We start from the raw sequence: 144,179 nt of genomic DNA, 5'->3' as shown, positions 1-144,179 counted from the left end.
TCGACCTCTTCTCCGTGCTTTGCACTGGCTCCCAGTTGCCCACAGGATTCTGTTTAAAATCCTAGTGCTGGCGTATCGAGCCATCCATCATACTGGGCCTGTCTACCTGAGAAATAGGTTTTCCCTGTATATTCCCAATCGCCCTTTGCGCTCGGCCAATTTGTGCCAAATGACTGTCCCCAAATTTAAATATTGCAGACTTGGCGGTCAATCGATCTCAGTGAGAGCAGTGAAATCCTGGAATACTTTACCTCTTCATCTAAAAACTGCACCGACTCTTTTTTCCTTTAAGAAGAGTCTAAAAACCCATCTTTTTAATATTATAGCCTAAACCTCCCCACTCCCTGTATTCCTAGCTATTTACGCTCACCTAGTCTGCTCTGCCTTCAACGCGCCAGGATACTATTTTTTTAGTAATAGAGCGCGATATAAAAGCCTTTAATAATAATAATAATAATAATAAAGTATGTCAGGGGTGGGAGCTGCCCAGAATGGGCATGCCAATGCCCCCAGCCTTCCCACCCCCAAAAATACAAAAGTTTTCCTACCCCCGAGGAGCGAATGGGGGCAATAGCCCCTGACCTGCCTGCTTTAATTTTTTTTATATTTAGGGGTGGGGGCAGCCCAGACATGGCCTGACAATGCCCACAACCCCCAAAAATTTCCACAGTCTTTCTGCACCCCCGGGAGGCAGATAGGACAATAGCCCCTTATCAGCCCTCTTGAGGGGCAGAAATCCTGCTGGGCACCAAGGATGTTTTGCAAGTTTCAGGGGTGGGGGCTTCCCCAGAATGGGCATGCCAATGCCCCCATGCCCATCAAAGAATGCCACATGCTTTCTGTCCCTGCAGGAGGCAGATGGTGACAATAGCCCCTGATTTGCCCCGGGGGGCAGAAAGCACAATAGGCACCAGGGATTTTTTTTTATTTGTAGAGGTGGAGGCTGCCCAGAATGGGCATGCCAATTCCCCCATACCCCCAAAAAATGTCTACAGTCTTTCGGTCCCGGAGAGGCAGATAGGGGCATTAGCCCCTTATCTGCCCCCAGGGCGCAGAAAGCAAACTAGGCACCAGGGATTATTTTTTTAAACCATACATAGTAGTGGAGACTGCCCAGAATGGGCATGCCAATGCCCCTACCCCACAAAACATTTGCCTCAGTCTCTCTGCCTCCCCCAGGGGGGAAGAAAGCCCTCTAGGTGACTGGGATATGCTGTTTTTTTTATACATAGGGGTGGGGGCTGCCCAGAATGGGCATACCAATGCCCCCACCCTCTAAAAAAATGACCACAGTGTTTCTGCCCCCCCCCCCACCTTGGGGGCATATCGGGGCATAGACCCAATCTTTCCATCCTCAGGGTGGCAAAAAGCCCTGCAGGCACTGACTTTTATTTTGCAATGTTCCTAGTTGTGGGTTTTGGGCCCTAGCGCAGATGGCACCTAGGGAAACCTACCAAACCTGTACATTTGTTAAAACTAGACAGGCGGAGGAATCCGGGATGGGGTAACTTGTGTGCCTCTCACCTAGTTCTGTCACCCAGAATCCCTTGCAACCCTTAAACTTTATCAAAAGAAAAACATTTTCCTCACAATTCAGTGATAGAAAGTTTAAGAAGATGCAGGGAGCCACAAACTTCTAACCACCCAGCACTCCTCCAAAACTCCTGATACAAATGGTACCTCACTTGTGTGGTTAGGCCTGGAGCCCATGACAGGAGATGGCCCAAATGTTCTGTGGAGATTTCAAACTTATCAATCACAATAAGACTTGGTTTTGCAAGTGTCACCTGCATTTTTGGTCCAAGGCTCGGTGGGAATCTGGGAAAGCCTACCAACCCCAGACATTTCAGAAAACTGGGGGCCTTATTTATGAAGGCCTTGCGTCAGTTTTGCGTCGCCGGTGCGTCACTTTTTGTGACGCACCAGCGATGTAAAAAATGCGCCCCGTTGCGCCATATTTAAAAAGTGACGCATCTAGGTAGATGCATCACTTTTTAAACCCCTGCGCCACATTATACCTGCGTCAGGTATAATGTATGCAGAGGGGGCGTTCCCCCGCAAAAAGCCTCATAATAGTGACTTAGTGAAATCTATGAGATTTCACTGCGTCACTTTTAGGACGCTGTTGTGTCAAAATCTTGCACCTGCCTCACAGCAGGCGTAAGACTGACGCAAGCCCTTTCACATGGGGCTTTCCCCATGTGAAAGGACGCATTGCTGGAGTTGCGTCACTTTTGTGACACACTCCAGCAATGCGTCACTTTTGCGCTTACAGATACGTCAGAAGTACTGACGTATCTGTAACTCCTTGCGACATGATGCGTCATACATTAAATATGACGCATCAGGAATGTCGTAAGGGGTGCACAGTGAAAAGTGACGCATCGCTGTTTTCACGCAGTGATGCGTCACTTTTCATAAATGAGGCCGTAGATACCCTGAGGATTCCTGGGAGGTGTAGCTTGTGTGGCTCCCCCAAAGTTTTCCTACCCAGATTCCTCTGCAAACCTCAAATTTAGCTGAAAAAAAATCAAATTTTCTGTACATTTCTGCCTGGGATCACCGTGCCAGCACAAATGTCCTACCACCCAGTGTTCCCCTTGGTCTCCCGATAAAATGACATGTCACTTGTATGGGTGTCAAATGCAGAGCCTAAAAATGCATTAAAAATCCCCTCAATCCCTATGTTTTTGGCCATTTCCAGTTGCAGGCCCTTGGCCCACCCACACAAGTGAGGTATCATTTTACTCGAAAGACTGTGGGAAACACTGGGTGCCAGGTAATTTGTGCCAGCACAGTAATACCAGACAGAAATGTGAGGAGCATGTGATTTTTTGCTAAATGTGAGTTTTGCAGGGAATCCTGGATAAGAAAATGCTGGCGGATCCACTCAAGCTACACGTCCCTGGGCTGCCTTGGGTGTCTATTTTTTTTTGAATATCTGGGATGGGTAGATTTCCCTAGATGGCCACTGGACCCAGTATCTAAAAAGCAGGTGCCCCTTGCAAAACCAGGTTGTTTTTTGATAGATCGGGGACTCCTGCATTTTTTTCCTGGGTTCTGCGGCCTTCTAGGGATTCCTATGAATCCCAGACATTTCTAAAAACTATGCACCCGGTGGAGTCCAGGGAGGATGTCCTGCAAGAATACCCCAACATTTTTTAACCCAGAATGCCCTACAGACCTCCAATTTAGCTAACCATTGATTTTCCGCATATTTCTGTGTGGGAAAATTGTGGGATCACCAGACTGACACAAATTTTATACCACCCAGCTTATTCCCCAGTCTACCAATAAAAATGGTACATCACTTGTGTGGGTGCACCAAATACCCATTCCAGGGAAGGGCCCCGAAAAAATTTGTGGAGCCATCAAAATTATTTATCACAAAACGACCTGATTTTGCAAGGTAGGCACCTGCGTTTCTGGTCCGGGGCTTGACGGCCATCCATTGAAACCTAGAAAACACAGAAATTACTGAAAACTAGACATGTGCGGAAGGCCAGTGAGGTGTGACTTGTGTGCATCCCCCAACGTTTTCTAACCCAAAATCCCCTGCAAACCTCAAATTTCGCTAAAAATAAAGTTTTCTCACATTCCTGTGTGGGAAAGTTATGGGATCACTGGCCTGACACAAATTTCCTAACACCCAGTATTCCCCCAGGTGTCTCAATAAACATGGTACCTCACTTCTGTGGGTGCACCAAGTACTCGCGACATGAATGGCCCAAAACATATGGCGGAGACATAAAAATGATCCAAAACAAAACAACCCGGTTTTGCAAGGGGGGCACCTGCATTTTTGGTCCCGGGCTCAGTAGCCATCTAGGGAAATCTACCAAACCCACACATTTCTGAAAACTAGTCACCCGGGGAAGTGCAAATAACCACTGCTTCCAAACTCCATATTTTGTTACCATTGCGGAAATATGTAGGTTTCCTTGGTACCTATTTTTCATTCTTTATATTTTACCAAATGAATTGCTATATACCTTGTACACAATGAAAAACCATTGCAAGATGCAGTTCAGTTATGGCTCTGGGTACCTCGGATCTTGGTGAACCTATAAGTCCTATATATCCCCACAACCAGAAGGGCCCAGCTGACATAAGAGTATATTGCTTAGAAAAATCTATGCTACTCAGAAGAAGTTACAGGTGAAACACTGGCAGAAATGGCTGTTTTTTCCAACTAAATTACAATATTTTCTTAATTCAATTGTTAGGTTCTTTAGAAAAACGTAGAAGGATCTACACAAATGACCTCTTGCTATATTTAGAATGTTGTCTACTTTTCAGAAATGCATAGTTCTCCAGGATCCATCATTGCTTTCACACCCATTTCTACCACTAACTGGAAGGAGGTTGAAAGCACAAATAATAGGGAAAAAAAGGCTGTGTCCCAGTGAAATATCAAAACTGTGTAGACAATGTTGGTTTTCTGACAATGGTCTGCCTGTTCCTGAAATCTGAGAAGATGGTAATTTTAGCACCACAACCCCTTTGTTGATACCCTTCGCAAAGAACAAAGCAGACACTTTCTTCTGCAGCCCTTTTTTCCCAAACAATTGGTGTATTTTGGCCAACTTCTCAGTACCCTCCAGGAGAATCCACAAACCCTGGGTATCTTTAGAATCCTCAAGATGTTGGATGAAAAAGATGCAAATTTGGCATGGATACACTATGTGGACAAACAGTTACAGGCGCCTATGTTCAAACTACTGCAAATAGCGAAAAAAAAGGCTTACCATGGGGCTGGGGGGTAGGCCTAGTAGCGAATGCGGTAAAGGGTTGTCAGGAGTGGACCCCACAGTTACAAGGTAAACATTAGCTCGGCCATGCAACCTTGTATAATTTGGAGTTTCATAGGTGTCTCTGAAGAGATACTAACACATCCGTAATCATCATATTCCAGAGGTGATAACAAGATGGCTGTTATGAGTGATGTTTTGTGTTTTGTAAGAATGACTTGGTGAATCTCGTTATTACCCCTCAACATCTGACTAAGTTAGGCTTTGAATGCGACTTTTTAGTCAGGTGTATATCAGAATATTGTTATAAAAATATCGTCATTTAAAAATATTATATCCAAAATATATTTTACAAAATATGGCCCATTGAGTCTAGATTATCTAGAATTAACTCCAGTGGGGCTATTGATTGTAAATTATATTTAGGACACAAATCATATTGTGGTTAAAAAACATCTGGTACCATCGTTTTCTAGCCAAATACTATGTTCAGGTCTATGACATTCCTAGATGATACAGAGGATCTCACATTTTTATGCTCTAAACATGCAGGGCAGAGGTCTTTAAATTGGGGGTTGGGCTCCACTAGTGGGGCCTCAAGTGAGGCCGGGAGTGTAAGGGGTGCCAGGCTCTGGCCAAAAGAGCATTATGCTGATAACAGTCCTTTGTTGTCAGCAGAACAAAATGAGCAGCATTAAGCCGCTCTACAAGGGGCCATCACTAACAACTTTTATCATTTATATTCTGGCTGGGAGAAGGTGTCAAAAGGAAAGGGACTCCAAATATTCTTCAAAACCCCCACCTTCAATTTTAATAATCACCCTGTGGATACTTTTACACATGTTAGAAAGGCCTGTCTCACTCACCTGAATAGTATGTTTGGCCATCATGTATTTGATTGCATTTGTAAAACGGTAACATAACTTAACTACAATGTTTAAATACATCTAGACATATTTAAACATTAACAGTTTACTAGAATAAGTGTAAAAAATTGAGGGAGAGGGTCCGGCATTGAAAAGTTTGCAGACCACTGATCTAGGGACATATTTATGGCCAAGTCACGTAGTGCAGCACAGCAATTCACCTTAAAGCACTGCACTGCGTGACAGGGAAAGGGCAGGAATGCACCAAAATTAAGTCAATGCAGTACATTCCTGCCTTTTCCTCTGTGCTGCCACGCTTTGGCTGCCTAGCGCCAACAAAGGCACCCTTGCACCTTGGTGCAAGGTTATCTGTGTTGTAATGAGGATTGTTTATGTGCAGGAAAGGGCACCTTCCTGCACAGAAATAATCCCCTGAGGTTTTTTCATCTATGTATGCTTCAGAATGCAGCACACATGTCTGAACTGGGGTTGCGGAGTGGGCTAAAGAACGGTGATGGATTAAACCCAGATCTTTTACCTGGGTGTGAGTGTTTGATTGATTCAGATGCTCCGTCCATCACCACCCCCTTTTGTACCGCTTTTGGCCGCCATAAGTGAGGCAGGGTATGCTCAGATGTGAGTCCCTTGCTCACTTTGCCACTGGATTCAAGCAAGCCGGGCTGAAGACGGCTGGAATGCCAGAAACCGGTCCTCAGAAGCTTGTTTCCGATCCAGGGAAGACATGGCTTGGCAGTTCGGGCTGAACTGTTCCCATGAGGCACAGGGTCAGACTGATTTGCATATAGCCATGTCTGAACTGGGGTGGCGGAGTGGGCTAAAGAACGGTGATGGATTAAACCCAGATCTTTTACCTGGGTGTGAGTGTTTGATTGATTCAGATGCTCCGTCCATCACCACCTCCTTTTGTACCGCTTTTGGCCGCCATAAGTGTGGCAGGGTATGCTCAGACGTGAGTCCCTTGCTCACTTTGCCACTGGATTCAAGCAAGCCGGGCTGAAGACGGCTGGAATGCCAGAAACCGGTCCTCTGAAGCTTGTTTCCAGTCCAGGGAAGACATGGCTTGGCAGTTCGGGCTGGACTGTTCCCATGAGGCACAGGGTCAGACTGATTTGCATATAGCCATGTCTGAACTGGGGTGTCGGAGTGGGCTAAAGAACGGTGATGGATTAAACTCAGATCTTTTGACTGGGTGTGAGGGTTTGATTGATTCAGATGCTCCGTCCATCACCACCCGATTTTGTACTGCAAGTCACGTAGTGCAGCACAGCAATTCCCCTTACAGCACTGCACTGTGTGACAGGGAAAGGGCAGGAATGCACCAAAATTAAGTCAATACAGTACATTCCTGCCTTTTCCTCTGTGCTGCCACGCTTTTGGCTGCCTAGCGCCAACAAAGGCACCCTTGCATCATGGTGCAAGGGTATCTGTGTTGTAATGAGGATTGTTTATTTGCAGGAAAGGGCACCTTCCTGCACAGAAATAATCCCCTGAGGTTTTTTCCTCTATGTATGCTTCAGAATGCAGCACACATAGAAACAGGAAAAAACAAAGAGAAATAAACATATTTACCCTTTGCTACGCCTCAACTAAGGAGGCATAGGCTTTTGGCACATTCCCAGGTTTACCACTTCTGGAAAATCAGGGAATGCATCAAAAGGTGCATGGAAATGCCTCCCTGTGCAGAGTAATGCATTGTAGCAATTTGATGTGTGTGCATTGCATTTCTCGAGGCAAAGTGGCCTTGCATGACTTCATAAATCTCATTTTAATTTGCGTCACTCTTGAACCACCTTGTGTAGCGATGCAAGTGGGCTTAAAAATATGCCTCCAAGTTTATACTTCTACTGAAGCATTATCTGCTAAATTGGCCACAACAACGTCTACTCTGTTTAACTGCAATTTGCTGTACTTGTTGCTGTTAAACTACTGCTGTATTATGTATTACATGAGCGTAAAATGTATTTTGAACTTTTAGGGCCTACTTAAGAGGTTCTTGGAGGGATACTCCCTCACAAACATGATGGATATTCTGTCCACCTTATAACAATTGTATAGGGACAACATATAAGGCATTTGTAACAAGGTGGGCAGAATGTCAGTCACAATTGTGACTGAGTACCTGTCTGCCAAACTGTAAATCAGACCCTAAGTTTGTAACATTTGATAGGTAAGAACTGTAAAAAATGTGAATTTTAGGGTATACACATTTATTTCTGGATCTCTCTTCTTCACATTCTCTGGGACGTTGGGATGTCTTTTCAGTGGAAATAAGGCCAATAGCTCACAACAAGACATTTCTAGAAGTTTTTTGTTTGTTGCACTATTTTAATTAAGTAGAGATGTGAATTTAATCCCACCCTTTCTCATTTTCTAAACTACAAATCTTGCTCAGATTGTGAATTGCAATTAAAAATAGTTGAAAGATGCTTATTGCCACAGTAAAGTTACCAAATGTATTTACATACTTTGAACTTGAAGACATTTTTGCATAGAGGGAACATCTAATAGTACAGGGAAGACAAGGTTGCTGGGGAGGATGTTACTGTGAAATTGTATTGTAGATATATAAATTATAGAAAATAAAATAAAATATCACACTGTTGCAAAGTCATCCCTGGGCGCCCCCATTTTTTGCTGACTGGTACCGGTAGTAAGTGACTCTGACTGTCTCTGGGGTTCGCCTAACCAGGGCCAGTGCTAGGCTGGAAACACACTTAGAATACAGTGAAAACACCAACATAGTCCAGGGTACTCTATGGGTTAGGGTACCCCTATGGTTGGCATGACCACCCCTATAAGCCCCTAGTACATACTTGGGCGGGGGGTTAAAACTACCTTTATGTCCCTAGTACATAATAGGGCATGGCAGTGTAGATGCCAGCAGCCCTTGCTGCATTTTAAATGTGTGCAGCCTGATTTCAGTTTAAAAGCAGCCCTGCGTTGCAGGACTACTTTTAGAATGTAATTAGTGCCCAAACTAGACTTTGGTGTTTTGGGCACTACAAATAATACAGTAAACTATTTTGGCATATTAGGTGCCCCCAGGGTCTCCCCTAGGTGTCCCAGGGGTGGGGTGGTAGGTTCTCATAAGGGGGAAACTCATAAAATAGGTTGTATATGCCCTGGGGAAAGTGAAAGTGCACATTTCACTTCCCTTACTATAGTAAAGTGCTTCTCAAAATTGACTTTTGTGCTAGGAGCTTTGTGGTGTAAGGATCTGCAATATTTTTACATATTTAGAACTACGAAAGTTTCCCCTAGGTGTTGCAGGGGTAGGGGTGTCCTATAGACCTATGGCAGGGGCATTACAAAAATGGTGTATTACCCCCAGCCTTGGTGAAATTGATCAGTTAATTTTTCCCATTGCAGATCCTCAGCCACATAGGTTAACATGGCATTCAGTTATTAATTAATTACTAATGCTAGGCTTTACAGAAAAATAACATTCAATGACTTTCAATGAGATTGGTATTGATAAATCCAACAACATGTTATTGTTTAATCTATCCTAAAATGTACAGAAAATAAATTACAAGACTTTCTTGTCTGTAAGCCAAAATTCAGCCATTCAGTTGTCTACTCTGATTGGTTAGAGTTAAGTGGATTAGCCAAGCTGCTGTGATGAATTGATAAGTGGCACCTGGGCTGAAGAGCCATTCTGGAGGGAGAGTGCTCTGCTGCATGAAAATGCCAGAGCAAGGGGGAGGGGTCGTAAACTATGAACGCCACAGGCCAAGGTGGACAGGCAAAGAAATCAGGTCCATCTATACACACCCCCACCTCTGAACACAGCCAGATGGTAGGCTTCAGGAAGAAATGTGCAGATGCCAGTGGGACGGAGACTATGGAGATAAGCCCTCCTGAAGATTGGTTTAGCCAGCTCTTGCCTCTCTGCTGGGACGTCAGCCACATTGAAGTTTTGAGAAATAGTGCTTTCTGGAAAACCATTGTGCCACACTTTGAAGGAAATGGTCATGCTCTGGGGGTTTGCTCTGCACCTCAATAGACAGGGGTGCCTTCCTGTGTAACCCCACAGAACACTGAATAAGTATTTGAGAGGGGCAGTGACTTAGATATGCAGCCTGAAACCACAGAAAAACAAGGGTCCATGCTAGAAGCTTTGATTTGCCCAACCAGGCCCTGCACTCTGACTGACTGTGCCTGCTGCACAATATGGAACTACAGCCCTGCGGATCAAACCTACTTCAAAAAAGACTAAAGAGTAGACTCCCAGCAAACTACAGGTCAACAGAGCTCACCGGGACCATCACCTCAAGGAATACCCAGCCTGGAGTGATTCCAGTGGATTTGTAAGGTTTTTGTCCAAATGGATTGTGAGAATTGATGTCCCAAACTTTCAAGGACCATCCTGGAGCTTCCAGACCCTTGGAGTACGTTTTGGACACCTTGGAACCCTCAAAGGAACTTCAGGAAGAAATTTCAGAAGTTGGGAGAACTTTGAAGCAACTCTAAAAAAAGCTCCATAAGTGGACCGACCTGACCTGGCCAGACAACCATGAGCCAGCCAGTTTAACCAGAAGCTGGTGGAAAACCAAACCGGCGAACCCTCACCGGCCTGGTGAAGAACATCGAGGGACCCCGGGAGAAAAAGCTCTGTGAAAGTTTCTAAGTCCGAAGTTAGAGGTGACCAGAACCAACCTACTCACCTTCAACCGTGAACCACCCTGGATCTCTAATTTGTTCCTCTGGAAAGCTCCGGAGGTCTGACTTCCATAGGTTTGACTGGGAGCTCATCGCAAGGTAACTCGGCGGACCCTCACCGAATCCGGACTGGTGGAGAGCATTGAGGCACACCGGGAGAAAAAGCTCGAGAAATGTTTCTAAGTCAGAAGGTAAATACTGTGACCGAGACCTACCGCGAGGGATAGTCGCGCAGGGCTGTATCGCAGTCGGCCTGAAACTTTTACTTTGACCCATTCTAGAGCTACCAGATGTCCCAATAGGCGCTATAGATTCTGTGTGCTATACAGTGATACATCTTTACAATTTCATATATCTGCTTCCCTACCTTCAATGTGTTTCATTTTGATGTCATTTTAAAGATAACATTATTTCCTATTTCTATAAAATGGTGTCAGATTTTTATTGTGTGTTCTGTCTTAATTATTTACTCGATTGGTGTTTTTAAGTTCTTTACACACCAGTCTCTGAAGTTAAGCCTGCCTGCTCGCAGCCAAACTACCAAGGTTTGAGCATGGGAATAATTTTCTGAGACCTATTCTGAACCCTAGACTGTGTTAGTCGGCTTATTGTCAGAGGTAGATATATATTTACCACTACTAATAATTAACTTTGCAACATATACATTAGAGTAAGCCTTAGATTTCTGTGATCTTATAGATTTATTGCACACTCCACTCTCCCACCTTGTTTGTTTATATACTAAAACACAATTCATGAATGGCCACAAAGTCAGTACGTTGATTTTAGCACCAATGCTCTCTCTCTCTCACCATGGCAGCAAAATACATTCTTGTCACACTGTAATATGAAATCCATGTCACACTTTACAGAATTTTTCTAAAGAGAGTGCAAAGTTAGAATGTTTTTTCGACACAAAGTTTGCCATGTTTTCTGCAAGATTTGTAGTTTGCAAACATTTTTGGGAAGTATGTTCCCCCACAAGCAATGGTTTGCCAAGTTTACAGAAATTTGCACATTTTGTGAACTATGACGTTTATAAAGTTTGCAAAACTTCAATGGCAATGTTGAAAACATATGATAAAGGACATAGTAGATTGAATTCCCTAGATTAGACTATAATCATAATTATTAACTTTCATATCACATTATTCAATCAGTCGTCTATATTTCACATTGTTTCCGGAGCATAAGAAGTACATAATTAAAATATCGGTGATAAAATACCACGTGGGTAAAGATAAAAATTAATCAATGGTATTCAAAAATATATACAAATGGTTAGAAATATATAAAATTCGGTGTACCTTAAAATGTGGGCACCCCACCCATTTAAAGTGTGTTGTGCTTTTGATCTTAATCATCACAGTAATATAAAGTGCATTGTGCCCTCAAAAGTTGGTTTCAATCATTCTCTTTTTGAATCACTAATCCAATCCGTCAGACCAGTCTGGTAGTTGATATTGTCATCAAATATACATAGATATCATGTAGCAAATATCATTAAAATATATTTAAGACTAAATATACAAACAAATGCTAAAAAAGGGCAACCCCAGATAAATACAAAATACATTATGCCATCAGTCTTAAAGTCCATCATCACCCTTTTCTCCTCCTCTATCCCACTCTGCTAAGGCCTTCCTATTGGTCCAGGAGGACCATAAGAACGATGCCGTGCTATAGCAGATAACATGATTAGATAGCTGTTTAATGCAATAGAGTGCAAGACTGCATTGTTTAAAATAGACATTTTGCAAAAGAATATACCTCTTTCTATATGAGGTGTAAAATTCACAACAGAAAAGTATATGCAAATCAGACTGTACGGACCTTTATCGCAGGGACATGCTGGAAGATCATTTAGTGAAAAAGTATTCTTACCGAAACTCATCATTAACGGAATAAAATTAATACAAAAAATAGCTAAGATAAAACGGTGTCGGGATTTGTCACGAATGTCAAATAAGACTTGTCCATCCTGGTGAAAAGGAGGCATGTGGAATATAACATTACTGAGTTTTTAGTGCGACTAGCTTCTGCTTAATCACTTGCTGACTTGTACAAAAAAGTTTGATTAATTCTATCTTTAAACATGGTTCTGCAGCTGGATGGGTTAACAAATAAGTCCCAGCCCCGGACTTCCCAGCGCTGCTTTCACATATTGCCGCCAGGCCACCCTGTTTATATTGTCTATGGCCAAACAGTCCATGGTGATATTTTGGGTCACCCTGACCATATCTCTCTTCCAAATTGAATGCCATAACATAACCGGAGCAAGTCTCACTACATCTGAGATATATGGGGCCTCTAACTCAGTGTGGCAGAAGTGCTAACAGTATTTTCTAGAAACTATCTTCTATTCTTTGGAGATGATCAATTGAAACTATCTCCCAGACCCCAGCCCCATAAGATGCTGCAGTGGCGGATTTTGTGGCATCAACCTTTTTTATCACATCAATCCTCTTAGTACCCAACTTCTTAGTAAAGGAAGAAATGGCCTTCACACTTTTCTCCATGGCTGGGGCCCTACTGTCCACCATGTTGGACCAAGTACTTTTTCCATCAAATACAACCTGCAAGTAGGTAAAATTATCAACCAATGTCAATCTGTGCTGCTCTATATGAAACATTGGAATTTGTTAGGGTGATTACTGGCCACCAGCACAAAAGATTTGTCTATGTTTATGCGAAGATCTGGACTGAACATACATTTTGAATAGACCACTTTCAGCTTCAGTAGGCGTTATCCAGGTCTTGCAATCATGACTGCATCATCTGAATACAGCAGTATTGGGAGGGGTACTGCGTTAAAGGTGGGTAGATCTTTTGTTGCTCCCATCACAGCTTCTTGCACACCATTGGTGTATAGTGAAAATAAAAGCGGGCAAGGACACAACCCTGCCTTTCCCCAACAGCTTAGTGCATTCCCCATCCCTACCGTACCAAACTCAAGCAGTGGCTTGAGCGTACAGTAATTGAATAAAAACAATTATCGGAGGGTCAATGCCCATTTCCACCATTTGGGCCCAGAGTTTGGGGTGGCAAACACAATCAAACGCGGCCGACAAATCCATAAATGCCATATACATTTTTTCGGATCTGACCGCAGTATATTTTGCTACAGTTAGACTTAAATTGAGACATTGATCAATTGTGTTCTTAAATTTTTGGAAACCATATTGCACTGGTAGTAAAATGTTCTACTCTGTGGCCTTCAATCTGTTCAGTAAAAGTCGTCCCATCAGTTTTGCTCTGCTGTCTAAAAGGGAGATGGGTCTGTAATTTTTTGCATTGGACCTATATCCCTTTTACATTTGGGAACTATTACTACTATATTCCCAGAATCTTGGGGACCCACTTTACTTATACAGTTAAAAATGTTTGTTAAAAAAGGAATCCAAACCCAACTTCTTAGTAAAGGAATAAATGGCCTTCACACTCTTCTCCATGGCTAGGGCCCTACTGTCCATCATGCTGGACAAAGTACTTTTTCTATTGAATGGAACCCCTAGGTTGGTAAAAGTGTAAACCACTGTCAAGCTAGAAATAAATCTATAGGGACCTAATCCGGACCTGGACCTTTAAGGGGTACATTTTAGTCCTTAATCAGGTGTACTACAACTAAGTCCTTATTTCCTGTAAAATTATTATTATAATAATTGATCTGCAACCACTCCCAGTTGCATAGGCTCTCGCATAGTAGGATGTTATAATAGGGTGTAGAGTTAAAAAACTTTAGCACATTAAAACTGATTGTGTTAGCAATTAATGTCACAATAGATGGTATGACAGTCAATCGCAAGATTCCAGATCTTGTAGGGGAGTGAAGCAATTATTGATCCTTACTGTGTAGCTCCCCATATCTGAGAATGGAGGCACACCTAAAGGAGGTAGGTTGATTGATAAATTACATTTCCCCCATAATCTTAGGAGGGACATATAAAAATAAACCAAGGGAAGAGCATGAATCCTTAGCCCTTGAGAGTGTTGTATTTGGCATAATCCCAAGCAGACCTCCCACCACTTGGTTGTTATCAAACTTAAGGACTATGCAGTCGCCCAGTAGGGCTTTTGGGGACCTACCCACCTAGTCCACTCTCCTTGCCATAATCAAATGCCTAGAATGATCAACTGCCCCCTTCGTTGTTCTCGACAACCAATGCTGGGCCGTAGTCATGAGTTGTCTAGGGGTGTCTGTTGGCACTAACCCAATTCTGGTACATCAGCCAGTATTATGACCAAGGGGCAAGCAGCCGGAGGGAGATCTAAGATACGTAGTCTCCTTTCCTCACTCCATTGGTTCACCTTTCTTTCTATCGCCCTGGTTAAGCAAGGGAGAGATAGAATTTTTGGACTGTGTCAGCATCTGCTGGATTGCGGCCAATGAAATGGGGTGTGAGATGGGATGTAGTATTCCAGAGGTTCTTAGATTTTAAAGGTCCTTCTACATCCCCCTGTATGTTGGAGCCAAGTGAGTATGTAATTGATTGTTCTGTTCTCCCACCCCCTTCTGTTATGGCAGGATCCTTCTGATAGAGTGGGTTTGAAGTTACCCTAGATCCACTTGCTACCACAGTGCCATTTATTGCCCTTTGTTTGCCTAGTACACCTACAATTTCCTCAAATTTACCTAGCCTTGATGTAAGTGGTTGAATTAGTGCTACCTGTAACTTTTCCAGTCTGATGTATGAAACGTCATTGATTTTAGTCATTGGCTCTTTCTCAGTGCATCTGAGTCCACTGCAGAGGGCGCTTTCAGAGCCTTACTAGGCTTAACTGTTGATCCAGCCTTTTTTCTTTTGATTGGAAGTTCACTAGGGTGTCCTTGGTCCAAGTCGCCCTGGGTAGGAGGAACATCAGTTGGGCTTGTGAGGGCTTCCTCTCGAGTCGTTATAGATGCTGCTATGGTTGTAGTAGGGGAAGATTCTACTGGGGTCAATTCTCTTCTGCCTTTGCCTAAAGATAAGCCGCGTTCTGATGGCACGATCTCCTTAGAAGGGTAATTTGCTGCTCTAGATAAAAAGTAGTCCAAAGTATTGGCCACTTCCCCCTGTGTCTTTTTGGAGAGTATTATGCTTGCCCTTTACCTTGTGGTTTTCAGAGGGTAGACAACTAGAATTGGCATCTTACACCACAATGCTGACGGGTGCAGACGGGCCCGATCTTTGCGTCCCGTGCAATGGGAGCCCCAAGCAGCACAAGTAGGCACCTCTGGGTGCGAAAGCAGTGACGTGGGTGATGGCTGCTGCAGGTCTCTCTTGGGCCTGTGGTCTCTCCTGCACATTCCTCTGCCGGTAACATGAGTGTCCTGCGCAGATTGAGCCCCAAGCAGCACAAGTAGGCACCTCCGGGCATGCAAGCAGTGATGTGGGCGGCGGCTGCCATTGGTCGCTCTGGGGCCCGTGGTCTCTCCTGCCCCTCCTCTGCCGGTAACCTGGGAGTACCGTGAAGTGGGAACCCCAAGCAGCACAAGTAGTTGCCTCTGAGCGCCAAAGCAGTGATGTGGTCGGAGGCTGCCATGTGTCTCTCTGGAGCCTGTGGTCTCTCTTGTTCCCTCCTTAGCCTCTAACACGGGCGTTTTTTGCTACAGACCGACCGTGGTTATAGGTACTTTTGTCGGGGAGTGATACATGCAGATGTATCACTTCTGATGAAGAAGGGTGAGTACTTCCACTCCACACACTATTGAGGAAGCCCTGAAGTTTAAGTCTTCCGTATATGTTTTTTTGGTCATGATGAAGGCCATAGACCCGTAGGGGCTGTTCTAGGCCAAAACATGTTGACCCGAACACTAGGTGACGTGGACCAGTGACTGATCCACTGAACACCACTTTGTTTTTAGACTTATCCCTATACTACACCTTTTTCCTCAATAAAGATTCACCTTGAGGATAAGAGATCATTTAAATTCTTTCACCACTGTCAACATCCAGACAATCTCCCTCCTGGTGGAGATTTTGATGTCACTTGTAGAACGGGACACTAAAGTGACAAGACCTGTTGATGACGCTACACACCGATCCACACTAAGCGGAGATTACATACACCGCTGCCTGGAAACGTGTGGTTGAGGGTCTCCGAGACAAAAAGAACTGAGACTCTGGTACTGAGACTTATGTGCTTCATACCCCACTTTCTGGTAGATAACCAGTACCTCTTGAAAGCTGAATGAACCTTTGCTTCTTCCACTCTCAACGTTTTTGAACTGTTATATAATTTAAAGCTACTTAGAGGGCCTTGTTATGACAGCGGGTGGAGGGACCACCTCCCTCTATCACAGAGCTCCGGAGACCGCTGACAAACAGGCTGCAGTCTGACTGATGTATTATGATGCAATGCCAGGCTGGCAGTCACAACATGCTCATTTTCACAGTGATTTGTGCTGCAGCCCAGGAGAAGGCCAGCAGCACAAACCAGCGTGTAAGAGAGCACTTTCTGCACATCCATGCACTGTAATGCAGCTGTCAGACAGAGGGGCCCTCTGTCGGTGGGACAGCCATCGACGGCTTGTCGGTGGCAGTTCAACCGACATCATAATGATGCCCAGAGTATCAAACAGAAGGAAAAACAGTAGAGACAGATTGTCATACTGTCCAGGACAAGAGAAGACTATTAATGCAAATATAGGGGCTGGTTCTCAAATTGCACTTTTGAGTAAGTTTAGGCTTTGGGTAAATTTACTACTTTTTTGGTATTCATAAGCTACACTTTTGTAGTAAATTACACTTTTGTAGTAACCTATACTTTTCTACTAAGAACATGGCCAATTACTGCTAGTGCACCACCCTCCCTTTAAAAATAATGTAGGTAGTGACTTCAAATAAAACCCCATGTGAAATAGGGTTACATTAAAATTAATTCAATTATCTTAAAATAGTTCAAAATATAAATATTTATACATATATATATAAATATAAACTAATGATTTAAAATGTAATCAAATATATTATATTTAATATTTAACTATGCAATATGTAATACTTTATATTGAATAAAAAAAGGTGATACCACATTAATTTTCAAATTCAAAATAGGTTGAGTAACATTTACTATGTTTCAATTGAGAATAGGTTATTACATATTTTATAACTAAATATCAACATCCTATAGGAGTAACAGTGTAAATGTATCCAAAAGTGGAAGTTACCTACGTGAATCAGCCCCATAATGTTTAAGAGATTGCTTGCATGTCTGTCTCGTCCTCTATATCAGTCTGTCTCCACCAATTATACAATGAATTTGAAATAAATAGAGTTATTCTGACTAACCTTCCCTAATTCTCTTTCAGAACTTGTACGCTACTGCTGAGATAAGTGTAGCCATTTAGGATGTAATGAGAATATACAAAAATACCATTTTAGATATTCATTAGTTACAACTTGCCCGGGGGAAAATAAGTGATTAACAAGTTCTCATTTTAATTGATTATAATGTTGAGTATTTAGTTTTATATGTTTTGCCTTGGAGGCCTTGGAAGTTGCATTATGTTAGATCATTTATCAAGGCTGTAATTCAATATGTTTGTGCGTGCTACAAAGGCCGATGATGATGATTAAACAATTACATTTGGATTTATGTTGTATTCTAAAACAATTTCAAGATGTCTGTTAAAAGACAAAACGTGTGCTCTTTGTTCTTTCATCTTTGAAATATATTGAAAATACCATACACTCCTGAAGTTTCTGAAAATGGAAATGTAGATTTTTCTATAACAACCTTTTGTACTAGCAAAGATCTTATTAAAAAAGTCATACCAGATATGTTTTCCTTTTCAGAAGGAAGTGCGACAAGCCACAATCTTTTCAAAATATCTCTGCACACAATGTTTCACAGAAGTCAATAAATAATTGCTTTGTGTTTATTACCCACTTGTATATTGTTCTAATGATGGAGGAGACGTTTGATTGTATTGAATACAGAGGACTTTGCAATTTTACTGGGCTCTATTACTGCAAAAATAATTGTGGTTAATAGCTAAACTGATTGGTGGTGCTTGAACTGTGGATCAGGCAAGTTCGGGGGTGCTGCAATACAGGAACGTAAAGCAGTCACCTGGACTTAAACTCCAGGTATATCTAGTTATATGTATAACCTGTGAAGTAAACCAAGCTCCTCATACTGCAAAAGTAATCTTCCTCAGTGAGTCTAATCTCTACAGCAAACCTAACTAGAGGCTCAACTAGGCTGCAGGCTAACCTATGGTTGCTCCTGGAGGGAGTGCTGCAAGGTGATGAGGCGTGGCGGGGGAGAGGCAGGGTGGGGGGTTGTAAACTCTGGCATATGTCCGAACGGAGGTAAGTAAGTAAATAAATATATAAAACTAATTACATTGGGCACGCGGCATTGCAGCGATGCAAAGCTGCATGCACCATGTAATTAGTTTTATTAATGTATTTACTTACTTTCCACTGTTGGGCCGTATGCCGGAGTTTACTATGCCCCACCCTTCCCTCCCATGCCCGCCTCACCGCACCTGCAGCACTCCCTCCAGGAGCCGCCACTGGGACTAACCAGCCAGGACTGCATCTCGTTTCCCTAAATTTTTAGGATCAGATTTACTAATTTTTGACACAACGCAATGAGCAAGACAACTTGTTGTGCTGCTTCAAATGTAGAAAGCAGGTGGACATCATGTTTACAAAGATATGGAGCATTCCTGCTCTCTCTCTCTCTACGCTGGCGCACTCAGTGCGGCCTACCAATGCAAGCTCCCTTGTGCTGTGGTGCAGGGGTAACTGCATTACAGGCAGGACTGCTTTTGTGCAGGAACATAAGTACATCTAGAGCACAAAAACAGTCCTAAGAGGCATTTTCCTCTTTCTATGTGTGCTGAAGAATGCAGAATGCAGCACACACAGAAAGAGGAAATAGAAAGGATAATGAACATATGTCTCCTTGCTTGTTACATGCATGTTATAGTCCACAGGTGTCCAAGCTCCACTGTACTCAAACGACAGTGGAGGAATACTGCTTTTCTTGGCTTCCAGCCTGATCATGGGGCCAACCCACTGCTGGGTTTGTCTGCAGGGTCTTACCCAACTCTTCGTTGGCAGCCATGCAGGACCTATTACAGAGAAGCTGTTTGATTAATATGTTTAAAGGGTCTCTGGTTCACAGAAGAGCAATATTTTGTTGATTTTGGGGTGCGATGTTTTGTGGGGGCTTTTACTTTTTTTAGAGGTTGTGGCAAACACCAACTTTCATTTTTCTTAATTTTTACTCGTGGAACTTGTGAAAAGGTTTCTCCATCTTCTTATTTCTTATTCTGTGAGTTTGACCCATATTTGCTGCTTGCATTTTAGGCAATAGAGTATGAGCTCTGCCAAGTACAGATTGTTATTGCCCTCTCATTTTGGATGTGTCAAGGACGTAGTGGTGAACCATCCCGCAGTTGAGCTTTTCATTCCAGATTTCACTGTGCCCACACGTGCATTCCACACCCACAGGTAAGAGATCTAACTTCCTTTCTCCCCTTTTGCAGTCTGACCAAGAAACTGTACTCCCTTTTCTGTGTAATACACGAGGATGATGCTGGAAGTTCCACTTGTCTAGATGGTACCATTTAGAAACTATGAAGTGTAGACACACCTGATCAGGTCTGTTGCTCCTCACATAAGGTTGGTTCTGGCTCCTGTTGTCGAAAGAAAATGCCCTGTTGATACTATATAAGGATACCTCAGCAATCAGAAGCTCAAAAAGGTCTTTAAAATTACAAAAGTCTGTAGACATTCGCTGACTACACCGGAATTCCAACCCTCATTGACTTCAGCCGTGCACAGCGGAGGTTAGTTTACATCAAGACATTGAACCAAACTCTCTGCAGGTGGTCAAACCTGCTGTGTACAGATGTCAGCCTTGTACAGAAGAGGATTGGTCACAGGGCCTAATGAGAGGCCAGGTTTTTCATCTAATCGTCTCTATGTGGTTAACACCAACATCTCATGGCCTTTAACTCTGTGCATCGAGGATGAGCACAGGGTCTTGTCAATGGTAGAGCACTCCACCCCATGTTATATGGGTAGTCACATCTGCTGCACTGGCTTCTGGGCGATGCTTTCAATCCTCTGCAGGTGGCTAAATGTCCACTGCACATAGCTTTGGACCACATTCAACAGTGCCCACCAATGTTGGCTGCCAAGTCCTACAGACCACTAGCCCAATAGCCCTGTGCACTACCCTCTGCAGGGACCAACCAATGCTGCACATGGTGAAGGGAATCATCATTGAGGGCTTGTTAACACTATCAATGCTACAGCAATTCATCCTCCACGCTGATGATCTATGAATCCCATTGTTCATGACGAGCTCAGCTCAGCTCAGCTCAGCTCGTCATGAGCACACAAGCAGTGTACTGCATGACGAGCTGAGCTCGTCATGAGCATGGAAGGGGTAAAAGGCCCAGTAGGGCTGGACAGTTTCAGAGTGGGATGCTAGCCAACGACCTTGCATTACTAAAGTCTTACCTGCTGCAAAAGAATGAAATGCTACCTAAAATGTGACACATGAGCTATATGCAGGCAGTGGAAGGGTGTAGCAGTCAAGCATGGGGGTGCAGTGGAGAATTTTGGAGCACCTATTACAAAAATGTCTTAGATTTGTTAGGATATTGTCATTGATAGGAAACACATTCATCATCAAAATAGAATGTAGATATAATTTAATATTCAGAGACAAGCTCTGAACACAAACTGGCTGGCGGATTGCCACCGCCAGACTGGCGTGGGCAATCCGCCCGACATCCATACTGGTTTTCCCCCTCGCCCTATTAGTAGGGCGGGGGGGACCTCGGCGGACGGAAAGACCGTCCGCCGCTTTTTGGCCCCGGTCTATTAGACACCGCCAGACATATTATGATGGTTGTTTACAGGTGCCTTTCCGCAGCGGCGATGCTGCCATGGAAAGGCATGCGGTCTTCACTCTGGGGGCCCCCTGTGGGCCCCCAGAGTGAAGGATTTACAAGCATTTAAAAAACGGGAGGCACCGCGCGGTGCAGAGAGCACCTCCCGCCACAATGCTAAAAATACAGGATGTGCCCGCCACTGTGGCAGGCACATCCTAATACCCCCCACGGGACCCCACCCTTATGGTGGGCGGTCCCGCATACCGACAGGATGGCGGGCGGACAAAGTCCGCCCGTCATCCTAATGACCCCCTTAGTGTTGATTGGGTAAAAGTGAGATCTTAATTGATTTTTACTACTGACTGTGTGTCTGTTTTAAAGAAGGGCCCAAGGATTTATTCTGTCAAAACAAATTGACACCAAGCTATGAACCTTCCCCTCCACATAAACAGGTTTTATTCCAACCTCCCAATAAACCAACGTTCTGTGACTTGACGTCATAAATAGTCCACTTGAAGCGTGGAACCCACTTATGTGCAGTCAGTCACACAGGCACTGAATTTCTCAGCAATATAGACTAGAATGCTTCATCATGGGGCTCATTGCCGTACCTTTGGAAAAGCAACCTGGTTGTAGGTCTTCCCTGCACTTCCTTCGTCAGCCATCTAGCCATCTTAGATCCTAGATACCTGTGATATGAATCCCTAATCTTTTTATTTTCTGATCCCAAGCTCAGCATTATCAATAAAAATGTATAAAGTTGAAGAAAAACAAGTGTATTTTTTAACCCATCACATGATTAAAAACTATGACAATCAATAACTGAATTCTTTGTATTCCATCAGTCTACATGTTCTGCACTCAGTGCCTCAAATGATCAGGGACATTAATCAAGCAATGTTAGCTTTTTTAATGAAGTACTGCATCTTGAGGTACTGAGCAGCAGTGGAAATAATGTTGCATAGGTTCATCCAGTCAAATGGACACTATTTGCCGGTTCTGTACAAAGTAAGTGTGCTTCTTGGAACATGGGCCAACACCAAACACATGCAATGGGGAAGGCAGGGCTTGACTCCAAGGAGAAAACCAGCAGGACGCTGATCAGTAAACTGGAATAGGAAAAGGCCACAGCAAAACTGGCAGGATTAGGGAGCTGTCAAGGGTTATAATAACTGAAAGAAGATTATACAAGAGGGGAGTGCCTAACACCATTCCACCCCCTGCCAGCCAAGATTTGGACCCAGCAAGAATGCTTACAATGAATGAGTTGAGAGATATCACACGGTCCAAATCCTTGAAGAAAGGAAGCCTAAAAATAAACTACTCAAATGCTGTCGAGAGGGTCACAATGTTGGCACAAGGGATCCAGGGGAACTGGGGGATATGGAGCACCATTGAGATGTGGGCAGGCCTGAATACCAGGAGTTGTTTGGCCCTCAGCATTGCAAGAGGACTTAAGAGTAACACTTACAGTGGCCATTTTCAAAGGAGCTTGTGAACTTCTATATTTAGACTATGCTCCAGGTGCAACTGAATTAGAGGAGGAGTGAAAGTAGCACAAATAGGCAAAACATTACAGCAGTAATTCAGCACAGGGGCACAAGTATCAGCAAAGGCTAACCATGTTATAGGCGTCCATTCATTTGTTTGAAGGATATATACATAGGTCAGCATAGGTCAACATACAGGATGGTGACATAAAGGATAAAGTCACATGTTAGATCAATTTGGACATGCTGGGGATAGAGGCAGATTCCTGGGAGGGTGGACCTAATGAGGTGTTACTGGAATGAATAGGCCAGTCACAACATCCTCAAGGTTGCTTGTAAACCGAAGACGAGAACTCAAGTGATAAAGTCGAATGCCTCAAAGATTTCAGAAACAACAGTGTACACACTTTTAAACAAAGTGGTGTATTTTAAAGTTTCCATTAGCTCACTAAATGCCACAGTGACATTAACTTCTACGGAAGCACAATCTCTCAGAATAGAAATTAGCAATTTTCAAACACTACTATTGAGGGAGGACGACGGTATCACAGATGTGAAAAGCAGACTGGATAACTAAACAGAATGGGATCTAGAGCTGTGCATGTTTCACAGAAAGACAATTGACTAGGAGGACAGAAGATGTCTGCATATCTGGGAATTATTCTGAAAGTTATGATTATAAATTTTGATCCACCACTAGAGTTCAACAAAGCACATGGAATATGATCCTGCAAAAGGAGTAACAAGGCACAACCACTACAGATTATGGCATGTACCTTATTCAACAACAGGACAGATAATCATGATGGTGAAAAAACATGGGCCATGTGTAATGAGAAGATCAAGTGTTTTTCGTAGAATATTTCTCATTTGAAACTAACTCTAAGAGGAAGTGTTTCTTGGCAATTAGACCTCAGCTGTGGAAGAAAAACATAAAGTATGGCCTCCTGGAATAAGTCATAACGATATTTACAGTGAATGGAAGGACAGCAAAATATGAAGAGCCGGAGAACCTATAGAAGTTTATGGATGAGAACAAGATCGGAAGTGGTACAGACACCAGAGAGAGCTGCGCTTTTGAGAAATTGGGCATCTGTAACCGGTCACACATAGACGGTTACAAGTCAGCACACAACTGCAGTGGAAACAATTAGCATCTAAGGACAAATCCCGATCACAGATTAAACCCTGGTTTGCTATGACCACTAGTGCAGCGCAAATTTGCCGACTCTCTACAGGTCACAGAAGTCTAATAAGAATGCTATCTGACACACAAAATTAACGTGCACTTTAAACATGCCTCTTACGTGCCACTAGATGTAATAATGTGTGCAGTCTAGTTGTTGGTGGGTTGAGTGAAGGGGACACAGGAAGAGTAGGAGCGGAGACAGGAAAAGTTCAGATAGAGTAGGGACGGGGAACAGTGAGGACGTAATAATAAAAAGCTCGTGAAATATAAAGAGTGTGCAGCGTCGTTATTAATAGCACGACGCTACAGCTGGCGAAGAGGGTGGGATGGTGCAGTCTGTCACCCCCTGAACCCAGACGACGAGCGACCCGTCCCAGACAGCACATCGTGGAAGTTGCTGTCGCGACACGTGTGCTGTGCAGGAGACCGCCGCCGACAGTGTACGGCCAGCGGTAAGCGCCCGCTGCTCCGCGATCAACTGGTCGCGTGGAGCCTAGGCGGGAGAAGCCCAGCAGAAGCCTAGCTGGTGAAGCGCTGTCGAGCACTGGAATCGCCCCGTCGGAATTGCGCGGTTGAGCGCTGGGACAGGGTGCCCACCCCGGATGCGTGAGGTCGCAGAGGGTGGCTGAAGAAACGAAGATCGGGAGCCCACCCCGATCTTACCTGCCGCTCTGAGGTCCAAGGAGCGTGTGGAGGTGCTGCTTGCTGCGTGGACCGGCTGCCGGCGAGTGCCGGTTGAAGCGTGAGCCTGAAGGAGTGAATGAGCCCCAAAATCTCGTGCGAAACGAGATTTCCATAGCGGCGGCCATTTTGAAGTCAGGCGCTGAGTTCCAGTCCCTAATAAAACCATAGGGCGGCCATTTTAAAGTCAGGCACCGACCTAAAATGCACTAAATGCATAGTTGACAAAAATTGTGCATGCATATGTGTATATTGTGGATTGTCTGCTTATGACTTATGATATTCAGATGACCCTACCTTGCCTATTATTCCCCTTTTCTGTTTGTGTCCCCCTAGTGTGTTAGTCAGACATCGGCTGGTGTCCCACGTACATCACACTTTGTGACAAACTCATTTTGTATTATCCTTATCAAGATATTAAACTGTCCGGCTGGACATTTTCAAAAAAGAAATATAGTTCTATTTAGTCTATATTTATTCTTTGTACATTTCCTTTCTTGTCTAGGGACCACTGTCTCTGATAATAAGTATCTACCCAATGTCCTTAGCTTATTGCTCCCTGGGTTCCCTTGTATTGTTTAAATAATTCGATCTTTCCTGGGCATGGCAAGTTATTGTGCGAGGTACATAAAGGATTACGCCACCATAAGTCACGCGTTACGTGCTCTTACCAAACAAGGGCAGCCATTCATTTGGACTCCCCAATGTGAGCAGGCGTTCCAGGAAATCAAACGAGCCGTTGAGTCAGCGGACAACTTGGCATATTTCAGCCCCAAGAGAAACACCGAGATCACCGTTGATGCTAGCCCGGTGGGACTGGGTGCAATACTGGCTCAATTTGACAGAGAGACAGAACAGAGTTTATCGGACAATGAGAAGGCCTTTTCCCAACCTGAAAAATAAAGCCTTGCTATTGTGTGGGCCTGCAAGCATTTTCACATTTTTATATATGGCAAGCACTTCACGCTAGTGACCGACCACCAAACGCTAGTTACCATTTTCTGTAACCCCAGGGCCAAAATGCCACCTCAAATTGAACGCTGGGGTTTGCGTCTACAAGAGTACACTTATACAATAGTGCACAGACCAGGAATATCAGCGAATCCGGCTGATTACATGTCGAGACACCCTCAAGAATCACAGGCTTCACGTCCATCTGTGGCAGAAGAGTACATACACTTCATCGTGGACCAAGCCAGACCACCGGCGGTTCCCTTGGAGGCAATATGTGAAGCCACAGCTCAGGATGAGGTCCTTCAAAAAGGTGATGCACAGATTGCGGACCAATCAATGGCGCCATGACAATGAGGAGGAAGGGTGTGATTCACACATCCGCCAAGAGATGCAGGCCTTTAGGCATGTGAGTGAGGAACTATCTGCCACATCAGAGGGGCTCCTACTGAGGGATCAACATTATTGTCATTCCTATGCAGCTCCGCCAGGGAGTCATCAATCTAGCCCATGAGGGCCACCGTGGAGTGGTCGCTACAAAAAGAGCGCTCAGAGAGTGAGTATGGTTCCCGCCACTTGACCAGATGGTGGAGCTCACTCTAAAAGACTGCCCCCAGTGCTAACTGGTCAATCAAGGAGATCCTCCAGCTCCTCTACAGATGTCAAAGCTACCCAGCAGTGTATGGCAAGAGCTCACCATGGATTTTTATGGACCCCTTCAGTCGGGCAAATATGTCCTAGTAATAATGGATGAGTACTCCAGATTTCCGATAGCACAGTTTGTATCATCTACCAGTGCCACCAGCACCATTGCTGTGTTGGATGAAGTGTTTGCTGCCTGGGGCGTTCCTAAAGAACTCAAGACGGATAATGGCCCCCCCCCCTTTAATGGACATGAGTTTGGAGAATTTATGAAGCACCTCAATTTCAGGCATCGCAAGATCACTCCTCTCTGGCCTCGGGCCAATGGAATGGCAACATTAAATAAAAGATTCCAGCAGGCCACCATTGACAAGAAGGACTTTCAAGTAGCTCTCAATGAAGTTCTGAGAGCATATCGAACAACACCCAATGCCACTACGGGGAAATGTCCTGCCACACTCATGTTAGGACGACCGATCAGAACATGGATACCTACGTGGGAAGGGCCCTGCGACCGGTGTCGCCCATAAGTGCACATAAGGAGCTAGTGGTGGCCGACCGCGAGCGCAAGCACAAAATGAAGTCCTATGCTGTTACCCGGAGGAGAGCCAGATCTCCATCCCTTCATGAAGGAGACTGCGTATTGGTCAAGCAGGAACAACAGTAAAAGACAGATTGCAAGTTTAGAGCCGAACCTCTAATGATCACTCAACAGACGGGTACAATGATAGCAGCTGAGTCAGAGAACAAGAGAATTACCAGGAATGTCTCACACTTTCAACGGTGCACTCCGGTTGTTAAGGATGCCCTCAACAAAACGACTGTACGACTGGGTGCAGAGAGACCTGGCAGGGCAGCAGCAGTACAGAGACTTGAGACTCAGGCAGAAGCTGAATCTGAAGAGGGAGGTTTGGTCCTGCGACCCAGACGTGATATTCGACGACCTGTGCGGCTGAACTATAACCAAGTCAGACTTTTGTTTCATCATTTTGTTAAGATGTAATAATGTGTGCAGTCTAGTTGTTGGTAGGCGGAGTGAAGGGGACACAGGAAGAGGAGGAGCGGAGACAGGAAAAGGTCAGATAGAGTAGGGACCGGGAACAGTGAGGACATAATAATAAAAAGCTCGTGAAATATAAAGAGTGTGCAGCGTCGTTATTAATAGCACGACGCTACACTATGAAATCTGCACACCTTACATCTGACAATGTAATTGCAGAGATTCTTTACAGTAGAAGTTCAGTTTCTCTCACAGAATGCTCACTAACGTCACACGGAGTAATTCTGATGTTTATTTTAGGAACTGTCTTCACTAAATGAGAAATTTGTTTTTGTATGTGTGATCTAAAAATAATCATCTGTTATTTATTGGTTAATAAGCTGACTGACACTTAATAACAAACGTATTAGCTTTGTTTCCCCTAAAGGATTTATGTTATGTTATGTTATGTTATGTTATGTTATGTTATGTTATGTTATGTTATGTTATGTTATGTTATGTTATGTTATGTTATGTTATGTTATGTGTGATTGTTTCAAAAAATATCTTTTTCACTTTTCTGCTGAAACTTTACTCAGGGTTTCTAAACGCATGCTATATGGTCGGTGTTACTGTTAAGGATATTATTCGCTCAAAACTATCCCTATATTTGTAGGATCCTAACATAGGTTAAACGATAAATGTTTGGCCATGTATGCATTAATGTTGACAGGTTTGCACTTTAAAATGTAGGGGCATATTTACAGTGAAGTGATGTAGTGCTGGGTTAGCCATCCTGGCTTAACTCCGCACTCCCCCACTTCAGAAATCCAGGGCTGCACAATATTCACAACAATATGGTGCAGTTCTGTGTTTCCGGCTGCACTGGTGCTAATGCGAAACGTAGCAGCCTAGCGCCAAAAAAAGGCACCCTTGCATCATAGTGCAAGGGTGTCTCCTTAAGGGGAAGATTGTTTATGCGCATAAAAAATATTTGAATTACGTTTAGTAACATTTATGTGTGATGCTTAATGCAGCACACATTAAAGTTGCAAAACATAATGTTTTTTTATTGTTTTTGCGCAGGACGGTTCACAATCAATTTGCATTTTGCTGCTTCCATGTGTGCTGCACACGGCAGCACACATGGAAACAGCAACAACAAGGAGAATTAAAGCATTTCTCCTCGATTTGCCTGTTTAAGACCAGGTGTCCCTTGGTCTTAATTTTGGGGCTGCCTCCCATTTACGCCACCCTAGTAAATAGGGGGCAGCGTCAAAATCAATGTGTGTTGCGGTGGAATGCCCACCCACTAAAAGTGATGTTGTGGTGGCGATAGGTGCTTGTAAATATGCCCTGTAGTACCAAGTTATACTTGTTATTGTTTAGGATGATTATTCACCATATGTTTATGTAACTTGAACTAAAAGCACTACTTGAATGGTATTTGTATTGATTTAAAGTGAACACACATACCTTAAGTTAGCATGTACTCTGAAGGCTTGTATTTTTACCAACTGTATTTCATAAAGCCATTGTACTGCTCTTTCAGCTGACTTGACATTTTGCAGGTGTTCTCATGCATGGCTAGTTTGGAATAGATAAATTTTTTGTAACAACAATAAATACATTAAATGAGAAGGAATTTCAACGACGAGCACCTGAAAACAGAACCCTTTAAAAAAGGAGAATTCAACGTTTTCATGGGTCTGTGATTGATGTGTCATTCCCATGTCCTGTCAATATACAACGGACTTCTTGTGATGATGATACTAAGTGGACGTCACCTGTGGATATCTTGGACTATAACCTATGGACAGCTGGAAAAAGGGGTTGGCTTGCTATTGCTTTTGCTGAAGCCCTTTCTTCCTCTTCTTCATGGGGCTTTGCTGAACCTTCCTGTGCCACCTCTTGTGAACTCATGGCTGAACCCTCTCTTCAGCCTGTGCAGAATTTCCTTTGAACCCCTTATATGAGGCCCTCTTCTTTTGAAAAGACTTTATTGAGGTTAAGATCTCAATGTCCCCGTTGAACTTTGCCTAAAGTGTGGCTTGGGCTGACACTTATTCCGTGTCCCTTAAGATTCCTGACCAAACATCCAACAATCTAAGACTGGACATGTTCAACCCATTGGGTCTTGTCCTTACTGCTGAGATGGAACTCTTTGATTTCTGAAATGCTCTGAAGTAACTGAACCATTTTATTCTTTTGTCCATTATTTGCATTGTTTAGATTCTTAGTGCATAGGAGTGATAATGTGAGATCATTTTTAGACCATCCGGTATTGATGTTACTAGCGTGCATCACACTTAATGAGTTTCTTGTATCTTTCATATTAATTTGGCTAAATTACTTGAGGAGGCTTGGTCCCCCTGTTGCCACATTATATTTCTACAGTGTGGTCTTGAGAGTGATTTACCTGAATCATATTACTAATTTGTAATAAACACACTTGAACTTGGCTATATAGTGTAGCCAAGCTGGTTGCATTTTTAATTGGATGTATGTACAGTGAGCACCCTAACAACTCCTACCCCTCAGTGTGATAAGAAATGTCCACCAGAGGACCTTGAGTAAATGAGTGCACACAAGGATAGAAGATAATTAAATACTAAATAAAGAGTATGGGGGCCCAGAATACGTTTGATCAAACCTGGTAGCACATTGGATTGTTTATCCTCTAACGTAGGAGGACCTTAGGATCTTAACCCGGGCTTGAGTTGCATATCATCATGGATGAACAAAAACTCATTCAAGCTCACTGGGGATAGAATAGATGATTCTGCACAAGTAGTCCTCTCTCTAGGGGAAAAAACATTGTGGGACTCTCTTGGAGCTCTGATGACTACATTGTCGAAGGTAAAAAACTTTGGATTCCTGCTGGATGACACAATTCCTATGAAACCTCAAATGACCATGGTGACTGCCACTTGCTTTGCTGTGCTTAAGTGACTAAGAAAGCTAATACAGATGAGCCCCGTTCCAGTGCAAAGGACTGTGATCCAGGCCCTAATTGCGTCCAGACTGGACTATGGCAATGTGTTCTACCTGGGCTTCGACAAGGCAACAATTCAGCGGTTGCAAGTAGTACAGAATGCAGCTGCTAGACTTCTGTACCAGCTTCCAAAATGTGCATTAGTCTTTCACCTTCTCCACAAGCTGCACTGTCTCACAACATCTAAATGCATTACATTTAAATCATTATGTTATATGTCTAAGCCAAAACTGGACTGGGACCTTGTTTTAGTTAGGACCTGATGGTGCCCTATCAGTCCACTCGAGTTTTGAGATATCTGATTCAAGCTTTGTTTAATGAAGCCAAATTCCACCTAGCCCATATGAAAGGGTGTTCTGTCTCTTACTTAGGCCTGAATTTATGGAACTTTGTTCCAGTACACCTTAGAACTTCTATGCTACTGCTTGCTTTTCATAAGGGTTGAAGACCCAACTTTTTTCATTTGTGAATTGTTAAATTCTCCACCTTACTGCTCTGCTCCTGGAAACCCCTGTGTGTAGCTGTGTAAGTTACATTTCTTAAAATAAATGAATAAAATAAAGTACCTTTGGTGCCCATCTAGAAATAACCCACCACTGGACCAAACCCCAAACACCCATGGTTCAGCTGGAACATTGATGGAGTACAGACGGTTCAGAGATGACTTGTAGCAGAAAACTAGTGTGAGTATTAATAGAGATGCAGATTAAAATTTCATATGCTTAGATTGCAGTGTTTTAAAATGGCTGAATGGTGTCATGTGGAATTGATATAAGTTGATGTGTGAATGTGGTGCTTAATGCAGAGAAGCTGAAGTGGTTATTGGTTCCATTGTTTCCTAAGATCCCGGGATATATACCTAGTTGGTAAGTCTCAGTGTAGGAGACACTGTGTGTAGTTGGCTGCAGGGTTGTGGGGTTTATTGTGAGATGTCGCTGACAGCATCCTTAAGATAGGGACTTTACTTTGTGTGTTGGTAAGACATGGTTGATATAGTTGATCTCAGTGCACAGGGAGTAACTGCAGAAATCTGAGTGAGACTCCGCTGGTCAAGGTTTCACTTGAAGTGAATGTTAAAATAGTTTAAGATTTTCTCTTTTGTGTATGAAAAATATTGAATTTCTTTAGAGGAGCAGACAAACTTAGTTGTCGAAATAGCTTGCAATGGTTTGTTTGAGTTGCTTAGAAAACATGCTTGAAAAAAATTGTAAAGGATGGTGAATTGCTGCAGGGAGTAAGGTTGATGTCACAAAGTGCTAAGCTGATGGTGCACCAACAGTCGGATGGTGTGGGCCGCAGCGGGATGAGGGGCCCCCTGATGAAGCTGTTCAGCAATTATGGCAGACCAGGGCAATGCCAGGGGAGAATAGCACGATCTCTACTCGCAGTCTGTGTCAATCCGACTGCCATTGAGCTGGTATCATTGCCACCGACCACACCACTAACAGTGTACCCGGCAGAGTCCACTGTAAGTTATTTTATCCTTTTTTCACGCATGGTTGGCACTCGTCAATAAGGAATTGAGCCCGTAATACCCAGATGTCCCACATCCCCCCAGTCCTGACGAGACCCAACATCCTGTTCCGGGTCGAAACGCCGTTGACGCTATATGGAAATGAACCATACAAACAGTGCCTATGATTGTAGATAGTCACTGTAACATTTATTGTTATAATACTTGCTTTAATGGTCGTTTTCCCTTTCCCTTGTAAAATATTCCCTGCAGAAACCTTGTATATATCTCACTTGTTGTCACTCAACTGTATTTTCATGTACTCCTTTGGTTCTCACTATACACTTGGGACACCTTTGCACTTTCTAAAAAACACTATGTTTACAAAAGTAGATATTTATCTCTGATACAATATAATACTAATGATGATATGAAAATTGGTTGTTATGAGTCTTGTTTTTCCCTCCGACATCCCCGGAAACCCTTAAAGTGTTATTTGATACTATGTTTTGCATTGATTATTGATCATACATTTAATGCACCACTGAAATAATTATTTTTGATATATAGTACGTAACCTGGTGCCGTAGTGAGTAGGATTCCCTTGTTTTCCTTGTGTCCATATAATGAAAAGCAGACTGCTGAACCGATTAGTGCACCTATGGGTGGAACCTTTGATATCCTTTCTGCACCCTACAGTGTAAATCCAAATTTAGTTGGAGAGAATTCAGTGACTAAAAATCCTCATAGGTCAGCTCACAGACCTGGTGTAATCAGGCTCAAGGTCAGCTCACAGACCTGGTGTTGATAGACAGCCGTACATATCGCTTTCTGCAATGGTGGAACACCTAAAATTTGACAAAGGGACGGCCGTTCCTAGAACCTGTTCCACAGATAGTGCTCACGACAGACACATCCCTCACAGGATGGGGAGCCCATCTCTTACATTATACCACACAAGGCAAATGGAACAACCAACAAAAACAGTTCCATATCAACCATCTAGAGCTGCTAGCAATTTTCCTAGCACTCAAAACGTCTCAGGTACAAGTACGAAACAAAGCTGTCCTAATTCGGACGGACAATATGACAGCCATGTATTATATACAAAAACAGGGGGGGGACACACTCTCTGCAACTGTCCCAGCTTGCACAGAACATTTGGAGATGGGCCATTCCTCAAAACATACACCTGACAGTAGAACACCTTCCAGGACTTCACAATCAGATAGCAGATCTGTTGAGTCGTCAGTCACAACAGATTCACGAATGGGAGATACACCCACAAGTTCTTCAACCATTCTTCCAAATGTGGGGGCATCCACGAATAGATCTGTTTGCCACCGACGAAAATGCAAAATAACCAACCTTCGCCGCCAGGTTTCCACACCCACGGTCGGAGGGGAATGCGATAAGGATGAACTGGTCATGCAGATTTGCGTACGCTTTTCCACCTCTCCCACTCATTCCACTAGTGGTACGCAAGCTCAGACAACAGTCTCTCAAACTAATACTAGTGGCTCCCACATGGGCACGTCAGCCGTGGTCCACCACACTACTAGATCTCTCACTAGTTCCACATAAAAAATTACGCCTCACGCCATCCCTGTTAACACGGAACCATGAAGAAATAAGACACCCAGAACCAAACCAACTGAATTTGGCGATCTGGCTCCTGAAGTCTTAGAGTTTGGTTACTTAAACCTACCACCAGACTGTATGAACATAATTAAAGAAGCTAGAAGACCCACTACCAGAGCATGTTATGCCGCTAAGTGGAAAAGATTTGCAATATAGAGAGTAGACAAGACCTCACTTCATTTAAAAGGGACCTTAAGACTTATTTGTTTCCTAGAGCAATGTAGTGTGTTTCACCCGATGGAATGATGTGGTCTCAGTGCCAGGATACCCTTTGGGTGACAGCTGCGCTTAACAAATAGCAATACAATACAATACAATACAATATATTGTAACAATAATCTCATTGATCCACTGGATGCTTCCATCCAAAATATTATTTGCTACCTTCTACACCTACAAAGTGTGAATTGCAATTCCTAACATGGAAAACTGCTTTCCTTGTTGCCATCACCTCTCTCAGAAGAGTTAGTGAAATACAAGCATTCACAATACAAGAACCATTTTTTCAGATACATCCTAACAAAGTGGTTCTTAGGCCTAATCCTAAATTCCTGCCAAAAGTTTTTACTCCTTTTTACCTTAACCAATCAGTAGAGCTACCAGTGTTTTTCCAAAAACCGGCCTCTGTTGCAGAAAGGGCTTTACACACCTTAGATGTTAGAAGAGCTCTGTTATACTATACAGACAGGACTAAATCCTTCAGAAAGACAAAACAACTATTTGTATATTTCTCTCCCCCACACAAGGGCAATCCCATCTCTAAGGGAGGAATTGCCAGATGGATTGTAATGTTTATACAAATATGCTATCAAAAAGCTAAACGTTCCTCCTAGAGCGCACCCCACTCGCAAACTAGGAGCCTCCATGGCTTTCTTAGGAAATATACCACTAGAGGACATATGCAAGGCAGCAACATGGTCTACAATACACACCTTCACTAAACACTATTGTGTTGATGTGCAAGCCAAGCAGCAACCTGCAGTAGGCCAAGCTGTCCTTAGAACACTATTTCAGAAGGCTGCAATGCATACAAGCGATCACCGTAAGGGGAGACACTGCTGCACAATCGTTGCAAAAGTGTACGATCTGCAGCTCATATGCCTCGAACGGAAAATGCTACTTACCAGTATGCATCTGTTCTTGGCATGTAGAGCTGCAGAGTCGTAGACGCCACCCACCTCCCCAGGACTTGTATCCGTTCCAGTACTCATCTTACTTAGATGCACACGCATGGACATCCTTTCTCTTTACTTCTACTAACTCCATCATTTCCCATCATGGCAAAGAGCGGTCTGAGGATGGAGTCGATGACCATGCGCGGTGTTTCCAGGGGGAAGTCACCTGTCTCGTGACTGCAGGGGCTTCTTCCGGGGGGGCAGCGGCCTGCGTTCGTCCGGGCCCGGCACCGGGTGGCTATCAATTGCGGGGGTCTGCGACTCTGCAGCTCTACATGCCAAGAACAGATGCATACTGGTAAGTAGCATTTTCCTTTTCACCTGTCTCAGGGCCATGGATCAGTGGATGACTTGGAGCCATCTCACATTGAATGCTTCAAAAACTGAAATACTCATGTGTGGCAATTGGAAACATTACAACCTGCTTGCCGAATGGCCTAATGAACTGGGATCACTGCCTAAAGTTTTGAAGGAAGTAAGAAACCTCAGAATGACCATGGAATCCAAGCTGTCGATGAATGCACAAGTGGATAAACTAGAAAAAACAAGCTTTGTCACTATAAAAGCACTGCAACAAATTTTCTCTCATTTGGGATTTCCACACAAGGTCCAAGCTACCATCTCCCTTGTTCTGTAGAAACTAGATTACGCCAATAGCCTCTACCACGTGTCACCTTTAACGACCATGAAAAGATTACAATGAATTCAGAACTTGGCTGCCAGACTACTTTTGCATATCAACCCGCAAGACCACATCACCCTTGCCTTAAAAGCCCTGCATTGGTTACCGGTTGCCAGAAGATCCACGTTCAAGCTGCTTTGTATCACCCACAAAGCAATACATGGAATGGAACCACTCTTCATTAGGAATAAAATCACCAAACGTATTCAACAAAGGAACCTCCGCTCTAAAGTAGCATCTCGCCTCAAAATCCTACCATACAAGAAAAAAACCTTGGGTGGCACATCCTTCCCTGTTCAAGCAGCCAAACTATGGAACTCTTTACCCCCAATATAAGTTCCACCAGCAACCACCTTATCTTAAGAAAACTACTCAAAATGTCTCTTCCCCATATTAGCACCATACGCAAACAGAAATTTACAGCATAGCCCTCTGTATATAAGCATTTGTTTTCACTATAGATATGTACGTATCTTTGTGTACTACTATGTATAAACATGTAAAATAAGTATGTTGTTGAGAGAAAAATAATAATAATAAATACATATCATCTTTGGTCTACATGTACGTACTTCCATTGTGCATCTTTGTACCTTCCATGTACTGGATTGTGTGTCTGTTACTTTTCTCCTGAAAAAGCCTATCCAATGCACTACCCTATTTCTTATGCTGTGGCTCCTATCAATATCTTTAATCTACATATACTTACCTCCTTTATGCTTCTATATACTTTCAGGGTACTTATGAATCTATATATTTATCAGTTTCTTCTAATTTAGCATTTCCAATGCATTACCCTATTTCTCAGCCTATACTTTGGTCATTGTATCTTCTAGCCCAACCTTCTGACTCATCTCAAACTTCTTTCTACTACTCTTTCCTATGCATTACCCTAGCTCTCATCCTATACATCTAACAATATATCCTCTACATCCACTCTCTCCTTTATCCCAAACCCCATACCACTATTATGATCGCCAAAATAACCCTTTTCTTAGACTCTCTCCCCCCAAAAAATCCTACTCTTTTATCCCTCCACTATCCCTTTCAATCAAGATTAACAGACTAACATGTTCACTTCTCAAATTCAATATTCAACTATACTAATTCATCACTAATCCTTTATAGGATTCCAGAGTAGTGTGCTACTCGCTGATAAAGAGTCTCAACACCCCATCAGGGTAACAAGTGCTATATAAATGCAAACCTTTTTGCTTTTCTACCCCTCCCCAACCCTTCTCAATCCAAATAACGGACTAACATATCCACCACTAAAACTACTCTCATGATTCTTCATACTAATTCAACTCTAATTCTTATGGGTTCCAGAGTAGCGTGCTACTTGCGCTTCATAACCCCATCAGGGGTAGCAAGCGCTATATAAATAGAAACCTCTTTCCCTCTTCTATCCTGCCACCTCCCTTCTCTACCCAAATAACTGAATAACATATCCACTACTCAACTTACTGCATATTTTACTATACTAATTGTCAACACTAATCCTTCATGGGTTCCAAACTGGCGTGCTACTCGCCAGAAAAGCCCTTCAACACCCATCAGGGGTAACAAAGTGCTATATGAATGCAAACCTTTCTTCCCCTTTTATCCTGCTGCTCACTCCAAATAATCTGACTAAATATACACCACTGAAATTACTTCATATTTCACCATATTGATTCACCACTAATCCTTTATGGGCTTGCTGAATAGCGTGGGTCAACAAGCGTTATATAAATACAAACCTTTTCCCTCCTTTATCCTTCTGCTATCATTCCAAATCCAAATGACTGACTAACCTATCCAACACTTAAAATGAACTTGCATGTTTCACTATACTAATTTAACACTAATCAGCTATGGGTCCTGGAGTAGCCTCGTCAGGGGTAGTAAGCGCTATATAAATGCAATTACAATACAATACATACCCTCAATACCCTCAATGCCCTGGATGGATTGACAATACCAGTCACAATTTGTCCTGTGGTCCCCTGGCTAACACTTCAACAAGTTCAGTGATGAGACAATTTCCACAGACTCATATGGTTCTGACACAAGGGAACACTTCAGTTGTTTCCTCTGAAACCCCTACTTTGAATCAGGCAACAATTTACTGGTCCAGAAGGTTTTCTCAGAGACAGTCACCTTTTTGAATGTCTAACTCAACTGCCACACCAATGAAGAACTTCAGTCCCCATGGGACAGAAATGCACACAGGAATGCCAACTTCTGACATGTCCCCTTTTACATTCACTGCATGTCTTAAGAAGTGGTACTTATAGTAGAGAAATCATTCTAAATACACCAGCCAAACAACCAGGTCTTTCTGCTCAGGAATTCGATGATTGGCTTAATGGTCTATACACTCCAACAAATATTGGAAATCCGGGAATGAGTGGAAGAGCCTCTGCTCAAATCCGAGAGAGAGAGAGAGAGAGAGAGAGAGAGAGAGAGAGAGAGAGAGAGAGAGAGAGAGAGACATGTATGTAGCCAAACTGAAAGTAGACATGGAAGAGATATTAATTGGAACCCTTAATCCAACTCAGTTAGGGGTTTATCAGGATGATGAACTATTATTTCAGTGTGAAGACATCACGGGGATCATGACTGACTTTCTGAACTAGCCTCGAAACATGGGATTGACAGCCAGAGGTCCAAAGCCCTACAGAGAGGCTATCGAATGAGCTGTAGTGACCAAGGTATTGCAAACAGGCATCCATCTGGAATGAAATGACAGCACAGAAAATTAATAATCCATGTACAAAAATGGAGTGAACTGCATGAGTGGAAAGATGGATGGTCAAAGAAAAACGAGACAAGTGCCTCCATCTTGAACAGAGGAGGATGATGAAAATATACACATGCTTCCCATGAGAGAAGTGCTTGGTGTAGGACATGTTCATGTACCATGGAGAAGGGCTGATCTTAGATCCTTCACAAATGTATACATGCCAATAGAGTCGATTTAGGCAGGGGACTCATGATGTTTAAAGCCCAAAAATGGTATTATTTTGACAGCCTCCCGCCTGAAATTGCTTCTCATTTAATAGAAGTCAATGGGAGAAATACATTTTCCTGATTATGTTTTTTAATCTCCCAATTTCTTCTCCTAAAATATTGGTATGTATGCAAATGATTTCCCAAAATGAGAGAGAACCGAGTGGAGTGGTACTCAAAGGTTGAGTGATTTGTGAAAATATCTAAAGTTTTATAGAATAATTTGGGTACCTTATTTAAAGTTGTGGTTCCAAGCGACTTGTGGGTTGAATGCAAGGTTGCTCTTGATTGGCCTGAATTAGAGACAATGAGACATTCTCAATCACAAGCTCCATTCCCATTAGTGATGAAGAAATATCATCTGGTGATTACCCATATTAAATTGAAATTCTCCCTTAAAGAGATCAGTTGGGTCAAGATTGATAGGATGACTCAAGAATCTAAACAGCCACCTGATTCCTACCACAAAAGATTGTTGCAAGCATTTAAGCAGTTCAGTCTGAATGGAAATAACTCAGCAAAGGAGATGGGACATTTTGTTTACAGATTTGTGAATGCGTTGTGACCAAGTACCATCATTTAGCAGCATTTGATTCATTGGCAGAGTAAACCTATTGATGAAATTCTGCAGTACGCAATGTACCATAGTGATGAGCTGGAATTGAAGCACACAATGTTGAAAAAAAAGTTGATGATTGCTTTAATGAAAGCAGCACAGAGAAATCAGAGCCAGCCGTTTGTTGACAATGTGGCTCCTGTGCAGGGAGGATATCAAAAAGTCCCCATGATGCAAAGTGTTAAATGTTGTCAGCACCAAGGTTTTCCGTTTCAAGGAATAGGACAAATTGCTCCGATTCATCCAAGAACAGGTGTTGATGTGACTCCTTGACACGTCTGCTGCAAGTTAGGGCATTGGAAGTGTGAATGTCGATTTAATGCCGGTAACATGGGTAATGGAAATCAGGTACAGAATGGTGGATCTGTGCAGTCTTAGGGTAATAACATGGGTCATCCATAGCATGTACAGAGACAAAGAGATCAAAACCCCAATGTGTGCCAAGCCTAAATGATGCAAGTTCTACAAACCCAGATGCCACAACAAAATGCCCTTGTCGCAAAGACCTGAAGGTACAATACAAATCAGGTTCCCAATGTGAATACTAATCCCTTTGTGAATTAGAACATGTTCCAACATTATTCCAAGATTAATACAGGATTACAGCTAAGACCCGTCACAATGATGGGGCCTGAGAGGGGAGGGGATTGGGTAATTGGCAAAACATTTGAGGTAGACCAGAGTAAGCCCCTATTTGGATGATGAGGTAAATGGAAATCTTGTTTCATTCCTCATCAACAATAGTGCTACCCACTCTACTGTAAGAACAGCAGAGGCTCCCAACCTACCCCCGGGGGAGAAATATTCCAACTTGTAGGAGTTGCTGATAAAAAAATAACTATTCCAGTTTTAGAAGTGGTACTTGTCAAAATAGGGGTTTTTGTGGATCATTACCAATTTGTGGTGTTATTTGAGTCCTGTGAATTTACTTGGACGGGACCTTTTATGTAAGCTAAACTATTCCATTTACTGTACCCCAAATGGTGTTGAGTTTCACACTCATGATGGGGATACTGTCTTCAAACTTGCTTGACAGAGATCAGACATCCTTTGCTAATGAAAGATGATTTGCCATCTGAGTTGACAGACACAAGGTTTCCTGAATTCTTGGACTTCTCAGGTATAGATATCAGACTTATCAATAGTGTTGAACCAGTTTGCATTATTGTAAAGCCAAATGCTGAGTATCCAAGAATCCCACAATACAATTTGACTCCTGAAACTATTCCTGGGATACTCCTGTGATTGATTCAATGACTGAGGAAAGCATTCTGAAGGAGATTATAAGGAGTTCATGTAACTCACCCATCATGATTTTGGAGAAGCCCAATGGCTAGTACCTCATAGTTGCAGGATCTGGGAAGGGCAAATTTAATGGTGGTTCTTTGCTGTCCTGTGGTGCCAAATCCTGCTCTAATAATATTTCATATTCCATGTGAGGCAGAGTTGTTCTCTGCCGTTGATTGATTTGTGCCAACCCCACGTTTCTATACTATTGCACAAGGATAGCCAGTATATTTTTGCTTTCCATTTCAGCAGATGTGTCTTGGCATGGTTCTGAGTCCAAGAAGGGCATACTGAAAATTCCTCAATCTTTAATAATTTTCTTAAAAAGAATATGGAGTAGTTTGTGAAGCCACGGCAATCAGTCCTGGTCCAATACATTGATGACCTATTGGTGGCGTTAAATACACAAGAGGATTGCAAACAAGACACTATTGCATTGGTGAACCACTTAGCTGTGAATGTTCATGAATGGACATAAATTGTGCTCTACTAAATTACAGTTTGGTAAAAAAGAAGTCCTGTATCTAGAACACGACAATGAAAAAGCAGCGAGAAAGGTGTCCCAAGAGAGAATCTTGGTTATTCTAAAATTGAATCCACCATCTACTCGGATGGTGGTCCAAATGTTCCTTAGAATGGTGAGCTACTGTCCACAGTTGATTAACAACTTTTTCCTGATGGCCAAACCTCTCTAGAGCTTGATACACAAAGACATTTGAGATCCGCTACCTCAGAATGATTGATTATGGCGAATGTTTTGCTTTGCTTTGCAGTGAGAGAGAGGGCTGCACTCTCCCAGTACTTATTCAAATTCATGGCACTGTCTGCAGGCCAGTGGTCTATTTTTTTGCCACATTGATCCATTAGCCGCCGCATTGCCCGGTTGTCTTAAAACCGTTGCTTCAACCTGTATAAATATAGAAAACTGTGAGAGCATAGCTATGGCTCACTCATTGAGAGTATTTGTTCCCCGCTCAGTTGAAGTGTTGCTAGCCCATACCGAGGCGCAGCACCTGACCAATAGTTGGCTTACCAGATACAAGCATATCACACTGAGTGCTGAGAATGTCACAGTTAGGAGGTGTACTATTTTAAATCCTGCTTCTCTGTTACACCTTCCTGAGAACAAGACCATGGATGAAAAAGCTAAACATGACTGCCCGGATGTTTCTGAACTATGCACAATGCTAAGGCCTGACATACAAGATGTGCCACTACCTGAGACAGGTCAAGTGCTGTTTGTCGATGGCTCCTGTCTGAGAATCCAGGATGGAAATTTACAAGCTGCCTACACTGCACAGGCTCAGGTGTGGGCAAAGCCTCTTGGCTTCGATGAATCTTTTCAGCACAAGTGGCCAAATTGTTTGCTCTTACTAGAGCATGCTGTGCTTCAGACCAGCTGAGAGTGACAATTTTCACTGACAGTCAGTATGGCTTTGGTGTTGTTCATGACTTTGAGCAGTTGTGATCCCAACACAGATTCATGACCTCTTCTGAGTCACCAATCTGCAATGGACAGAGTGTTCAAAACCTCCTTCAGTCCCTATAACTGCCTATCCAAATTGCTGTGGTGAAGTGTGCTGCCCATAGACTGGGTACCGGCGATGTAACAGTGGGCAACAAAAATGCAGATGAAACTGCCCAGTGCAGCACAATGAATTGATGCATCTTTAATGAGGAATACATCAATGAAACTTCAAATGCCACAAATTGTAATCTGCTGTTGTCTGCTTTTGATATTTGGGCAGAAGTTAAGAGATTGCAGGAAGAACTGCCAGAACTGGCAGAACAGCAAGGGTGGATCAGAACAGGTTGTGTCAAAAGAGATACAGATGAGGTTTGCGCTGCAAATGATGGAAGACCAATGTTGCCAGGCACTTTGTTACCTCCTATGGCAGGACATTACCATGGCCCCACACATGTAGAGAGAAATGCTATGGTGCGCCACTTTAGTAAAATCTGGTTGAAGCTGAGATTCAGAATGATGGCTGAAAGGTTGTGTCACCAATGTGTGGTATGCCAACACCAAAATGCAGGCAGGAAAGCACCAGTTCTGAGTCACATAGGGAGATCTAAAGATCCCTTTAAAAGGTTGAAAATGGACTTCATAGAGATTCCCATTTGTACTGGATTGAGATATGTCCTAGTTATTGTGTGTATCTTTTCATGGTGGGTATAACCTTACCCTGCTAGTAGAAATGGCAGTCTCACAGTAGCTAAACTGTTGTTGAGGGAGATTATACTGTGATTCTGTTTCCTGACTTCTCGAGAGTCAGACCGAGGAACTTATTTTAACAATGAGGTCCTGAAAATGGTATGTGCAACTTTTCAGGTTTTGGAATTGTGAAGCTAGTCAGGGGAAAGTTGAAATCCAGACTGGCTTAAGTGTGTACTTCGACATCTTTGAAGTGACCTACTGTCTTGCCTCTTGTGTTCATTAGTCTCCAAAGTACTCCAGACAGGAGGACAGGGTAGGAATGTCGGCCCATAAAATCATCATGGGTAGAGCCATGAGACAGCCAGCAGTACCTGCTAATGGGCTTCTGAACATTACATTTGACATGATTCTTGATTACTGTAAAGGACTGGATGACTTGGTGCGTTCTGTGTCCCTCCAGGTTGGAATAGCTACTGCCCCGCCTCATTAGAAGCAGTGCCATGACCTCAGTCCCTGTGACTAGGCAATGCTGAAGAAGCACACACAAGTTGCGCTTGGAGCCTTCGTGGTGTGGGCCGCACCAGGTGATTATGATAACCACAACTGCAGTTAAGTGTGGAGGTCTCCCCCTGTGGAAAGTGGGCCCATAATTCTATCGATGCCCAGGCTGCTGGCGCAAACCGCCTCTTAGTTCCCATTCTGAATAGTTACCAAATAAAGAGACGGGCGCTGGGAGCAGGAGTCAAGAACAGAGTTTATTTCTCATGAGGAGAGCCAGTCATTTCGGACACGAAACACAGTGTCTTTCGGGAGGTGCTCTGACAAGTGAGCTTGAGACTCTTGCTTATATACTTTGCAAAACATTTGATGGTACAATCAGGTCAGTATGTCGCAAAAGGAGGACATCCCTATAATCCTCGTGATGATCCTATTCCACATACATTCACAATGGGGACCCTTGACCTGCTGATAAGAGGGGAGGGCAATCATGCAGCTGAGTGTGTCGTAGGATGTGTGCGCCTGATCATGGCCCAGGGGGTGGGGTGGCTAGGCATACAATAAGGGCAGTAAATGGTATCTCCTGGTTTAGGCGATGGCCTCGGACATGTGTGGTCAGCCGAACTCGGGGGAAGGGGTCATCAAAGGAGTGGTATTCATGCCTGCGTGGACAATCGAGCGTGGAGGGAGGGTTTGTCAATAGAGGGGCATTCAGGGAAGGGAAGGAGGTGCTGGTCAGGCGCGGCCGTGACTCTCAAGGACAGGGCTTTGCGGAAGAAGAGGGTTTATGACTTGCTCATATGAGGAGAAGGAGGGGGTCAGGGTGCGTGCAGGGCCAGAGTCGCGCAGAGAGAGAGAGAGAGAGAGAAATCTTATGACCTGTACATGAGAGAACAGGGGCAGTCAGATACAACTGGGGGGGGGGGGGGCTATGTCAGCTGAGGCGAAGGATGCTTCTTCGAGAGGGAAATGGGGAAGGCCTGGGTCAAGCAGGAGGGTTACCTTTTCACATCAGGATCGCGCAAAGGGAAAGGGTTTCGTGGTCTATACATGGGAGAGGGGGTGCAAGATACGCGCAGGAGGGAAGCTGGGGATTCCAATGGGTAAAAAGGCCATGGTGCCTGGAATGGCTGCACATATGCATAGGGGTACGGGTTCTTACTGGCAGGGTGATACGGTCAATAATTTACAGTATCCATGGTGCCCACAGGGAGAGGAGTGGGAAAGGAAGGGAAATGAGTGCTGTCTATGTACATCAGTTTCGTCAGATTTTACAGTCGCCCCTTTTTACATAGCAGCAATCATTTTTGCAGCTGATGGCATTACAGGTAGACAAGCATCGGTGACGAATTAGCATTTTGTCGATACTAACATGTGGCGTACAATCATAGACAGTCAAGGTGATGGGAAAAACGCAGTACATAGGAAATTACTTTTTCGTTGTGTTCCGGGCAATTAAACGCACTACATAGCATACATCTTTCTGACTTAAAAAATGTGACCAATGAACAGTTTTGACCAGATAGTTAAGAGCGGAATTCAGTTCAATACACAAGATCTCTTCGTCACAGTGTCTTTTATCAGGGAGCCATCACTGGTAGGCTCTAATCCGGGTACTTTCGTTGGCACTGTTGAGCACCGGCGGTGGAGCTATAGGTCCAGCTCGGTTCTATCCTTACGCGTTGCAGGGCGCGGTCAGTCATCTGCTGTTAGACCACAGTCCTGTTCCCTAAACAGTCCTTTTGGCGGCGCCTTATGCTCGGCACCTAGAGTTCTGTGGCAACACCCTCTTCCCATATAATTGGAGTTCTTTCCTTTGGCAAAAAGTCACGTGGGAAGGTGGGTGAATGTGGTTCAAATAGTCGATAGGAGAAAGAGTGAGCGGAGTTGGGTCAGAGTTCCTGGGACACACAAAAAGGGACCAAGGGAGCAAAGGATAACAAGCAGGCAGGCCCATCAATCGGGCCCTAAGAAGGCAGACGGAGACTCCAGGCACACGTGGGTTAGCAGTCGGAGGGCTTCGAGGCGGCCCGTCATTTTTTTCATTTTCCACGTTGAAATTGCGGTCTCGTCCTGTGCCTTGTTGCTCTGCCGCTCCACCTCTGGTCGATGTCATACGTGTCCCAAGGTCTGCAGTCAGGCTGAACGTCACATCTGACCCATCTCCTCCGGTGATCGTGAATCTTTGAATAGGTACAAGACAACATTTTAGAGAAATGGCAGAAGAAGACATCTACGCATATGAATTCCTCCCTCAATTCTCCGCATTTGAGATTTTATGCTCATCGGTCACAGTCAGAGGTCTATTACCAAGCAGTGCATGTGTTAGCATTCCTACTGAGTCTATGGCAGGTTTATTCATTGTCCTATTTATAACTCACATGAGGATAAATGACATTTTCCATCAACTGTGCGTTACATCATATTCAATATTACACAGCGTTTCCCTTCAGGAGCAATCATATTTTCAGACAGGGTGGGGGTGCTATCGTCGAGAGTCGGGCAAAACAAGATTTCCTCAAGGGTCAACAGCTACCCATGGTCATTACGTTTATACCCGGGACAGCAGAAGTGGTTCTATCAAAAATGGGGCGGGGATGCTTCGGGCGCTTGCGCTTGGGTGCAAAGGGGGTGGGACAATCTGGGTATTGGGTGTCAATCTAGACGTTGGCGTTCGTCTCTGAAGAACAGACATAAGGTGCCATTGACATACAGTTCCCCTATAAATGGCCTGATTTGGGGGACTTTAGTCGTCTTACCTGTCCTTTCCTTCTCAGCCAATTCAAGTTCATTCATTTTGCAGAAAGGAGAGGCAGTAACATGGCGAGAATACAGTCATTTTAGTTTTGGTCAATTTCGCTGAACACCTTCGCGTTCAAATATGTATCAAATCAGACTGGTGCCGGTGGGGCACAATTTTACCAAAAAGGGGGAGGGAAAATAGGGAGACTCTCATAGAGAGTGAGAGTCGTCCGCAATCTAAACGAGCCATTCGGTACACGTATGACATGTAAGGAGAGGGAGAGAGAGAGAGAGAGAGAGAGAGAAAGAAAGAGAGATAAAAAGGAGTGAAGAGAGAGAGAGACGTGTACGAAAATAGGTCATTTAGTGCGCTCACAACACAGAACGGCAAAGGTCAGGCGACCCGCAGATACAGACAGAGGGGAGACATAAATTCGTACGTTACACACACACAAACTCAGACAGGGAAGACGGCACATATATTACGCATGTACAAGACATTCATGACAAGACAGGAAACAAGTGTTAGTCTACAAGATCTGTTTTTATATTTTCTACATATCGTTACTATCCTATTTATCTATGTGCTTAGCTCTTTCTGCCCTTCCCCCCTTTCCCTTCTCGCTTGTCATGCCTGCGAGCGTTCCCAATTACCAATACTCACACCTCGGTTGGTCGATCAGAAATTAACCTGGTTGCGCTAGTTACCCAGGGTTGGATCTTAAACCATTTTTCTGTTCCCTCCGGTGGTGGGAAGTTCTCCAGGCTGAGGCAACGGCAAATATTGATCGGGAAAACAGTCGGACAGCTTGGCTAAATCTGTAAGAGTGTGAGAAAAGGGGGCAGTGCATTTTGAATATCGGCAACATTTCTAACTTCCTAGGCGGGCGGTGCCGTGGCAACCCTTACCCGTACAATTTTTCTTTGTCCTTTCCCTACCTAGTCAAAACGTCCCGTTTCATTATTTAACGCGTCGTTTCTAGTCAAAATTCTTCTTTGTCATTCAGTACCTGTCCAGTCTCTATGTCAGTCCATCCTCCCGTTGCCATGCTCTAAGGAGGGACAGTCATGTTTAAGTCTTACGTCTTAAAAAACCTTTATTTGTCATAAGGACCATGCTCATATTTCCTTCTTCCCCTTCTCATCGGCGGTTCGGTCGTCGTCCATCCATACATCAGCCAGTGTATCCGACGTGGTCTGCAGAAGGGAGGAGAAAGAAGGGGTGGGGGGGGGGCAATATTCAAACCTCATCAGCATGCAGTAATCCGGAAATGTTTTTACCTACCACATACTCGACCTATCTCCACGTAGTGCATTTCCCTACCATCACGGCGTTTAAGCCCTAATGGACCAGGAAGGTCAGGCAGATATTCATTGATGATCTGTGTATCTACATGAGTTACTTGGTCGTAACCCCTTTCGATCGGGTACAAGGGTGGCGATCAGGTGGCATTTCTGCGGTGTCGTTTTTTTTTTTTTTTTTAGGTCTTCTAAAGCGCTTTTCCGGCTGCCTGTGACACATAGTGTGGCTGCTGAATATCGGGTCCTTTTTAAACTTTCACCTTCATCATACTTTCTCGTTGTTCCCAGTAGTAATACATTCAAAACTCATTAATGCAACCGCTACAACTATGCTTTCGTTTTCAAAATATTTTTAATAAAAAGTGTTGACACATAAATACAGGCCTACAACCCGGTGGACTAGCCACGGAGCAGATTGGAGCTGTACATAAGGAGAACAAAGCTGGTGGCAGTTCATTGCATAAAGTGCGGCAGTGCCATAAAATCGTATTAAACTCCCCTACAGAGCAAGCATGATGCATGTCAGTAATTCATCTTTAACAAATTCACAAATACATTATCCAATGTTCATCTATTACCTTAAATTACACCAATTCATTTTCCAACTCATAATCGGTACCCACCCTTAAGTCAATTCATTGTCCAAGCACATACTCAATATCCTTCATATCTACTTTCATTATCCAAACATTATATATATCTCGGGGTAAAAAGCTTGCGCAATCAGGGTGCAACAAAGTTCATTAAAAACGTCTCATTTTGCGTCGGCGCCATTTTGGGTGGGGTCAGGCAAGTTCCAGCACAGTCAGAGTATCTCTAGTCTCGCATGGTTGGCCCAGAACTTTCCATTGGTAGTTCAGAAAGTCTCGTGCAATGTGGTTAACAGTCTAACAAATATGGACCACGAGTCAAAGAATGGGAAGGGCGGCAACAATTTTCCTACCGGGTCATTCTGGTGTTCCTCCGGAACTGAACAAGCCTGTGCCGTGGCGGCATTTTAGCCATTTCCGATCCGAGTCTGGTGCCGGCAGGAGTAGCACCGATGTCGTGGTTCCCAGCGAAGGGGGCGGGGGCACCCATGCAGAGGGTCGGGGGCCCCCCGGCTCTTATAGAATCTTCAAGGTCGAGGAGAGGCGATATGGAGCGAGTGCCCGTCCTGGGCAGAAGACCGCTTTTTGATGTTGACCCTCTTTAAGCAAAGAGTGTTGGGGTGTCGCTGGAAGCCTCCACCTGGAGGGAGGTGGGGGAGGGTCGTTCGCGCCACCTCCCCCTTCCAGCGACCCCGCGCCGTTCTCCGGCTCCATCGTTTTCGACATTGGCCGTGCCAGCCATTGATGATGGGGGGGGGGGTGGTCGGCGGCTGAGGAAAGACAGCCCCCCCCCTCCCTTGGCGACATGTGGCGGGACTACCTTCAACTCTCCAGGGAGCGTGGAATGTGGCGGGACTGCCTGTACCTATGCAGGCGGCGGCAGGCGGCGAATTTGGCATGTGGCGGGACTACTTGATTTGCCGCCGTCCTCGCCTTGGCTTCGGCCTTTGACAAGCAGGCGATGGCATGCGGCGAATTTGAAATGTGGCGGGACTACTTGATTCGCCGCCGTCCTCGCCTTGGCTTCGGCCTTCGACAAAAAGCCGGATCGGGTGAGAGAGAGGGGTGGTCGGTGGCCGAGGCAAGACAGCCCCCTCTCTCCCCGCGGCCTGCAGGGCGGCAGAAGAGAGAAGATGGAGAGGTCCTTGTCATCCTTTGGACCGCCTGCCCAACATCATCTCCTCCTGACCGTGGCCAGGCGAGTCCCTCGTGCCTCCAGGCCTCGCCTTCCGGATGGGCGTAACCGCGGACCTGTTGCACTTCGGGAGCTTCCGGAATGGGGGTAGGTACCTATTGAGTTGTTTCTATTTCATGTGACCGTTATTTGGGCGGGGCGGGCAATGAGGCAGACATGTTGGGAGCAGGAACAGGCAGTGAAGCCTAGCTACCACGTGGCTATGTTCTGCTATCAAATCTTTTCGCCATCTTACATTTCTTATTACGAATTATTTCTAATGTTTCTTATTTTTGGTGAAGTCAAAAGCTCATCAGGGGGTTACTGACTTAGCCTGATTTCTTTTTATTTTTCTTTCTCTTCCTTAGCGTGTTTCGAGCTAAAGCTTTCTGTTAGTAGGGAACGGTGATCACTTCATATTTTTATGTGTCCTTTTCACTAGGGGGGTACATCTGGACGGACCAGACGAGTCCCCTCCAATAAATGGTCCGAGGTGGAACGAGATTTATCGATCAAAAGGGGAACATATATTCCTTCATTAGGGTATCATCCTGGACAGACCGAGCGATGTACTTCCACTTACTAGGGTAGCCTCCTGGACGGACCAGTCGGTCTATTTTCTACTAAATGGCCCATGAGTAGAGAGCATATGTCCTCCATAAGGGTAGTCTCCTGGGCGGACCATGTGAGCTACCCCACAATAACCAACCAGTGGGGAGTGGGTAGGACTGACGAATTCACAAAGGGGCATAACCTACCCTTTTCTACTTGCAAAGACTAGACAGAGTGTTTCTATTTCACGTTGTTTGCAAATAGAAAATACCTCAAACGAAACCATTCCTGAGACAACAATGTCCAGGCAACCAACCAACCAATGGGGAGAAAAACAGGCATGACGGATTACAACGGGGACAAATGTCTGCATTACCTGCCCTTCGCTATCCATAAAGGGAACAGAATATTCCTATTCGTCTCTGTTTGTGGACAGGGAAGATCTCAAAGAGCAACAATCGATTATTAATCGACTTCAAACAATTCAGTGGGGAGAAAAGTAGGCATGACGGATTACAACGGGGACAAAAGTCTGCATTACCTACCCTTCTCTATCTGCAAAGAGGGACGACGTTCCTATTCGCCGCTGTTTGCAAACAGAGAATGTCTCGTTCTCAAAAGAGAACCAATATGTCAAGTAGCCTTCAAAGCTAAATGAACCAATACCAACCAATACAATATCAGTATACAAATACCGATTTCAATACAATCAATCAATCAATCAGGTGGATAGAACCACCCTACCAATCAGGCGTAAAAACACCCTACTTAATCTTACCCGGACCGGACCATACGGACAGTTCTTCGACTCCCTCCTCCAGCGCCCGATCGTTCTCTTACTCCATGTAGCATTCCTGTGGGATTCCAGTCAGGACAATAGGTCACTCAAGAGAGGTCCGTTCAGAATTGGTGAAGTTCTGTCGATCGGCAGCCGGGCTAGGGCCCTCTCAAGGCAGGTATACTCCGATCATTTTAGACGTTCACTTCTTCGTCTGGATCTCTCTTACCGAACCCTATGTCACTGATGGACCCCGCGTTGGGATGCCAATTGTGGAAAGTGGGCCCATAATTCTATCGATGCCCAGGCTGCTGGCGCAAACCGCCTCTTAGTTCCCATTCTGAATAGTTACCAAATAAAGAGACGGGCGCTGGGAGCAGGAGTCAAGAACAGAGTTTATTTCTCATGAGGAGAGCCAGTCATTTCGGACACGAAACACAGTGTCTTTCGGGAGGTGCTCTGACAAGTGAGCTTGAGACTCTTGCTTATATACTTTGCAAAACATTTGATGGTACAATCAGGTCAGTATGTCGCAAAAGGAGGACATCCCTATAATCCTCGTGATGATCCTATTCCACATACATTCACAATGGGGACCCTTGACCTGCTGATAAGAGGGGAGGGCAATCATGCAGCTGAGTGTGTCGTAGGATGTGTGCGCCTGATCATGGCCCAGGGGGTGGGGTGGCTAGGCATACAATAAGGGCAGTAAATGGTATCTCCTGGTTTAGGCGATGGCCTCGGACATGTGTGGTCAGCCGAACTCGGGGGAAGGGGTCATCAAAGGAGTGGTATTCATGCCTGCGTGGACAATCGAGCGTGGAGGGAGGGTTTGTCAATAGAGGGGCATTCAGGGAAGGGAAGGAGGTGCTGGTCAGGCGCGGCCGTGACTCTCAAGGACAGGGCTTTGCGGAAGAAGAGGGTTTATGACTTGCTCATATGAGGAGAAGGAGGGGGTCAGGGTGCGTGCAGGGCCAGAGTCGCGCAGAGAGAGAGAGAGAGAGAGAAATCTTATGACCTGTACATGAGAGAACAGGGGCAGTCAGATACAACTGGGGGGGGGGGGGCTATGTCAGCTGAGGCGAAGGATGCTTCTTCGAGAGGGAAATGGGGAAGGCCTGGGTCAAGCAGGAGGGTTACCTTTTCACATCAGGATCGCGCAAAGGGAAAGGGTTTCGTGGTCTATACATGGGAGAGGGGGTGCAAGATACGCGCAGGAGGGAAGCTGGGGATTCCAATGGGTAAAAAGGCCATGGTGCCTGGAATGGCTGCACATATGCATAGGGGTACGGGTTCTTACTGGCAGGGTGATACGGTCAATAATTTACAGTATCCATGGTGCCCACAGGGAGAGGAGTGGGAAAGGAAGGGAAATGAGTGCTGTCTATGTACATCAGTTTCGTCAGATTTTACACCCCAAATTGGGTACATGCTGCCCATACTTGCAGAGTCCCATGTCCCCTTGTTGATATAACAGCACCTGTTACTGATGTGCTGGTGGTTACAGTGAGACAGAGTGAGCAGGTTAGTCAAGCTGTTGGGGATCAGCAAGCTGCTGGGACAGCACTCGTTTAGTCTGAAAGGGGTCTGAGAAATTCAACTGTTGTTGGTACAGAAGGGTCCAAACCACTAGAGTTGACTAAATGAAGTTCAGACCGTGACGATGGGCTGAGTGCAATAGTTATGGGAGTTATGCCCAGAGACCGATGGCCCAGAAGACAGGAGAGAGGAAGACTCTGTCTGACTGAAGTACATGTGAACTACTCCATCTTAGAGGGTGCAGAGTTATCTGGCCTGAGTGACAGTGAAGAAGTGGCAGAAGTGCAAAGGTCAAAGAGAACAGGAGCACCCTGTAAGTGGTATTCCTCAACTGAATTGACTTACTTGGTAACCAATGATGGGGAGACAGCATTTCACACACCGTTTGCTATAACAATTAGCATCCAGCTGAACGTCCTTGAACTGAATTGTGTGGCTAAACTGATATTTGAAATTGCACTGTCATTAGACAGCCTGTCTCACCTTGTCATAGAAGTGATAATCAGTGAATGTGAGCTGCACATCTGATAAGTTGCACTTTGAAACTTGGAAAAGAGACATTTGCGCTGTGCTTTCCCACTGTTCAAGTGGGACCTAACCTGTAAAATAATTGTGCTCCAATTTTCAAAGCTAAATGGTCTGTCACTTGTGAACTCATGGAGCCTAACACAAAAACCCTTAGACACAAATTCTTGTGTGCAGGAGTATTTGCTTTGCCCCCATAGTGCTAGTTGTTTTGCTTAAAATCCTGAGTTTGCCACACCACTCACTCACACGATGAAGAGATTAACTCTACCTGCACAACCAAAAAACCTAATCCTGCTAGTAATAGTTTGCCTGCACTAGATGAGAAAGACTTATAAATACATGCTTCTAGAAGTGATCGTCCACTGCATGTATATACAAAGCTGCTATACGAATATGTTGACACTATGGATGCTAGGTATTGCTGAGTATGCGTGCCATTACCTGTATTGATTTGCTGAGGTAATCATCTATCACCCTTTCCTTTGACGTATGGCGTTACTTGTAGTTTATTGCTGAGCTTATTCTATGGAAAATATTAATACTCAAATCAAGATTTAGTTCTTTCAGAAGTTCCTGTGCTGTAGCACTTGTGTAGAAAGCATGATAATTAAAAAATGCTGAACTATTGGGATATTTTTTCAGACCCTTAATAATAACACTAGACACTGCCTATGCACAACAAAACAATTTAACCCGTTCGTTAAAAAGTGTAGAAAAGAAAATGTATTGACTCCATAGAAGATAGAAGGAGAGATCTTTTAGCTAAAGCTGCAATTCATTTGAAAGTCCCACCTTGGACTAAAGAGTAGAGTGAACATAGAATAGTGGGAAGCATGGCCGCATTAGTTGTAGTTTGGCAATTAAGGGAGATTGTGCATCTCTTTTTGATAACACACTTCTGACAAAAATTGTGTCCGAACTCATGAATTTAAACATACATTTGAAGCTAGAGGAAATTTAGGATTGCCTTTATATGGAGGAGATCCTGTTTTTCCTTGAGTTTACTACATTTGTGAGAAACATGCATTTTACAAGTTACCCAAGAGAAGGTATGGAACTTATTATCTAGGTGTAGACTCTCCGAAAATGCTTATGTAAATCAAACGGATGATTCGACAAGAGGAAAACATGTGGGGCCAAAGAGAAGAGCTGGTGCTTGTGAAATAGTAGGTGCTATGATTTCATCTGTAGGAGTGATACTCATCTCACACAGGATTAGAAAGTTTTATAATCTAGTTGATAAATTGACTACTCGTACATCATATGGTTCCTAAATGCCTCTCTTATTTAGCTCCCAAACTCTGGAAAAAGATGTCTTTCCGCATCAGATCCCAACCAGCTCGGTCGAAATTCCGTGGCCTATTGAAAGCCTGGCTCTTTCCCACTTAGCAACAATCTGACTTTTCTGAGCTCCACATTATTCCTATGTTTTCTCCAGTGCCAAGACTTCTCGGCATTCGAGTACTTTACAAACTTTTAATTACTTATTAATTATAGACACAGAATGTTTGTCATTAGATCAATGTTTTTTCAGAATCGGCTTGACAAAGACGTCCTTCTCACAAAGTAGGGCACGGTCTACCAGATGTTAAAGGTTCAACAATGTTGCACTTACATCCAAGACAAGGGTAAGGACCAGAAGAAATACACTAGCAACATTACTGACTTGAAGAAAGAGTTAAAAGGATTGACAGCAAAAGGTGCTTGGGAAGCAATAGGATAAGGATTCTCTGCTACAGGCATATGGTTTGGAAATCTGGGGAGTGAAATCATTGGAAGCATCTTGAGACCCCAAGTGATAACTGGTCTCTGTGAGATGCTTTTGTTTGTGAATGTTAAGGTGTACATACGTGCACAGATGAAGGTAATGAAGAGAAGGGAGCAGATGTGGAATTGAAGGATAGACAGAGTAAACTTAAATTTGATGTGACATATTTGGGAGATTCCCGAAGTAAAACTATGAAGACAATTACGTCTGAATAAAGAATAAGGTGATGGCTTGGTTCACCATTAGAGGGGAATTGGTGCAGCGCAAAGTTGCCCACTCTTTACACGTCAAAGAAGTCTAACAAGGACAATATCTGACACACAAAATCAACGTGCATTTTGCACATCATTTTTACGTCAGCATGATGTATGTATATGTTACATCTTACAATATTATTGTAGTGGCATGCCTGTAACATGGCCAGTACCACTAAATGTACACAAACTCATTGCCAGGTGGGAAGGTCCATTCCCAGCACATTCACAACACCCAGGCCCTGTGTCAGTTTAAATGTAGAGACATAGGATCATATTCATGTTCAACACCACCTAGTGTGCTGTGGCATGTCAATGAGTACGTAACCATGACATGGTATCCGGCTCTACTTTTGCCCTTTTAAGAAGAACTCCGAGCTAGTAAGTAGTGTCAGGGGCTGCACAGGATTTCCACACCAACTTTCGTACAACACAAAGGTCAAAGTAATGAATCTATGGAAGTATTTGTCCCTTTTGGCATTTGGTCTAATACCCAGAAGGCATGATTCTGGATTGACCAACACTATGCGTTCCACTATTTCTGAGAAGTTCCTGACATACCTTTCTGAGCATGCCTCATCACTGTGAAGTGCCATACCAAATGAAAAACTCTAGCCTCAGGCAAGCTACACTGGAGGCAGTATGCAGAGGTCCTGTAAAACATGTGTTTAATGCATTTCAGTATACGAAATGCTTGTTACATGCAATTGAATTGTGGGTATGGAAACTTTGGATTACAGGGAACCTCCTTAACCTACTGTGTGGCATGTTCCCATTGCTTGACAGTGAGACCCATTAATAAGTCCAATGCCCAGCATTCCACAACTCCTGCATTCATTTTGTGTACAAAGCCAAGATGATTTTCCATGCACTTCCATGGGATAAAATGGCATGCATCCAGACATCAATAAGAAAGGTAATCGTACTGTGCAAATATATGGCTGGTAAGAACTATTTTTTTTTTCTTTGCAGATCTCACGTATGAACCACCATAACTCATTAACACATAGATATTCATGATTCTGCTGGATTTGCAAGAAAAGCTTTGCACACTTAAAGCACATTATCACATACATGCTGATTCGTTTAAATGAAATAGAAATATTTCACCCACAGCAAAATATTTCTGCTCACTCAAAATCATCCATTTATACAGATAGGATCGTAATGTAGGCTACCCAATGGTACAGCTTTGCACGCCTTTGACAAGGGATTTAACTGTTGGTGACTGTTTGTCCCCACAGGGATGTTTTGGGCAGTGATTGTCGTAAGTGAATAGAGATTGTCAGAGAGTTGTGTTGGATGATCTCGCTAAATTTAAATTCTCTATAGTGCACAATATGCATACTAAAAAATGGAAAATGAAAGCATCTATCTCATCTTTTAAAAGATGCATGAAACAAATGTTCAAATTATAAAATTCATTTAGCAATAAGGCATCCTCTTTAGGGTTCTAGGGCACATACCGGTGACACATCTCAACCCTTCTCTTGCTTTAAAAGTTAGTTAATTTTAGTCTTGAAGTTGCTATGGTTTGCTTTGCCCACAGATACCATTCTTTGAGGATAGTGTGAAAATTGGGCAGCGAGGAGAAACACTGTCAATGTGCTGTAGTCTCAGTGATGCAATCTGAAATGCATTCCATCACTGTGGCACAAGGGCCCAGATTTACAAACATTTTGCACTGGACTTAATTCACATAAGCCATTATAAACAATGGGGGGCTCCCAAATGGTCCCTGGACCTGGGTATCGGTTATTATAAAGAAACAATGGTCCTGAACCAATTATTCAAGGAACAATTTGATTAACAGAATTATCAACTTATTTTAGCTTGCATTAATCAGCTTCCAAACGTCCGTAGATCGTGTCCGTAAATCGTGAAAATAAATGTGCAGAAAAATCACTAAGTATTATTACAATATATGTAGTTAGTCATTCAATGGAACAATCATTAGAGGGTCAAGAAGGTAGGAAAATGCTCTATGGAATGTGTAAGAAAGAGTGCTAAAGTGTGTATATATTGGAGTTAAGAGAGATCAAAGTGTGTAGAAAAGTAAAGGGCATTTATTTACAAGACTGTACAAAACTGATATCCAATAAACAGTTAGATGCAACCTGGCCACATGCAAATTATTCATTTGAATTTGTAAGGAGAGTTTCCTTAAGGCTCTAAACAGGGGTAGTGGGGGAGGGGAAATTCGTCCACGTGCGGTAGGGGGTAGTGTCGACGTTTCGATCCGGCTTATCGGCAAACGAGGGACTCAGCTATGTGGATCTTCCTCAGAACAAGGGGACAGGTGAAGTGGCCCTCATCAATCTTGCAATGCTCAATTGGAGTCCAAAACCTGGTTACACCAATGCCCTTAAAGTGGCAAAGGCCAACTAAGGACAAATCCCCTTATTCAGTAGATATACACCATGGCGGTGGTGACCAGGCCATCCATTGAAAGTAATATTCAGGCCTGTATGTGTGGCAAAGGTTTGCTGAAATAATCAGGCAATCCAGGACACAGCGTAATTTTAACTGGAGATGAACTGATCGGCGTCCTTACTCCATCGCGGTAGCAGCCAGCTACCAATTTATCAGCCTCTATTACTCCATTAGAAGGCTGGTTCTATATGATACTATTGATATGGTCGACTGTGTAACTTTGTAACTTTGTAAACCATCTCTTATGTCATAAAAAGTCACAAACTGTTATGTAGGTTCCATGTTCACTGGGGACACTATGCACCTTAATTCTGAATAAATGTTAAGAATTGTGTATATAAACATTTAACTTTGTAACTATCCTGCAGTATATAGTCTTATCTCTCTCTGACATCCACCTTACCCCTGCTCATTGCGGTTCTGCTTTTGATTATCATCATTTATTATTTGCATTTGTCCAGAGGAACCCCTGTTTCTGTTTATATATGAAGTACCCTGGTTCCATGTGAGTAGGGTGTCCCTTGTTTTTTTCCCCCGAAGTATGCAGGGGTCCTTTATCCATCCCAAACCTCCTGTATCAGTAGGTATGTTATGGGGAAATATCAACCCCTTTCACATACTACTGGTAATAAAAGCTCTAGTAGTACCTAACAATGAATTGCTTCCAGTAACTATTTATTATAGCAAGTGATGGTACCAGTTTTTCTTGTTCTGAAATGTATAAAAGAAGAGGTATTGAAATCCATGAGCTGGCATATTTTGGCAACAGTATTAGTACCCAGGTATGGCAATTTTTAATTCAACATGACTAACCTGTGCTTTTCTTTTCTTTCCATCTAAAGTAACTGTGTTGTGCAGCTGCTTTAATCTTCTTGTGCCCAATCTGTTGCTGTAAACCAGTGATGTTAACATTCATAATAGATTTCCACAGTGTTTAGCAGCACTGATAGGAGCTGGCATTCCAACTTTATGGAAATAATAGACATGGATAGTGTCATTATTATGTCAGTAGAGGTAGTGTTCCAGTCATGTCAAGTTCTAGTAAGCTAAGGCTGCAATAGCTTAGCGATGGGTACCAGTCATGATAAAAATTAACTTACAAATATCAGCCATTTTCTGCTAGAATGTCCTGAGAGTAAGGTTTTTAGGGAAAATATCTGAATGCTCTAATTAACAATGAAGATATTGCATGAATGTTTTGTGTTTTAGTAAGGAAGCTATCAGTGCAACTTTTGCTGCTATGGAATGAAAGACATAAAGAAATTATATTTTAATCTTAATATTTTGTATTGTAAGAATACACTTTAGGCATGGCAAAAGGTGTATTTTTCCAGGTCGAATTGGCAGTTTGGCCGGGTCTGGAGACATGCTTTGTTTGCATTGTCAGTTTAGTGGTGTCACAATCTGTGCTGCAGGCCTTGGGTAGAACTTGAGTACCGTATACAAGGAGTGTAGCCAATTTCAACATGTTTTAGGGGCCAGAGCACATGCACAGGTACCCGATTAGCAGTGTCCTATTTCTCAGAGTCATAAATGCAACAGCACAAGTCCAGAAAAAAGTAGGGATGACCAAACAAGAATAAGCACTGTCCTACAATCATGCAAAAAGAGACATTCTCTTTCAATTATCTTGTGATCTAAAATCATTCAATAGCAACTCGGACTGTGAACCAATCTACAGATTTCAACACGACAAGGCAGAAGATATTAATGAAGCAATGCACACTATTCAACCATCCTATCATACCTCATTCATCCACCTAAGTTTCCAACCTCTCCTCTATCCTCTTTCTTAGTAAATGGAACATTAACTCTGATCCGTTAGCAGAATTCACCAGATTATGGAAGCTTAATCTCAACAAGTTACAATAAAGTACCCAGCAATAAAATGCAGCGAAGGGCACTTTCACCTAATATATGGGAAAGATTGAACACCCACCAGTATATCTAGTTTTGCAAGCACCACTTCATCGTCTCAAATGGGGAAACTCATAGGCAACCAATCATCTTTACTATCTGAGTAAGTAGTCCTATTACACATTAAAAAAGATGTGAATGGACTATGCGACAATGCCAAACATTCTGGAAACATGTAAATGTAAATTGATACTTGTATAGCGCACTACTCACCCGCAAGGGTCTCAAGGCGCTTGTACGAATACCGCTGTAGAACCCATCCTGGCTTTCCCTGTGAGGCGTCCACTCCTGGGCACCCCCAAGGTGGAGGCCAGGCATCCTTAGCATTGTGGGGGCCGTTGTGGAGATTAAGCAAGCTATTGCCCAGAGTTGCAGAGCGGGACTCCATGATTGGAATAGGCACCGAGGGGAGAATTATCAGGTCCATTCAGTTGACCTGTTACAACAACTATTCAAGTATAATCAAGTCCATGAATGGTTAAAGAGTAGGTTGACAAGAACCAAGCTGCTCTATGACACACCTGTCCCAGATCAAGCAGGACAGGAAAAAATAACACTTAACAAATATATTTTCAAACAACAAATCTACAAGTGAATGATACATCATTTCACTCTCTTTCAGGGGTTCCAAGTGAAGGGTTTCAATCACATATCATCAAATGTACCTAACTAAACTAAGTAACAAATCAACAATACCTAAAGGGCCTTATTTATGAGGCCCTTACAATGCTGTTGTGTCACTTTTTGTGAAGCTGCAGCTGCGTAAAAATTGTACCACACTGCTCCATATTTACAAAGTGACGCAGCTAGGCAGAGGCATCAGTTTGCAAACCCATGCACAACATTATTTTATTCATTTATTTACTTTATTTATTTGCAAAGTGTATAAGCGCTGGCTAGACCCAGTGGTATCAGAGCTCTTTACATGAGGATCAGCAAGTTACAGGTTACATAATTACTACAGTTACAGGTTCCAAGTATAGACATAGGAGAAAAGTAGAGGGAAGGAAACATAGCAGGGAGACGAGGAAAACAATGTCAGAAGTCTGGCTGGATAGGTGAAGGCTGAGGGGGTGACCCAGGGCCAAACTCCTCTAAAGCTGCATAGCAATAAAGATAAGGCGTGTAGAAGTGTAGCAGTGAGATCTATGAGAGTTCTCTGCAAAACTCCTACATCCTCACTGCATCAAATCCTTACGCCTGCTTAAAGCAGGTGTAAGGGGTGACGCAGGCCTTTTCGCAAGGGGCTTGCCCCATGTGAAATGTCACACTGCTGGAATGCACCATTTATGCACCTACAGATGAGTCAGGGTTCCTGATGTATCTATCAATCCCTGTGACATGGAGTGCCGTACAGTATTTTCAATTCAAATAACTTTATTCGATTGTAAACATTACAATCATAAAAGTACATTTCATCAGAAAACAATTAAAAACAATCCAGATAATTCATTTGACAAGTAAAGGATCCAGTAAACAATATGAGAGAAAAAAGCAGCGGGCAACATAAGCATGAGCATTATTTTAAAATACAATAAATACATAAATAAATTCATTTATAAAAGATAAAAGTTCCCAAGGTATTAGCAGCATAGTTATCCATCCATACTTTTCCTGAAAGTGATAGCTGATTTTAAAAAGTTACAAACAAATAAAGTGCAATCACATTTCAGTAGTTGGAGATAATAAAGTGCGGGTTTAATCTGTGCAAAGTTCAGTTTTTTGAGGCACGGTTTAAGATATAATTTCCGGGGTAAAGTGTAGTAAGGGCAAATAAATAAAAAGTGTGGCAGGTCTTGCGGAGACTTCCCGTCGCAGCCGCAAGCTGGCAACACCTCACCCCGATGAGCCCCACTTGGTACCGCCAATAAGAGATGGAATAGGTCAAAGCGGAACCTTATTAACAGAAAGCGTTCATAGCCAGTCATGGGCCATGATAAGTAAGGTTCCATTTGTGGACAGGTTTTAAGAAGTAGATGTTTCCTAACACTGTCCTTCTGTAGCTCAACCTCTTCCCTGTCAGTACATCTAAGTGTTAACATGGCGTTTTTTACAAAGATAACATCGGGTTTCGTGATCAAATTTGGAGCTAAAAACAGATCAGACCGGCCAATTGCCGACAGACAGTCCTTTATATACTTTAACCACGGAACCTTAAACCTACCATCCAGTGTTAGGGCTTCTTTTAATAAGGCTTGAGTGAGAGGTATATCTTTGTTAATCCAGCAATTCAACCAGCACAGTACCGGGTTCACTGCTATTCTGTCACTTAGATAGGGAACACCCAACTCCTCATGTACCGAAAAATTCCCAGTTCCCCTTGGTAGCCTCAGTATCTTTTTCAGGACATTATTTTCTGTAACCTCTAGGTCCCTTATCTTACAATAGCCCCAGAGCTCACTTCCGTAGCAGGCGACAGCAACACTTTTTGCCTGATATAATTTAAGCAAAGCGGCCGTCGGGCAATTTCCAATTTTTTTCGCAAAGCCAAGAATGGCCGCATTGACACGTGTTGCCTCACCCTTCTTTTTGATAACAGCGGGGCCCCAGGATAATTTATGATCTAATAGGACTCCAAGGTATGAAAAGGTGTTGGTGATAGGGATTTTTTCTCCATTTATACAGAAAGAATTAGTTTTCCGTGAACCCTGTCCTGTTTTCATGACGTAGGACTTAGATTTATTAATGCTTAGGCCACGGGACTCCATGAACTTAAAGAAGGAATTTAGTAGTTTCTGAAGGCCATTTGCTGTTCTAGAAATGAGTACAGCATCATCTGCATAAAGCAGCACCGGAACCCCCTTGCGCTCTACAAGGGGGTAGTCGGCTTCAGTTTTTAGCAGATATTCCTCCAATTTGTTGATGTACAAATTGAAGAGGAATGGAGCCAGGATGCACCCCTGTCGCACACCCAGATTTATTCTAAATTCACCCGTTACTTTTAAATCTTGAGTGTAACGAACGTTGGCTCTTGTATCCGAGTGCAGATCAGCCAAAAAGTTAACTAGATTCCTCTCTACGCCCATTTTTATCAGGGTAGCCCCTAGTATGCCTCTGTCCACGCAGTCAAAAGCAGACGATAAGTCCATAAATGCCATATAGACAGTTCCTTGTTCGGCCAGGGTATATTTACTTAGGATCAGATACAGGTTTAGACATTGTGTGATTGTCGAATGACCGGGTCTGAATCCGTATTGTATAGGTGATAAAATATTTTTTTTTTTTGCCCATGTGGATAGCCTGTTTAGAATTATTCCACCTACCACTTTAGCTACAGAATTGATTAAAGATATCGGCCTGTAACATAGTGGGCTGCTACGGTCGCCCTTTTTAAAAACAGGGACTATGGTCGATATCCCCCACGCATTAGGGCACCCCGAGATCACAGCTGCGTTCACTATCGCAGTGAGGACGGGTGCCCAAAAGGAAATACTGGACTTAAAAAGGTCCGGTGGTAAACCATCCGGGCCCGGGGCCTTATTACTAGTTAGTCCCTGAATGCCCCTTTCAACCTCGTTAACTGAAAAGCACAGAGAATTCACAGATGAAGTTAAAAAGACATTTTCTGCCCGTTGCTCATTACTCTTAAAAATTGTACTAAAGTGGGTCACCCACTCCTCCCCCGAGATGTTAGTGCCAAGGGCTGTATCATTAGGGTTATCAAACAGAGGTTTGTTAATAATTTGCCAGAACTTACTACTATTCCCCAGCACCGAAGGGTCAAGGAGAGACTCTATAGTATTGGCCTTAATTTCTTTTTTCCTAACGGCTAATGCCTTTAACGCATTTTTCAGGTCTCTACTTGCCTTAGAGCAGTTATGATCAAACCATTTAGAGTTATTTCTGCTTTGTCCTTTAGTCGGTGCTGTTAGCATAGAGCCAATTATTGATACTATCGCCTCGAACCCAGACAAGATATTCTCAGGGGGTGAGTAAGAAGATGTACAAGTTAACAATTCCTCTTCACATGTCTTATTTATTTTAGTGTACAAGATTGCTTGGTTTACCATTGTCCATTTTATACGGCGTCTTACATTTGTACAGCTCATCGTTCCCCGGTCTTCGCGGGGCATTCGCTGTTCGAATAAAGTCCCACCCAGTTTGATAGTTAGGGGATTATGATCACTGTGGACACTCATGAGAATGGTAAAATTCGAGACCCAAATTGCAAGATCTGTAGATACTAATATGTGGTCTATAAAGGATCCCTGAACTAATCCTTTAAAGGTTGAAACATCATAGACCTTTGTCTCAGGGACCATGGACATGGCTACAATTAGATTATTTTCGTTCACCAGGTCGTTTAAATTCTTACCTCCCTTAGAATGGGCAAAATGGAAACCTTCTACATTGTTACATCCCAAAGATCCCATTGGGGTGGAGCCTGGATTGCCACATGGATGTACATTAAAATCACCTACAATCAACATCTTCCGTGACAAAGTGCATGCACTTTTTCTCAACATCTCTGTTAAGGACACAATGTTGCATTCACCATTACCATTATTAGCATTGTAAAAATTAATCAGGGTCAAAACATTTTTTCCTCTCTTCAATTCAAGCATCTGAATGTTCCGATTGGCATTGTAACAGTTACTTATTTTACAACACAAACCTAAATTAATAAAGATGGCCAAGCCCCCCTTTGCTCTTCCCCTATTTGATGCTGCTGCTGGTATAACAAAGCTTTGAAAACCCTCAATGTGGGCATTTTTATCCTCCATCCATGTCTCGTGAAGGCATATAATTGTGTATTTTTTAACAGATGTTAACCAGACAGGGTCACGTAATTTATCGGCCAGGCCCGCTATTTTCCAAGAGACTAGGCTCATGCTGCAATCACCAGATACTATTTCTAGGACAGGTTCTCTGATAGTTGGAGCTGTCATCAGGTTGGTTAGTTCTGTGTGTATAGCCCCCACATTTACAGTGCTGGACAAATCTAATTCTGTGTTGGCCAAGGGGGATTACGGGCCTCAAGCAAGACCGGTAATTTGCTGTTATTGGTTGGATGGTCTATGGTTGACACTGTCTTACTGGAGTTATCTCGCTTTGTCATCAGAGGGGGGGCTACTATGACTTGTTTGTGTGCCTCTCCTTGTGCGTGACTAGGTGCTGTAAAATCATCTGAAATTATTGTAAGTGGGCCAGCCTGAAGTCAGTCAACCCCCTCCAGATCGCTCTGATTATAAAAGGCATCAAACCTATTGGTGATAGGTACATTATAGTAGGTTTTTGGGTATATATACGCCCCATGAGCAACCTCCCAATTTTCTGAATAGGTACTTTGATGACTAACCTCTCTAGGTTCCCAGGATATATTCCTCCTAGGCAGCCATTGTTCTCCAGCAATGTAATGTCCTTGGTTTCTGGGTGTTTTCCCACTGTGATGTTGATTAAAGTTATCTGGGGCTCTTATGTGCTCAACAGTGGGATATGAGTGCACTGATGTTAGGGAATGATTATTCAGAGGGTAGAAATAACTCAAGTCCATAGTGCGGATCAGGCTGCTAATAGAGCTGTCCTTCCAGTCAGTTATATGCTTTGCCGCACGGCCATCCTTAAAATTGACTACAACACAGTCGCCCTCTGTGGAATTAAATCTATTCCCCACCCATTCCACTCTCCTAACATTTGTTATTTTGCCACTGATATAGGGGGGAATCGGTCTATGAACAGTTAACCAATGGCTTACTTTATTTTTCAGGTCTCCATAGCTTTCTGTTTTACCTGTTTCAAGTTGAGGTACACCAATCATTACTATGGTGTGCCGATGAGAGTAAGGTGGAAGGTGAATGTGGGTAACTTTTTTTGGGTTTATTGTTGTAGGTGTTTGATTTGGGCGTGTGTCTAGAGTAGCGTTTTGTGTAGTTGTTGGCCTTTGTGACTCAGTTTGACCGCCGCATGGCTCAGGAGATATACCTTCCGTGGCCCATTCACTCTCATCAGTGTCAGGAATATGACTCTCAGATGAGGTAGGCAATGTTTGTGCTATAACTGTGTTATTATTAGCTTGTGTCGGTAATGTTAAAGTGTTTTGCACTGATGTTTTTACAGGTAGAGAAGGTGTCAAAACAGAACTGCAACTTGGGGTAATGATATTTGTTTGTGTCTTCAAAGTCTTCGATTGTTTAGGGTTACTCTTAAGTGGTATGGAGCTTTCCTTTGGTTTTGGTACAGAAAGGATCTTTAGGATACTTGAAGTGTCCTTTCTTTGTTGTTTTTCAAATTTCGCAAAGGTTTGCTCTATGCAGGTGATTTTGTCACACAAAAGTTGCAGTAACGATTTAATCAAGTCTTCCAGAACAGTTGAAGTTATGTTATCCGGTACACTAACTTTTTCGGTCTGGCACGTTTGCACTGAGTGTGTCTTAGTATGTTCTGCCTGTATGTCATTTTGTGTACTAACATTCTTGGTGACAAGTGTAGAGGAAGGGTTTTGTATAGCGTTAGGTGCTTTAGCCAACCTAAAGTTTAACCAAACATCCTTTGCCGATGGCTTGTGAAGGCCTAATGGTCTATACATTTTCCTTACTATTGATTTAGTTTTTACGTGTTTCTTTTGTTGACGCTTTCTCATGTTGGGGAAAAATGTTTTGTCAACAGTTATTACATTTACATTTGGTAAACTTTCAACACAAATACCCCCTGGCGAGTTTGGTGTAGATATTCCGGGTTGAAAAGAACAGGTATTGCCACCCAGGTTGGAAACAAGCAAAGGGCTTTGTTCTAAACTGTTTACTGTTATGGGTGAGGACAATAGTACGGTTTTCTTGCAGCTTTTTTGACCACTTGGCAACCCTGTAAAAGACTGCATTAAAAGAGATTCCTCCTGGTTGAAAGAGGAGTCCATAGTATTATTATTTGCGGTAGTATAATGTGATAAATTGGGAAAACACAAATCCGGGGTCAATGAAAGACGCCTCTCCGTGTTTTGGATAACATCCGCAACGACACCTATGGTTTTTTGTAGCATTAGGTCAATGGCAGTCAGTGTCGGCAGAGGTGTGGATGGCAAGGTCTTATTTCTAGTGGATGATCTTGTGGCCACAGGAGTCTTTCTTACTTTAGTCATTATGGAAAAACAATCCGAAAAGTCAATGTGGCACAATGATAATATTGGTTACTGATGCAATCATTAAAACAATGGAAGAAGAAAAGGTCAACAAACAATCACCTTGATCCTGGGAGTGGTGCGACGTTAGGGGGGTGGCCCGTCCCGTCTTCTTTGGTCCCCTGAGGGCCACAGAGGGCCCGCCCTTTGCCCGGGCTTAGCCCCGGGCGCTCCCGCGACGCGGGGGTGACTCCTCCTTTATGCGCCTGCTGGCGCGCTTGCCTCGGCGTGTAGCCGCCGCTAGGCCTGCTGGGGTTTGAAGTCTTTATTGCCCCCCTCCGCTCGGCGGCCGCTTCTCCGGTACACTTGCGGCGGCGGGAGGGGGACACTTGCAGGTAGGCTCCGTGGGATAATTGTTGTCCTCCGGTTTTGGGCTTCTAACCCCTCGCTCTCCAATGGCACCAGGAAAATTGTTTAACTTCGCGTCATCCGTTCGGCCGGGGTGACTCCTCCTTTATGCGCCTGCTGGCGCGCTTGCCTCGGCGTGTAGCCGCCGCTAGGCCTGCTGGGGTTTGAAGTCTTTATTGCCCCCCTCCGCTCGGTGGCCGCTTCTCCCGTACACTTGCGGCGGCGGGAGGGGGACACTTGCAGGTAGGCTCCGTGGGATAATTGTTGTCCTCCGGTTTTGGGCTTCTAACCCCTCGCTCTCCAATGGCACCAGGAAAATTGTTTAACTTCGGGTCACCACCGTACAGTACATATGGCGCATCCATGGTGTTGAAAGCAGGGCGCACTGAAAAGTGTTGCATTCCTGTTTTACTGCAGCAATGCAATACTTTTCCTAAATCAGGCCCAAAGTATCTTCATCTATTGATGGTGGCTAATTTGCTGTAGAAAAATAGAATTTTTCAATGGTTTGGGATATCTGCAACATGGTCCCATTTAGAAAAATAAATAAATCCAAGGGCACATTTAACTGCACACTTAGCTTTCTTGTTAGTCACAGACAAATAGCAGCAAACAATCCAGACTCATTTATAAATACTCCAAGGGTCGAAAGCGCTGCCAGGGAGATTGATACTGGCACAGCTGACCACTTGAACCTAGCTACAACTATATCTGACAGATGCGCCTTTCTTGCTAGAATGCTCACTTTAGCATTCAAACCACCATCCCTATCACAGCAACCACCGAAGGACCATTGAATCAACAATTAAAAGCCAATATTGATTAGGGTCATGATAGAAAATCGGAGGAAGATAATTGAAAATCTAGGGCAATTTACAGTCCATCTGGTAGTTTGTGTGATAATTTAACAGTCTCCGCCTGCCTTACATTTGAGTATAAGGCTGATAAAGAACCATCACTTGATAGCATCGGTCTAGAATGCGCCTCTTTAGAGTTAGTTCCAAACTACACATGGGAGGGACTCAATGACGATTTACATCCCCAAATAACTGGAAGTATTTAAATCATTCTCCTGAAATGAATGACATAAACTCCATCGACCTAACAAGCCTTAGGAGTTAGGTCCAATCAACGTGTGCTTCCTAATGATAAGACAACATAAACCACAAGGCGATGGACATTATTACACATAATTGTCTAGAACATTCCCAAGGTCAATCTTTACCCTCACAATCATTGAATAAAATAAACCACTACACAAGCATCACAAATAAAACAGACTATGGAAATCTCCACATCAATTATAACAAAAACACAAACTTATCATAACTAATTAGTCAGCTTTCACAATAATTCTGATCCATTAACAGAATTAATCAGAATATGGAGGCTTGGGGGGCCATTAGGAAGACGGGCAGACTTTGTCCGCCCGCCATCCTATCGGATAACGGGACCGCCCACCATAAGGGCGGGGGTCCCGTGGGGGGTATTAGGATGCACCCGCCACAGTGGCAGGCGCATCCTGCATTTTTATAATTGTGGCGGGCGGTGCTCTCAGCACAGCCCGTCACAATGCGAAAAATGCATGTTGTGCATGTGCCTGCACAACGTGGCAGGCACCGCCCGGTGCCTGCCATGCTGTGAATGCACATGTGCCTCCCTCACGCCACCCATCATCCTGGGGGCCTGCAACGGTCCCCCAAACTGAAAGACTGCATGCCTTTCTGTGGCGACAACGCCGCCACGGAAAGGCACCCTCCCGCCTGCATCCTAATATGGATGGCGGTGTCTAGCAGACACCGACACCATATAACCCCGTTTCCGCCCCGGTCGCCTAGCGACGGGCGGACAGTAGCTCCTCCGCCGTGGTCCCCCCGCAATAGTAATATGGTGGCGGGAAATGGGTGGTGGGCGGGCAAGGATATCAGGCAGATCGCCACTGCCCGCATGGCGGTGGCGATCCGCCCGACATCCTAATGGGCCCCTTAGTCTCATCGAATTTCAATCAAATTATAACAGCTACACAAGAGCAACACCATCAGCAGGAGTTGACTTCATTCCTAACAACAAGAGAAATCAACTCACAAGAAAAAGAACTTGGGATTTGTTCATAAACTATTGCAGTCATTAATCATCATATTAACTCCAGCAAAGAACATTTATTAACCTTCTTAAACAATCAACATCTGATCTGTAGTCAAGAAACCTGGAAACCAGAGCCATTCAACATATCTAATTTCCACTGATAAGAAATCCTGCCCTGCAAAAGCTCTATGGGCTATCTGAGTGAAGGTTTATTAAGTTTAATACTGGGAGTGGGCAAAAGTTACACAATTATTAGCTGCATATTAATTATTAAATTATTATTAAATGAAATTTGTTGAGCGCACTGACACCATGAGTTTCCTGGCGTTATGGGACATCGAATTCCGGGACTGAGGTAAAGTGCAGGGTTAGCAGGATGAGGGAAAAAGAAATGTTTTAAGCAACTTCCTAAAATGAACGAGGGAGCTGCTTGATTTGATGTTCAAGGGGAGGGAGTTCCAGAGTTTCGGAGCCAAAAAGGCAAATCTTCGTCCACCGAATTTGTTAGTTCTGGTTTTGGGTGTGATAAGTGATTTTTTTTTTTTTTTTAAATTTTTGTAAACCTTTATTGGTACAATAATCAGTTACATTTAGAATCTACCAACCATCACGGTTGACCATAAGTATAGAGATGATCGAAGCAAGCAATATAAAACAGGAGCAATGCAGGAGTACGCCTCCCAAAATATATGTTATAACTCAGGAAAGCTTAGTATCAACTTGGCGACAGGATTAAAGAAGTTTTTTTTTTTTCTTCTTTTTTTAACAAATAAAGGAAAGAGCAGGATCTGATGCCGCACAATTAAACCATACCAAAGCAAGGGTTACACATAAAACAGGATATTCACAGTCAGGACCACCGTAGGCAGGATGTTAGTGTCAGTGCGTAGAATCAGGATATACAATAAGCATTACATTTCCCCACCTAAACAGTATCTGCCCGCCGTATCGTTAAGCATTAAAAAACATACACCCTTATTGTTGAACTAGTAAAACGCGCGGAGAGTTACCTCTAATCAGCTCCCGCAAAGAGAAGAAGAAAAGGAAGAAAGTAAAGAGAAGCCAAAATTTAACAAGAAAAAAGAGGCCATAGAACAGACAAGGAAAAAATAAAAATACCCCTCCCCCATCCCCCCACCCTGCACCCCTGCATACGGCTACGGCCTACCCCCCTAGCAGCGTGCCTGTCACCCAGTGTCTAAACCCGAAATATAGAAGGAAGAGAGATAAAGAGGGAGAAAGAGACATTTATCCACACAAAAGTAAAAGAAAGGGAAAAGGAAAGAAGTAAACTAGAACCCCACGGTAGGAGAGGAAGAAAACATGGAGGGTCCCCAGTACAAGCTCTCGGGGGCAGGCTGACCTTCATAGCGGCCGACCGGCACCTTCCGGGTACATGCGGCCGCTGTTGTTGCATTCTCGGGCGGCGGTGGAATCACGCGGGGTCCCGGCTTCAGATCTCGTGCAGGCCAGAATCACGCAGGTCCGGATCTCCGCCTCCGGGACACGGAAATCCCTCGGAGTCTCGCGCATCTACTCAGCGCCCCTTCCGACACACGGGAGCACCGGAGTTGTGCGGGATGGTCGATGGGATCAGACGGCGGGGGAGGAGGGCCGGCGGAGCCGGGAGCCCGGGCGACCATCTTGGCCGCCAGCCTGGCTCCGCTCCCTGATAAGTGATTTTTGATGGGTGGAACGGAGGTTGCGGTTTGGACAGTAAGGAGTGATAAGGGAACTCAGGAAGGCAGGGCTGGGGGAGTTGAGGGCTTTGTACGTGAGACAGCCCAACTTTAAGGCCACCCTTTGTTCAATTGGTAACCAGTGAAGCTTGTACATAATGGGTTTGGCAGAGTGCCATTTAGGAGATTTAAAGATGATCCGGGCTGCCTGGTTTTGGACCACCTGAAGGCGGTGAAGGAGAGTTTTTGGAAGTCTGTGATAAATGGAGTTGGAAAAGTCCAAACGGGAGAGCACAAGAGAGATGATAACCTGGGTCAGGGCAGGTGTGGGAAGCAGATGGCTGACCTTCCGGATTTTTCGGAGCTGGAAGGAGCAGGATGAGATCACGGAGCCGATATGAGGCCGGAGGAAGAGTTTGGCGTCAATAATTACGCCAAGGCTTTTTACAGAGGTGGAAGGGGTCGGCGGAGGGCCCAGTTCGGAAGGCCAGAACTGGGTTCCCCTGGAAGAAAAGCTGGAGCCCGGAAGGAGGAGCTCGGTTTTCCCGGGGTTTAGCTTCAATTGGTTGGAATTCATCCAATCTTGGATATGAAGCATGGCAGAGTGAAAATTGTCTATTGCATTGGGAAACTTGAGTGGAAAAATAATCTGCAAATCGTAGGCATAGTTAAAAACTGTAATGTCCCAGTTACGGAGTGAATGGAGTAGGGGCCGGAGGTACAGATTGAACAGGAAGGGTGACAGGGAGGAGCCCTGGGGGACTCCGCAGGTTGTGGGGGTCTTGGGAGCTGTGTAGGGGCCCAGGCGGACGGCTTGGGACCTGTCAGACAGAAAAGATCGGATCCAGTTGGGGGCAGAATCCTGGATGCCAGCATGTTCGACACGGATGAGCAAGATGTTATGGTCAACCGTGTTGAACGCGGCCTAGAGGTCCAGGAGAACGAGAGCCTTGGGGGTTCCTGAGTCGGCATTTCTCCTTAGTGTGTCGAGGACAGCTAGGATGACGGCTTCAGTAGAGAATGAAGGCCTGAAGCCGGCCTGATTAGGCTCCAGATAACAAGAGGACTCAATGAAATTGGAGAGGCATCTGGTGACATGTGCTTCGAGAAGTTTTGAAAAGTAAGGCAGAAGCAATATGGGGCGATAATTGGAGAGTTCCGCTGGGTCCGCGCCTGGTTTTTTTAATAGCGGTACAAGGATGGCTTCTTTGAAGGATCTCGGAACAGTGCCTGTGCTGAGTGAGCTGTTCAAGAGAGGTAGTAAAACTAGAAAGGAGGGGGGAGAAGGAGGATAAACTAAACTAGGTCGGCCTCCAGTCTATATCAGAAAATAAGGAACCCCCTTATTTAGCAGTTACCATACACACAAACTAGGTCTCTGAACCCTTCACAAGAGAGGTAGTATGCATTCAGGTAAGGAGTGACATACTCTGGGCAGGACTGAGGGTGGGCAGCCATCATTTGGGGAACCTGATTTTAACCGGGATGCAAGCTGTACTAGGGAGATAGGATTGATGGGGGGGAATTCGGTGAAAACAGAAGGGTTATTGGAGGAAGATTCCAGGGGGGTGATCTGAGGGATGGTGGAGATCAATGCCTTAATTTTATTGATTTTTTCGACGAAAAAAAGGTTGAGGGCGTCGCAGGGTTCTTGGGTGGGAGTCTTGCCTGGGAGGGTTCTATCGTCAGATGTCAGTTCATTCATAATTTAAAAAATGTCTTTGGATTTGTTGTCCGAGGAGGAGATTCTGTCCGAGAAGTGAGTAGATTTGGCAGAGACTATGGCAATTTTATAGTCTCTGCGAGCTGAGATATATTGTGATCTAGCTGTTTCGGAGTAGTTACGTCTCCATGCCCTTTCTGATTGACGTACCTTTAATTTCAGTTTTTTGAGGTCATCCGAGAACCATCTGTGGGAGTTTTCATGTCTGGTCGGGGGAAATTTGGTAAGCGGGGCGAATTTGTCACTGGCTGACTGCAGCCAGAGGGAGATGTCATTTTCTAGTTTATCTACGTTAGTGGATGGGATAGGGGCAGGGCGTGTGTCTGATAGGTTCGCGAGAAATCCTTCAGCGTCATAGGCGTTCCATTTGCGAGATAGACCTCCGGCCATCAGTGGGATGGGGGGTTAGCCACTGATCGTGAGAGTGGTGTCTATTAAATGGTGGTCTGACCAAGTACAGGGTGAAACGAAGGGGGGGATAGAGTAAGGTTTTGGGTCCATATTTGGTCTAAAATATGGCCCTTGATGTGTGTGGGCAAAGTAATTTGTTGGGACAGATTGAGACTAGTGGGGGCCTCAAAGGCCTCCGAGGCATGGGGCCCGGCATTGATGTCATTGAATCAGTAATTTAGATCGCCAAATAGGGTGAAACTAGGATGGGAGGTGAGGAGATTAATCAACTGATCAGACAAAGTGGCCGCGAAAGTTGGCATCGGTTGAGGGGGGCGGTAAAGAAGAAGGAAGGTTAAGGCCCCGCTATCCATGTTTAAGCTGAAGATGAGGTTGTCGACTCCCAGGAGGGAGATGGATGAGGTGGAAGTGGAGTTCAGGTGTTTGGAAATTATGACTGCTACCCCACCCCGGGCGGTTTCCTGGCCGATCGGCGCAAAGGATGTAATAGTCTGGGGGGAGGGTTGCCAGAATGTCAGGGAGTGAGTCCTCTGTCAACCAAGTTTCAGTAAGCAGGAGGACGTCGGGTTTTTCATTAGAAAGAAGGATGAAGATATCGGCGTGATGTTTTACTAAGGATCGAGTATTTAAATAGAGGACTCTGATGGTGGTGTTGTTCTGAGTCGGCTGACTAGGAGATGCGACCAAATTGGTTAGATGCCGATCTGGTTGGGCAATGTCGGCCGTGAGGATGCGTCTGATGGTGGAAGGGGAGGGTGTGAGGTTGGGAGACTGTAAGTCCCGCAGGGAAGTGGCCGAATATGTGATGATAGGGCCAGCCTGACTAGCCCCTGGGCCCGGTATGGCACGGACGGGCGCAGACGGGCTTGCCTTAGGCGCGCCTTTGGAATGCAAACGGCGCGCCTGCTGCACTCGTCCGCTGCGCTTCCTGAAATGGCACATTTTTATGGGTGCTGGAAGACGGCAAAGTAAGGGGGTGACCTAAAAAGGGGCGTGGCCAGCGATCTCGACGGTGATGGCGGCGGGGTGCTTTCCTTTCCCCAGAGTCCCGTGACAGCGCTCGGTCCGCTGAGAACAGGATAGTGTGGCCCCAAGAGGAGCAGGTGGTGCAGCAAGTGCAAGGTAAAACAGTTTTTAAAATAGGTGCAAAGATTCGCCTACTCCTGGCTTTCCGCCTCAGTAGGATAGATGTCACAACAGCGCTTGTAATCAGCGTGGCTATAAGTAGAGAGGGCGGGGCGTGGCCTAAAAAGGGGCGTGGTCAGCGATCTCGCCGGATTAATGCACTTTGTGTGGTATTTACTAAGTGCACAATGCACCCTTGCATCCAAAATGGAGTCGAGGATGAAATATGTGGTAAACAAATAGTGCTAAATGCAACAGAACACAAACAGCAGCAGCTGTTCACGCTTACTAAGTTTTTTCCCTCAATTGTATATAGAGGGGTAAGATTTTCAAACATTTTGTGCTGGGTTGGTATCCTAAAAGTGACGCTAGTCACCAAATTCTTTTCCTAATTTACTTCCCAATGCAAAACTTGTTTTGGGTTGGAATGTACACTAAAAGTAACACAAAGCAGAGTGAAGCACTGATTTGTATTATTTAGCACAAAGGGGGCAATACATGGGTGGTAAAAAGGCGTTCCCATGCTACCACCTATGCCTCTTGACGAATAACCCTCGTAACAAACAATAGTAGGCAGGGGTTAGTGCCAAAAGTTAATGCGATTTGAAATGAGCCGTGAAGATGAGAATTGTTTGTATTTCTCGTTACTTTTCCGGCTTTGCATGTGTACTGCACTGTGCAGCATAGTACAAAGTGGGTAAAGTTCCAAAGTGTGTCTAAGCACAATATTTTGCACATGAATGGTACCCTTCCTGTACAAAACACATGTTAGAAACAGGCACGCACCCTAGCGCTACGGCGCTAAGGTGTGCGCTTAGCGCACGGCAGCTGAAATCAGCACCAGTGCTAGTTAGATGGTAAGAGAGAACCATATCTCTGTAGATTTGGCACTGTCCTGCTTCCTCGCTGTCACACAACGCAGCATTTTTGGCTCCTGCACTGCGTTCCGTGCTTTGTTTGAAACTCTGGGCCGAACTTTGATGTTCCTGTGATCATGCAGTAGGATTTTTCAGCTAAGCCCCTTATAATTATAAACACAAAGGGCCTGGTTCTGATGCAGTTAGGAAAGCATTCCCACCTAGGGCCTGATTCTGATGCAGTTAGGAAAGCCTCCTAATGGCATTTGCTCCTTCCAAATCAGATCGGGAACATATTTTACCGACCAAAGGCCCAATTATGATCCGGTTAGGAACATATGCTCCCATCAAGAAGCATCTGGAGACATCGTACTCCGTCGGTCGGACTCTCCTGATCCAAGTGGGTCGGAAACCATTTCCGAGACGATACGATTGGGAAGCATTCCAACCCGCCTCAGAATCAGCCCCTTAATGTTCGGTAATTTCAATTCAGAAGAAAACTTCGCTGAGGCAAATTGAGTATGCATTGATCTATGTTTAAAATGTATTTAAAATCAAAATATATTCTTCTTAGTGAATGTTTACTTTCTACCGATCTTAATTAGAAAAAAGTCTAAATTCTATTCTATTCTCAATGAGTTGAAACCATCCTGGAATAATCCTAGCTGTCTGATGATCATTAACGGTGACTTTCCATGCTGGAAGGATTTACCATCAGTAGACTCATCGGATTCGGCCTGTAAAATTTACCCTAAAAATCAGACTAATTAAATGAGAAAGACATAAAAAGTAATTACTTGTTCAAGCTATTTTTCAAGTTGGATTGAATGGTTGCTTCAATGGAAGGCACTCATATGAGCGGCGAGCAACACTACATGACAACTACAAGATCAAAAAGCATAATGGACTATACTCTGATTCATTACTCTCACCTCTGCAATATTTTTCAGATCACTTCCAGGGAGGAGAGCAAGATTCCCAACAAACAACACTGTATTTTAATTATGATTTTCATCAGTTAAACAGACAGTCCAATTAAGGCTGTCTAGACTCGATAAACAGGAAATTGCATACAGATCTTCACTCCAAACTATCTTTGCTAACCAATCAAGAGTTTTTAGTACCAAGACTCATGAAATCATTTGCTCATTCACTCTCTGATTGGCTTAATGATTGGGAAAGATTGTTAAACTGGGGGGCTTATTTATAAAAGCCCTGTGTCACTTTTGTACCACGTAAGGTGGTGCATGCGTGATGCAGGGGTCTCATAAAGATTTATGAAGCCACTTAAATCCACCCTGTGTGGATTTGAGTTGCCTCTTAAACCATGAGTTAGGTTACGCAGCCCAAATTGCTGCGTTGCCTTCTGTGCACCAGGGAGGCATTCCATGTGGGTTTGGGAGGGGTTTCCCACTCATCACCCATAGAATTTGGCGCTGCCCCTCTCCACTAAACGAATACCCAAGGGTTGGTACAAAGAGGTTGTCACATGTTTTACATCCCACTTGTTCATGAACCTGCCAAATCCTTTAGATGTAATATGAACATTCTTGTCAGTCATTACTTCCATGGGAGCACCTTCCCGCAGGAGAAAATCAAGCAAGAATTTGACTACTTCTAAGGTATTGACATTCCGAAAAAAATTCACCTTTGGCCAATGAGAACAATGATTCACTAACATAATTATACGCCTCTGACCCTCCCTTAACACATTCATGGGTCCAATGATGTCCATTCCTAGCTTAACCCATGGTTTCGCCGGCACAGCTTTGACAGGAATAGGAACCGTCACTTGTAACTTATCGTTAAGAGCACACTCCACATACTCTCTTACCTCTTTGGTCATTTTAAACGCATCCTTTTGGGTACCATTTATTCGAATACAAAATCAATGCTTGTAACACTACATCTTGTTTCACTGCTTCCTTCCATTCCACCTGTAAATGCTACTATGCACAAATGTCATCCTTATATCCTCCTCATCCATATCCACACTAAAATGCAACCTCCAGAAACAGTCCGCAAAAATGTTCCTCACCCCTGTTAAATATACTAGCTTAAACTGGAAATACTGCAAGCAATAGTGCAATTTTGCAATTCTCAGAGTTGCTTTGTCAGCTCCACTCCTGGTGAATAAATTAAGCAGGTTAATGGTCCATCCATAAGGTGAACTCCAATCCCCAAAAAACTACCTAAAATGGTTCACTCCCCACCAACACACCAAATCTTCCCATTCTATGACGGATAAAGAGCTCTCCGACCCACACAACGCACGCAATGCAACAGCCACAACCTTGTACTTCCCATTTCTTGTCTTCATGAGCACAACACCCAAAATCCTATTGACTTGCATGTGTTAAAATAACACGGATGATGAGTGTCAAACGCTTTGAGTAGAATGTCTCTTGCAATTGCATCCTTGATCACACCAAACCCTCTGTTCACTTCATTTGCCCATTTGACATTATTCTTAAGCAACATCCTCATTACTTTAGTCCTTTCAGCACACATGGGCACAAAATGATTATAAAATCCCAACATACCAAAGACAGACCACAACTGGTCTTTATTTTGGCATACAGGAAATTACTTGATGGCCTTAACCAAACTTTCTTTAGGTTCCAACCCATCACCCGACAATTTGTGTCCTAAATAATCTACACTGGACTTCAGAGGAATACCTGTCTCATTTACTTTTGCCAATGTTTTATCATGCTCCCTTTCATCCACTCCATAGACCAAAATGTAATGTTGGAAACACTTCACTTTGTCAATGCCCTTGACATTGCCTCAGTCATTTACTAAAACACGGATGAAGCAGAAGCCAATCCAAAGACCATGCGTTTAAGTCTGTATGCTCCATTGGGTGTAACAAAATATGTTAAATGACATGAATGCTATACATGGCCATAAGCTAGGGTCATGACAAGGGTAGTGAAAACTTCCCCCCTTCTATTCCTCTTTCAATGCAATGGGAACGTGTCTCTCCTTATGCACAAGTGGCTTAACTCCAGCCTCCACTGAGTTTGGTGAGTAAAACCTTTGATCTTGCCAAGCTTGTCCCAAAACACTTCTGAAAAAGCTTTTGTCCAACCACACTATCCTATCAACATTACCTGTACAGAACTTGATCTTGACTGTTGGGAATTTCTCCACTTCTTGATCACGTATAAATTCTTCCTCAAACATCTTAAAATCGCATGGGGCAGCTACAGTTTTCAGCAAATTTAACTGGCATTCGATGCCTCCTTTAAAATTTATGTTGTTCCATTATAACTTTTCTTTTTTTTTAAATGCAAATCCAACACTTTTATGGCAGACGCATACTCATCCACCACGTCTCCCTGTTCGAACACAGGCACTGCAGAAAGATGTTTCAAACCTTTCTCCCTTCGGTACCCAAAGAATGACGTAACATTGCAAATTGTTTGGAGGTGACGAATTCACCTTTATTTGCCTCCAAAAGAGGTTCAAAGACCTGCTTCCATTGTTCCCGATCTACAAAAGCCAGACCGGAGATGATAAGAAAGGTGCAAGAGAATTCACACATTTTTTCATGTTAGCTTTACTATGCTAAACTGATTTTTAGAATTGAACTCATGTTGATACAGTTCAAAATATCTAATTCCCACAACTTCATTCTAAGATATGTGCATAGTTTCCACCGAATTTGGAGTAAACCTCTGCTAAGTGTTAAAAATTCTGCCTCAAACCCAATAAGACATGCATATCGCCACATGTACACAAAGCAAAAGGAACATTAAAATTGACCTTTAAATTGCTTCCAACTGTTTTTGCGCCAAATCCTCTTAAGCGTGCATATAGCCAAATGTGCACTGCACTAAACGTGAGGAATACAGAAACTGAACATTCAAATTGATTTCTGTCACTGTTTATAGCAGCAGGGCAACCACAGCTTCCGTAAAATATTACCACCCGGGGTGCACTCTGCCAGTATGACCTACAAATCATCACTACCAAAATCCTCTTGAGAACTTCACAATGATAGTCAATAACACAGAAGCCACGCCTCTCGCCGAGAACACCATGCTCACTGTTAGACTTGGCACCATTGGCGTGGATCTCCCCTGCATTTTTTGCCTTTTCCCCCTGTGTTTTAGCTGTATATTGCACTCCGTTTTGCTGGTCTAGATGCTTTGGGCACTTTGCCACTGCTATTTAGTGCCAATTGGCAAGTGCTCCCTTTGTAAATTACTGTTATTGATTGGTGTTTCCGTGATTGGCTTTTTTTAAAAAAAAATGTATTGACAACAACAAGATCTACCTACACGATATCTCATCTTAATATCACTTCTTTACATTTGGTCGATACATTTGCGCACTTGCCAATTCACACATGCCTTCACTACCATCACACGTCTGAGTCACTCTCTTCATCTGGAGGGGATGCAGATGTCTACCATATATGTGTTCCATTTTCCCCAGATTCTTCCCCATTTTTTGGGGCATTTCCTAATAACAAATATGGTCTTCTCTGCTACCATGATTATGTCCATATCATTACCCCACTGCATTACAGATGTTACAGTCTCAATCCACCACTTTTGTGCAATGTTTCTCTTGGCTATTATAATACCTGTCTTTGCCCATTGTAGTTCAGAGTGAGTAAGAAATATATTTAGTTTCAGTGACACCAGATACTGTATCCTGTATATTCCTTGAAGCAACATATATTTTAACATCAGAGAGCTGAACAGGTAAACTTAGTGGGTAGAACATGGTTTCTACCACCTTACTAGAATAAATAGTACTCCATTTATCCATATAATAACCAAACGTCTCTATGTAAGAGGAGTCATGAATAGCATTCTGTATTCGTGTGACATTAGTAAGATCTATGAGACACACCCCGCGTGCGCATAACCGCATAATAAGCATCAGTAGCAATATCTATGTTTATTAGAACACTCAATTGGTTGCTTATGAGGTAAAAAAATGACATATGGATATATACTGCAAATTAACCATGTATCATACTGAATATGTTTAGTGAGAGTAATTTGTCATTATGTGTAAATAATACAAGTCTGTGAAGTTGCATTGTTAGACCCCACTGATTCTATTATGTTGATGAAATGTATATATTAGTGTGTAGATGTATGTAGAATAATTGCAATTTTTATTTGCAGAACACAGCCCCTGAGGAAGGAACTCGGTTCCGAAATGCATTGGGCCAGACACTAAATATGGTCCAGTAGTAACAACATGTGCATAGAGGAATTTATGGCGAAAATTTGAATGTGAAAAAATATATAGATGATTAGTGTGAACAATGAAAATACCACTGTGAATGTCATATGATGATGAATATGCATTTATATGATTTATACAACTATGGTTTAAAAAAAGGCAATAATAAGTAAATATATGTATACAACAAACTGAAGTTGTGGTATGATGAAAATTATTTAAATTTAACTAAAGGTTAAGATTTGAGAACATTGAGATCATTAGGAACAGTGCACACTAGAGCAGGTTTTCCTGTTCCATCTCTGAGTAGACACATACATGTGAAGCCAACACATGGTTTTAGTGTAGCACCCTTGTCTAAATTGAGATAAATACACAGTAAGTGATAGTTTAAACAAAGAGTGCGCCTCTCACCCCATCGTGCGTACTTTTTGGTAATGTAAGATATTGGCACCAGAGGCTGCACCTAGAACACTGGTTACAACAATGGCTACGTTTGATTCTATAACCAACATCACAGATAACAGGGCAGAAACACATGCATATACAGATGCACAAGCTACAGACATCTATGCATTGATAGATGAAGTCAAGTTAGTTGATTCACATGGGGGGTCCACCATGCAACAAATAAAACAGCTAGAATACCTCACTAGACGACAAGTAAATCAAAGGCTTCATGCCTCTACACTTGTACAATACCACAGAGCGCAACGCATACCTAGAGGTCTAAGATTAGCAATTCGACCAATGCTGTTTAGATTCCACTCAAATGCAAAATTTATGAGCAAGTGGTTTGCCATTTTAAACAAATGTTCTTTAGACCTTATTTTGCTAATAGTTGAGGAACTATCAAAAACTATACGTGAATTAGAGGAAGAGATCTTTAACATAAAGAAAGATTTAGAACGACAACTGGAAACCTCCACATGGAGTGCAACACTAGAAGAAATGAATGCTAGATTGGACAAATATAGTAAAGAGCTACAAGAAGGAAAAATAAGGAAGTATCGGAGAGACACAGTGGACTATAAGCTTAATGAAGTGTATACTTGGGCCGAGATTTACGCTAGGAAAAGATTCTCCCAAAACAAGAAAACGACATCATCATCAGAGGAAAGTGTAGCTACGGAGTTAGATACATTAATGAGCAGACCACCAGCAACTAAAACCACAGAACAATCCACCCAAACACAGGCAGAGAAAGGAGGAACATCTGGAAAGGAAATGACAGCCACGACTTCGTCGTCTACTTCGTCTTTTTTGTTACAGGCTACGGATCGACAACAAATTCCTTTGAGTCCACCATGAAGACAAACAAGCCCACCGAGAACAGTAGAGCAGGACCACCAAAACCAGGAGAGGACAAGGCAGGAAAACAATTAAGAAGCGGTAAGAATCTAGTTTGATAATTAACATTTCGTCGCTCCCGTTAACTTCTCAAGAGTTGGGTATTCTCAACAAAGGAAGAACATTTGTGCCAACTGCCACCACCTCAAAACTTGACACAGACACTGCAATATTCAGGTTCATGCGGAAATTAAAACTCAAACATTACTTTACTAATATAGTTCAAGACACTGGAGGAGAGCGATCTGAACTGAGAGAAAGGTTAAAACCAAAAAGTAAATTCCAAGCACCCAGCTCGCACAAAACACTGGACATGTTTGAGAACCTTGTTAAACATGACTGTGCACGACTCAACTATAAAACTAAACCAACATCTAATTTGACCAAACACGAAACGCAATTAATACAAGGCATTGCTAACAATAAAAGTCTAACGTTGAAGCCCGCCGACAAGGGTGGAGCTTGGGTAGTAATGGACACGGAATGTTATGAAAAAAAAGTAAATGATCATGTATTTGACACTGGGACATACATGTTGCTTGAAGGAGATCCAACTCTAAAACTACAAACTATTCTTCAAGACATCTTAAGTCAAGCAGAAGAGCAAGGAATAAGTGACAATAACCTCAAGATGTGCTTAACAGCACAAAATCCAAGAAGGCCAAGAATTTAAATGACGCCCAAAATTCACAAGAATCCAAGTGACCCGCCTTTCAGACCAATAGTATCGGCTTGCAATTCTATCTTTGAGCCATTGGGCAAATATATAGACTATTTTCTTCAACAATTTGTCCAAAGTTGGTGTACATATGTGAAAGACACCACCGATTTTCTCACAAAACTACGGATGATTGAATATTTGGTACAAGATGAGTGGCTATTATGCACAATTGATGTAACAGCTTTGTACACTTCGATAGCACATTCACAAGGGATGGAGGCCGTGGAATGGGCACTACTTAAAATGGACTCTACACAAGAACAAAAAAAATTTTTGCTGCAACTTCTGTTCTTTTGTTTACACAATAGCTATTTCCAGTGGAAGGAAGACTTTTTTGGCCAACTCACAGGTACATCTATGGGTTTTTCGGGGGCACCCGCCTATGCTAACATTTACATGGCAAAATTTGAGAATGATTATATCTTGACAAATAGGGAATGGACACAAGGTATAGCACAATATTGTCGATACATCGACGATATTTTTTTGATCTGGACTCGCCCAAAAGAATTGTTAATACAATTCATTGAGGAACTCAATAATAAAGAACCTAGGATCAAGTTCACTTTCTCCATTAGCCAAGATAAAATCAACTATTTGGATGTCCTTATCAAGAAACAGCAGCACAAATTGAGCACGGAAATATTTACAAAACCCACTGACCGGAACAGCACACTGATGCATTCAAGTTTTCATCCAAGGAGTCTTGTTGAAAATCTTCCGTATTCTCAGTTCACTAGAATCAAAAGAATTTGTTCGGATCCTGAGGTTGCAGAACAAAAAATTGTAGAATTCAAGGAGAGATTTGCCAACAGAGGCTATCCAGAAACATTACTCCAGAAAAACATGGCCAGAATTCACATGAAGGAAAGGGATGAACTATTTGTGAAGAAAGTCATGAAAGACTCAAACACTCCGACTTTTGTTTCTAAATTCTCCAACAAATCAACTCAAATCAAGAAAATCATCAAGAAGAGATGGGAATTGTTTCCTAATGAACCTGAGTTCAATGGCATCTTTAGAGAACCACCTACGTTAGCATACACGAGGGCAAGAAACCTCCAGGAACTCATACAGACTGGATCTAGGGAAGTAAAAAATGTAGAGTATAAAGGTACTCAGAAGTGTTACAACTGTATACATTGTAACAACATTATAACCAGGAAAATCCTTACACATCCTATCACAGGAGCTAAGATCAAACTGAGGCACACTTCAGATTGTAACACAGCCAATATAATTTACAGTTTAAAATGTCCATGCGGAAAAGCATACGTAGGCAAAAGCGAGAGGAAATTTAAATTGAGACTAACAGAACACAAAAGCACCATAAGACTCAAAAATCTAACATCAGGGGTAGCCACACACTGGGCTGAGGAGAAACACACAATAGCTCAACTTCGGGCACAAATAGTGGAAGTGGTTACTAAAACAGATGGAGTAGATAATACTCAAAAATTACTGCAGAGAGAGGTGTTTTGGATAGAGTTCTTACAAACTATGCAGCCAAAAGGTCTCAATGATAAGTTAGACATGAGTTGCTTTTTGTGAATTCAGTGAAAACCACATGAGTCTAGTAACAACAACACAACATAGTGTATGACATAACAGCAGTACACTTGGTTTGGAATGATTATTGTTAGTATGGGATAATTTACACTTGTTTTACACAGAAGAATAGTGTAGTTGAACTATACAGTGCACCATGGAATGGCATATTTATTTGAGTTTTGGTCTCATGTTTGAGCTTCAGTTTAGCTAAAGTATAAGAGCAACTGATTCGCATATGTTTGTCTGGTTTGATTCGAAGTCCGTATACAACTACCGTTAATTGATAAATTGAATTGTAGAAATGTTTTGTGTAGATAGTATAATTTCATGAGCCTATACACTCATCAAAGATATTACTAAATATACAGTAGACTATTCGTATGATTGTATATTGTACTATATAGGTAGTAAACCTGATTATAACATTAGGTAATTACGTGAATCAACTAATGTTTTGCACAATATCACCATTCTATAGGGAAATGTTTTTTAAGGATCAACAGTTGTACAATCGAAGTAAATATCGATATGATGTAAGTTTTGCATGACTGAATAATGTATCTCATATCTAATATTATGCAATCATGTTAACCAACTAATGTTTCATACATAATTACCGGCGCATGGATTTTAGCTATGTTGGTCCGTTTAAGAACACATGTTTATTGTGCATAACATTGATGTAATATCAAATAGGGACACGACAAATGGATAATCATCAATTCCTCTTAGGTATTAGCACTATAAATACAGATTTTGTCTTGGTAGCTAATAAGTCATAAAATACTAGTTTTAACACTGCCATTAAACCCAAAAGAGGTTCGATTCAGTGAAGAACTACATCTCCCGGTTTTCGTGCGAAACTATGCACCCGAGTGAGGAACTACATATCCCAAGATGCTTGCGGTCACATAACCGCAACAGACTAAGCGTTCAATGGATTTGGCGCGTAAAGCAATTGACGAGAAATTTTGCTGGGAACGCCTAAGATACGGACGAGGTTGAGAAGAGCAGTATTACTCAACCGGTAGGTGTTTTCAGATAAAAGACGTTACATAGCTTTTACTGCTAACACGCAATAGAATATTGAGTAACTAAAATAACTGTTAACTCATTTAGAACACACTGGTGAACAAACTCAGAAGATCTGAAATAACCACCCTGCTACAGCGGTACGAGCTCATAGCATATCTACAAGTAAGTCGAGCCCGTGAACAGATCTGATGTTTAAGCTTTTGATGACAGTATCGCGAATAGTTGATACCAATTCGCCACTCATTTTTCTTTTAGTAACGAGCGAACATAAGGCACTTTGTAACAGCCTCACGTTGTGAGGGAAGCCCTTTTCATTGTCGAGTTGGTGAGTTTGTAAACATAATTATTATGTTCATTAAATTATATACAGAAAAGGTACATGGACTTATAGAAATTATATATTTAGTTTCAGTGACACCAGATACTGTATCCTGTATATTCCTTGAAGCAACAGATATTTTAACATCAGAGAGCTGAACAGGTAAACTTAGTGGGTAGAACATGGTTTCTACCACCTTATTAGAATAAATAGTACTCCATTTATCCATATAATAACCAAACGTCTCTATGTAAGAGGAGTCATGAATAGCATTCTGTATTCGTGTGACATTAGTAAGATCTATGAGACACACCCTGCGTGCGCATAACCGCATAATAAGCATCAGTAGCAATATCTATGTTTATTAGAACACTCAATTGGTTGCTTATGAAGTAAAACATTTTTTAACATAGAACACCCCGTATCCACTTGCAAACATATGGATATATACTGCAAATTAACCATGTATCATACTGAATATGTTTAGTGAGAGTAATTTGTCATTATGTGTAAATAATACAAGTCTGTGAAGTTGCATTGTTAGACCCCACTGATTCCATTATGTTGATGAAATGTATATATTAGTGTGTAGATGTATGTAGAATAATTGCAATTTTTATTTGCAGAACACAGCCCCTGAGGAAGGAACTCCGTTCCGAAATGCATTGGGCCAGACACTAAATATGGTCCAGTAGTAACAACATGTGCATAGAGGAATTTATGGCGAAAATTTGAATTTATAGATGATTAGTGTGAACAATGAAAATTCCACTGTGAATGTCATATGATGATGAATATGCATTTATATGATTTATACAACTATGGTTTAAAAAAAAAGGCAATAATAAGTAAATATATGTATACAACAAACTGAAGTTGTGGTATGATGAAAATTATTTAAATTTAACTAAAGGTTAAGATTTGAGAACATTGAGTTCATTAGGAACAGTGCACACTAGAGCAGGTTTTCCTGTTCCATCTCTGAGTAAGATCTGTAGGTCCCCACACATTAAGAAGACAGCATTTAGGATCTAGCGGGACTTATTTCCCTGTAACCTCTCTAATAGTTCTCACCACTGGCTCCCAGTATGGTACAAGTTTTGTGCCGCCCCATAAGGTGTGATAGAAGGTATCTGTGTCACCACACTGCCGTAGGCAACCTGGATCGGGGGTCCTCCCCATTTTGTGAAAACCACCCTGGCGTAATAGATCCTCTGTAGTATTTTGAACTGCACTAGTCGTAGTTTAGCAGAGATTGCCACCTCCTTTGCGACGCTATGGCTTCTCACCAGTCAGGGTCATCCATTTCCCCCACATCTGATTGCCAGAACTCCCTGAGCCAGACAAGTGGATCTGACCGGTTATTGATGATTTTCCTATATGTTAGTGAAGTCGCTCGTTTATATAAATGATCTGTACGTAATCGGTCCTCTAGAGGTAATGACTCTGGGAGAGTCTCGGCAGGAGGGAGGACTGCCTCTATAGCGTGTTTTATTTGCATATACCTGAACTGCTCTCTTGGGGCCATTGTGTACTGTTCTTGCAGGTAGGCAAAACTGACCACCTCTCCATTACGTCAAAGGTCCCCCAGCCACGAGATGCCGATCAGGTCCCTTTTTCGAAACCCTTAACTGTTGCCAAATGTTCCTAGTCAGCCTGTGTCCCATAAGGGTGTGTGCTGTGTGAATCTGCCTGCCCACCCCAGGTGTCGGTTAACTGTATGCAAAATGCGGATAGTGTGCATCGCTGGTCCCATGAAGGCACAGTATTTTCGTTGGTTGTAGAGTGCTTTATTAACTCCTCCGCTCCCCAGGTTCATTCTATCTAAGTGGTACGTGGGGTCTGTGTCTGGTACATGAAGCCATTGGTTGATTACAGTGAGCTTAAGCATGGGCTGAAAATTTGTTACGCTCGCGGAATTTGTGTATTTTCCACGATTTCGCTATCCGCGAATCTCACGGAATCGCGGTAAAATCCGCGAATCAGCAGGACACATTTTCAGCCAAGCACTTACAGGGTTACAGCAGCAGGTGCAAAAGTTGAAGCAAATTTTTTGTAACCTTTTACAAAAGGGTTACAAAGAAATTAACTTCAACTTGGGCACCTGCTGCTGTAAGCCTGTAAGTGCTTCCTGGCGCCTCGTTGCCTACTTGCAACTATTCTCTGACCCTGCTCTGACACTTGAAGCAGCGTCAGAGAATAGTTACAAGTAGGCAATGAGGCGCCTGTCACGAAAATTAATCCTCAACAGGAAGCACTGACACATATAAAAACAAGCATTTGCAATGCAATAGGTCTCGCATTAGGAAATTTTGAGCTATTGGTCTTGTAAATGACAATTTTTTTTATTTATGTGTTGGTTTTGAAAATAGCTAAATTAATAGCTTTGTCATTTACAATGCCAATAGTTATAACTTTCGCAAATGTGACACCTATAGCATTTGTAATGCAACGTGTTTTGTATTTACGTGACTTAGATGTATTGATATTACAAATTACAATGGCTTTTAATTTTTTTAAATAATTAATACTTAAATAAAAGTGATTTTAATTTATAATGGCAATAGCTCAAACTTTTGTAAATAACTTTTGTGAAGATTATGTTCAGTGTATTTTATTGTGACGAAAATCCAAGAACAGAAGTGAAATATTAACATATTTTTGTGACATTTGTAATAAAGCTTGAAACATTGAGAGAACATATTTGAACCAATTGTTGTTGAATGGTTGCACAGATTAATGCGGTGGTGGTGCTAAGTGGTGCTGTGGTGGTGCTGACTGGTGCTGTGGGGATGCTAAGTTTTTTTTTTTTTTTTTAATTTATTTATGCAATTTTATATAGCGCGGACTTTACCCGAAGGTGTCAGAGCGCTTCACAATAGGAACAGAAAAGATACAAACTGAGAACATTACACGAGCAACAGATTGCAGAGGCATACGTTATGTTACATACGGTAAAGTGATAATTGTGAGCAAACAAGAATACATGAGGTAGTAAAAATTGTGAGAAACCAAAAATACATGAGGTAGACAAGGTAATTGTGACACTTGTGAGCAAACAAAATACATGAGGTAGTAAAAATGTGGGCTACCAAAAATACATGAGGTAGTAAAAAGTGCACAGGAGGAAAAAGTGACAAGTGTGCAGGCTACAAGAGAAAATAGAGTATAATTTGCGGTATAATACTGCAATATATGTTAGACGCTCAAGCACAAGAACAAACGATTACGTAGGCAAAAGTGGCACTTGTGCAAGTATCAAAGGTAAAAAACATGTGAGAGGAAGCAAACCGTGTGTTACAGGGGCAAAGTGGTGAGTGCAAGTTGCAAGAGGGTACCAAACACAAGTACATGGATAATACTGCAATAAAAGGCAAACACTCTAACCGCAAGAACACACTGGGAAGGCACTTCCATGGACATGAGAAGTAGAAATTATCAGTAGTGGGAGATCTTCCTTCAGATAAAAGAGAGTTACTTTTGGAGGTGTCTCTGGAGGAGGAGAGCTTTGAGGTACCTTTTAAAGGCCTGGGAGGGGGCGGTGGTCCGGAGCTGAGGCGGGAATGAGTTCCAGATTCTCACTGCGTTGCCTGAAAAGGATTGGGCCATCGTTCTTTCCTTCTTGAAAGTGGGAGGTTCAAGCAGTAGATTCTCCGCATTGCGTGAAGGTCTAGAACCTCCAGAGAGTTTCAGTTTATTCGCCAGGTAGAGAGGAGAAGAGGAGTGCAGGGCTTTGTGGGTGATACAAGCGGTCTTGTAGATAGCTCTAGCCTCAAAGGGAAGCCAGCGGAGGGTAGATAACATCGGTGTGATGTGATCGCTTCTTTTGGCCCCATAAATGAAACGAGTTGCTGAGTGGAAAATAGACTTAAGTGGGGACAAGTGGGATTTGGGGAGGCCAGTAAGAAGAGAATTGCAGTAGTCGAGTCTGGAGAGGACCAGTGCTTGCACCAGGGTTATAAGGTCCCGCTCCGCGAAGAAGCGACGGAATCCCCAAAGAAGGCGCAGTTGGTATCGAGCTGATTTCGCAATGGAATTGATGTGGGGAATTAGATTAAGTTTTTTGTCTAGTATGACACCAAGGGATTTGGCGCTGTCGGCAATGATGGGTTTATTGTTTAGTAGATTCATCTGATCCATCCATGATTGAACCGGGGGAGGAGAGAGTGAGGAGGAGAAGAGGAGGAAGCTGTGGTGCTGTGGTGCTGGGGTGGTGCTGAGTGGTGCTGGGGTGGTACTGAGTGGTGCTGTGGTGTTGCTGAGTGATGCTGTGGTAGTGCTGAGTGATGCTGTGGTGGTGCTGAGTGGTGCTGTGGTGGTGCTGAGTGATAATGTGGTGGTGCTGAGTGATGCTGTGGTGGTGATAAGTGGTGCTGTGGTGGTGCTGAGTGATAATGTGGTGGTGCTGAGTGATGCTGGGGTAGCACTGAGGGATGATTTGGTGATGCAGAGGGCAGAAAGGCACAAAAAGCAGTCTAACAAAGGGCAGTAGGGCAGTAGGGCACAAAAACAAGGGAAAACGAGTCTAACAGAGGGCAGAAGGGCACAAAAAACAGTCTAACAGAGGACAGAAGGGCAGAATAACAAGGAAAAAACTAGTCTAACAGAGGGCAGAAGGGCACAAAAAACGTGTCTAACAGGGGGCAGAAGGGCACAAAAAACTAGTCTAACAGTGGGCAGAAGGGCACAAAAACGAGTCTAACAGAGGGCAGAAGGGCACAAAAAACGAGTCTAACAGAGGGCAGAAGGGCAGAAAAACACTGGACAAATGAGTCTAACAGAGGGCAAAAGGGCACAAAAAACGAGTCTAACAGGGGGCAGAGGGGCAGATAAACAAGGGAAACACGAGTCTAACAGAGGGCAGAAGGGCAGAAAAACAAGGGAAAAACGAGTCTAACAAAGGGCAGAAGGGCACAAAAAACGAGTCTAACAGGGGGCAGAATAAATCCCGCCCTGCCTGTTTGTCCACGAAGATGCCACTGTTTTGTGCAATACCTCTACTCAACTGGAGTACTTTCTACTGTCTAATCAGTAAGTGCTCCCTCGTTGGCTAAATGTATAGGGGCAGATTTACAATAACTGGCGCATCCCCAGGGATGCACCAGTTATTGTGCGCCGCAGCTCCGCCACCCATGGTCCGCCGCATTTACAATGCGGCACACCATTTGGCAAAAAAGGCACAGATGCGTCACGCATCTGTGCTGCAATAGCAGCGCATTGCTACAGCTGCGTCGCTCTGGGGGGCCTATCTCCCCAATGCTGCTTCAAGTCTTGCGCCTGCTTCAAGCAGGCGGAGGGTTTTGACGCAGCATTGGCCTAAAAGTGACTGAGTGAAATCTTGTAGATTTCACTCAGCCACTTTTAGGAGGCGTTCCTGTGAATGATGAGCATTCCCCCACTGGTTTACCCGACTTATGTATGGCCAGAATAGTAGCCAGTCATTAATCTCTAGGGAGTCTCCCTATGCCCTGACTTGTTTCATACATATGTAACAGGTATGGGGCTATTTTGCCTGCTGGGAATTTATATAGTTCTATTGGAATACCATTTGGATCGGTGGCCTTTCCAGATTGTATTTTGGTGATGGCTACCTTGAGTTCATCTACCGTAATGTTGACTTCTAAACTGTCAGTTTCTTGGGGCTGGATATGGGTATCCCTAAGGAAAGCAAGTGCTTCCTGTACAGTAGTGGTATTCGTGGAGGTGTATATCCGCTCATAGTGTTGTGCCAGTGTATTGACTATGAGTTGTGGGTCAGATGTAATTTCGCCCTCTTCCATTTTAATCTACGCTATCCATCTATGTGCTTGTTCTCTTTAATCGAGTCATGCTAGGAGCTTGCCCGCTTCATCTCCAGATTCGTAGATCCAGCGCTGGGTAGCTGTGATATGGGACATGGTATCAGCCCAGAGATATTCATGATATTCCTGTCTTTCTATACGCAGTGTGTGACTGTTCCCATCTGTAGGGTTTGCTGCCTGTTGGGATTCTAATTGCTTTAACTCATGCTCCATGGCTTCTATATCTTGTTTTCTCCCCTTCTTTTATCCCTCAATGAGTGAGATAGCCTGACCTCTTATTACTGGCTTGTATGCTTCCCACAGCGACAACAGGGAGGATATTGATGCTTTGTTGTCTTGGAAATAGTGTGTGGTTGCCCAGATGAAGGCATTCCTGATCTTAGAGTTTAGAAGAACCTTTGATAGATAGGATATATATACGACTTTGAATAGTACTGTGTGCCAACCTTTCAGCTTTAACCGGGGAGTGATAATATCTTCCCTGGGGCAAATGTGTGCTTTTGCCTGGCTTGCCAAAGCTGTCTGTTGCTACGAGTATGTAGTCTATACGGGAAAGTCTATTATGAGCACCTGAGTAAAATGTGTACTGTTTCTCACATGGGTTTTGAAACCTCCACACATCTAGCAGGCCATGTGAGTCTAAGAATTCTGCCACAGGTGAGCTGGCACGATGCAGTGGGCAAGTAGGTGTACGGTCTAGTGCGTCTTCTGCGGTGATGTTGAAATCTCCTACTATTACTAAGTCCCCTTCTGGCAATGTTAGAAGAAATTTACCCAGGTCTTGAAGGGCGGGGGATTGCAGTGCCGGAGGTATGTAGACTGATACAAAATTGATCCTATGTCCTTCCCATTGAACCAAGATTGCCGTAAGGCGGCCTTGGTCATCTGGATGGATGATAAGGAGAAATTGTTTTCTTATCAGAATCCCTACCCCCTGGAATCCGGTGGTGAACTCCGAATGTGACACAAGTTGAAACCCCCATCTGTCTAGGGACTTACACAAGGAGCCCGTCAAGTGCGTCTCCTGTAGCATTATAACTGCCGGTGATATGCGTTTTAAGTAGTGCAATACCAGCCCCTGTTTTATCTTGTCTCTCAGGCCAATGACATTCCAAGAGAGGAAGGACAGTGGCAGTCGTGTGGTGCATTGTGCCTGTAGGTCAAGTGATTGGCATTGGGTACGCTTGTAGCCTTGACATGTCCAGGTGTGAATACCAGTATGCGGATATTTCTGAAGTGAGTATGCGGTGACAGTTGCAGATCAATAACTGTTAAAATCATAATATAAACAAGATTTCTATCTTGAAAGAAACCAGATACCGGTAACGTCTTCCCTACCCTCCTCCCCATGATCCCCAACAAAGAATAAACTATTAATGAGGGGTTGTGCGGTGTTAGCGCCTAATGGTCTCTCCCTCCCGGGCCCGCAGCATTCCCAAAACTCACATCTTAGTCCCATAAGGATGCAGACAAATGTCACTACTTTCCCATTAGAGAGGTGCCCCCCCAAATCCGTAGCGGGCCGCTAAGGCATTTAAAATGGGATCCTTTTACCCACCATCATGTACAGGACAGTAAATGAGATATCTACAGACCATTGTAGTCCTTGCAGCCCTTCATTTCCGGGAGCGTGCGATGTCGCTGCCTGGACTGGCAGATCTGGAGCTTCTGGATCTCGACGGGAAGAGTCATCTGTCTACAAGTCTGCGTTCAGAGTCTTTGGAATGATAATCGACGGTTCTATGGGCAGCTTCGTCTCGCTGGCATTGGGACATAGCTGGACCACCCTCTAGCCAGCGTTGCACGTCCTCTGGTGTCGTGAAGAACCAGGATTTGTCTCTTTCAAGTACTTTCAGTTTAGCTGGGAAGAACACCATGTATTTAAGTCCCTTTTCCCTGAGTGCCCATTTGATGCGTTCAAAGGAGCGACGGTCTCTCTGCACTTTCAGGGTGACATCCAGGAAGAATGTGATTGTCGCTTTGTCATAAGGGAGGTCATCTTTCACCCTAGCTGCTTGAAGGATTGCATCCCGATCACGAAAATTCAAAAACGGGCACTGATAGTACGGGGCGGTGCACCAGGAATTGGTTTCGGGATTTGGGGTCTGTGTGCCCTCTTAAATAGAAAACAGTGGGAAGTGTCTCTTGGGCTTGAGGTGATTGAGGATAAGATCTTCAAAGATGAGGCCCGTGCTGGGCCCCTCCACTCCTTCAGGCACCCCACCACTCATATGTTGTTACGACTGGCTCGCCCTTCCTGATCATCCAGGTGAGGAGCCATTTCTCTATATTGGTAAACCAGTGTTTTTACCTTCGTCTTCAGTTCACGTGTTGCGTCTTGCAGTGCACTCACATTTTCTTCAATGGCCTTGACTCTTTCAGACGTCTTTCGCATGTCTGCATGCATAAGGTTCATTTCGATCGTGACCTTGTCAATTTGGGTCTCTAAGATAGTCCTGACTGCTTGTATCACTGCAATTATTGAGCCTAGGGAGGGCTCTTCCGCCGTAGCAGCCTCCTCATTCACTCCAGATTCGGTCACAAGCTGACGTGGCACTGCGCATGATTGGCAATGTGATTCACTAGTCAGTCCATAGTACAGTGCACCCCGTGGGCCCAGGGCCAGTAAATTAAATGCTGCTAGTAGGCTGCTGATACCACCACTGGGTTTGGGCTCCCAATAGTAAGGCCAAGCCTCTGACCTATATTAAACTAAACAAGTGCCAATACTGTTCTTTTATATATAACTCAATTCGAGCAATCATATTGATAAAAACAACATGTGCTGGAGACTTTTAGTTCTGTCATGAATATCTTTTACTTTTTAATTTGTTTTTTGTCAGACATTTACATATTTCTTATCATGATTGCAACAAAAATAATACATTGAAATTTTTACATATCTCAAATCCCATTCAGTCTATCATTCAATCTTTACACACAGTCAAACACACATCCACTATATTCACAGCTGTCACTATCTATTTACAATTCAGTCATTTTAGTTTGAAAAACAAGCCATAGAAACCACAGTCATCTTTTACTTTTTTTAAACACAATTCAAACTTTGTCTGATTTTCTTATGGCTAAATAACAATTGGTCTACGTGTTTCAAACTCTTAATGATTGTAGAGTTCAACTCAGGACCCAAATAGCTGTAAGAAAAAATGAGAAAAGTTTTTTTATCTAGCACTTGGTCTTCTAAAACTAACTGCTTTTCACCTTTTACCTCTTAGCCCACTCTTACCTTCAGTAAACACGCTTTCTGGTCAAAGAAACCCGCTGGTGGGAACTGCACCAAAAACAAAACCATACTGACACTAGTCAAAAGTAATCTAATTTCCACACTGTCATTATGCCACATGAAAAAGAGGTCTACACTTTTGTTAATCAAGTGCTCCCACGTCTCGCAAGCAATCAACGTTTTCACCTTAAGACCTAAAGGGCATATCACCATTCATTAATATCTCTGTTTTAGCCCAATATGTTTGTGTTTTAGTGAGTGATGTTTAGAACTTACTTATACCTGTCGGGCCGTCTTTTGTATATCCTTTGTTGTTGTACGAGCTGGCGGTCAACTCTATCAGGGAGAACATCAGATGGAAAAACAGGCTCGTTAAACGGTTGGTTTTAATGAGATTAAAAACCTGGCTAAGCAAAGCACTCGGTCGTTAGTCAGGCGTTTACCTGTAGGCTCGTGAGTAGCCTCCGGCTGCCGTGTTCAGCGCGTTCCAACTCGCAATCCCTGTTGAGGTGCGCTGCTATGCGTCAATGTCTTATGTTAACTTCCGGGTGCGGTGCATATCAGGGAATATGGGGGCATATTATCAAGGGGGTTTATCTCCGCTTTTTTGGCTTTAAAAGCCAAGAAAGCGGAGATAAAATTATCTCCCTATTACCAAGCTGTCGCTAACACCAGTTAGTGACAGCTAATAGGAGATAGCGACCATCTTGGGCCCCGCTTTGCATGTCAGTGATATTTATCACTAATGACATGCAAAGTGGGCGTGCCAAGATGTTAGCGACTGGAAACAGTCCCTAACATCGCTATCTCCTATTACCAACTTTTGGAGATATTCGCGCTAAGAGCGAATATCTCCAAAAGCTAACACCTGCCCTGAGCAGTTCTTAGCCATGTTATCCAATGGGAGGTGGATAACATGGCTAAGAGCATTTGCTCGATAATGCATGAATATCGCTGACTTTTCAGCGATATTCATGCATTGCGGCCGTTTTTTATCGCATTTGCGATAAACCTTGCTAATAGCAAGGTTTATCTGCGATAAAAATCGCCGATGTGCGGCGATAATTTTTGTCTCTAAACAAGTTAGAGACAAAAATTATCGCTAGTTGTTGGTAATATGCCCCACGGTTTGTTGAGCAATCGCGGTAACAATACCTGCGGCGGCTTAGCTGGAACCTATATGTTGTATCTGGGATAACACTTTATCGCGGGAAGACATCTATTCGTGGACCATACAATTAGCCTGCACTCATGTTGGGATGGCATAGATTACATCCTGATGGGTTAATATTTTGATATATGATGTGTCGTGGGCCTGGCTTTTATAAGGCACACGCTAAATAGTGTGAAGATGTCACTTAGGAATGTCACTTGGAAAAAGTCAAATTAGGTAGACATTGCTGATTTTTTTTGAAGAAAACTTGAATCCCCCTGCAGGGAAAGCTTCCTCTTGTGTCATTTGAAAGTCAATTATGCTCGAGGTTCTTGGGTGACACTTCGGTCTATATATCTTCATATATGGGGCCTTTTTGCCTAATGGCTATCCTTGGGGTCTGCTCTGAATATAGCCAGCCTCTATAAGTTCCTACAGTAGGTCTTATTCGGAATTGAATCTGGGTGCTTGATGGTCTCTCAACTAGGGCTTTGGCACTACCGTCAGCTATGTGGATATTTCTAGCTCAATTTATAGATTTCAGACAATTTGTTGAGTCCATCGACTGCAGTGTTGAATTTACCAATGAGCATTGCTTCTCTCTTTGACAATTTTGTGTCGAGGTCACCACCTCTTATATCCTTTTCTACTTCAGAGATGATTGTCCAGGTAAGAATCTTTCTGTGTTATTAATATAGCCGCCAATGGTTCACTAGCGGGGCAGTTTGTATGTCTTTTTTAATTCTTGATTTATGTTGGTTGATTCTCATCCTAATTGGGTGGGTACGGACAATCTCTGCCTTCAGAGAACAAAGAATTTCGTTGTATGAAAAGAGGGACCCAGACATTTAGATAACTTCTGGGAAATCAAGACAAACCTTTGCCAAGAAAAAGAGCCAGAGAAGCTGAGTAAGAATACTGCCCCTCTGGTGTTTTGCTGTCTGGAGTTGGCCTGCAATGGCTACTTGCTGCCAAGGAAAGGAGAAAAGGACCTAGCTGCTTGCTTTGTCCACCTGCTTGAAGAAAAGATCTCCAAGGGCTTGAACTGAGCTTTCCCCCTGTTCTAGAGGTCTTAGGAACAGCAAAGACCTTACCGTGTCTGTAGGAACTGTCTCTGATCGTTGCCGCAGAAGAAAGGGGTAACCGACTCTGACACCGAGTCAGTTGCAGGAGTCCGTGTCCTGAAAGCACCGCTGAGAGCAACGCCTTGCAACGCAACCCTGGTCTCACCAACTCCGTCAATGAGCCGCTGCTTGCACAGCATCCTGTGGGCACCCCACTCCACAATGCTTCGCTACACGCTGCGAGGACGTCGCCGACTCCATCGCTGCCTGGCCGAAGCGTCGACCGGCTCCGTCGCCGCACCTTGACTTGCCAGCAACGCAGCGAGCACCATCTCACCCTTCAACGCAAGCCCTGGTCTCACAGACTCCATCAACGAGCCGCTGCTTACACCGAATCGTGAGGACATTGTCCACCGCAATGCTCCACTAAACAATGCGACCGCGATGATTGCCTTGACCGACTCGGACCAACAAGTTGGCCGCAACAATAAAAGGTACTGCGCCTGAGTCTGTCGACGCTTTAGCTGGTCCGTATTGGCGCAGTCAGCTGTAATTGTTAGACTCTGTGGTATTCAGTATCTTGGTAGCCCCAGATGGAGATATTGAGTCAGAAAAACTGTGTTTTATTGATTTTCCTGCAATTTAAAGGTTAATTTGAACAAGTACTATTGTTCAAGAGTAATGTATGTTAGAATTTAGTAGTATTTAGTCTTGTTGGTTTAGATAAAGAGTTGCTATTTTTCTAAACTGACGTGGTGTCCATTTGTAGTGTTTTCACTGTATTACTGTATGTGTTCACACATGCTTAACACACTGCTTCTGAGATAAGGCTGTCTGCTCATGCCAAGCTACCAAAGGGATGAACAGGGGTTATTTTAGGAGTGTATCCCCCTTACCCTGACTAGAAGTAAGGTTTATATTTGGACAAAGGTGCATACCTCTGCTAACTAGAGACCCCCATTCCTAACATTGGTGGTCAGCGGTGAGGATGCTGGACTTGCATTTGTGATTTACATTCAGTAATTTGTACACACCACTAGCATAGTGCAGACCATTACGTGACCACATACTTTTACTGAAAATGTTCCCTTGTATTGTTTTTCTGCAAAGTAAATTACTGCCAATTTTGTCATCATGACCAAGCCAGCATCCATTGCATCCATTGATATCAAATTTGAGGAAGATAGGGTGGAAACCTACACTGTGTCTCAACTGAAAGCTATCTGCAAGAAATGTTAAGTCCGTGTGAAAAGTCTCACTAAGAAGGACGAATACCATAAGGCATTGACGGGCTGCTTTGTCAGTGAAGGGAGGGAAACCTTGCTGAGCTTGCCCACTGAGGATCAGATGTCCTATGCCCCCATGAAGGAAACCTTGATTGCCAGGTATGGGTTGTCCCCAGAGCTTTATAGGCTGAAATTTAGAAACTGTAAGAAGCTGGAGTCAAGTACATGGGTGGAGTATGTGTCCTATGTTTGCAGAGCACTGGATGGTTGGGTGAAGGGTAGCAAGGTGAATGATTTGCAGGGGCTCTATGATTTGGTTGCACAGGAGCACCTGTCAGATAATTGTTTATCAGAGCTACACCAACACCTGATTCACAGTAAGCTGACTTATCCCAGAAAGATTGCTGTGGAGGCAGACCGCTGGGTCAGCACCACAGTCCAAAACTGTTGTGTGGGTGACTCCCCCAAAGGTGGGCAGGGTCCCCAGCAGAAGAGTGGGGGGACAAGGGTAATCAAAAGGAGTTCCAAAAAGGGCCCCAAAGTAATCCTCAGGGGGACCAAGGTAAGGGTTCCCAGCATCCCACCGAGAATAAAGCATGGTTTTTGAAAGGTAAACCTGTTCAGAGGGGTCTCAAGACATGTTTAAGTTGTGGTCAGATGGGCCACTTCCGGGGGATCCTAAGTGTCCCAAAATAGTTACCACTGCACCCACTGATGCACCGCCCCAGATGATGACTAGTTTAGCCTTGGGGAGGAGTTGGGTGCCCAAGATGGGTGGCATCATGCAGAGATATCCCTGGTCTCTTTAGGAGACAGTGAGATGGTCCCTAGAACTCATGTGCCAGATAACACAAAAAAATACAAGCATTGGGTGACCATCAACGGCCATAGAGTTGAGACTCTGAGCGAAACTGGAGCCAGTATGATAGCTGTCAGTTGTCAGCGGGTGACTGAAGAGCAGGTGGTCCCCAACATATTCTACCCAGTAGTTGCTGCTGACAATTCAAAGTGCCTCTGCTAAGTGGCGCAAGTTCCCTTTGAGGGGGGGGGGGGTCTCAGGTACCTTGAAAGTAGCTGTGAGGCCAACCATGTCTGTTGACTGTCTGCTAGACAATGATTTGGAGAGTTCCCCTTGGGTGAAGGTGGAGCAGAGGTCTCATTTAGAGATGTTGGGTCTGCCTGAATGGGCATGTGTGACCACTCGGTCAATGGCAGCCGGTAAGGGCATTTAAGAGGACCTGGAGGCTGAAAGAGTGGTCCAGGTGCCTGCTGAGAAGAGAAGAGGCGGGGTACGGGAAACCAGCCCCGAAGTTCCCACAGTCCAGGAGGAGTTAGACCCTGAGGGGGATGCCCTAGAGTCTACAGGGGATCAAGTGGCTGTACTGGGGGACTTGCCTGAGCTGACCTTTTGACAGCAAGAAGGAGGGCCCACCAGGGAGAAGTTCTGCCAGGAGCAGCAGACATGCCCTTCCCTTATTGGTTTGCGGAAGCAGGCTGCAAACCAGGCAGCAGGTGATCCGTCTGGATCACATTGGATGTACTGGGAGAATTATCTCCTATATAGCGAGCCTAAGGTTGCTGAGCCTGGGTCAGCCCGTCTGCTGGTGGTACCCCAGCGCTTCAAAGCCTTCCTACTGGGTCTGGCTCATGATGTGTTGTTAGCAGGACATTTGGGGCAAGACAAGACCTTTGAAATCGTTGTCACTCACATTTCCAGGCTCCAAATGAGCAAGCATTCTGATGCTCACTGTAGGTCTTGCCAGACTTGCAAGGCAAGTGGTCGAGTGGGAGGAAGTGCAAGGCTCCTCTCCAACCTTTCCCTGTGGTCAGCTCTCTTTTTAAGAGGATGGGTATTGACATTGTGGGGCCTCTGAATCCCAAGACAGCCATGGGCAACAGGTTTGTCCTGGTCTTGGTGGACCATGCCACCCGGTACCCGGAAGTCATCCCTCTCTAGTCTGTGACGGCCCCCGTGGTGGGTCTTACATTTATGGGGATTTTCTCCCATGTGGGGTTCCCCAGAGAGGTGGTGTCCGACCGTCATATTAGCTTCATTTCGAAGTGTGAAGAAGTGTGGCTCACTGGTTAGAGCGGCAGACTCTGAAGCAGAGATCAGGCCCGGGACCAGAGTTCAAGTCCCGACGCGGCAGGGTCTTGGGCTCAATGTCCGCAAACTCGATAATTTTCGCCTCGGCGCCTACTCTAATCATGGGTCCCACGCTGCAACTCTGGGCAATAGATTGCTTAATCTCCACAATGGCCCAAACAACACTGGGATGCCTGGCTTCACCTTGGGGGTGCCCAGGAGGGGCATCTCACAGGGAGAGCCAGGAAGGGTTCCACAGCGTTATACAGCGCCGGGACACCCCGTTGCTGGGGCAGCTGTGCGCTTTACAAGTATACTACATTTACAAGTCCCTGGGGCAGGAGTGTGGTGTTACATACAAGTTCATCACTCCTTAACACCCCCAAAGTAATGAGCTGGTTGAGAGATTGGTGAACCCATGAGGTGTAAGTGGGACATCATCTTACCATGCCTTTTGTTTGCTTACAGAGAGGTTCCCCAGAAGTCCTTAGGGTTCAGTCCCTTTGAGCTGCTGAACGGCCATCCTTTAAGAGGACCTCTGAGTCTGGGGAAAGAAGGCTGGGAGAAAGCTCCCAGTAAACCTCTCCAGGATGTATATAGCTATTTGCTGGCCTTCAGAAACAAGGCTAAGCACTTCAGACAACTAGCTTAGGGAAATCTGGAAGCCAGCCAGGAGGAGATAAAACGCTGGTATGATCAGAATGTTACTCTGATCGAGTTTCAGCCTGGACATAAGGGATGAGTCCAGGATAAGTGGACCGGACCATTTGAGGTGGTGGAGCGCAAGAGTACAGTGACCTACCTTGGTGGACTTGCAGTCTCCTAGGAACCCAACGTGTGCAAGGTTATCCCAATTATGCAAAATAGCCGCTTCAGAAAGACAGGCAATTACAACAGAAGGCATGCCTATCAACACAAAATGGCTGCTTAAAAGTGGTAAAGCACCAATTTCTAAGGTGAGTGGACTCATTTTCTTACGCTAGCACAACTGATACGGAAGGTGACTGGATTCCTTACGTCACATGCACAACGATTCAGTGCGCTTCAGTGATGCTCAAGACCACCCAAATCCTCCATTTCTCTGGAAATGCTTCACCACACCGTTAACCCCTCCTGAACGTTCAGCACTGAACCACACAAGGAGCGACCCAAAAACCACCAATAAAGGCTGCTACAGTGATGATCATTCATAAAACACTTCTTGAGGATCAACGCACATAAGCCACCCTGCTGGCTGTCGTGGATTCAGCTCTGATCGTCACCAATGAAAATATGCAAGTCATGGAAGATGCGTATATGAGGTGGAAAAGTTTACTCTTGCTGAGTCTCCATAGTACATCCAACAGGGCTGCAGGGAAACAAACAACTGCCCAGCCCTTGAAATAAAACATTCTACATTCCTTCCTTCCATATTCTAAGGTCTACTAACCCCTACACTAAGACCCAACAAAATTCCTGCATGACAGAGCGAATGTCCTTACAAAAAAGTAGGCATTTTATTAAGCAGGGCCTCCAGAAGGAAGTTAGCACCCAGAATAAAACATGTAAACTTTAGGTTTTTATTAGTTGGATTTTGCATGAATCTATCACCAAGGAGTTGCACTAGGCAGTGGGGATCACTTTTGGGGAAATAGGCGTAAAGAACAGTTATTCTCTTTTGCTTAGGTAGAACACATGGATGTGCAGGAAAGTCTGAATATTTTCCAAACAGTATTTTTAAAGGGCATTTTCTAAGATACAGGAACATTTCAAGCATAATTATTAGTTAGCTGAATGGGATGGGTAGTTGCGCCAGAGCTTTCCATTAGGGTTGCCAGCACTTTCATAAATACACTGAAAGGTATATGAGTGCCAGGAAATGTGTCTGCATAACACCACAAGGTAACCTGTTCTTTCAGAGTTGTCATATTTATGTTGGATGGACGGGTGTTGTTCAGGAAGGGTGAGAAACAATTGGGGATCTTGCCATGAGAGTAGGGGGGACATTAGGATGACGGGCGGACTTTGTGGGGGATTACCCAATCCTGGAGCTGCTCTCCTGCTGTTGAGAGCAGTGCCAGAATTGAAGGGAGGGGCTCTTTTGCCCCTCCCGAGGACACTGGAGGCTTGTGCAGGCTCTCAGCCTGGCTGCCTAAGACAGCTGGGTTGAGAGGTATAGAGTCTGCATGCCAGGCTAGCTGTCGCAAGACGGTCGGCCAAAGGGACACGAGCATTATAAACTAGTGCACAGGCATCTCACCACTGCTGCCTTTTGGTAGGCCCTGCGCCGTCCTGACACTTGGTAGGGGATGGGTTGATGGAAAATAAATTGTTAATTAATTAACGTCATTACCATTTTCTTTTTCATCTCTGGGGCAATTAAGTGGGGTGACGCTCCTCTGCTTAAACTGGGGAACAGCCCCAATTGAATCTTGAGTTATTTCTCACTTTGCACATTTAATCTCATTCCTCTATAAGGCTAAGGGCCTTCTTATTTGCGGTCTAGTATTGCACCCCACCCTATACCTTTATGATTAAGACATTGTTAAAGAGCAGATCACATCATGACACTTTTTTCAAATCTGTCGATATTAACAGTTTACATTTATAGATCATTATGCATTACTAGGCAAGACATATTTACAAATGAATTTTCGAACTTGTGGAATGCCACAGTGTAGGAACACAGATCCGCCTCCCCCCGTTCAGATCCGAGGCCACCGAAGTCATCTGCGGCATACCACAGGGATCATCGCTCAGCCCCACCCTCTTAAACGTCTACATGAGCCCCCTCGCAGCCATCGCACGCCAACACAACCTCAACATCATCTCCTACGCAGACGACACCCAGCTGATCCTCTCCCTCACCAACGACCCCACCACCGCCAGAACCAGCCTACAAGAAGGAATGAAAGATGTTGCCGAATGGATGAAGAACAGCCGCCTGAAACTGAACTCAGACAAGACGGAAATCCTCATCCTGGGGTCATCTCCCTCCACCTGGGATGACTCCTGGTGGCCCCCTGCCCTGGGCACCACTCCCAAGCCAACGGACCACACACGCAACCTCGGCTTCATCCTGGACTCCTCCCTCTCGATGACCAGACAAGTCAACGCCGTCTCATCATCGTGCTTCAACACCCTGCGCATGCTCCGAAAGATCTTCAGATGGATCCCCACAGATACCAGGAAGACGGTCACCCAGGCATTCGTCACCAGCCGTCTGGACTACGGGAAACACCCTCTATGCCGGAACCACAGCCAAACTTCAGATAAGACTCCAACGCATCCAGAACGCCTCCGCACGACACGTCCTGGACATCCCCCGACACAGCCACATATCCGGCCACCAGAGAGACCTGCACTGGCTCCCAGTCAGCAAGAGGATCACGTTCAGACTCCTCACCCACGCACACAAGTCCCTCCATGACCTCGGCCCCAAGTACCTCAACAACCACCTGACCTTCTACACGCCCACCCGCCAGCTACGATCGACCAGCCTCGCCCTCGCCGCCGTTCCACGCATCCACAGAGCCACCGCCGGAGGAAGATCCTTCTCCTACCTGGCAGCCAAGACATGGAACTCCCTCCCCATCCACCTTCGGCTAACCCAGTACCATCTCTCCTTCAGGAAGCAACTCAAGACCTGGCTTTTCGAGCAGTAACGTACCCCTTCCCCCCAGCGCCTTGAGACCCTTCCGGGTGAGTAGCGCGCTATACAAATGCCATGATTGATTGATTGATTGATTGAGATCACATCCTACAGTTACCATCAACATTTCTCTAAAAGGTAGTACCATGATAAAAGCTTACATACATTCTGTATGCAGGATATATTCACTAGCAGACACTGCTTGCCAGGGATTGAATAAACCAATGTAAATTAAATATTTGAAATCGCTGATTTGAAAGACAACAATAGAGATGAGGAAAAAAAGATAATGCACCGTTACTAACATTAATTATCACAAGTATCGCCTGTTTTGCTTTAATGCTTTATAACAGATGTTTACACCTTCACATACAGAACGTGAAGATTTGGAATTTATTGAGTGCAAAAACGTGCACCTATTGTGAGTTTTGAGATCGGCATGCAGATTTTGCAAAACTCCCATGCCTCAGAAGGTACCCTATTGTTTTCCTTCTTTTAAATGTCGGCAGGTTTGACCTCCCGAAATGTTACGAATGATGGGGCATATTATCAAGGGGGTTTATCTCCACTTTTTTGGCTTTAAAAGCCAAGAAAGCGGAGATAAAATGATCTCCTTATTACCTAGCGGCCGCTAACACCAGTTAGCGACAGCTAGTAGGAGATAGCGACCATCTTGGGCCCCACTTTGCATGTCAGTGATATTTATCACTAATGAGATGCAAAGTGGGCGTGCCAAGATGTTAGCGACTGAAAACAGTCGCTAACATCGCTATCTCCTATTACCAACTTTTGGAGATATTCGCGCTAAGCGGGAATATCTCCAAAAGCTAACACCTGCCCTGAGCAGTTCTTAGCCATGTTATCCAATGGGAGGTGGATAACATGGCTAAGAGCATTAGCTCGGTAATGCATGAATATCGCTGACTTTTCAGCGATATTCATGCATTGCGGCCGATTTTTACTGCATTTGCGTTAAACCTTGGTAATACCAAGGTTTATTTGCGGTAAAAATCGCCGCAGCGCTGCGGTAAATGTTTGTCTCTAACCAAGCATAGCGATCGCTATTGCTTGGTAATATGCCCCGATGAGTTATTAAACGACCCCGGCAATTACCATATGTGGTAAAGACCACCCACCGCAAGTTCAACCCGTGCACAAACAGCGCTTTGTGTAGAGGTCTGAAAGCTTCCGCAAACGTGGAACCAGGCTCCTCTTTAAAAAGTTGTTTTAAATCCCCTCCCCGCATATGTTATAAAATGTTCTTTGCAATTTGCGACCTTTTCTAAATGGGGGCTAATTGTTTTCAAACAAAAGAACACGCGTCAGAGTGTCACAATGAGGACACGCTTCTGTCGGCAGGAAGCGTCATACAGCACCGTGTCCTTTATCTGGCAGGTACTGCCTTCCTGCGGCGGGATTTGAATAGCAGAGGTAACATCGAATGCAGGGACACATTCAGAGATTCTGTAAAGCGGCTATCAGCAACTTTCATTACTCCAAGCAGTGTAATTATATTCAGAGCTTCTGCCGATTATGCCGTCTTGAGGAATTTGACAAGTTTACTTTGCCTCGGTGCTTTAATACTCTTCCTTTAAACTCGGGAATCGCTAAACAAATGAAATGAGGTTGCCTGTAATAAGAGATGTAATCTGAACGCTCTATCTTGGTTCCCTTCAATACTGTACATTTGGCCAACAAATAAATCATGTCGTATTAAATTAAATTTCTGCTCTCCTATCCCCGCTGCTTCACATTTCCCTGACACCACAATTCATTAAGCAGCCGGGAATTAAACGTGGGCCTGGAATCTTTTGTTCAACAACACATACGTTAGATTCCCGCAGACCACTGTAATTCTCCTCCCGAGCAGAAGGTTGTAACACTTGACTTCCTCCAACGATAATGGACTGAGGCCTTCCCACCACAATCCATTTCTGACAAGCCATGCATAGGGAGAACGAATGGTATTGGACAAATAATTATGCGCTGAACGCCCTTCGACCTAACAAGAGCACATTTTTTAATCAGATAGGACCAAATTATGAGATAATTACATTTTCGTGTGTTCCAATCAGGCTGTAGGCAAGGGAAAATGCTCTCGCTGGTTATTAGAGCATAACCTCTAGAGAACAAAGCAGACCTTTAAAAAGCTAATTATTTTCATTATTTTAATACTGTTTTAAAGGATTAGTTCATTCGGGCAGAGGTCCTCAAAGCACATGCACTTACTGGAAGTAAAGTTGAGAGAGGAAGAGAGTCAGAGAGAGAGAGAGAGAGAGAGGTAGAGTTTATGAGAGGCATCAACATTTAAAAAAAATGGTAAAAAAAAAGAGAAATTACATATGCACAAACTTGAGAAGGGGCCATGTACAGAAAATATGTTTGCTGTTCTCTGTCTAACTAGGCCCAGGGTCTGTGCTGGCACCCACCGGTTGAGGTTCCGTGACATTTGTAAGTGGTGTTTTCGACTCACCCGAATATGGTCGAGTCTGGTATCTATGAACCGCAAATTGCGAGTTTAGTGGGTGTACGCGTTTTTGCTGTGCTAGCCTAAACTGTTCGTCTGTTTCGTGGGTTTCTTCATCTGAACCCACGGGTTCCATCTTAGATACGGCATCCATTTTGTTTCTTGCCCTCAAGTAGCCAGCGAACGGACACTGTCCGCTTCGTGACCCTGGGATTCCCAAACTCTTGCGGAAGACACGTGTTCCTTTGAGGGTGTCTTTATGATGAGGGGGATGACACTGTAAGGCAGATGGCCCCGCTCGAGGCTCATCTTGCCGTGCCGGTCTATTGTCTCAGTTGTGCATTCATTAGGCATGTCTCCTTTGATCCCTGCAATCGTGTTTCCTGATACCACCCCCCTTTACACTCTTTTCGATCTGTTCGCTATCCTCGTCTTCCTCTGCACCTGTTTCTGACTCTTCCTTGATTCGTTTACAGCCGAACGGAATGCACTAATGGTGGGAAGATGTACTTTTACAGTTGGGAACCGGCAAATGCTACTGTAATTATGTTCCGGGCCCTGAATACATGAAAGCGACCCCCTATGAAATGTACTGTGGGAACCGGGTTGTAATCTTTTGTCTGCCATGTTATCTTATGACGAAAAACTGTATAAAAGGAGCGATCCACAGATACAATTCGGAGCAGTCTCCATGAACATACATGCTATGCACTTCTTGCGACTTCTGCGTTCCCTGCAGTAAATAAACCTCGAATCTTTGACGTCGAAGGAAGTGTCCCGTGTCTCTGACATTTGTACGCCGGAACAGGTTACCCACGAAGGTTTCAGGTGTTATCCCTGGCACCGCTGGGTCTTAGAAAAACCCAGTCCTTCAGTTGGCGCCCAACGTAGGGCTGCATCAGCGGTACCGGTCCAAATCCCAACGATCGTGAGGAACTTCGTGTTAAATCTCTGAGGGAAGGTGCACCCCGCTTCATCGATCCTGTTGTCGAAACAAGTGGCCCGAAGACTTTTCCCTCGAAGATCCCCGCCTCCTGACGGCTGCGACGGACTGCTGCCCTGACTGTAGACCTGTTTTGGCGCCTGGCGTAGACCTTGGTATAGCGAGACGATTGACGGGCCTTCCTGGTGACGCCATTGTTCTTTGAGTTAAGTATTTGTGGGTCGCTCCCAAAATCCTTAGTCGTTTTGGGTGCTTAGTTGTTGCATGGTTCCATTGCATTTGTGGTTCTTTGTATCTTGTTCTTAGTTGTTCTATTTGACGTCTGTAGTCGCCAAAAACCGAGGGTTTTTGCATTTTTGCGGGGACATTGTAATCCTATAACCCATGATTGCTGGGTTCGTTACACTAAAGAGGACTGTGTCCTCAGTTGGCCACCTCATGGTAGTTTTGAGACCCCGATTTTAGATAATCTTGAAGCTAAATTGTTCCAAAGAAAAGCAAGGCCGGCCATGTTTGATTCCTTTCGGTTGTGGCGTAAAGAAGCCAAGCAAAAAGAAATTAAACAGCTTAAACGTAATAAGAGAGAAGGTATCGTTACAACGATGAGAAATGCAGAGCAGTTTCAGCGAGATAAAGAAGAGAAGGAACGAAAAGGAAGTTTTTGATAGATTGCAACGTATGACAGTGGATAAATGTTACCCCGCTTTACCGACGGGTACGGATAAGAAGGGAGAAAACGCAGTAGAGGACCCTTTGTCCTATCTATTGAAATCGCCACCTCCATATGCACAGGATACCACAGTTCCCGTGGTTCCTCCTGTTCCTCAACCTGCTGTTCCGGCAGCTGTTAATCCGCCTGTCGCTGGTCCTGCTATTGCGAATCCTCTTGTTCCTATTCCTATACCTGCTCCTGTCCCTACTGCTCCACCGTCTATACCTTCTCAAGCTATCGTTCCCACTACTTCTGCTCTTGTAGCTACTCCTACTGCTCCTGCTGCTCCTATCTTTAGCCCTCATGTTGTTGCTCCTGTACTTTACTCCTCTTCTCCGTCTGTTCGAAGACGCATTCCTAACACTGTTGCTAATCTTTATTCTCCTTTTGGACCGCTTCTTGGGTCTGACGATTCTGTTGCTCCCCAACGATAGAGTCAGCTTCCAGGTGGTCGGGAACGTGATACATTAATCAATATGGCGCGTAATTGGATTAGGTACCCTCTTAAAAATCCTCCGCGCACTATTGTGGAGACTTTCTCTCAATTCAATGTGCCAACACAGAGATTCGTGTTTGACGAAATGTGTAAATTCGTACGTGAAGCGATATCTAATGATGAGGTCAACGAAGTACCGGTTGATGTGACTGAACTTCAGCTTCAGTTTGCGAGTGGTATACTTGTGGGTAGCAATGTTCGACGTGCTCTTGAGCATCTTCTATCTTTTCGTCCTACTGTGATACCCCGAGCATTGTTTAAAGACGAAACTGAGGAGTGGATGGCAACGCCTGGTCAGTATCTCATGCGTGAAGTTCCACCAGTGTGGATGCCAGGTGATGCTAATGCCGTTCCTATTATCCCGCCACATTTCCAGAGAGTGTGGATACACCTTCCATGGAAACGATCGGAAGTCTTGCAAGTTAAGCAGACTTTGCCCGACCCTCGCAAAAATCCTGCAGGGTATTATAAAGAATTGTCTCAATTAGTGGATGCAACGATTATGAACCTTGCCGACATCGATATGCTGTTCGGCAATGTTGTACCACAGCCGGTATGGGCGAAAATTCGTCAGGAAAACCATGTAGCCGAATTAGGTGGTGATTGGCCTGCTCTCGTGGCGGCTGATGTCCGACAGGTTGGTGAGGCTAAGCCCGAACAGCTCATTTCCGATCTTCCCCAGAGAATAATTACCCTTATGAAAACGCTTATGCCAGCTATGAAAGTTAACTGGGATAAACTGTGTGCTTGCAAGCAAAAGAAGGACGAGAGTGTCTCCGATTTCGTTACGAGATTTGAGGAGCCATTCATCGATCATAGTGGTCAAGATATGGGCACTGAGGGAGGTCAGAGATTGTTTGTGGACACATTTGTGTCGAATTTGTTGCCTGATCTAAGCAATAAATTGAAAAATTCAGAGAGTGCGTGGGCTGTTTCTACTTCTGCCCAGATATTGGCTACGGCTCAAAATTATAAAAATAGAGAAAAAGAAGAAACAGATCGTGCAGATAAAAAGACGAAAGAGCTCAAAACGAAAGTTTTGTTGCAACAAGCATATCCTCCGCGCTCGAATCAGAATGATTCTCAGAAGCGGAATAGATCGCAGTCACAGCCCACTAGGTCACAATCGCGAAATGACTTTTCATCGCAGAGATCTATGCTTGGCTACAATCAGTAGCTATTGTAGAGGTGAGGGTCATTTGAAATTCGATTGTCCAGTTTTGCGTGATCGAAATAGTGGAAATTCATCTAGAGGAGGCCGTAGTGGTCCTCAGCAGGCTTCACGAGGTAGAGGTCGTGGTATTACGCAGAATCAAAATGATCGTTCTAATAATTCCTCTGATTCTAATAATTGTTTTGATCAGCGTGGGTCATCATCGGGTAGATCTGCACAGTACAATGTGGACGATTATTACGTCGATCAGAGTACTGACGACGGTAACTACTAGGACAGCCATAGACAAAGAGAGGGAGTAGTATCAGTTCCGGTTGATCAGAGAGGGCCTTACGTCGCAGTTGCCACCTCGGGCGTAGTTGAGCCTTTTCTGTTGGACACTGGTGCAGCGAAAAGTTCCATCATGCATTCGAAACTCCTTGGCGCACCTTTGTCTGACTTAACAAATGTTTCCGTTGGATTCTCCGGCGCCCCTGTTAGCAATCCGGTTTCTCGCCCTTTGCCCCTTACAATTGGGCCATGTGAGCTGAAAGCTCCTTTGATTTTGACCACTGGTTGTGGTGAGAATCTTTTGGGCCTGGATTTGCTGAAACGTTTGTATGCGACTTTATATTGTTCTCCTGTGGGAGTAAAGCTTACGCTGGGTGAGAGAGTGATCTCTCCTATGTACTTGTCCATCGATAAGCTCCCACCGGAATTGAGTTCTCTTTCTGCATCTTTGTGGGCAACAGGTCCCAATGACGTGGGCCTGCTTGACATCTCCCCTTACGTTGTCCAATTGAAATCGAATGTGCAATTACCACGTATTCCCCAGTATCGTATCTCCCTTGATGGTGAACGAGCATTTTTAGCGATCATCTATGATTTGATCGCGAAAGATGTTATCGAGGAGACTCGGGGAAACGTGTGTAATAGCCCTGTGCTACCCATTTTGAAACGCACTGATCCATCTAAGCCTCCTGTTTATCGTTTTGTCATTGATTTAAGGGAGGTGAACAAAATTGTGGTTCCTCAGTTCCCTGTGGTGCCTGACATTACGGCTTTACTGACTCTGATTCCAGCATCTGCATCCTGGTTCTCAGTGATCGATCTGAAGAATGCTTTCTTTAGTATTCCAATCGCTGAGGAGAGCAGAGACCTTTCCGGTTTCTCGTTAGGTGGACGCAGCTTTAGGTTTAAACGTGCTCCTCAGGGCTACTGTGAGAGTCCATCGATATACAGCCAAGCCCTGAAGAGCCAACTTGATGCGTTTGTGTTACCGGCTGGTGCGGCCTTGATCCAATATGTCGATGACTTATTGGTGGCTGCGGATACACTAGAAATTTGCAAAACTGCTACGGTGTCTCTGTTACAGCATCTCTGTGACTTACATCATAAGGTGTCACCTTCTAAACTGCAATATTGTTGTCAAGAAGTAACCTATCTAGGTCATTTATTGTCAAAGGAGGGAAGAAGGTTGACCCCAGAGAGAATTGCAGCGATCGCTCGGATGACTGTGCCAACAACTCAGAGAGATGTGCGTGCCTTTCTAGGTATCACGTCATACTGCAGGCAATGGATTCCATTGCTAGCGAAACCATTGGTAGCTCTTACGTGCAAGGATGTTCCAACTCCTTTGCCATGGACGGAAGAGTCCTCAGAAAAGTTTTTCTGAACTACGTGATGCGTTGTGTTCGGCCCCTATGTTAGGTACTCCTGACTACAGTAAGCCGTTTACACTATACGTTCACGAGAGGGAAGGTTGTGCGTTGAGTGTTTTGACGCAACAATTTGGTGGTAAGCAACGTCCATGTGCATATTTTTCCTCGACCTTTGACCCAGTAGCTAGAGCATTGCCGAGTTGCTTGAGAGCAACAGCGGCAGCTGCGGTGTCCATCCGACAATCTGCAGGATTGGTCATGGATAATATGCTTACGGTGATGGTTCCGCATGCAGTTGACACTCTCTTGAATCGTACGAAAACCCAACACTTGACGAGCGCAAGGTTGTATGGTTATGAGTTGACGCTCCTGGCAAGTCACATTCAAATAAAACGTTGCAATGTCCTAAACCCGGCGACTTTGTTGCCAACAAATATGGAATCAGATGAGGTACCACCACACGATTGTTATTTGCGAACCGAGGAAGAAACGAAGGGTCGTGTTGACCTAAAAAACACTCCATTGGAAGAACCCGACGGTACTTTGTATGTGGATGGTTCGTGTTTTAAGTTGCCGAATGGTGATGTGACGACTGCGTATGCTGTGGTGACGTTGAGTACGGTTGTGGAAACTGCGAGATTGAATCAGAATTCTGTTCAGGCGGCAGAGCTGATTGCCTTAACCAGAGCGTGTGTTTTGTCGGAAGGGAAACGGGTGAATGTGTTTACGGACAGTCAGTATGCGTTTGGTGTTGCCCATAGTTTTGAACGATTGTGGAGAGAGAGAGGTTTTATGACATCGCATGGTACGAAGATCCAGCATGGACAGCTTGTGAATGATCTTTTAGATGCACTTACGTTGCCCAAGCAGGTGGCGATTATTAAGTGTAGTGCACACCGTAAGGTGATGGATGATGTTGGTCGTGGCAATGCGTTTGCTGATGAGATTGCTAAGGAGACTGCGAGAAACCTTACGACTAGAATGTATGTCACGAGTTCGGTAAGGTGGCCTGCAGAAGCTGGTATGTGTGAAGACACTATTGAAAGTGTGAAAGCGATTCAGAATGAGGCCACCGAGACTGAAAAGACCAAGTGGAAAGAGAGTACGGGAAAGATGGATGCGAATGGCTGTTGGATTGATTTGTCGGAGAATAAAAGGTGGATGTTGCCGGATGCATATGTGTTAGCTGTTGTGACTATGGCACACGGTTTGTCACATATTAGTGCGAAAGGTATTTGCAAGATGTTGTCCCCCGTATGGAAAAATGATGGTATCGCTAAGTGTGCTGAGAGATTGGTTAAGAATTGCATGGTATGTATGATGTACAATCCTGGCAAGGGCACTCCTACACCCCCTGGCCATTTTGCTCCTCCTACATGTCCCTTTGAGGTAATTCAGTTGGACTTCATCCATATGGAGCGATGTAATAACCTAAAATACGTCTTAGTTGTGGTTTGCGCATTCTCCCGATGGATTGAAGCTTATCCTCTCAAAGACAATACTGCCTTGTCTACAGCGAAAATCCTACTGAAGGAATACTTTCCTCGGTATGGAATGCCACGGATTGTATGGTCTGATAACGGAAGTGAGTTTGTGGGGAGTGTGATGAAGAGTGTGTGTAAAGGCCTTGGAATTACACAAAAATTCCATAGCGCCAATCATCCCCAGTCAGCAGGTTTGGTTGAGGGGTACAATGGTACTCTCAAACTAAAGCTCGCAAAGATTCAGGCTACGACTGGTCTCTCATGGCCTGACGCTTTGCCTCTGGCTCTTCTGTCAACTAGGGCGACCGTACACTCTCGAGTAGGGCTCAGCCCATATGAGATTGTGTTCGGCCGTCCTGCAAATATTTGGGGGTTCCTAGACCCAGTGCGTTCACCGATCTTGAATACCCAATGCTGATTGATTACCTTCATGATCTGACTGCTAAACGGAGGATCCAGGCCACCAGCTCCAACCCGGAGACTGGGTGGTTACAAGGAACTTTGGCCGAAAGCGAAATCTTGAGTCGAGGTTCATCGGACCCTTTCAAGTGCTCCTTGCCACGAGAACTGCTGTTCGTTTGGAGGGCCGCAAGCATTGGGTGCACGCCACCCACACCAAAAAGGTACCGATACCTTTACCAGCGGACTCATGGGTGAGGACAGGCATCGCCTCATCTGAAACCGAGGTTTTGCCGAACTTTGTGCCGTTCAGCGACGCTCAGCCTGTGGGAGATACTTCAGTGCAGCCGAATAATACTGTTCAACCTTTGTCATTGGAGCATTCAAGATCTGAACTATTGTCTGATCGACAGGACTCTGTTTCATCATCCGACCAACTGTTTGAAGAGCAGACTCGTCCTGGAAGAAGCAGATATTTTCTCTGTTCCAACACTAGAGACTAATAAAAAAATTATTTTTGCTTTTCCCTCGAAATTCACATTCCCCCCATTTCTGAACATTTTTGAACAACTGTGATTTTTGTATGAATTCTGAGTTCTTTTCCGTATATGTGTATTTGTTTCCACAGCTAGGAGATTTTGTATATATTGTTTGATGGAAAGAACCTTACATCTGGGTTGACCGTAGGGCCGTGCGGGTACTTCCTTCTGTTTAGTAGGTCCTGACACTAGGTTAGAGGCCGTCGATTCCTAGGAACTCCTGGGGATTGACCATTGCTACACAGAACGAAGTGCGTCAAGAACGTTGCGGGCGGTTTTAGAGGATGGCTTTCTCAAAGATGTCGGAAGTGGAAAAGACTCAATCTCAAAGATTCGAATTGCATAGGATTGTACGTACTAAATGCTTTATGTTTCAGGTGTTCCTTCTATTCCTAACTGTTTCCTCGTTATTGGTGGGAGGAGTGTATTATGTGATACAGTCATTATTGCCTTCTGTTTCACCTACCCCTTCTTCTGAACCTAAACCTACTTCCACTGTTTCTCCTCATTCCTTTCACATTTTACCCCAACACGAGCAGGTTAGACGTGCGGAATTTATGAACAATTCCTTCGTTCAGCTCCTTCATCAGCATCAGTTGGTAATGAACACTACCAATTGTTGGGTGTGTGGGTTAATGTCACATACCACGGATAGGGGAATTCCGTACTTGGTCCTTCCTTACAGTTCCCAGGGTTCAGCTCAAGCATTCCAAACAATGTTTCGTAGCGCACTAGATTCCTACCCCCATCGAGAGCCACGCACTGCAGATCATGGTCCTGGCCCGTACCACAAGCCTTTGGCAAGAGCGATTGCCGATTTAGATAGGGATATCTTCGACGCATCGCTTATCCCAGAGGAGGAGGTGCGAGCATACCGAGGTCTGAGTGAGGCTGAGTATAGCATGTCAGTGGGTGATCGGCAGCTTAAAAGCTCGTCTCCGATCTGGATCGTACCCCATCTCGGTAATTTCTGTCTGAAAGGCCTGGGCCGAAGCCTGCGAGCTCAGCTCGGGAGGAGTGCCTGTACCGAAACGTATGTTTTGCCGACGACCTCTTCCCCTGTTCTTTTGACTGCCAAGGGTACTTACTTTGTTTGCTACGACCGCGCATATACATGGTTGCCTCGTGACTTCTCAGGCACATGTTATATTGCGAATTTGTTGCCGCCGACCTTTACTGTTGGGTCGGATTATCACAAGACCAGAGTTGTGAGAGGCGTGATTAGCGAAGAGGACACTGCCGGTCAAGAAGCAGGAGACTTCTTTAAGGGTTTCTTGCCGTTTTGGGGACCTATGATCAATAGTAGGAACCTGAGACAGTTGACTCGAGTGGTGGAATCGACCGCTAATATCACTGCGAGCGCCCATGGCAACATTACAGCAGAGCTTCAGGCTGACAGGCTTATGACGTTACAAAATCGTATGGTTTTAGACGTTGTCCTTGCAGATAGAGGTGGAGTATGTAAGGTGATCCATTCGAGTTGCTGCATTTTCATTCCTGACAACGCTCCAACTGTTTATCAAGCCATCTCGAAGTTGCATAAGATCTCTGAGTCCATACACGTGGACGTAGGGGATTAGACGCTACTAGGGTGGTTTTGGGGCCTGATGTCGACGTGGAGTTGGAAAATTCTGATGATCATTGGAGTTGTTGTAGCATTCCTGTTCACCTGTTGTCTTTGTGTGCAGTGTGGTCCTGCCTTATGTGGCCTCTGTGCTACAACGTGTATAAGACGGCCACCTGTTACCAAGGAAGCACTGATGGATAGAATAATGTTGCAGCAACATCTGGATGGTCTGATGAATATCGAGATTGATTCGGATTCCGACTAGTGCTTGCCTACATGAGGGCAAAAGGAGCGTCTGAGGTTCCGTGACATTTGTAAGTGGTGTTTTCGACTCTCCCAAATATGGTCGAGTCTGGTATCTATGAACCGCAAATGACGAGTTTAGTGGATGTACGCGTTTTCGCTGTGCTAGCCTAAACTGTTCGTCTGTGTCGTGGGTTTCTTCATCTGAACCCACGGGTTCCATCTTAGATACGGCATCCATATTGTTTCTTGCCCTCAAGTAGCCAGCGAACGGACACTGTCCGCTTCGTGACCCTGGGATTCCCAAACTCTTGCGGAAGACACGTGTTCCTTTGAGGGTGTCTTTATGATGAGGGGGATGACATGTAAGGCAGATGGCCCCGCTCGAGGCTCATCTTGCCGTGCCGGTCTATTGTCTCAGTTGTGCATTCATTAGGCATGTCTCCTTTGATCCCTGCAATCGTGTTTCCTGATACCACCCCCCTTTACACTCTTTTCGATCTGTTCGCTATCCTCGTCTTCCTCTGCACCTGTTTCTGACTCTTCCTTGATTCGTTTACAGCCGAACGGAATGCACTAATGGTGGGAAGATGTACTTTTACAGTTGGGAACCGGCAAATGCTACTGTAATTATGTTCCGGGCCCTGAATACATGAAAGCGACCCCCTATGAAATGTACTGTGGGAACCGGGTTGTAATCTTTTGTCTGCCATGTTATCTTATGACGAAAAACTGTATAAAAGGAGCGATCCACAGATACAATTCGGAGCAGTCTCCATGAACATACATGCTATGCACTTCTTGCGACTTCTGCGTTCCCTGCAGTAAATAAACCTCGAATCTTTGACGTCGAAGGAAGTGTCCCGTGTCTCTGACATTTGTACGCCGGAACAGGTTACCCACGAAGGTTTCAGGTGTTATCCCTGGCACCGCTGGGTCTTAGAAAAACCCAGTCCTTCAGTTGGCGCCCAACGTAGGGCTGCATCAGCGGTACCGGTCCAAATCCCAACGATCGTGAGGAACTTCGTGTTAAATCTCTGAGGGAAGGTGCACCCCGCTTCATCGATCCTGTTGTCGAAACAAGTGGCCCGAAGACTTTTCCCTCGAAGATCCCCGCCTCCTGACGGCTGCGACGGACTGCTGCCCTGACTGTAGACCTGTTTTGGCGCCTGGCGTAGACCTTGGTATAGCGAGACGATTGACGGGCCTTCCTGGTGACGCCATTGTTCTTTGAGTTAAGTATTTGTGGGTCGCTCCCAAAATCCTTAGTCGTTTTGGGTGCTTAGTTGTTGCATGGTTCCATTGCATTTGTGGTTCTTTGTATCTTGTTCTTAGTTGTTCTATTTGACGTCTGTAGTCGCCAAAAACCGAGGGTTTTTGCATTTTTGCGGGGACATTGTAATCCTATAACCCATGATTGCTGGGTTCGTTACACTAAAGAGGACTGTGTCCTCAGTTGGCCACCTCATGGTAGTTTTGAGACCCCGATTTTAGATAATCTTGAAGCTAAATTGTTCCAAAGAAAAGCAAGGCCGGCCATGTTTGATTCCTTTCGGTTGTGGCGTAAAGAAGCCAAGCAAAAAGAAATTAAACAGCTTAAACGTAATAAGAGAGAAGGTATCGTTACAACGATGAGAAATGCAGAGCAGTTTCAGCGAGATAAAGAAGAGAAGGAACGAAAAGGAAGTTTTTGATAGATTGCAACGTATGACAGTGGATAAATGTTACCCCGCTTTACCGACGGGTACGGATAAGAAGGGAGAAAACGCAGTAGAGGACCCTTTGTCCTATCTATTGAAATCGCCACCTCCATATGCACAGGATACCACAGTTCCCGTGGTTCCTCCTGTTCCTCAACCTGCTGTTCCGGCAGCTGTTAATCCGCCTGTCGCTGGTCCTGCTATTGCGAATCCTCTTGTTCCTATTCCTATACCTGCTCCTGTCCCTACTGCTCCACCGTCTATACCTTCTCAAGCTATCGTTCCCACTACTTCTGCTCTTGTAGCTACTCCTACTGCTCCTGCTGCTCCTATCTTTAGCCCTCATGTTGTTGCTCCTGTACTTTACTCCTCTTCTCCGTCTGTTCGAAGACGCATTCCTAACACTGTTGCTAATCTTTATTCTCCTTTTGGACCGCTTCTTGGGTCTGACGATTCTGTTGCTCCCCAACGATAGAGTCAGCTTCCAGGTGGTCGGGAACGTGATACATTAATCAATATGGCGCGTAATTGGATTAGGTACCCTCTTAAAAATCCTCCGCGCACTATTGTGGAGACTTTCTCTCAATTCAATGTGCCAACACAGAGATTCGTGTTTGACGAAATGTGTAAATTCGTACGTGAAGCGATATCTAATGATGAGGTCAACGAAGTACCGGTTGATGTGACTGAACTTCAGCTTCAGTTTGCGAGTGGTATACTTGTGGGTAGCAATGTTCGACGTGCTCCTGAGCATCTTCTATCTTTTCGTCCTACTGTGATACCCCGAGCATTGTTTAAAGACGAAACTGAGGAGTGGATGGCAACGCCTGGTCAGTATCTCATGCGTGAAGTTCCACCAGTGTGGATGCCAGGTGATGCTAATGCCGTTCCTATTATCCCGCCACATTTCCAGAGAGTGTGGATACACCTTCCATGGAAACGATCGGAAGTCTTGCAGGTTAAGCAGACTTTGCCCGACCCTCGCAAAAATCCTGCAGGGTATTATAAAGAATTGTCTCAATTAGTGGATGCAACGATTATGAACCTTGCCGACATCGATATGCTGTTCGGCAATGTTGTACCACAGCCGGTATGGGCGAAAATTCGTCAGGAAAACCATGTAGCCGAATTAGGTGGTGATTGGCCTGCTCTTGTGGCGGCTGATGTCCGACAGGTTGGTGAGGCTAAGCCCGAACAGCTCATTTCCGATCTTCCCCAGAGAATAATTACCCTTATGAAAACGCTTATGCCAGCTATGAAAGTTAACTGGGATAAACTGTGTGCTTGCAAGCAAAAGAAGGACGAGAGTGTCTCCGATTTCGTTACGAGATTTGAGGAGCCATTCATCGATCATAGTGGTCAAGATATGGGCACTGAGGGAGGTCAGAGATTGTTTGTGGACACATTTGTGTCGAATTTGTTGCCTGATCTAAGCAATAAATTGAAAAATTCAGAGAGTGCGTGGGCTGTTTCTACTTCTGCCCAGATATTGGCTACGGCTCAATATTATAAAAATAGAGAAAAAGAAGAAACAGATCGTGCAGATAAAAAGACGAAAGAGCTCAAAACGAAAGTTTTGTTGCAACAAGCATATCCTCCGCGCTCGAATCAGAATGATTCTCAGAAGCGGAATAGATCGCAGTCACAGCCCACTAGGTCACAATCGCGAAATGACTTTTCATCGCAGAGATCTATGCTTGGCTACAATCAGTGTGCCTATTGTAGAGGTGAGGGTCATTTGAAATTCGATTGTCCAGTTTTGCGTGATCGAAATAGTGGAAATTCATCTAGAGGAGGCCGTAGTGGTCCTCAGCAGGCTTCACGAGGTAGAGGTCGTGGTATTACGCAGAATCAAAATGATCGTTCTAATAATTCCTCTGATTCTAATAATTGTTTTGATCAGCGTGGGTCATCATCGGGTAGATCTGCACAGTACAATGTGGACGATTATTACGTCGATCAGAGTACTGACGACGGTAACTACTAGGACAGCCATAGACAAAGAGAGGGAGTAGTATCAGTTCCGGTTGATCAGAGAGGGCCTTACGTCGCAGTTGCCACCTCGGGCGTAGTTGAGCCTTTTCTGTTGGACACTGGTGCAGCGAAAAGTTCCATCATGCATTCGAAACTCCTTGGCGCACCTTTGTCTGACTTAACAAATGTTTCCGTTGGATTCTCCGGCGCCCCTGTTAGCAATCCGGTTTCTCGCCCTTTGCCCCTTACAATTGGGCCATGTGAGCTGAAAGCTCCTTTGATTTTGACCACTGGTTGTGGTGAGAATCTTTTGGGCCTGGATTTGCTGAAACGTTTGTATGCGACTTTATATTGTTCTCCTGTGGGAGTAAAGCTTACGCTGGGTGAGAGAGTGATCTCTCCTATGTACTTGTCCATCGATAAGCTCCCACCGGAATTGAGTTCTCTTTCTGCATCTTTGTGGGCAACAGGTCCCAATGACGTGGGCCTGCTTGACATCTCCCCTTACGTTGTCCAATTGAAATCGAATGTGCAATTACCACGTATTCCCCAGTATCGTATCTCCCTTGATGGTGAACGAGCATTTTTAGCGATCATCTATGATTTGATCGCGAAAGATGTTATCGAGGAGACTCGGGGAAACGTGTGTAATAGCCCTGTGCTACCCATTTTGAAACGCACTGATCCATCTAAGCCTCCTGTTTATCGTTTTGTCATTGATTTAAGGGAGGTGAACAAAATTGTGGTTCCTCAGTTCCCTGTGGTGCCTGACATTACGGCTTTACTGACTCTGATTCCAGCATCTGCATCCTGGTTCTCAGTGATCGATCTGAAGAATGCTTTCTTTAGTATTCCAATCGCTGAGGAGAGCAGAGACCTTTCCGGTTTCTCGTTAGGTGGACGCAGCTTTAGGTTTAAACGTGCTCCTCAGGGCTACTGTGAGAGTCCATCGATATACAGCCAAGCCCTGAAGAGCCAACTTGATGCGTTTGTGTTACCGGCTGGTGCGGCCTTGATCCAATATGTCGATGACTTATTGGTGGCTGCGGATACACTAGAAATTTGCAAAACTGCTACGGTGTCTCTGTTACAGCATCTCTGTGACTTACATCATAAGGTGTCACCTTCTAAACTGCAATATTGTTGTCAAGAAGTAACCTATCTAGGTCATTTATTGTCAAAGGAGGGAAGAAGGTTGACCCCAGAGAGAATTGCAGCGATCGCTCGGATGACTGTGCCAACAACTCAGAGAGATGTGCGTGCCTTTCTAGGTATCACGTCATACTGCAGGCAATGGATTCCATTGCTAGCGAAACCATTGGTAGCTCTTACGTGCAAGGATGTTCCAACTCCTTTGCCATGGACGGAAGAGTCCTCAGAAAAGTTTTTCTGAACTACGTGATGCGTTGTGTTCGGCCCCTATGTTAGGTACTCCTGACTACAGTAAGCCGTTTACACTATACGTTCACGAGAGGGAAGGTTGTGCGTTGAGTGTTTTGACGCAACAATTTGGTGGTAAGCAACGTCCATGTGCATATTTTTCCTCGACCTTTGACCCAGTAGCTAGAGCATTGCCGAGTTGCTTGAGAGCAACAGCGGCAGCTGCGGTGTCCATCCGACAATCTGCAGGATTGGTCATGGATAATATGCTTACGGTGATGGTTCCGCATGCAGTTGACACTCTCTTGAATCGTACGAAAACCCAACACTTGTCGAGCGCAAGGTTGTATGGTTATGAGTTGACGCTCCTGGCAAGTCACATTCAAATAAAACGTTGCAATGTCCTAAACCCGGCGACTTTGTTGCCAACAAATATGGAATCAGATGAGGTACCACCACACGATTGTTATTTGCGAACCGAGGAAGAAACGAAGGGTCGTGTTGACCTAAAAAACACTCCATTGGAAGAACCCGACGGTACTTTGTATGTGGATGGTTCGTGTTTTAAGTTGCCGAATGGTGATGTGACGACTGCGTATGCTGTGGTGACGTTGAGTACGGTTGTGGAAACTGCGAGATTGAATCAGAATTCTGTTCAGGCGGCAGAGCTGATTGCCTTAACCAGAGCGTGTGTTTTGTCGGAAGGGAAACGGGTGAATGTGTTTACGGACAGTCAGTATGCGTTTGGTGTTGCCCATAGTTTTGAACGATTGTGGAGAGAGAGAGGTTTTATGACATCGCATGGTACGAAGATCCAGCATGGACAGCTTGTGAATGATCTTTTAGATGCACTTACGTTGCCCAAGCAGGTGGCGATTATTAAGTGTAGTGCACACCGTAAGGTGATGGATGATGTTGGTCGTGGCAATGCGTTTGCTGATGAGATTGCTAAGGAGACTGCGAGAAACCTTACGACTAGAATGTATGTCACGAGTTCGGTAAGGTGGCCTGCAGAAGCTGGTATGTGTGAAGACACTATTGAAAGTGTGAAAGCGATTCAGAATGAGGCCACCGAGACTGAAAAGACCAAGTGGAAAGAGAGTACGGGAAAGATGGATGCGAATGGCTGTTGGAATGATTTGTCGGAGAATAAAAGGTGGATGTTGCCGGATGCATATGTGTTAGCTGTTGTGACTATGGCACACGGTTTGTCACATATTAGTGCGAAAGGTATTTGCAAGATGTTGTCCCCCGTATGGAAAAATGATGGTATCGCTAAGTGTGCTGAGAGATTGGTTAAGAATTGCATGGTATGTATGATGTACAATCCTGGCAAGGGCACTCCTACACCCCCTGGCCATTTTGCTCCTCCTACATGTCCCTTTGAGGTAATTCAGTTGGACTTCATCCATATGGAGCGATGTAATAACCTAAAATACGTCTTAGTTGTGGTTTGCGCATTCTCCCGATGGATTGAAGCTTATCCTCTCAAAGACAATACTGCCTTGTCTACAGCGAAAATCCTACTGAAGGAATACTTTCCTCGGTATGGAATGCCACGGATTGTATGGTCTGATAACGGAAGTGAGTTTGTGGGGAGTGTGATGAAGAGTGTGTGTAAAGGCCTTGGAATTACACAAAAATTCCATAGCGCCAATCATCCCCAGTCAGCAGGTTTGGTTGAGGGGTACAATGGTACTCTCAAACTAAAGCTCGCAAAGATTCAGGCTACGACTGGTCTCTCATGGCCTGACGCTTTGCCTCTGGCTCTTCTGTCAACTAGGGCGACCGTACACTCTCGAGTAGGGCTCAGCCCATATGAGATTGTGTTCGGCCGTCCTGCAAATATTTGGGGGTTCCTAGACCCAGTGAGTTCACCGATCTTGAATACCCAATGCTGATTGATTACCTTCATGATCTGACTGCTAAACGGAGGATCCAGGCCACCAGCCTCAACCCGGAGACTGGGTGGTTACAAGGAACTTTGGCCGAAAGCGAAATCTTGAGTCGAGGTTCATCGGACCCTTTCAAGTGCTCCTTGCCACGAGAACTGCTGTTCGTTTGGAGGGCCGCAAGCATTGGGTGCACGCCACCCACACCAAAAAGGTACCGATACCTTTACCAGCGGACTCATGGGTGAGGACAGGCATCGCCTCATCTGAAACCGAGGTTTTGCCGAACTTTGTGCCGTTCAGCGACGCTCAGCCTGTGGGAGATACTTCAGTGCAGCCGAATAATACTGTTCAACCTTTGTCATTGGAGCATTCAAGATCTGAACTATTGTCTGATCGACAGGACTCTGTTTCATCATCCGACCAACTGTTTGAAGAGCAGACTCGTCCTGGAAGAAGCAGATATTTTCTCTGTTCCAACACTAGAGACTAATAAAAAAATTATTTTTGCTTTTCCCTCGAAATTCACATTCCCCCCATTTCTGAACATTTTTGAACAACTGTGATTTTTGTATGAATTCTGAGTTCTTTTCCGTATATGTGTATTTGTTTCCACAGCTAGGAGATTTTGTATATATTGTTTGATGGAAAGAACCTTACATCTGGGTTGACCGTAGGGCCGTGCGGGTACTTCCTTCTGTTTAGTAGGTCCTGACACTAGGTTAGAGGCCGTCGATTCCTAGGAACTCCTGGGGATTGACCATTGCTACACAGAACGAAGTGCGTCAAGAACGTTGCGGGCGGTTTTAGAGGATGGCTTTCTCAAAGATGTCGGAAGTGGAAAAGACTCAATCTCAAAGATTCGAATTGCATAGGATTGTACGTACTAAATGCTTTATGTTTCAGGTGTTCCTTCTATTCCTAACTGTTTCCTCGTTATTGGTGGGAGGAGTGTATTATGTGATACAGTCATTATTGCCTTCTGTTTCACCTACCCCTTCTTCTGAACCTAAACCTACTTCCACTGTTTCTCCTCATTCCTTTCACATTTTACCCCAACACGAGCAGGTTAGACGTGCGGAATTTATGAACAATTCCTTCGTTCAGCTCCTTCATCAGCATCAGTTGGTAATGAACACTACCAATTGTTGGGTGTGTGGGTTAATGTCACATACCACGGATAGGGGAATTCCGTACTTGGTCCTTCCTTACAGTTCCCAGGGTTCAGCTCAAGCATTCCAAACAATGTTTCGTAGCGCACTAGATTCCTACCCCCATCGAGAGCCACGCACTGCAGATCATGGTCCTGGCCCGTACCACAAGCCTTTGGCAAGAGCGATTGCCGATTTAGATAGGGATATCTTCGACGCATCGCTTATCCCAGAGGAGGAGGTGCGAGCATACCGAGGTCTGAGTGAGGCTGAGTATAGCATGTCAGTGGGTGATCGGCAGCTTAAAAGCTCGTCTCCGATCTGGATCGTACCCCATCTCGGTAATTTCTGTCTGAAAGGCCTGGGCCGAAGCCTGCGAGCTCAGCTCGGGAGGAGTGCCTGTACCGAAACTTATGTTTTGCCGACGACCTCTTCCCCTGTTCTTTTGACTGCCAAGGGTACTTACTTTGTTTGCTACGACCGCGCATATACATGGTTGCCTCGTGACTTCTCAGGCACATGTTATATTGCGAATTTGTTGCCGCCGACCTTTACTGTTGGGTCGGATTATCACAAGACCAGAGTTGTGAGAGGCGTGATTAGCGAAGAGGACACTGCCGGTCAAGAAGCAGGAGACTTCTTTAAGGGTTTCTTGCCGTTTTGGGGACCTATGATCAATAGTAGGAACCTGAGACAGTTGACTCGAGTGGTGGAATCGACCGCTAATATCACTGCGAGCGCCCATGGCAACATTACAGCAGAGCTTCAGGCTGACAGGCTTATGACGTTACAAAATCGTATGGTTTTAGACGTTGTCCTTGCAGATAGAGGTGGAGTATGTAAGGTGATCCATTCGAGTTGCTGCATTTTCATTCCTGACAACGCTCCAACTGTTTATCAAGCCATCTCGAAGTTGCATAAGATCTCTGAGTCCATACACGTGGACGTAGGGGATTAGACGCTACTAGGGTGGTTTTGGGGCCTGATGTCGACGTGGAGTTGGAAAATTCTGATGATCATTGGAGTTGTTGTAGCATTCCTGTTCACCTGTTGTCTTTGTGTGCAGTGTGGTCCTGCCTTATGTGGCCTCTGTGCTACAACGTGTATAAGACGGCCACCTGTTACCAAGGAAGCACTGATGGATAGAATAATGTTGCAGCAACATCTGGATGGTCTGATGAATATTGAGATTGATTCGGATTCCGACTAGTGCTTGCCTACATGAGGGCAAAAGGAGCGTCTGAGGTTCCGTGACATTTGTAAGTGGTGTTTTCGACTCTCCCAAATATGGTCGAGTCTGGTATCTATGAACCGCAAATGACGAGTTTAGTGGATGTACGCGTTTTCGCTGTGCTAGCCTAAACTGTTCGTCTGTGTCGTGGGTTTCTTCATCTGAACCCACGGGTTCCATCTTAGATACGGCATCCATATTGTTTCTTGCCCTCAAGTAGCCAGCGAACGGACACTGTCCGCTTCGTGACCCTGGGATTCCCAAACTCTTGCGGAAGACACGTGTTCCTTTGAGGGTGTCTTTATGATGAGGGGGATGACACTGTAAGGCAGATGGCCCCGCTCGAGGCTCATCTTGCCGTGCCGGTCTATTGTCTCAGTTGTGCATTCATTAGGCATGTCTCCTTTGATCCCTGCAATCGTGTTTCCTGATACCACCCCCCTTTACACTCTTTTCGATCTGTTCGCTATCCTCGTCTTCCTCTGCACCTGTTTCTGACTCTTCCTTGATTCGTTTACAGCCGAACGGAATGCACTAATGGTGGGAAGATGTACTTTTACAGTTGGGAACCGGCAAATGCTACTGTAATTATGTTCCGGGCCCTGAATACATGAAAGCGACCCCCTATGAAATGTACTGTGGGAACCGGGTTGTAATCTTTTGTCTGCCATGTTATCTTATGACGAAAAACTGTATAAAAGGAGCAATCCACAGATACAATTCGAAGCAGTCTCCATGAACATACATGCTATGTACTTCTTGCGACTTCTGCGTTCCCTGCAGTAAATAAACCTCGAATCTTTGACGTCGAAGGAAGTGTCCCGTGTCTCTGACATTTGTACGCCGGAACAGGTTACCCACGAAGGTTTCAGGTGTTATCCCTGGCACCTCTGGGTCTTAGAAAAACCCAGTCCTTCACGGTGTGTCTCCAACCACGTGCCGGTAAGCACTGCAGTTCAGCAGGTCCCTCAGTGAACCAAAAGCCACCATCCCATGCATGGTGCCTATGCCAGACACAATGTTTCCGGTGCCACCAAGTCTGTGCTCAGCAAGTCATGGACCCTCTATGACTGAGTATCGTGGTGCGGACGCCATCATGTAATCTCCGGCCCTGGGGAATGTGATGTTGCAGGGCCCTAGGCCATCATGCATGAATAATAACCACATGGATACACCCAGAGAGACAGTGGAAATGGCGTCGAGCACGTATTCCCGGCCCTTTTTATTGACAGGTTCACTTGTCCTGTGATGCGTGTGCTGGATGGGTGTACTGTGGGTGTAAACCAGTCATGAGGGAGTGGCTGTGGCATGCTGACAACTAGACCTGTCATCAGCAGATCACTACAGGGAAGACCTGGGACATGTAGCTTTGTTGTCCCCCCCTATAAGCGTAAGCGGAGGGGCCTGGGCTGGCGTATGCAAGTCCAGCGTAGGTGTGTGAACAATGAGCCCAGAGCTCTGGGTGTTGTTACATCCAGGGCTGGACAAGTAAGTTACTAATGCTTGAGTCTTTGTTGTAGTGTCAGCGCCACCCGGACCGCAATCAGCAATGTGTCACCCTGTGACTCAAGTCTCACAGCATGAGCACCATGGACGTAAGGGGGAATCACTGACCCTACATTCATCCATACTCTTACACTTGAAAGATCATAGACATAACACATCTGTGTGATTATGAATATTTAATGCACAGTCAGTGGAGTGTTGCAGCTGGAGCAGTACAGGGCCATGCAAACCCCACTTTACAATGCTGGCCCCTGAAGGGCCATCCAGAGTCGTTCAGGGAATGGCAAGTCCAAAGGAAGAGGAAGAATTCAGTCTACAATCTGAATGCTGTGTCATTGCCGATCAAACAGAATTTTGCAGTCCGATTCAAGGTCCAAGGTGAGTGTTGCAGAGTGTATCGGGTTCAGTGGAAGGTGATGATGCAGAGGGCAGAACCAAGCAGAAACAGGCTATATGGCAGAGATGAATGGTACTGTGTCCTTCTTACCATGAAGGCAGGTTCATCTGCATCTTCATCCACTGCTGTTTCATGCGCCTCACATGTGGGTGGTCGTGTTCTGTCTCCAACACTGTGTGGCAGTGACAACCCAGGGGATGGATGTGGAATGTCTGCCGCACTGTGTGGCACTGACACTTCAGGTGTGGATATATGGATGTAGTGGTAGCAGCAGCAGTCATCTGCACCAGGCATTGTGACAGCAATGCCATGAGGATGTTCTTGAGGTCATTGAGGAACCCAGCTACCTCTAGCTGGTGTGCAGCCATGGCAGTTGCTCTTTCCACCTGCGTCCATTCCATGGTCTCAATTAACCTTCGCATGTGTCCCAACTCCCGGGTGACATAGCTAGAACCACTCTGACTGGACAGTTGTTCTTGTCTCTGAGCCAGGACTCCGGCGATATCAGCTATGGTCTGTTGGAGAGCATGGAGCAGACTGTGGGTGTCCGTTAGGGACTGTGAGCGGTCCCTGATGGAACTTAGAGACCCACGTATGGCATCCAGTTTGGCTGCCATATGGGTGAACCCCACCCGCACATGTTTAGCCAGCTTTTCCTGGCAACCGAAAACACGGTGTTGGAAGGCCATGTGCTCTTTGTGGGGGGTCCTGGGAGGTAGCTGTGGTGGTGGGTGCTGCCTGCTGTGTGTTCTGTGCACGGGGGTCGGGTCTCATCGATGCAGCTGGACTGCCCCGCACCTGGAGGTGGGGTGCGGAGGCTGTCAATGAACTCTTGGAGGGTGCCGGTGTCATAGGTGTGGTGGTCCTCTTCATCATCAGAGAAGAGAGGTTCAGGCTGCCCTGCAGGAGGTGTTGTTTTTCCCTCTGCAATGTGAAGGGGTGATACATTGTGATCACATGTATGTTGTGTCATTGTACATGCTTACAGACAGACTGCATGACAGTGTACATTGTGGCTGTTTGGGAGGAGCTGCCTATTTGATGCGGACAGTGGACATTTCGACAACATCACAGATGTGTGTTTGTACCTGTACATAATCAACTCAAATTTCCCTGCAAGGCCAAATGTAATTGGCTAGTTTCTACACACGTGGCACCAGTTGTGTCCTCTGCTCTGTTGTGTACGTGTTGTGGTTTGTACCACATCTTTGTCAATGTTGATGTGCTCTGCATGTTATGTGTGTGTGCTGCATTTTGGGGGATTTGCCCAGGCAGCTCAGATTTTGCTGCCTCTTATCCCTTTCATGCAGTGTGCCTTTGACTTCTGTGCTTATACAGTGCTGCGATGTTGCATACTTGGGTACATTGGTCTCTTGGTGGGAGTTGGGGGTCTGGGGCATGGGTTGTCAGCAGATATGCACTACTTAATTGTGCATGTGTGCCATTGTGCCCATCTCCCCTGTCCCCTCAGTCCCTGGTCGTTACTCACCCTGGTGCTTTTGTGTTCTGTCATGTTGAGCAGTGTCCGGTCCACCAACTCCTGGCACCTTCTCTCCACTGATGACTCTGAACACCATTTCCTCCATATCGTCCAGCTCCTCCTGTGGCGCAGGACTCCCACCTCCAGTCTGCATTGCTGCCTTCCGGCTGTTTGCGAGTTTCTGCTTGGTTTTACTCTTCACATCATTCCAGAGCCTCTTGACCTCTTCCATTGTCCTCTTCAGCACTCTGACCGCATTCACCTTGTCCACGAATGGACTGCCACATTCCATTTTTTGTTGCCAATGACACAGTGGAGGTGACAAACATGTTCTACCACCTCCGTTATCAGGATCCTGTTTTCCTGCTGACTCAACCGCTTCTTCCTACTCTTCTTGTCCTTGCCCTTCCCTGACCCTGAGGTCCCAGGCTGGTCTTCCAGGTGGGTTTGTGGCGTTCTAGTTGTCCTCTGTACTTGCTCCGGCAAAATCCATTGTGCTTCGCTGTTGTTTGGCTTTTATTTCTATGTTTTTTTTTCTACTTTTATGGTGATTTTTCCCGCCTGATATGTGTGAATTGCAAGCCTGTTGCTGTTTTTTGCTGATTTTTGTATCACGATTGGCCTCATTGCAACTTTTTTGCGTTCATGATTTGCATTTTTTGCTGTGTCGCGTTAACTTTATCGTGGACATTTGACGTGTTATCATGAGCCTATCGCATGGTACCGTGGTGTTGGGAATACAATGTTAACACAGCGTTATTTTCCCGGATAGACTGCGATGTGGAGATTTGCATTAAGCTAATGTTGCAGTGATTATCACTCGTTCTTAAGAAAATCCCCCAGGGTTTCTGTCCTCCTCAGAAAGTGCTACTGTTACCAGATGTCTGGAAGTGAAGGAGGGGATGCCTGTGGGAATCGCCGCTGTGCAGACTCAATATATCACACACGTGTACCATCTTCCTGTGTCTCCCCCACCAAAATTACCCCCTCAGAGGTACTTGCCTTAAGCCACGACCCGTGTCCAGGGCCATGGCGTAGGGACCTGGGGCGTCCTCTCCCTCCTGCGGGTCATCCGGCCCGGTTGCAGTGTACTAGAGGCTCTCCTGGGTCTTCGTCCTTCCGTCGCGTTTGACCTTGTCCTTAGTCTTTGGCTGGTCTCTCTCACTCCTCATCACCGTCTTTTCCGCCTCCTCCCTCTTCTTCACCTTCCTCTCATCCTCCTGGATCTCCGAGTCCACGCCTTTTTGACCTTCTCCTTCTGATGACATCAGGAGCTCCTCCTCGGTCGTTCTGGCTGACACTAGACAGCTGGGTGTTTCCGGCTTGTGTGGTGGGTCAGCAACACCAATCGTCCGCTTCCAGTAGGCCTCATTGCGTCCTCCTCACAAGGGGTTTCTAGGAATCTTGAGGTCCACCGAGTAGGTAACATCACTCTTATACTCCTTCACCTCATATGCCCAGAATAACGGTCTGCCTGGATCTGGGGCTCTACTGTCTCCATTACCCACACTTTTTGACCAGGCTGAAGATTAACCAGAGTGGCATTCTCATCATACAAGAGTTGCATTTCCTCCCGGCTAGGTTCTCCTATGAGAGTTTTTTTTTAAGCAGGCTGTCTGGTTACGGAACACCTGCATGTAGCTAATTACATCCTGGGGTGGCTCTTTGGGAGCTTGCTCCCAGCCTTCCTTTTCCAAGCTAAGAGGTCCTCTCACCGGGTACCCATACATAATTTTAAAGGGGCTGAAGCCAAGCCCCTTCTGTGGTTCCCCCCTGTAGGTGAACAAAAGACATGGTAGGAGAACTTCCCATCAGGCTTATCCACTTCTTCCTGACCACCGCTCTGGGATGGACACCGTCTGAATAGCCTTCGTACCTCGAGCCATAGCTGGTTTCTCAGATACAGGAAAGTTGGATCCCTCACCCTCTGTGAACTATCTAAAGACCTTCATTCTTCTTGAGGGATTCGGCAGAATTGTTTTTATTAATGTATTTCTTCATTTCCACTTTGACTGAGGACCATATTGAATAGTTTTGAACTCCTGAGTTCCTCCAGACGGGAGCCTATTCTGTTCTTGCTACAGGCCAGAGCTTTCCAAACTCTGTCGCAACACGGTACTGTGTCCCCTGACATGGGTGAGTGTGTCACGCGATGACGCTGGTACTGCGCATTACAAGGTCTGTTTCAGTTTCTTAAGGAAATTGCTGTTCATCTTGTCCAAGCCGGTTTTATTAATGTAGTTATGCTTTTATACAGCACAAGTTAGGCCCAAGGAAAATCAGAGAGCTTTACAATGAAAATGCGGTACAAATAGAAAAGGCAGTTCGTATGCCAGGGGTACTTGGAGAAAGGAGAGGCACATGTGCAATCCAGTCAGCAGAAGTCCCTGCTACCCATTCCCTGCAGGAGTTTTAGCCCGGGGACAAGGAGGAGCGGCAGGGAAGCACAATCCGTTGGCCGCCAGGCTTCGCTGTCTGTCTGAGCCCCAGTGGCACGGAGACACCCGGGAACCACCTCTACAATGAGGATCAAGCCCTCCTGGCTGGCCTGACTGACCTGCTGCAGGGCTACGCCATGGAGGTGCTGCGCCAGTGGGCGCTGGACCTGTTTGAGTTCGCTGTACTTCAGCTGCTGGATGGCAGCCGCAGGCACAAAATTCATGTCAACTTCGAACAGCAAAAAAAAAAGATCATGAACACCACTTCCTCATCTTATGATGATGCTTATAAACAAATGAAAAGTGAAGAAGGTCAAGGTAAACCGGGTTGGTAATGCTAGAATTGATTTTTTATGCTTTGCATTTGTTTGTTGGAGCTGACACTATGACCACATTCTTAACTGTACAAATTATAAAAGGCTCTTCATGGGCAGCGGCAACTCTGCAGCGTGCTTCCCTTGAAAAGCACGCTTTTACAACAGTTCGCACACAACGCCAGGCAACACATGAATGTCAGAGATGCACGTCAGTAACTGCAAATGTCTATTTTTGCCGTGTTGCCGGGTGACATCAGAGCCACAGGAACATGAGTAAGGAGGGAAGGAGGAAGTGGATCCACAGGTTAAAGAACATTCCCTCCCAATGAGGAGCATGTTATTAGGTACTGGAACTACATCATCCTTGGTCTGCTTATCAACTTCGTCCAAAGAACCGAAACCTGCTTTGCACCCCCAGAACAGCAAAGTAAATTCAGGAAGGGCATAAGGTACCTTGAGGGCAGCAAATTCACAGCAACAAATATGAATAGCCATCATGTCATAGCTCTCAGAAAGTTTAACCGCGGGTTACAATGCTGGTTCACTTTTAAACAAAATGCTTTGGTCATATATTTTTTGACAGCCACAAGAAAATGCTAATAGAGTTTAGGACAGGCTTTCGATACTACAAGTGGGGTAACTTGAAACCTGAGAAATACAATCAGTTGGGAGTTCTCTGACAGGGAGTTCTGAAGGAGTTGGGGGCACCCTTTGAGTGCTGGTGGTGGGCAGCTGGGGGTGTACAGTTCTAGCTGCATACCTATTTCTGTTCCCAGGGAGGAAGTCTCTACACATTTTGTTATTTACAATTTCTAATCTGTGACATATGTATTTGTCCTTAGCTCTTACATGCAGTTTAATTTAACCTCCGGTATGCTGGTAAATCTGAATTATCGTGTCGCGAAATTATGCATGTCTAAAAGTGTGTCACCAACATGAAAAGTTTGGAAAGCACTGCTATAGGCGAATCTGACAAGGAAGTAGTCATCACAATTTTCTCCAAACCTTGGAGACATCCCCCTCATCTCCCTGACCTTTATGGCTGCTGCTATTTATTCTGTCCATCATTCAGCACCATGAAGAATGTGGTTCTTCATGAAACGTGCATCAGCGCAAACTTCAACCTGGATTCAAAGCAGGGCTTGCATCTTGAGAGGACATATTAGGTTACTAGTTTCACACATGATCAAATGATCTACAAATACATATATGTTAAGTGATATAGATATTGAACCTCTGTGTTTAGTTGGGCAATTACATTCTCCTAAGTAAACTTTTGGTTATAATGATAAATATATCAAGTCATGAATTGGTGGGGTAGTAAGTTATGTTTTTAATTTGCTTTGGTATGAATGTGATAGAGTGAATGTAGTATGGCAGACAATAGTATGAGTAATAGTATGAGTAATAATATGAGTAATAGTCCCTTTTACCTTTTTTGGGTAAAAGGGACTATAGGGAAACCCAAACCTCTAACCAAACCCAAAGGCAGGCATGACTGGTACTCTGCATCATGCAGAAAGGCCAAGTCACGTTTAATTGAGGCAGTTAAAGGGAAGTCCCCCTTATCAATTCAAATAGTTAGAAGAGAACATAAAAAGGTCTTGTGGTTAGCTAAAAGGGAGTGGGAAGATGCCTACTGGCTAACCCTCAAAGAAGCAAGCTTGAAAAAAGACTCCAAATGTTTTTGGGACACTATAAGGGCATGTAACAGACCAGATAGTGATCTCCTAACCTGCAACATTCCAAGTCAGGTGTGGGAGGATCACCTCTCTAAACTCTACTCCTGTCACGACGGCCCCAACGGGAGAGGGCCTGTCATATCCTCCCCTACTACTAACTATATATTTTGCCCCAGCGACTCCGACTTTACACTCAAGGAAGTGGAATACGCAATAAGCTCTATTATTCCACAAAAAGCGGCTGGACCTGATGGGATTCCCGGGGATCTGCTAAAATCCGATAGCGCCAAATGGGGTAAATTGATTCACTCCCTCCTTGTTGCCATCTGTAGGGGTGCCCCTATTCCCTCATCATGGAAGGGGGCGGAGGTGGTCCCCATTCATAAGAAAGGTTCGAGGGATGACCCATCTAACTATAGGCCGATCAGCTTGCTAGATATCAGCCAAAAAGTTGTCGGTAAAGTCCTGTTACTCAGAATCCTCAACTGGGTAGAAAAAAATAAAATCCTTACCGACTTCCAGGCGGGTTTCAGAGTGGGCACTGGAACGATTGAGCAAGCATTCAGGCTCATGATGGTATATTGGAAGGTTGTGGTAATAGGCAAGGGCAGTCTTTATCTCGCATTCATCGATTTAAAGACTGCCTTTGACCTCGTACCTAGGGACCTATTATGGAAAGTACTGGCTGACATGGGGCTGCCACACTATCTACTATCCCTATTAGTCAGACTACACCAGGACAGCTTTGCCCAAGTCAGGTGGGGCCCTGGAGGGGAGAAAACGGGCAGTATTCTGGTTGAGAGAGGAGTCCGCCAGGGATGTGTTCTGGCTCCCACCCTTTTCTCTCTCTACATCAATGGGGTGGTCGAGCATCTCCTCAAATATCCATCTGACGAGCCATCCCTGGCTGGTGAACGCATACCGACCCTCCTTTTCGCGGATGATACGCTTTTAATCTCCAAAACCCCAATGGGACTCCAGAGACTTTTGGACAATTTCCAATCATTTTGTACCGATCGAGGCCTGGTAATAAATACCAACAAAACGAAGTACCTTGTCCTCAATCCACCAAAACAACATGTGCGTTCCCCCACCCTAAACGCTGAGCTCCTGGAAAGGGTGAAAGTCTTCGATTACCTCGGGATACGCCTTTCAGACAAAATGGACTGTATGCCACACCTAGACAAAATGCTGCTGAGCCACAAAAGGATTACAGGCGCCCTTTTGAGAGAGCAACGTTCCAGTACAACAAGGCCTATAGGAACAGCCCTTGAAATTTATACAGCTAAAGGTGTCAGCTCTGCCCTCTATGGAGCGGAACTTTGGGGCTTTTTGTCCACTGACGCTCTGCAAAGATCTGAGAACAAATTTTGCAGAGAAATAATGTCCCTTCCACAAGGCACCCCGACACTTCCTTTATTTATGGACCTTGGCTGTACCCAGATTGGCGAAATTGCAAAATTTCGCCCGTTACTATTATGGGCCCGTATTTGGCGGGTAGAAGAACTAAGTGGATATGCCAGAGGCCTCAAAGAAATTATGTCATCACCAAGCTGGTATAAAATCAAATGGCTAAAAGACATGAAAACCCTATTAACCAAGTTGGGCCAACTTGAATCATGGCTAAGTAGAACTTCACCCCCAAAGCAAACACTTAAAAAGCTCTATTGGGACTGGATTTGCTCTCAGAGACATTCTAGCACATCTCTAGGCAGGCTAACAGAGGACTTCCTGATGTTCAAAGACTGTCCCAGGCGGAAACTTTATCTGGATATAATTGGAAAACCCTTTGATAGGGCCTTGTATTTCAGATTTAGAACGGGAACCTTACCACTGAACACCTTCACTAAAAGTTGGAAATCTTGTATAGAAAAATCTGATCTATGTCCATCGTGCCTTGCTAAACCGGAGACACTAGCGCATTTTTTGTTTGTTTGCGGCAAGTATGCTAATCCAAGGAGGGTGTGGCTGAAAAACCAATGCCGGCAGCTGGGGACTAGGAGCCATGATGTGGCAATTAGGATACTTATTTCGGACAGTTACGTACCCTATGCTTGTGCCCTAGCCAAATTTCTATCCTGGGCCTGGGCTATTCGAGCCAAAAAGCTAAAACAATCTGTTTAATTCTTTTTTAGAAAAATCTCTGGTAACTGGAAATGCTGCTATAATTGTTTACTTTTTTAATTTAACAAATTAACTGGCTACGTATAATTGAACAAATATTTTCTGAAACTATTGCTTGGAACAGAGACATGGAATCCTTTTAAAATTGTACTCAACTGTAATTTTTCATACACTGATCTGCTTTTATGATAATGACTTTTATCGAAATAAAGCTTTTTGACTTTGACTTTGACTTTGAGTAATAGTCAGAGTTATACCCTAGTATATTTTTCTAGAGTTGGCATTTTTGTTTGTTTTGATGATTTTCTTTCCCTTGGTACTGCCTTCTGCAAATGCTGTTCGGCAGGGGCCCTCTTTTGTTGTGTAGCCCTCCCACTTATGCCTCACGGGTTTAAGCAGACCGATAATCATGTCTTTAGGAGGGGGCAGAATCAACCAACCTCTTGGTTTGGGGGCAGTGAACTTGTAGGTTATCCCACACTCCTTCCACATGGCCTTCATGTGATTGGACATGAAGTTGGTACCCCAGTCAGATATCACCTTCTTGAGAAAACCCTCCAAGGAAAATATCCCCTCCAGTGCCTGGGCCACCATTGGCACAGTCACTGTCCTCTAAAGGATAGCTTCCAGGTATTGTACAAACACAAGTCCTATCCACACCACGGATGAACAACATTAGAAGTTAGGTCTCTTGAGGTTTGCCCCCTGCCCAAGTAGGGGCCACAATCCTTGTCAGGGTAAGTAAGATACACAACCTAAATTACCCTGTGCTTCCCCTATGGTAGCTTGGCATTGAGCAGTTAGGCTTAACTTAAGAAGCAATATGTAAAGTATTTGTGCAACGCTTTAATCACAGTAACACAGTGAAAACACCACAAAATGATTCCACATGAGTTTAGAAAAATAGAGAATATTTATCAGAGTAAAAGAAGACCAAACGACAAAAATAGAATTAGTAGAACTTGAGGTATGGATTTTTAAAGAAGAAACTGCAATATAGTGCTTAAAAGCCAATAGTGCTTAGGGCAGGTACTGAAAAGTACCTTGAATGGAGCAAGCGTCGACTTTGAAGATTCGATGCGTTGGTTTTGATTCACGCAGTCGAGTCAGCACCCCCACTACAGCAAAGTAAATACAGGAACGGCATAAGGTTCCTTTTCGGGCAGCAAATTCACAGCAACAAATATAAATAGCCCTCATGTCATAGCTTTCAGAAAGTTTAATCGCGGGTTACAATGCTGGTTCACTTTTAAACTAAATGCTTTGGTCATATATTTTTTGACAGCCACAAGAAAATGCTAATAGAGTTTAGGACAGGTTTGCGATACTACAAGTGGGGTAACTTGAAAGCTGAGAAATACAATCAGTTTGGAGTTCTCTGACAGGGAGTTCTGAAGGAGTTGGGGGCACCCTTCGAGTGCTGGTGGTGGGCAGCTGGGGGTGTACAGTTCTAGCTACATACCTATTTCTGTTCCCAGGGAGGAAGTCTCTACACATTTTGTTATTTACAATTTCTAATCTGTGACATATGTATTTGTCCTCAGCTCTTACATGCAGTTTAATTTAACCTCCGGTATGCTAGTAAAACTGAATTATCGTGTCGCGAAATTATGCATGTCTAAACGTGTGTCACCAACATGAAAAGTTTAGAAAGCACTGCTATAGGCGAATCTGACAAGGAAGTAGTCATCACAACTTTCTCCAAACCTTGGAGACATCCCCCTCATCTCCCTGACCTTTATGGCTGCTGCTGTTTATTCTGTCCATCATTCAGCACCATGAAGAATGTGGTCCACATCTGTGCTTCACCGAAACGTGCATCAGCGCAAACTTCAACCTGGATTCAAACCAGGGCTTGCATCTTGAGAGGACATATAAGGTTACTAGTTTCACACATGATCAAATGATCTACAAATACATTTATGTTAAGTGATATAGATATTTAACCTCTGTGTTTAGTTGGGCAATTATATTCTCCTAAGTAAACTTTTGGTTATAATGATAAATATATCAAGTCATGAATTGGTGGGGTAGTAATTTATGTTTTTAATTTTCTTTGATATGAATGTGATAGAGTGAATGTAGTACGGCAGATAACAGTATGAGTAATAGTCAGAGGTATACCCTAGTATATTTTTCTAGAGTTGGCATTTTGTTTGTTTTGATGATTTTCTTCCCCTTGGTACTGCCTTCTGCAAATGCTGTTCGGCAGGGGCCCTCTTTTGTTGTTTAGACCTCCCACATATGCCTCACGGGTTTAAGCAGACCCATAATCATGTCTTTAGGAGGGGGTAGAATCAACCAACCTCTTGGTTTGGGGGCAGTGAACTTGTAGGTTATCCCACACTCCTTCCACATGACCTTCATGTGATTGGACATGAAGTTGGTACCCCAGTCAGATATCACCTTCTTGAGAAAACCCTCCAAGGAAAATATCCCCTCCAGTGCCTGGGCCACCATTGGCACAGTCACTGTCCTCTAAAGGATAGCTTCCAGGTATTGTACAAACACAAGTCCTATCCACACCACGGATGAACAACATTAGAAGTTAGGTCTCTTGAGGTTTGCCCCCTGACCAAGTAGGGGCCACAATCCTTGTCAGGGTAAGTAAGATACACAACCTAAATGACCCTGTGCTTCCCCTATGGTAGCTTGGCATTGAGCAGTTAGGCTTAACTTAAGAAGCAATATGTAAAGTATTTGTGCAACGCTTTAATCACAGTAACACAGTGAAAACACCACAAAATGATTCCACATGAGTTTAGAAAAATAGAGAATATTTATCAGAGTAAAAGAAGACCAAAACGACAAAAATAGAATTAGTAGAACTTGAGGTATGAATTTTTAAAGAAGAAACTGCAATATAGTGCTTAAAAGCCAATAGTGCTTAGGGCAGGTACTGAAAAGTACCTTGAATGGAGCAAGCGTCGACTTTGAAGATTCGATGCGTTGGTTTTGATTCACGCAGTCGAGTCATGCGTCGCCATCGAACCCCTATTGATGCAGGTGATCCGTCGTCGGCAATCCTTGTTTGTGGTGAAACACTTACGATGCAGGCGATTAATCAAGGATGTCTACTCTCCTTCCAGTATCTATTCTGACATTTCTACATTGGGCATGCCCCATGCAGGTTACGGGCTCAGTAAATGTCATGCAACATGCATAGCTTTCACAAAAAAAAAGAATTTTACCCATTTAGCGTTGGAATAGAGGAGCCTAGGTATTGGAAGCAGTGCATCGGGGGCTTAAAGACCACCAAGACTACCTAGTCATGTCATCCAGCTGTGTAGTAGAAAGTAAGCAGGAGCACATGGAGTTGGATTCAGAAGCACCAAAAAAACAAGGACTGATCTGATTCAGGAGTGGGTCAGAGGCTAAAGAGGTTCAGAAATTGTTAGGATGCACATGGAAAATAAAGAACTACTTGGCAACTGGATTTGTCACGAAGGTCTGAGGCTAGGAGTAACCCACATAACGGATTGGTCACTTTACAGTGGAGAGATACAGAGGCTAACTGATGCTAGAAACTTGGAGGAACAGAGGCAATAGACCCTGCTGGGCTCCTGGAATCTTTGAGGGTGGGCTAGAGTACGGTGAAAGGGCGCCTTTGCTTACAGCAACAGAATCTTATCGTACCAGGACGTTAGTGAGTATCCTGGCTATAGAATCGAACTGTATTTAGGAATAAAAGTGACTGAGCCACTCAAGGCTTTTCAGTATCTGCTGGGCACTAGATGGCTTGGAGTAATTAAAGCTTCCAACAGGTTTCAGGTATGGGCCTGGGAGGTCTGTGCAACAAATAGAACCTTACTGTTCCCAGGGCTTTTGATGTTTGTGGGATGCAATGACAGGCATTTGTAGGCTGAATTAAAAAAAAATTTTCATTAACTTTGCAGAGATTGAGTAGATTTACCATTTCAATTTCCAAGAAAGGCCAGGAGACTTGGTGATGTGGAGGATCTGGGGCAAGCAGGTTTGGTCTAATTACAAGGGTAGTGTTGCTGGCTTAGTGCTGGTGACCTAGTTTGAGCTTTGACGCTTTTCAGACTGGATGTCATGAATGACTAAGACAGCGCGGCAGATGGTTTGAGTGAACTTTGAAGGAAGGCCAATTGGTACTGTGGCAGGGGATTAACGATAATGGACAAGGGTAAGAGTTCAGATTAATATAAGCAACTTTAAAGGTGTATGGATGCAAGGCTGTAAAGTCCACATGGTAATTTCAGCTGGTTCCAGTACAAGGTGGATTGAGACGCTGGGCTTCAATAGCACACTTCTGCTACTGATGGCTTGGGATAAAGTCAGTGGCTATTCACCAACTCGGTGATGCAGCGAGCGCGCGGTAAATAGTTTATTATATTTATTTACTTACTTCCGACTCCACTACACTCCCAGCCTGCTCCTCCCCACCTCACCACCCACAGCAATCCCTCTGCGTGCCGCCACTGGATAAAGTATGGTGGCGCATTCTGGCTGTTCCTTTGATAGGTGTGTGTTGTGGTGCATTGCGGACTTGTGCATCAGGTCAGTTTACGATGAAACTCGGAGGAGGAGAAGGCATTCTTTTGAAAATGGTTGGTTTCTATGATTATTTCCACAAGCACCCTATCCAGGTGCCATATCTTGCTTCCACTTTCTTTCACTCTCTCTTTCTCTCTCTCTTTCTTTTTCTTGCTCCATTTTCCTCTCTCTTTCTCTATTTTTTCTCATTTTTTCTTCCTCTCTCTCTTTCTCCTGTTGCCCTTCCTTCTTTTCTGTTTAGATGCACACCTCTTTTAAATGTTACTTTTGCCCCTATTTCCCCCCTTTCTCTCTCACACTCTCTCTCTCTCTCTCTTTCTCACTCTCGCTGCATCTTTCTATTTTTCTCAATTTTTCTTTCTCTAACCCTCGCTCTCTCTCTCTTTCTGTCTCTTCCCCTTCTCTTTCAGTTTTTCCCTCCCTTTTGTTTAGATGCATGTCTCTTTTAAATGTTATCTGCTCTCCTGTTTTCTCCTTTTGTTGTCTCTGTCAGTTTTCCTCTCTCTATTTTCCTCTATTGCTCTCTCTTTCTCTCTCTTTCGGTCTCTTTCCCTTTATCTTGTGGTGCTTTCCTCTCTTCTATTTAGATACATGACATCATTTGATGGGTATCTATGCTCACGTATTCATTTTATCTCTCACTCTTTCTCTTACTCGCTGTTTATCGATGTTTTCCCCTATTTTCCCATCTCTCTCTCTCTCTCTCTCTACCTCCCTCTCTCTTTTCTTATCTCTCTGTCACGTCTCCTTTCTCTTCCGGTTCTTTCCTCCCTTCTGTTTCGATGCATGCCTCATTTAAACGTTATCCGTGCCCTTGTCTCTCCCTTTCTCACTCTCCTTCTCTGTAGCAATCCTCGCTCCTTGGGGCTGACAAGGTATTTGCTTTTGCTATTAAGCCAGGAAAGTGGTTTGTTGATATAAAGGTAATGTGATCGAATCTGAGAGCAGAGTTGAAACTCTATAGTTCTGTTTTCTCCTTTTATTGTCTTTCGTTGAGCACACCATTAGGTACACAGTTGCAGACTAAGGATGAAATGAATGTATGACCCATCTGGCAGATGGGAAAGGCTATCTCTCCTCATGTCGCACTTTATTGAACTTTTCATCACCTTTAGTGTTTGGAGAGCTTCGCATCATTTAATCCAGGCCCTCGCTCCATCCATCATTTTTTTATGGTACTGAACTTTTACACAGGTGACTGGTTTTCACAAGAAACTGTTTGTGGTAGATTTTAGGATTATATGACTGTAAACGTTATATTTAGAAAGTAAGGTAAAATGTTCTCTACATCAAAAACTATATTCGGAGACTTGCAATCAATGCTATGTCCTTACTTCGAGCATGAACTCATAAAAAAATGGAGGAGTTAGATCACCACTAGCATTATACATGTAAAAAAGTCACACTCAAATAATAAAAAAAATATGTCCAAGTAGGGATTGTTTACTTACTCAACCCAGAATATGTTTAATTTCTCATATACCATCTTCATTGGGAAAGTGGAGATGAGAAAATCCTTGTGTTTATTTTTCATATTACAAACTAGATTAGAGAAGCAGTATTTCATTTTGCTCTTCAAAAAGCCTTCGGTATTGGATGCAATACAGTAGGGGGCATTTTATCAAGGGGGCTTATCTCCGCTTTTTTGGCTTTAAAAGCCAAGAAAGCGGAGATAAAATTATCTCCCTATTACCTAGCTGTCGCTAACACCAGTTAGCGACAGCTAGTAGGAGATAGCGACCATCTTGGGCCCCGCTTTGCATGTCAGTGATATTTCTCACTAATGACATGCAAAGTGGGCGTGCCAAGATGTTAGCGACTGGAAACAGTCGCTAACATCGCTATCTCCTATTACCTACTTTTGGAGATATTCGCGCTAAGCGCGAATATCTCCAAAAGCTAACACCTGCCCTCAGCAGTTCTTAGCCATGTTATCCAATGAGAGGTGGATAATAAGGCTAAGAGCATTAGCTCGGTAACGCCTGAATATCGCTGACTTTTCAGCGATATTCATGCATTGCGGCCGATTTTTATTGCATTCGCGATAAACCTTGGTAATACCAAGGTTTATCTGCGATAAAAATCGTCGCTGGGCGGCGATACATTTTTGTCTCTAACCAAGCAATAGCGATAATTATTGCTATTGCTTGGTAATATGCCCCTAGATTCCTAAAGTGCTCTGTGATGGGAAAGAATTACGAAAAATTGCTTATAATTGAGCTATTGATGTATTATTTTCCCGGAACAAAATCCTGGGTACGTTCAAAGCACGTGAGGCTACTTGAGGCACGCATATATCATTTTAAAAAAAATGGGATATAGATGCCATGGTCATCGATTCGACAGCATGTAAGCGGAGCAAAAGTGATATTGCAAACTCTTTGACCTACGGATGACATCACAAGATTACCTTTATGTCCCCATCATAGCCTTTTAACAGCGTCTTATGTGCTTCTGATGACCTAGGGAAGGACATAAAACTGAAAAAAAGGCAAACCGGCTCCACAATCCATCTTTACTTTCTGTAAACTCCAGATGTGTTCATGGCTGCTGAGACTGCTAGCATTTTCTTGCTTTAGCCAATGTGGGCCTGTAGCCTGTCTTTGGTCACATAACTTGGTGTAGCTGACAGTTGATCTTTATATATTCTTTTTGGAGAGCCACACAAAATAAGGAGCTTAGGTGTGCCTAAATGGACCATCAGTAACAAGATGGGAGGGAGGAGCTAGAAACAGCCCCACTTACACCAGAGTAGGTGGTGTACTGACTCAACACAAAGGGCTGAATATTCTCTGTAGTTAGTCTGGAGCCAGGATAGGGAGGAAGGATGCTTGGGGAATTCAAAGGGAAACCTCTTAAAGTTACTCCCGCATTTCAAAGGCACAGCTGAGTATACAAACTGGACCTCTGCCACCAACTCTCAGGTCACTTCTGGAGCTATGGATACTCTGCCAATAAGAAGGACTGCAGTGCCCTTGAAAGGACTGCCACTCTGAAGGACTGCTGCTATGAAGGGCCTGTTGCCCTGCCGTTCTGACCTGATGCCTGAATTCCTTTTCCCAGGTGAGAAGAGAACTAATCCTGGAACTTCATCTTTGAACCCAGGGCAACAATGTGACTCCAAGGGCTAGTCTGCTGACCTCCTGATCTGAGCCTGAGACATAAAAGGTTCCCCAACATCCTGCACCCAACAGCAGTTAAGTTCCTGATCCCTAAGTAATGCCCCTTAGGGCTTGGATCATTGGTCTGGCTAACGGGAGCTGTATTCCAGATGTTGGGCTCTTCATGACCACTAACTGGTGCTTTCACACTGAGACCGCAACGCTTGCACAGTGATTCAGTGCAAAGTTCCAGCTGCCACCACTTTGTGCAACTGTACTGACCGCTAGATGGGGACTGCAAATGCGCAACTCCAACAACGCCTGCCTGCAATGCCAGTCTACTCTTCCCCATGCTGAGAGCCTCCTGTGACGCTCTCCCTGCTCTTTGCTGCCCCCTCCATCCCAAATGGGACTCTTAGCATGGATTTGAGAACGTAAACATCAACAGGGCTAACCTTGTGACTATAGCCGACCTGCACTCCATCGCGGAATGCCTTAAACTGTGACATTGGCCCCATCCATTGTGACAAGATACCGCAAGTTGGCTATTTACTTATTGGTACTATTTTCATTAAAATCTTTAACAAACCATAACTCTGGTTATACTGATTGTATTTTTGTCATTTTGGTCTTTCTTTCTTTATTACATTTTACTCTGTTTTACTAAAGTTGTGTGGGATCCTTTTGTTGTGTATTTTCACTGTGTTACTGTTTGAAGTGTTGCACAAAAATGTCGCACATGCCACTGAGTTAAGCCTGTCTGCTCTGTGCCAAGCTACTCGAGGGCTGAACACAGGTTAATGTTTGAGTTGTTTGTGACTTCACTCTGACAAGAATTGTGGTTGCTGCTTGACCAGGGCTCACACCCCAGTGAACCATCAACCCAATTTGTTACACAGAAGGGGAAAGAGCAGCTCAGCACTGTGAATTGTCCTGAGTAGAAAATATGATGTTCATCCACTAAAGTGCACTTTCCTTATTTCAATGGAGACATATGCACTTTCTAATTTCATACATAACCTGTTAATTACAGTCTGAATTTATCTGCGGAAAAGTACACACATTCATAGGTATAAGTGACAGTCAGTGTAAAAAAAACTATTTCCACAGTTATTCATTATTACAAGGGTGAAAACGTGTAAACGTTTGGTAATGCCACATGTAGTATGTGCCATAATCCACAGTAGAGGTCCTGCTATAGAATCGCCTGGATCATTGTTACTGCATGGAATTTCTGATAGAGTTCCTAAGAAGCAGCTTATACATTTTTGTGCAGTTCCATTCTCTCAGACAACCATTCTCTAATAGTTGAAGTGAACAGCTTCCCACATTTTCAGGTTCTCCGCTGCTGAAATCTGACTTGGGGGACTGTAGCAGGCCCAACTTCACCCGGGGGCCCTCTGAATCAGGCCCATAGGGGTACCCATGGGTCCCCCCCTACACATGCATGTATCGTGTGGAAGGCACCTTGGGGTGCCTGCCACAGGGTGCAAGGTTTTCCCCAACCACCCCTTTTTTCAATGGGAGATGGTGTTCGGAACCAAATCAGTCAGAATGCTTTCCGGACAAGATCGTAATCGGCCCCTAAGCATGATGGTCCAGCTGAAAATCAATTCAGTGGAGCTGGAATCAGACACATGTCTTTAGCTGAGTTTTACACTTATAGAGCATTTCATTATCTACAGGGTGGTCTCTGTATGCTCACTGCATGGCACACACAATCTGACATTCCTCCTGTGCACAGCTAAACACAAGGAATTGAACAAACACATTCTATTTTAAACGGTATGTCTACTGCAGGCCACCGGTTCCAGTGTTCTTCTTACTCCCTAACACTACCATACCAAAGATGTTCCTAAATGAGGAAGCGGGCAAGTAAGCAGGTATCAACAGGCACCATGTCATAGATGTGGCCTCTCCAGGTTCACTAGACAACTTAACGTCTCTTTTCACACTTCAACAATTTATTTGAATACGCTTCTAGATCTAAATTAAATGAAAAAAATGATGCCACTGGCCTTTGTTCCTGTCACAGAGGTAGCTAACCATTACAATTTAGTAATAGAAAGCCCTTCATCCCCAAAAAAGGAAAAACGACTAAGGTCCCTAAAGGATTATTTAGAAGACACTTGGATTTATAGACTGCATCACTCTGGACACAGACGCCAGCCCAAAATCAAAATACCATGGTGGAATAACTATGACAGTTTCTTGGCACAGGCAGAAAAACAGACAACACAGTGGAAATATGGCACAATGCCTTCCAATCCCCACTAGGCAGACTCCAACCTACACTCTAAAAACGTATAGAAGCATTGCAAAGCTACCACCAACTACGAATGGAGCAATCTGTAACTTAAATTGCACCTAAACTTAGCAAACAAACTGAATAATGTACAGCATGCTACAATTTAAAGTAAAACTCTTCATAAACAAAAAATGAGTAGATTACTCACAAATTACAGCCAAAAGCATATTATGAAATAAATACTAACCTACAAAACTCAGAAAAAAGTACATCATAATCTAAGACATCATAACAAATAATTTTTTCCTGAAAATAATAAACATATTTGTTACACCAGTTTAAATAATAAATAAATCTCCAATGTTAAATAAGACTAATATAATAAAATAATGTACAAGAAAAACCTAAACCTCCACCAACCAAAAAGCTAAAGAAACACATTCAATTCAACATGTAAAATAACTAAGACACATAAACCACACATTTCAAAATAATGATCAAATAATATTTCTAGATACTATAAAAAAATCCCACCCAAAAGAAACAAAATAAATATGACTATGGCCCCGATTACAAGTCTGGAGGTCCACGGACTGCCAGATATTTACAGGGGTGCTGTGGTGGCAGCCTCTCAACCACCCTATTACGATATGGGCAGTGGGACTAACATAGCCTCTCCTCAGCCGCCAGGTAACCACCATTCCCTGGGGGTACTGCGGCGGTCAGGAGGCAGTAATATGCTTGGCAGGACCGTCCTGGTCACAGAAAAAAGACTAAAAATAACGCAATTAGACTACAACATAGAAGCTAGAGATAAAAGTAAATAGCTACTCAATGAAACTAAAGAAAGACTATCTAAAACTATCTACGACTAAAAATGATTTAAAAAGTGTAAAGTATAAATTAAATAATAGTATATAATATATACAATTATTTAATATTTACTGAAAAAACCTATGTTAAAATTTTAAAAATGATAAACAATGGAAACAAGTGCAACATGTACAATATATAATACTAATTAAATTTGATTTTCATTGTTCATGTATGTATTTATTTACATGCAAAGCATTTAATTGTAAGCAAAAATATATTTGTTTAACAATGTGAAAATATTTATTAAATCAATATTGAAAAAAGAAATAGAAATAGAAACATTTGTTAAATGTCTTTATTCTATAAAAATATGTATGAATAATATTATGTATTACAAACATACAATTAACTATTTTTGTATTATATTTTTAAACACCAACAATACTATTTAAAGAACTTCCACTATTTCTACTACATACACGTACAATTAAAAAAAGGAATTCACACAAAAATGATGTAATTGCATAATCACATTCCAACATAAACCATTGTTAAAAGTGTTTTAACACTAAAGAGGTGACATTTACTATTCCTAATCCAATTTCAACCAATTTGTTGAATGTGTTGGACACCAAAAGGGTGACATTTACTATTCCCACTCCAATCCAAACC

Source organism: Lissotriton vulgaris, chromosome 4_1 (genome assembly GCF_964263255.1).
Source record: "Lissotriton vulgaris chromosome 4_1, aLisVul1.2, whole genome shotgun sequence".
Classification (NCBI taxonomy): Eukaryota; Metazoa; Chordata; class Amphibia; order Caudata; family Salamandridae; genus Lissotriton; species Lissotriton vulgaris.
Note: the sequence above shows the minus strand (reverse complement) of the source record.